Source organism: Liolophura sinensis, chromosome 9, assembly GCF_032854445.1.
Source record: "Liolophura sinensis isolate JHLJ2023 chromosome 9, CUHK_Ljap_v2, whole genome shotgun sequence".
Classification (NCBI taxonomy): domain Eukaryota; kingdom Metazoa; phylum Mollusca; class Polyplacophora; order Chitonida; family Chitonidae; genus Liolophura; species Liolophura sinensis.
In genome coordinates, this window is record NC_088303.1 from 4071355 (window position 1) to 4173065 (window position 101711).

The 101711-nt window shown below is 38.7% G+C and overlaps 2 protein-coding genes across 4 annotated transcripts in view; one reads left to right on the forward strand and one right to left on the reverse strand.

Moving 5' to 3' along the window:
• The first annotated feature begins 30648 nt into the window (after positions 1–30648).
• Positions 30649–87084, forward strand: LOC135475440 (neprilysin-like). Of its 3 annotated transcripts, none has more exons than XM_064755342.1 (21): positions 30649–30766; positions 47806–48249; positions 48781–48942; positions 50993–51076; positions 51471–51679; positions 53369–53548; positions 54316–54402; positions 54637–54770; positions 58038–58131; positions 58547–58675; positions 59862–59960; positions 60795–60872; positions 61573–61676; positions 64399–64457; positions 65957–66008; positions 75420–75487; positions 77236–77366; positions 79170–79235; positions 81615–81722; positions 82550–82626; positions 83879–87084. In XM_064755342.1, exons 2-21 carry the CDS (start codon positions 47895–47897, stop codon positions 83976–83978), a joined length of 2376 nt encoding a protein of 791 aa, XP_064611412.1. In that variant the 5' UTR covers positions 30649–30766; positions 47806–47894; the 3' UTR covers positions 83979–87084. The 3 variants fall into 3 exon arrangements, with proteins under 3 accessions (XP_064611412.1, XP_064611410.1, XP_064611411.1); XM_064755340.1 differs by lacking the exon at positions 30649–30766 and adding an exon at positions 35502–35686; XM_064755341.1 differs by lacking the exons at positions 30649–30766; positions 51471–51679 and adding exons at positions 35502–35686; positions 51740–51945.
• Positions 87085–97732: 10648 nt separating this feature from the next.
• The window catches only part of LOC135475447 (tetratricopeptide repeat protein 17-like), a 10997-nt gene continuing 7018 nt past the window's right edge, over positions 97733–101711 (reverse strand). The window contains exon 3 of the mRNA XM_064755350.1: positions 97733–98679. Within this exon, the coding sequence (XP_064611420.1) occupies positions 98101–98679 (579 nt within the window). The 3' untranslated portion in view covers positions 97733–98100. The remainder of the gene's footprint in view (positions 98680–101711) is intronic.

Here is a 101711-nt window from a genome sequence, read left to right on the forward strand (position 1 = left end):
CTGTGACTGCGCAGGGACGTCAGTGAAAATAGGTGCACTCTCTGGTTATAGAAATAATTTATGCGTGATCATTTAGAATTGATGAGAAGCATCAAACCGTCACAAATTATTACATTTTTAGGCTGTGTACATAGCATATCAGTATCAGTGATAATTTATCAGGAAGAAATTATTGGCTTCAAATATGTTATGGAAAGGAAGTGTACAAATCATACATGAAGGCTAGTTGACTTCTTTATGTGAAAAATGTTCCCATCATGACCCAGCATGCTCAGTACACTTTACAGTAATGCTTCATCCTGGATGGGGCACTACTTAACCTACTTGTGCATGTGTTGGGTAAGAAAGTTTACACAGATTTTGATCGATGTATGTGTCAAACTTTTTGAAATTTGATGGGTTAGCATCCATGTATCATACTTATTGTTCTTAGCCATATTGTTTTGTTGTTGTTGTTGTTGTTGTTGGATATACGTATTGATGATTATTTATGTTGCCTATGTGATTACAGATGATTCACTTTGATTAATAGTCAGGGAATTAAGACGATGTAAGACTTCTCAGCTACTTTACTAGCTCACTTCTTCACAGCCTAATCAAAGACAATCTTCCTCAGTCCACTGAAAATTTTGGGGTACATTTTTTTTGTATCGTAGTGATTTTATATGTTTCGTACAATACATCTGAAGACTTATTTGTAAGTTTCTTACACTACTTCTGAAGACTTATTTGTAAGTTTCTTACACTACTTCTGAAGACTTATTTGTAAGTTTCTTACGATACATCTGAAGACTTATTTGTAAGTTTCTTACGATACATCTGAAGACTTATTTGTAAGTTTCTTACGATACATCTGAAGACTTATTTGTAAGTTTCTTACACTACTTCTGAAGACTTATTTGTAAGTTTCTTACACTACTTCTGAAGACTTATTTGTAAGTTTCTTACGATACATCTGAAGACTTATTTGTAAGTTTCTTACACTACTTCTGAAGACTTATTTGTAAGTTTCTTACGATACATCTGAAGACTTATTTGTAAGTTTCTTACGATACATCTGAAGACTTATTTGTAAGTAGCATAATAATAAAAAGTAATTTGTAGTTAAACAACACAAAGAGGAAAAGATGACTTTGCAGGTAATTACATGTGTACATGTACACATGTTTTAGAAGAACTAACTTTCAGTGTTGGTCAACCAACTTTTAACAGATTTTACAGGGCTTTTGTCAGGGGTTTTTTTGTAACTTTTTTTTATTTACCATGATTTTAACTTGGGTGCTGTAAGACTAGAAACAACTAGTTGTGTCTAGCTCACTTTAATGCATACATTTTACTGTTTTACTTGATAATTATGCAGCATGAGTTTAATTTTAAATGTTTGCAATTTCTGGCAGCTGTGGGCAAAACAAAAGGCATCTTGAAAAACATGTATGTTGCTTTTCCAGTAGCCTACTTAGCTCTGTATTCTTGATCAAATTTGTTTAATTTTATGTTCTAGTGAAACTCTGCATGTAGTACTTGCACATGTAGGACTGCTGAACTCTGATATGGCAAAGCCTTACGCGTGAAAATTTTGATGAAATGGTTTCAGAGTTTCTTTATCTACACCGGTAAACTAGTGCCCTGGCAGGTACATGCACATCTCTTGCTCACCTTCTTTGTAAAATTGTTACATTTGTACGAACATTCATGTTTATATATATGGCTGTTTAAATGAGCATACAGGTATATAGAGAAAGCATGTTTTATTTGAAAACTACAAATATGGTCACTTGGTTATTATGAACATGTACATGTATCACAGTGCAAATAAATGAGTCCATATGAAAAACTATTTTTATTTCCAGTTCATAGTTTTTACCTTTCCATCTTTTACAGTATCTGTAATGCACTACAGCTAGAGTAACAAACTCCATGGCTACATGTAGTGTTGTACACATAATGTGTTACAAGTATTGTGTTACCAAATACTATGACTGAAAAACATATTTGCTGTGGCTTTTGATAACTGGGCATGAAAGGTTTTCATTTTAATATTTGTAAATCTGTAACACTGTATAAACCGGTGACCTCTTTCTCAGCTTAAATTAAGTAGAACATTTAAGACTTTAGGTGAAGACATAGATGCTGGTTTTGTTAGTTTGTTTGATAGTTGTTTAACGCCATACTAATTTTTTTGTGGACAGCTAGCTTTTTGGGTGGGTGAAGCTGGAGAGCCAACCAGTAAATAGCCAGATACTGACAAAGTTTCCCACATGTCATGTAAAGATATACACATCTTGTTGGTGGAAGACAAGTACATATAGTTGGTTAGCTGCGCAAACGACCATACACGCTTTAGTGACTGCTTTCTGCCACAAAGCCCTACATTGTTTTGAGGGTGGATTAATCTGCAAATTTTCTGTCCAAAGGCCACGGCTACAAGTCAGCAGATTTGTCAAGTACATGTAGCTGACAAATGGTAGTGTTTTCCAGTCAGCTATAGCTCTGGTTTTCTCCGCTATCATATAACTTGAAGTGCAGTATTATTATTAAACACAAGTGGAATAACTGTAATCGGCCAGTAGTTCAAATCCTTACTCTCTGTGAATTTTCTGTAGTTGTCCTCACGCAGAAAATGTAAAGGGACAGATATTTTTGCTGTCATTCCGTAAATTTTGCATAATTCCATCATGCCGTCATGCAAAGGATGTCTGGACAGTCATTTCAGAATAATGTGACTGATTGCCTTCATACCTCGTACTTGGGCAATGGTATGACATCAGTGAGAGGATGGCTGGGAGTGGTTTCAGTAACGTGAATAAAACGGTATGACCGCTGTGACCATCTTTGTTTTCCAGTTGGTTGACTTTGGCCAGACAATAACTCAAGACAACTGAGACTTCAAATATGGACAATGGTTTCGTATTTGTGTGACATCAAGTAGAGGATAGATGGTTAATATTGGTTTTCAGCATGTGTATAAACAGTACAACTGCTATGATAACTGGGAGTTGAATTTGTGCATGTATTTGTGGTGCGGGGAGGGGGGGGAGGGGGTGGAGTTGGGATGATTGTTAATCAAGATAATAACTGCAACCCAGATTGACAAGGTGGCATTGACCCAAATTTATTACATTTTGGCCAGGCGTGTTGAGCCAATACTGATATCCAGCCTAATTCGAATTACACAACAAACTAAGACCTTAACTGACCACATATATTCAACAGAGCCACAAAACATCAACTTTCACAACAGGCTACACCTTAATTCAAGTGACCATCTTGCCATATTTATGGCAAGTAAATGTAACTTCAAACATAAATTAAATTCTCACAAAACCATCACATACAGAGCAACAAAAAACTTTGATCCAAACTCATTCTGTAGTCAGCTCCTTGCAGATGACTGGTCATTCACTGACACCTGCACAGACCCCAATTCTACCAGTAGTCAATGGAGTCAGTCATTCATAAATGTCATCAATAACCACGCCCTAATTATGACTAAACGAATAAAAGGAGAGAAGCAACCTGAGTGGTTAAATGAAGAAGTACTTAATGCAATAAATGTGAAAAAATCTACAACACGAAACCTTGATCCATCAGAATCGAAACGGCTAAGAAACACTGTTAACAGTTTAACTCACAAAGCAAAGCACGATTTTGGTTCTGCAGCAATACATAATGACAAGCAAAGAAACCACTGGAAAATCATTAAAAAGCTCTTCCCAGTTCAAATCCATCTGTCTCCATTCACTTACAGTCTGATGTCAAAAGTAATAAACCTCAGGATCCTGAAGCCATGCCATATAATCGTGGAAGGCAAGTGATGAACAAACTACACCTGTATCATCCAAGGTGAAAGTGTACTGTGCCATATAATCGTGGAAGGCAAGTGATGAACAAACTTCACCTGTGTAGTCCAAGGTGAAAGTGTACTATGCCATATAATTGTGGAAGGCAAGTGATGGAAGAACTTCATCTGTGTATCCAATGTCAGAGTGTACTATGCCATATAATTGTGGAAGGCAAGTGATGGAAGGCAAGTGATGAACAGAGTTCACCTATATCATCCAAGGTCAAAGTGTACTATGCCATATAATCGTGGAAGGCAAGTGATGAACAGAGTTCACCTGTGTAGTCCAAGGTCAAAGTGTACTATGCCATATAATTGTGGAAGGCAAGTGATGGAAGGCAAGTGATGGACAAACTTCATCTTTGTAGTCCAAGGTCAAAGTGTACTATGCGATATAATTGTGGAAGGCAAGTGATGGAAGAACTTCATCTGTGTATCCACGGTCAGAGTGTACTATGCCATATAATTGTGGAAGGCAAGTGATGGAAGGCAAGTGATGAACAGACTTCACCTGTATCATCCAAGGTCAAAGTGTTCTATGACATATAATCGACAAAGGCAAGTGATGAACAAACTTCACCTTTATAATCCAAGGTGAAAGTGTACTGTGCCATATAATCGTGGAAGGCAAGTGATGGAAGGCAAGTGATGAACAAATTTCACCGGTGTATTCCAAGGTGAAAGGGTACTATGCCATATAATTAAGGAAGGCAAGTGATGAACAAACTTCATGTATGACAACCTAAATGTTCTGAACGAGTGTTACCAATTCTTTGTGGAAGAATGCATGATGATGGCCCAGGAAGGTGTAGTACCACATTTTGGTTGAGGGCGACTGAAGTGGGCAGCTTGGCGTACTAGATAGCAAACAACCGCCACATGATGTGCATGGGCTACAACAAAAGATAAACATGATTAATAGGACTGAACTGCATATAATTGTCAACATGTTCACAAGGTCGAATTGCCAATCAACAAACCCCAATTTGTAAATACTGGTAAATGCAGATAGAAAAAGGTGATGATGATGTGGAATCATAGATTCCTTTCTGTGGTTATATGGTCCTACTCTAACTCACACCTAGTATAAATGTGGTTTTGTGTGGTGTAAATATCAAAATAAGAAGACCACCATAATACTGTAAGCCATCATATAATTGAAATCTTGAGTACGCTGTAAAACACCATGCTATCAAGTAAATAAATAAAATTTAGTAAGTAAATAAAGAAAACTCTGCCAACATAAGCTAATGCCCCTAATGAAAATTTTTCGTACAAGAAATAAGAGTATCACTGTCAAAGGTATGGGAGCAGAAAGGAGGCAAAATTCTGTACATGTATTTTTATTGTTAAACTGTGTAATATTATGAAAAAGGAACGTGTTATCGTTATGAAAGAGGAACATGTTATTGTTATGAAAGAGAAACATGTTATCGTTATGAAAGAGGAACGTGTTATCAATGTAGGGCAGACAGTGACACGCCTCTCCTACATGTAGCCAATGTTGCATTCATTTTAATTTAGCATGACATCAGACAGATTGTCAGTATTAAAGTTTATTAAAGAAATTATGCATCTTGGGATCTGAGGTTCTCTCCACAGTATTTCTGCCATATTGCTGAAGTTGTGCTAACTACATGTGTATAAGCCATAATCATTCGTTCATTTCAAATTACGATTACAGGGTGCACTGATGGCAGTTCTGTGAGCTGGTGAATTCCTTTGGCTTTGATGCATGTACAATGAACATGTCTAGGTTAACCTAATCTCCAGATTTGGTGACCTGTAGTAACACTCCAATATTGTTAATGGAATCTGTGCATGAAAAATTTAGGCTGTATTTGAGGTGTTTGGAGTTGATTTTTTGTCATTCTTTTTGGAATGGCTCAAAGCTATAGCTCTCAGGAGATGGACTGAAGTAGAATCACTGACAGCAGTGCCTGATGGGAAATTCGTTAAGCTGAAGTTAAGTGGATTATTTTTTCTGTGACCCAGATTCGATTTTGTTGTCTGCAGTTCTGAGACTTTTTCACCCCTCTGGTACACAACTGGCAATGGTGGATAAAAAATTGTTAGAGCAAATGGATGACACTTGGCTTTGTTCACAAAAATCATAGCGTACAAACGGGTATATAAAAGGTCATTTGGAAACCTCAGTGGAAAATGCAAAGGCCTGCCCTGTTGGTTCAAGCTTGAGGCTCCGTCACACCCCAGAACCGTTAATGACAGGTCAGATTCATACATGTGGTTACAATTAATCCCAGCAGCTGTGATTCTGAGCTTGAAGAGGAGACCTGTATGGATCCAGTATCAGACAGGCCAGGCTATTGTTATCTTGAAGAGGAGCTACCCTATTCCGTGTCATCTTTTGCCGTCTGCTATCTGTTCACAATCTATAAAGTCTCAACCTGCCGATGTGTTTGGCTGAGAGACTGTTTGAGCAAAGAAAAATCTGTCTTCCCCTGTCGTTGTCGCCGTCGTCGATCCAAAGTGTCTGGGCCTTGGCTGTAGATTCTTTCAGGGATTGGTCTATTAGGCAGGAATAATGACAGTGTAAAATTGAGCCCAGTGGGAATTGGTAGGCTATTAGCCCAGCTATTGAGCTTGCCTAGGTTAGGATGATGATCTGTGGTTTAGGCCTTGTGGACCTAGCCCTGCCTCACCTCTGAATGGAAGACTGAGCTTTGTGACAGTCTACATGATCTGCTTTATCAGGGCAACTTGTCTGGCTTCTGCGCCTGTGTCGCCGATCAACCCCAATACCAGGAGAGGGATCAGGAGAAAAGATTCCAGCGAGTTGTAACCGATTCTGACCTCTGGTGTGGAACAGAGTAGCAGAGCGGAAGTATCAGCTTGGCTCCCACTTTTGGCCACAGAGGACAGATTCTGGTATTATCAGCGCAGTCCATCGCATGTGCAATCTCATTTTCAGGAGCACTGAGGCAGATGTGTTTGCGATGTTATTAGAAAGATGCTAGTCGTTGACCTGAAGGCACTTTAGATTTTAAGACAGATAATCTGATTCTTCTTTACAGAAATCACAGATCTGTTTTGAGGATTGTTGATCAGGAGGGAAATTTGTGAAGGATAATGGAATTATTGAATGGATTGTACTATTTGGTGTGAAAGTAAACACGGATCAGTCCAGAACCCCTGATAATTAAAGGTAAAACATATACACTTTATATTCCTTAATTTGCATGTAAATTTGTTCTTAATTTAATTAGCACCAGTAAGAGTAAGATGTTAGAAGATGAGGAAATGAGTGAATGTTTGTAGAAAGCTATGTTGGAAAGGAATTTGTTTTCAAATGTTGGTATGATAGGTGTTGGAGAATTTATAAGAAACTTGCTTGGTTCCAACATTTTGATGATTTTGTCATGCAACTTTCAGTTTTACAGTGAACATGTATGTAGATGTATAATGCAGTAATGTCTGGGTAAGTTATCCCATAAAGTGCTTAATTATGACTTTTCATGAACATTTTTACAGCCTGTCCTGATGTTATTTCCTGATTCAGTCATGTTTTCTCTTTCATTCCATGAACACTTGTAATAAGGAACAGCTTGTGTAGTGGTGAGCTTTCAGTATATGCCTACCTTTTGTAATATGGTCACTTTCTGATCTTGCATGCCCTTTTATGTTGTATTTGGAATTTTTTGAATGCTTATGACCTTTAATTTTTCCTGAACATCTAATTTCTCATCTTTCCTGAACTTCTAATTTCTCATTGTAATTTCCTGCACAGAAGTCAAGGTGTACGTACATGTATCTGCTATTTATATCTGGGATATCTGTCCAAGTTGTCTTGAATTACGTACCTGTACTGCGTGATCGTCCATGCCGTGGTTAGACTTCAAGAGTTTCCATCGTACCAGTCTCATCTTGACCTAGGTACGGCTTTGAGGTCTTTTTTCATATGACGAACACGTCAGCGCATACAGTGACAACTGTATCAGCAGCATCTACATGTACTAGTAGATCTGTATGCTCTGTTTGACATAATATTTCATCCATGGCTCAGGTAATCATTTTCACTGATTCTAAGAGTAAGTCTGTTAACTTTAAACCGTGTTTTGAGGTTTGTTTGGCAGGCAGGATGATATTTCTCTGGCAACGTTTCAGCCCCAGAAGTAAGGTTTTAAAAACTCCATTTACCTCTAAACAAGCATTTTTAGTGCAAATTTGTGAAGTGTGATGAATGTGTGTAATTTATATTATCCATAAATGTCAGAATGTGAGATAAAGGGAGTGATATGAATGTTGTATATCTTCTTTAGTCAACAATGTTGAGAGCAACAGGATTGGTTCACAGCAATTCATTGATAAAAATCAACTAATCAAAAGCTACACACATGCCAAACCTCTTTTTTTTACTGCATGACATTGTCGTCTGCAATGAGTGCAAACCGATGAAGATACCTTTATTGTATATAGCCATAGATACTTTGATAGACGCACGTTGACGTGCATGCTATACTGATTTTCCCCATGGCTTCTCTAGTCCTTTGCCTGACAGACATATTCATAAACTGTTTTGAAACAGTTATCTGCTACTCAGTTTTAATCATACAGATGATAACTCCAGCCAGATTTTTCAGTGAAGGCAGTTCTGTTGTTGAAGGCAGCGTATATTTTATCTTCTGTATAAACGGTGCACTTTGGTCTGAGGACGAATTACTGAAGTCACAGCCTTAAATTTCAGTCTTACACACTTGTGTAGACCGAGAAACACAAGGCTATAATCTTGCTAATTTGAGGCATAATTTTGCACTTACTTGGACTTTCTATTTATGGGGTAAACAGAATCTCTAGAACCAACTAATTACCTTAGTGGTGTTAGAAATCTTGGTTTTAAATCTGGTTTAATAAATTTGAAAATGCAGGGTTACTCATTGGAGATTGTCCATCATAATCCACGTTGCCCCAATCCATGAAACAAAGCCACCTTCAGGATCTTACATGAATAGCTATAGACCTATAATGTACTGTTAGGTGATGGTAAGCCAGCTGTAAGTTAATTGTGCGAGCATGAGCTTCTGATGGATATGTCTGGCATGGGCAGGTGGGAAGGAGGGGGTGGGGAAGGAAGGGGGGGGCGGGCGCAGATTAGGCCGTCTGTCTGCACCTGGGTCAGTGTGGGGACAGCCGAGTAGTAAACCTTGAATCTTTACTCAATCTTATGGGAATTTTGGGTTTAAGAAGAACAGTTAAATCTGCCTGCAGATTTTACTTGTACAGGTCAAACATTTGACAGAATTGTGTACATCCATATCTGCAACACGACATATTTTGCACAGAACTAGAAATGTGTGTTTTGTATGTTAGGCCACACCCATTTTAATGTGTGTTTTACGAGAGCTGGAGCATAAACAAAAATAAATTCAATATGATATATAAATAAAATAGAAAATACACTTTTGCAATTTGCCTGAGCTTAATGTTTGATGTGATTTTTCACTTGTGCAAGGTTTTCCAATCATTTAAACATATCTTTAACAGGCACAAGTGCTGGGACAGTCTAAGCTTCCAACAGCTTAGCTGATTTTTCAGCTTTATTTTGAAAAAAAAAAAATCATTCGACCCAGAAAACAGAAATTTAATTTATGTGGCTTTTAACATTTCATAATTTTCTCATATTTAGAAAACAAATGACTCAAACCATGAAACTTACATGTTTACATTGACTATGTGAAAGGCTTAATTCTGATCTTTAAATACCCTACATGATGGGTATACAAGTGAATGTCACATCTGGGGAAGTTTGTCGGTGACTTAATTACCAAAGGTTGGTGGTTCGCCTCTGGCACTCTTGGCTTGTTTTCTCCACCCATAAAACTGACCATCAGATACTCTGCTAGAGTTATGAGGTACATGTGTAGATGTGTTTATATTTACATTCAGTCTTCTGCACATTTGTGCAGGTAGAATGGTAAGATGATGGCTCAGGAGAACCTACTGTCTAGTTGTGAGCTAGAAATCCCAGAGAAACCAGTATATTATACGCTAATTATGTCATTGTGTGTAGACTTGTACATGTAAGATCATGATCTTCAAAGTTCATTGCTGAAGCTTTGTGAATAAAGTGCAGCTACGTGTACATGTAAAAATAGCTCACGTCAGTGGCTTAATCTCTTAAATACCTGAGTCATAATGTCACAGCTGGGACTGACAAAACAGTTGTGTGAAGTTAGTCCCAGCTATTGACATATTATGTGTTCACGGTATTAAACTATTTGCTTTTTTTTTTGTATTTTGTTCTTGTTTTTTACTCTCACCGGATCAAGATTTCTGTGGGTGAAATCCATTAGTATTGTGTGCTTCCCTTTTATTTTTCATGTTTGTATCTCACTTTAACAATTAGTCCTGCAGCTTAGGAAATCCACCAGGCTAAGACCGCAAATTGAGGGCAAAACAACTCTGCACTCACCCTTGATGAAGGTACTGGCCAATCCATGTGATGGTAATCGCAATAACAAGTGCTGACCTTTTCAGTGGACTATGGTTTTTATGACAGATCAACAGAAATCGCCTCCAACCATTCTCCAAAGTGGCAGACCACTTTCATTTGCTTTTATTTCATGGGATGTTTGTGCTCAAAAAAGTGCAGCAGGTTCTTGCCTGTTGGCACATACAAAGGAACAGTGCTGGCAAATATATTGGACATATGATGGGATTCCCAAAGTCTTTTGCCTTTTGTACTTCCTGTTTTGTGGGCACTGGGTTGATGCCAGCAGAAATCAATCTGGCTGTCAAATCTCGCCTGATTTCCATCAAATTGTTGCCCACAGCAGATTAAGTTCAACCCACTTGTCCAAATGAGCATATGATGATGGGCTGTCACAGTGGTCAGTGGAGTGAATTCCTGGGGCTGATCTGCAATGAGGCTAATTGCATATAGGCAGTACTCGGGGCATATCCTTCACTTATTACATCCATCATTGTACATACACAAATTTGGTAGGGGTTCAAATCCAGTGAGAGCTATCATTGCCTATACAAGTTCACGGCTGTCTAAGGACAGCTAACACGCATGGATTTTGGTGGATAAATTAAAAATGGTTACCAGTATTTGGGGTTAGATTTTTAAATATTAAAATGAACAATGGGGTGATTAAACAATGGGGTGATTAAACAATGGGTGAAAATCGATCTTCCTATTTGTACAATCACATCTGATGTCGGGGTGTGTTGATATTGAACACGTAATCTGCACAGATCTTCCTATTTGTACAATCACATCTGCAGTCGGGGTGTGTTGATATTGAACACGTAATCTGCACAGGTATGGCTGGTAGTCAACAGTGTTGTTTAAATACGGCCCAATCTGTTATGGCAGAAAATGGTGACATTGCACATGCTTTTAGTGTGCTTAATACTACTGGTACCTAATGAGTGTTGATTTTAACTTTGGTTAAGGGTGGCAGCGACTCATGGATAATCATGGAGGCCACTTTTAGTCTTCAAGGTTTTTGGTACGGTACATGTACTTTTTTAGATTAAATTGGTGCTCATAATTCGTTTCATGGGGAAAAGAAAACTGAATTGTCATTTGTAGAAGGAGAAAACAGAACATGAACATAGACTCTCAGGAAGGACGAAGGAAAACTGTATCTAAAAATACACCTGCCAATTTAAACTTTCAAATTATGCTAAGGTGGGCTAGTTTATGACAAGGCATTATCAGTTACTATTTTTGTGGAATCTGTCCTTGAATGATTATGCTATCATGTGTAACTAAACTTATAAAACTCACCATCTGATATTATACACAGATTACAAAAATCCTGAAAACTCAAAAAATCCTCATCCAGCATCAGGACTCCATCTTACATGTCTTAGAATCCTAAGGTTTACATCCATGTAGTTAAATTAGAAAAATTAACATAATAGCTTTACAGGTATAAATTTTTATCAGTATTTCTACTCATGCTTACTACTACATGTACTTTGTTTTCGCCATCTTAGACTAGCATGACTCACTTATACTGTAAGGATGAAATAGCACTCTGTTTAGTGTCAGTGACAGAATCTCTGTCTGGTAAAGCTATTTTGTGTGAAACACAAATGAGCTATGCAATTTGCAAGATTCTGTGAGCTCTATTGATGGTAAAAAGGTGTTTTTGGATTTGTTTGAAAGTGTAGATTTGATCAGCATGTATATATATTTATTTGAAAAAATAATAAAACGCCTTTTCAACTTTCTACATTCTGTCATATTCCAACTGCAATTTCAAACTTCATGTTTGTTTGAAACTACAGTTGGAATATATCAGAATGTAGAAAGTTGAGAAGACATTTCATTATTTTTTTCCTATGTAAATTTTTCTCACTGGAGGATCTTTCTCTATTTCTTTAAATATATATATATATATAGCCATTACCTAGAAGTATGCAACTTTCCTATAGCAAGGCTCCATTGCACTTTACACTTTTCTTCCATTTCTAACACATTATGTGACGTCTCTGCGCAGCCATGCATTTTTTTTCTCTCTATTGTGTAGCAAACGTTTGAGAAGTGGCTGATGCATGGTGGGATCCAAACGTGGTTGTATTGAAATAGACTTACAATGTTACGTCAACCGAGGGTTTTGTGAAAGGATAACAATGTCTTTAATAGTAATTGTTTTAGAGTTGCTTGAAAATATGTAAATGTGTTAAAAAATGTAGAGCAACAATGATTATCGAAGTTGTTTTTAAATACAGTTTCGGTTTCAAGGTGTGGCCAGGTCTTGTAACTGCTGTTTACATTTAGATTTTCCATGATTCATTTCACAATTTCCATCCAAGAGATTGGCATGTTTCTCCACCAGGTGGCACAAGCTTCTACCGATGACATAATGTGCACTGTGCCGTGGAGACTAGCTGTAGGGAAGTTGCATATGACATAATCCAGCTTTGTTACATATACACTAGCTTAATTATAACTTTTCTTCTCTGTCTAACCTTGTCATGAAAAGCTTGAGCATGGAAGTTTGTCTTCATTCTGAATGTGAGATGTTTGACTTCATAAACATGGCCGGCCGTATGTCAAAGATCTGCCAGCAACCTGTGGATTGTCATGGGTTTCCCCCAGGCTGACTGGCTCTGCCCAGTTTTTTATCACCATATCGCTGGCCACGGTCGTATAAGTAAAATAATGTTGAGTATAGAGTAAAACACCAATGAAATAAATAAATAAATGAACATGGCCTCAAGCTCATTGTTTTTATATTAGAGTCATATCATAATATTATACACATAATACCTATATTTAACTTGATATATATCTCATGCTCCTCACTCAGTGGATATCATATATAAAGAAAAAAATGTATACATAGGTGTGGAGTGGAATTTCGGCCCAAATCGGAATGCATGCACGTATGTTAAGGATGTGTTTAAACCTTGGATGTCTCCAGTAACTCTCACTGGCTGTTTGTTTTCATTGTGTCTGTGGAATGGAGAAAGCTGTGTGAAGCGATTGATCTGTCAAGCGTATCAGACTGACAGATATCAGCGTGGTCCATAAAGGCTATCAGAGTGATACAGGTAATGCATCCTAAAGCCAAGGTTGTCTTGTGGCCAAGTTTCAAGGCACTGAAAAACAAGGCAACCTGTCTCCTAGCTTTATGAAGCCGTAATTTAACTCAGTAAGTCCTTAATGACGTCTCCATTGTTCAGGGACACTTCCCTAATGAACTTATTTGTCCTGTTGTTTGCTCTGAGCATGCTAAGTTTGGGGTTTCCTTCACCAATAGAGGAGTAACCTTACATCTACTCTCCTCTCACAGGTTCATCAACTGAGGGCGCATGGTCTTGAACTTGTGCACGATTAAATGCTGTAGCTAGACAAGTTTTGTACATTCACACTGATTCATACGCCCATCTGGGTGCCCTGTCAAATGAGGAGAGATGCTAACACATCTGCCAAATGTGTTAAGACGTCGACTGCATATATCGAACCGTATCAATCTCATAGCTTATTTTCCTCAGTGAGATCAGAATGTGCATGTTTGGAAAATTTCAAGCATCAGTGTGTCAGTTAGCCTCTCAAGCATCAGTTTGTCAGCCTTTATCAGTCAGCCAGTCAAATAATCAGTTTGTTGGCCTGCACGTACCAGTCAGCCAGTCAAGCACCAGTTTATTAGCCTGTATCAGTCAGCCAACCAAGAACCAGTTTGTAAGCCTGTACCAGTTAATCAGTATCAAGATTCAGTTTATTAGCCAGTACCAGTCAGCCAGTCAAGCATCAGTTTGTCCACCTATACCTGTCAGCCAGTCAAGCATCAGTTTGTCCACCTATACCTGTCAGCCAGTCAAGCATCAGTTTGTTGGCCTGCATGTACCTGTCAGCCAGTCAAGCATCAGTTTGTTGGCCTGCATGTACCTGTCAGCCAGTCAAGCGTCAGTTTGTTGGCCTGCATGTACTAGTCAGCCAGGAAAGCATCAGTTTGTTAGCCTGTACCAGTCAGCTAGACAAGCATGAGTTTGTTAGCCTGTACCAGTGAGCCAGTTAAGCATCAGTTTTTAGCCTGTACCAGCCAGCCAAGCATCAGTTAGCGAGTCAAGCATCAGTTTGTCCACCTATACCTGTCAGCCAGTCGAGCATCGGTTTGTCAGCCTGTACAAGTCAGCCAGCCAAACATCAGTTTGTTGACCTGCATGTACCAGTCAGCCAGTCAAGCATCAGTTTTTTTAGCTTGCACCAGTCAGCCAGTAAAGCATCAGTTTGTTAACCTGAACCAGTCATCCAGTCAAGCATCAGTTTGTTGGCCTTCATGTACCAATCATCCAGTCATGCACAAGTTTGTTAGCCTGTACCAGTGCAAGCATCAGTTTGTTAGCCTATACCAGTCAGCCAGCCAAGCATTAGTTTGTCAGCCTGTACAAGTCAGCCAGTCAAGCATCAGTTTGTCAGCCTGTACAAGTCAGCCTGTACAAGTCAGCTCATCAAAGCATCACTTTATCATCCTGTACCTGCTCTAGTATGCTGTAGAAATAAAAATTAGTTGAGTTAAACAGCTAAACCATGGCTATAACCTTATTTACATGTCATCATTCACTCATGCAAATGTATTCATGTACATGTAAGTAATGTAATTCACAAATCACACAACTCTAAACCACCTGTAATACACTGACTTGTAAACTTGCAGAATGCCAGATGGTTATACTTGTACATGTATCAGAGTGCCAGATGGATATACTTGTACATGTATCAGAGTGCCAGGTGGTTATACTTGTACATGGATCAGAGTGCCAGATGGTTATACTTGTACATGGATCAGAGTGCCAGATGGTTATACTTGTACATGGATCAGAGTGCCAGGTGGTTATACTTGTACATGGATCAGAGTACCAGATGGTTATACTTGTACATGTATCAGAATGCCAGATGGTTATACTTGTACATGTATCAGAGTGCCAGATGGTTATACTTGTACATGTATGAGAGTGCCAGGTGGTTATACTTGTACATGGATCAGAGTGCCAGATGGTTATACTTGTACATGTATCAGAGTGCCAGGTGGTTATACTTGTATATGGATCAGAGTGTCAGATGGTTATACTTGTACATGGATCAGAGTGCCAGATGGTTATACTTGTACATAGATCAGAGTGCCAGATGGTTATACTTGTACATGGATCAGAGTGCCAGATGGTTATACTTGTACATGTATCAGAGTGCCAGGTGGTTATACTTGTACATGGATCAGAGTGCCAGATGGTTATACTTGTACATAGATCAGAGTGCCAGATGGTTATACTTGTACATGGATCAGAGTGCCAGGTGGTTATACTTGTACATGGATCAGAGTGCCAGGTGGTTATACTTGTACATGGATCAGAGTGCCAGATGGTTGTACTTGTACATGGATCAGAGTGCCAGGTGGTTATACTTGTACATGTATCCGAGTGCCAGACATTTTAATGTCTGTTCAAAGCTAACAGTTTGGGCTTAACAGTTCAGGGCACTTATTAGATCTAAATTTTCCCAATACAATCTTTGTCTACCTCATCTTAACTTTGGTTAGTTCTTGAAAAAGTTGAAAAAAGCAGTAATTTTAGGATGCTATATGTACGTTTTGACTGCTGCCTGCAGAGACCAAGTTTGTTTTGGCCAAAATCAATAGTGAGGCAATGTGTTTCATCTCCCCTTAACTGACTTGATCCCGTCTGGGAAGTCTTTATGTCACTTGTAATTACTTTTCCACCCAAATGTGAGCTGTTAGGGTTAAACTGCTGGCAAAAACTTGAGTGGGAAATATTTACGGAGTTACTTGGAAAGCTAAATTTAGTTTGCGACTATATTGATTGAATTGCCAAACGCTGCGGGGGAGGATGACCTTAGCCCGATAGAAGTTGTACAGAGTTGCCAAAATCAGTTGACTGCATGGACTCCTTTTGTAGTATAGGCTTGCTTTTCTTGAAAGACTTGATCGTCTTTCCAAGCAGAGAGCCTTGGCAGAACATACTGGAAACCCACTTTATTGGATTTGCTGCTCAGGCTACCTATATATAGTTTTGATCGACTTTGTACTTACGTTTATATTGAATGTTCAACTATATGCTAAAGAAATGACGGCTGGTGTCATCATAGTAGATGCTTTTGTACCAATTGTTTTTCATTGAACGGATCATTTGAAAGTTTTAAAAACGTTCTTAAAAAATTGTATATGGCTGATTATTAAACAGGTAATAGCTTTTTAATTCATGTACAGTTGGAAATGTAAGCTTTTTCTGGGCAGTGATCATTTATTCTGTATGTATACATGTACATATGTGTAAATTCATACCACAGGTCTGAGTGATTTGGCTTACGTTTGATGACACACCAAAAGATAATGACATTGGCTTTTGGAAGACATGCGTTGTTGCATGGAATACATATACCTCACAAACAGATAAACTCAGATACTTCTGATTTCTAATTCTTTTGTTATATTAGCTAGATTGTGTTAGTTGTGAAAATGCCAGCCAAAATAGTAGGATAAATGCATATAATGTTCTGATTTTTTAATCATCACAGTTCTGTGCATCTGTGTAAAAACTTGCCATGCTAGTGGTCAAATAATCTGTAATATATCAGCCAAGATCTTGAGATGAAAACTTGCTAAGCACATGTCGCATGATCAGTTATCACTATCAATCAGAAAAGTTAAGGATTATATTTATACCGTGAGCAAAGTACTTGAGGTTTGGGCTGAGAGCTGATTGTAAATGATGGTTAAGTGTGCTGCTATGTGGCATAATTCCAGGTGTCGTGATAGCAGGCCATTAACACGGCACAAGATCGATGTTTGCAGGCCAGCGCTGTGCAGCATGGGTAGAAGCAGTGTCGACATCCTAGAGTGTAGGAAATAACAACTACTTTCTTCCTTCCACTTCAGTGACTACTCAACTGCTCTGCCTTACCCACCACATTTTCAACACTCCTGCCCAGGGTATCATCCAGACATGACCCCTCATTCTGCCTAATTCAACAGGTTTTAGGTGTTGAGGAGACTTATGTACAGGCTGTAGAATCCCAGGGGAGTTTTGGCACCAGTGATGCTCAGCAAAGTCACTGGATAAACTCAAGTCAAGGCCACCAGCCCAGCTAATCCCAGCATGCCTCACTTCAGAGATTCACTCTCCAGCAAATGGCCCTGTTTGAACTGACGGAAGGCTGGTCGCCCAGCCAGCCAGCTATAAATTATCAACAAGGCTTCATCCCAAAGTGAAGCAAATTATAGAGCTTTAGACTAAGTCGCAATGGGAATTCTTAAATATTTATAAAGAAGATTTGCAGTGGGGAAATGGCTTGTTTTAAATAAGCATGTCTGTATGTGATAGATGAATATGTGGACATACTAGCAATAAGTGCAATCGCACTTCACCCAGATGTGCCTGAATTGTCTTATTTCATTTAGTTAGGCCCTTTTCTTGTTACAATATCAAGAATATACCCAGTGCGTTACTTAGTCATATTTTATGGCAAAAGTCTCCAGGTTTTAGTGAAAATATTGGATGATGACTAGTAAATGTTCCTTTAATTAACTTCTGGAGAATTTGGAAACTGCAGAAATGAATATCTACATGTACGCCTTTAAATTTCAATATAATGTTCATCATATGGGAAATAAAAGTGACCAGGCCTGCATTTATTAACCCAGAAGAACAAAATTTGACATGATTATAGTGACTGAACACATTCTGGAGAGATATTTCCACAGTGTTTTTCTGCTTGTCATTTGTGGTCAGTTGATACTGTAATTCTATATATTTTTGTATGCTATTATTATTTTGCTTGGATATTAACTGCCAAGGTAAAATTATAGCTTTCATGAAACCTTGATGTTGTCAAGCATAGCCATAATCAAGTAACTGTGACACGTAAAATACATTTTAAAAGTTTAATGAAATAGTGTAACCACGGTTGTTTTCAGTAATTTAAGTTTTTGTACAGGTATAATCTGTGCATGTCCATTGTGGTGAAATGTTTGCACCAGCTTATAGCTTATGTGGTGAAATGTTTGCACCAGCTTATGTGTACATGTGTATATATCTGATTGGACATCAGTAATTCACTAATAATTTGCTTACTGATTCAGATGTGTTCCGTTATTGAAAAAGTTATGTACCCTAATTACTCAACCTTGACGGATGTAAAGGAGGAACTTTCAGTGCAATTTATGCACATTTTGAATTTGAGTTTGGAGAAAAAATGCCATTGGTTAGATTGGCCAGTTCCAGGGCTTCACAAAACGTATAATTTTATCAGTCAACGCAGAATAAAGCATTCAGAAGAATTACAGTAACATTTGTGGTTTTGATTATTCCTATTAAGTCAGTCTGACAGATGGACAAATTTTCTTACAGTTACTTAATTACAGCTACATGTGTTTGTTTTATATCTGATATGTGTGTTTTAAATGCCAAAGTATGAGGCTCATATTATTGTCCTCAAATTGTTGCTTGTTTTTTTTTTTTTTGTTTTTTTTGTGTGTGTTTTTTTTTTTTTTGTAATTTTACTGGCAAAATGACTTTAAAGAACATTTATTGAGTATTCATCCCTTTGTTGTTTCAAGAGTAAAGACGCCCGCTAAGGAAGGGTTCACAAGAGGCAGGGAAAGATGCTATGGCTAAACCCCTGACATTCGCTTATAATTCTTTGAGCACACATGCATGTTTTTCTCAAGCTTAATGTCCCCTTGTGATGACCTGGATTCGTGTGCTTATGGGATTGACCAAAGTCAAAGATCCTGCAGCTGGCATCAGTCCTAGACACTAAGCTGGTAGGCTGGACAAGCCTCAGGTGTGGAATCCTAACACCCATCTCCCCTAAAATGGCCGTCATAGACTCTTCATTGTAAAGATCTGGTCAGTCACATTTGTCAAATCAGGGGGTAAAGGTTGGTGTCTGGGGATAACCATAGTTCCAAAAACCCACTGGTCTTGTGACCAGACTGAAGCCACATACAATGATAATGTCTTGTCATTTTCTGTGCCTACTGAAACAAAACAACATAGTGGTTATGCAAAGTATGTTGTTTCTGATTGTACATGTGTGATATTGTAGATATAAATTGTGTAGATAAGACCTCATACAAACAGAGGCTGCATGACTGACCAAGACTATCATAGCATGCTTGAGGGAAACATCACCATTTCCTTTTATAAGATAACAGAGTGTACATGTAAGTATATGACCTTTTTTGGTTGTATGAATGTATGGATATGGAATCTTCATTACAGGATGTTGAGGAGTAGGGATGCTTCTCAGTGTAATCTAGTAAGGAACCAAGAAATATTTGTCAAGTGAGAGGTGGAAAATTCCACCTTTCACAAGAAAAGTATTTATGGTATTCATTTTTGACTGTGCAACATTCTGTTCATTATTTACATTTTGACAATATCATGATTTTGTGTATTTTAAGCATTGTTTAGCCATAGGCCTTCAAAGACTTGTGTATATGGCGAGACGTTGTACTTGATTTATTTCATTTGTTTATTTGATTGGTGCTTTAGGCCACATTCAAGAATATTTCACTTATACAACAGTGGACAGCATTATGGTGGGAGGAAACCGGGCAGAGCATGGGAAACCCATGATCATCCGCAGGTTGCTGGATTCCCTCCCACGTACGGCCGGAGAGGAATCCAGCTTGACTTGACATCTTGAATGTGATGTCCTCCCTGGCTGTATGTGGGAACATCTGTCAGCAACTTGCGGGTGGTCGTGGGTTTCCCCCGTGCTCTGCCCGGTTTTCACCCACATTAATGCTGGCCACCGTTGTATAAGTGAAATATTCTTGAGTACGGCCTAAAACACTAGTCAAATAAATAAATAAGTTGAATATGATGTAATATCTCGATATACTGTGACATACATGTACATGTAGGAATGTTAAACTTATAGTGCATATTCATAAAGCGAGCTCAAATTTGGAAGGTCTTTCTCTGACATCAACAAAAGTGATAACTAACTGAGTGAAATACCACTTTACAGATGTATCAGAAGGTTGAATATGAATATTGCGTGAGTAAGAGAGTAATGGTTTTGGTATTCAACCTTCGCTGTGCTGTATATTCTGATTATATCATTTATTCCTTGATTGTTTAATGATTTTGTTCATTTGGACCCATTGATAGTGATTGTTTTTACCAGTGGGTCTTCACTGACTCATACATAGCATGATGTTGTACATGTACTTGTAATAGTAGCAACTTACTGCTTACATTCACTGGTTACATACATATTATAGTCTTTGGGTGGCAACTTACTGCTTACATTCACTAGTTACATACATATTATAGTCTTTGGGTGGCAACTTAGTGCTTACATTCACTAGTTACATACAGATTATAGTCTTTGGGTGGCAACTTAGTGCTTACATTCACTTGTTACAAACAGATTATAATCTTTGGGTGGCAATGTACTGCTTACATTCACTAGTTACAAACAAATTATAGTCTTTGGGTGGCAACTTACTGCTTACATTCACTAGTTACATACAGATTATAGTCTTTGAGTGGCAACTTACTGCTTACATTCACTAGTTACATACATATTATAGTCTTTGGGTGGCAACTTACTGCTTACATTTACTAGTTACATACATATTATAGTCTTTGGGTGGCAACTTACTGCTTACATTCACTAGTTACATACATATTATAGTCTTTGGGTGGCAACTTACTGCTTACATTCACTAGTTACATACAGATTATAGTCTTTGGGTGGCAACTTAGTGCTTACATTCACTAGTTACAAACAGATTATAATCTTTGGGTGGCAATGTACTGCTTACATTCACTAGTTACATACAGATTATAGTCTTTGAGTGGCAACTTACTGCTTACATTCACTAGTTACATACATATTATAGTCTTTGGGTGGCAACTTACTGCTTACATTCACTAGTTACATACAGATTATAGTCTTTGGGTGGCAATGTACTGCTTACATTCACTAGTTACAAACAGATTATAATCTTTGGGTGGCAATGTACTGCTTACATTCACTAGTTACAAACAAATTATAGTCTTTGGGTGGCAACTTACTGCTTACATTCACTAGTTACATAAATATTATAGTCTTTGAGTGGCAACTTACTGCTTACATTCACTAGTTAAATACAGATTATAGTCTTTGGGTGGCAACTTAGTGCTTACATTCACTTGTTACAAACAGATTATAGTCTTTGGGTGGCAATCTACTGCTTACATTCACTAGTTACAAACAAATTATAGTCTTTGGGTGGCAACTTACTGCTTACATTCACTAGTTACATACAGATTATAGTCTTTGGGTGGCAACTTACTGCTTACATTCACTAGTTACATACAGATTATAGTCTTTGGGTGGCAACTTAGTGCTTACATTCACTTGTTACAAACAGATTATAATCTTTGGGTGGCAATGTACTGCTTACATTCACTAGTTACAAACAAATTATAGTCTTTGGGTGGCAACTTACTGCTTACATTCACTAGTTACATACAGATTATAGTCTTTGAGTGGCAACTTACTGCTTACATTCACTAGTTACATACATATTATAGTCTTTGGGTGGCAACTTACTGCTTACATTCACTAGTTACATAAATATTATAGTCTTTGAGTGGTAACAAAATGCTTACATTCACTAGTAACATACAGGTTATAGTCTTTGGGTGGCATCTTCCTGCTTACATTCACTAATTCCATACAGATTATAGCCTTTGAGTGGCAACTTAGAGCTTACATTCACTTGGTATTTGAGAAAACTTAAGTTTCCTTCTGAGCAGACGAATGCCCACGTCCATAGACCTTTGCGAACAGTCATCATTTTGTCATTCGAGAATGGAATAAAGGGTCCTAGGTATGGGATCCATCAGACAAAGACTGACAGTACACATTTCAGGATGATATTAAACCCAATCAAAGGTTTTGAAAGTAAATTGGGCACAAGCCAATTTCATAGTTGTCATATGGGTGGCCATCTTGACATCCCTGATTGGTGGAATGCAGCTGAATAGAAGATATTTGAACGTTTTACATCCATTTCATGGTCAGAGTGCGTCAGTCATGTGATAAAACGTCTTGTATAGCGTTGTGTTTTTACGGAGTACCTATGCTTTTGCATTATGCATAACATTGTGTTTTGGTTACTTGACGTATACATACTTCTCAGTCAAGCTTTCAATCACACTACTTAAAATCACAGTTACAGTCAGGTAATGAATGAAATGTACATGTATGTATGCCTTCACTGTATCAGTTGTACTTAGATGTATTATTATTATTGTGACAAGGTGCCTAATCTTGTTTTGTATATATTGGTGTATTTTTTTATTGCCTAATCTTGTTTTGTATATATTGGTGTATTTTTTTATTGAACTCTGTCATTTGTTTGATTTATTTATTTATTTGATTGGTGTTTTACGCTGTACTCAAGAATTATTGAACTCTGAAGTACATGTGTCATATATATTTGTTTTCTGTGTGAAGGCCTTGGCCAAGAACAGTTTCATTGCAAAATGACCGAGCCACCTTCAATAAATAAAGATATTATTATTATATGTAGGATTTATAAAATGACTAAAGTTGCGATGATGTCATATCACTAAGCTCATATTGGAACATCTGAAAACAAAATATTTCTTTTTTGATACCATAGCATTTGAGTGTGAAATGTGAAAATGTAATAACTAAAGAGCATGATATGAAAGGTGCGAAATACATGTTACGCTTTTATCACTGATGAAAATCCTGCCATTTCATTTATAGATAAATAATGAAATAATTGATTGTCTTTTCAGAAATCTGGACGTATTGTTTTGTGAGCTAGCTAGGATTCACCGAACTCCCCACCGATTGCATGTATCTATGAGGATGAGGAGGAGTAAGAGTTGTTGGCTGTGACAACACAACTCTTGATCACCCAGTGGCAGAATATGAGACAGCACCTTCTCACAGGACAGTGCATTGGGTATTCTTGTGTCAGCGGTAAACTTTGCCTGTATATTTGATAGGATTCACACCAGGTTAACAGGTAAGATAATTAATTCTCTTGGCTGTTAAGACTACAATTAATGGTTTATCACATATGTATGTGAATGTTTGTGTAAAATATGAAATATGGTGATTGGTCTCTATCAAACAGGTGTGTGAATTAGTGCCAATGAAACTAAACATGTAAAGGTCATGTGACCTCCCATCACATCACTGGCTAGTCACCCTCCCTTCATCCCCCTACCCCCAATACTCCTTCCCCAGCCCCCGGGCAAATTGACATGGCGGAATTGGCTGCCAATAAGAAATTGGATGATGATCCCTGAGAGCAGATCTTAACTGGGAGATCAAAGCCTGTCTAATTAGTGAATTTATACATACCAAATTGTCAAAGTTTTGCTTTTGGATAGAATGTATGGACAGAAAAATAGAAATGCTTTATAGTTTGAGACAATGCACTGTTCAGTTTAGCTAAATAGATTTATGTTGTGGAGACAAGGATAATTCTTGCATACGTTTACCAAACTTGCCACTGTGTGCTTCTTTACCAAAATCAATTTTTAAACTGATGATAGCTTCTGGACATGCTTGTTTGCATTCCTGGATTTAAAATCAATGAACTATAATAAAAGTACAGGCAACTTCCTTATGTCTTGATTGAACGTTCTATACCATACATGTACATGATTGCATGACAGCTGCTCATGATGAATTGAATAGAATGAGCTCAGCCGTCAGGCCAATGTCATAAATCATCACTGAGACCTAACAGCAGTTACTATAATAAAATTTTAGCCGCTGAGAGTGTCATTAGCAATATAATGTAATGAAGACAAATTATACAATCTGAGCATAGTTCAATTATTTAATAACAGAGATCCTTAAGTTGTCATCTTTTATTCAGCTAGCTGCAGACTTCATGTCCAGTATTTGTCATCTTCAGTTGTTTTGTTTGTTTTTTTTTGTTTTTTTTTTTCAAGCTTCTGTTCTCACATTTTCTCTATATATTGCAGTTGTGGATTGTATTTTTCAGCTGTATCTTCTGTGTTCACTCATACCATCTAACACCTGTACAATCTACAGGACCACTTGTAAGCTTTCAATCCCTGCCAGGAAACTTAATGTAATGGGTGGTACAGTGACAGATCACTGATGTCTACAGGGTAAAGGCTGCACTCTAAATCAGCCAGATGCCCAGAATTATACTGTGCTCTTAGCTACCATGGCTCCTTCAGTGCTATAACTATGATAGATGGCGTTATTACCTTGGCTAGCAGTTAAGGCTATACTTTCGCAGATTAAGTCGTTGGTAGCGCCTTTCTGAACGGGTATATTGAGCAGCAGAGTAAGGACTATTCTATTTCTCAGTCTCGGTTCCAGAGATGACTTTCAACTGTGAAGAACAGATATCTGTTGTCCTGGACTCACATGAGTCAATGTTCTCTTGTAAACAAGGCTTGATTACAGGTCAGATATTCCAGAACATGTGTTAATTAAAGGATCTTGAAGGACAACTTAAAAGTGAAGTGAGCGTCAGGAGAAAGGCTATTAATAACTGTCTCTGAATTATGTTTAATTATTATTTTTATGTTGTTTTTTTTTTCACAGAATTAAATGCAGTCAGATGTGCTAATTATAAGGTGGGCTTTGTGGACCACCCTACCAGTGCCAAGTTACTCTGACATCACATTATCTTCTTTCTTGGTGTTCACCCACACTTTGTGAGCCTTATTTAGGTATTCTGAAATACTGGCTGTGGGTAATGTGAGCTGTTTCAACTTTAAAATCCGTGTATATAGATGGTTTGCAACGGCAGCCATCTTTGAAGTAAGTTTGTGTATTGCCCACTGGGTGTCATAAGTTGGGCAGAGGCCCTTGGCTGGTAAGGGAATACAATGGGCAGTATTCACAAACTTACCCCAAAGATGGCTGCCATTGCAAGCGATATATAGTGTGGAAAATGTCTTGTGACGTCAGAGCACCTAAACACCAGCTATATGGTCTGTAAAACTATCATGGAATTCAGTTATCTGAATGCATTTAACTCTCTTGTAAAAAAAAATGTAGAACTGAGAAATAAATGAATGTCTGTTTACATATAGTTTTCAAATGGCTAGCTGGTGGGACTTCAGTTTATTTTTCTGGCATTTGTCATGGTCACTGACTTTGTTACTTTATTTATGTTCACTGTAAGGAAACAAATGCAAAAAAAATGTTTGGTTCTTGGCTGTAGCCTACATTCTGCCTCCTGGTTATAGCCCTACATGTCTGAGAGCAGGTTTGTGTTTCATGTTTCAACCAGCTCTGTGCATGGATTGAGTGAAATTCAATATAAAAAATATAAAGTTTGCAGGTTCATATCCAATGTCTGGTTAGAATGCATGTCAGGTACTGGTGGAAGGATTGAGGTTTCTCCCGAGTTTTTCATCATTTCTGTCAGATTCTTAATCAAGATGAATCCAGAACAAAAACCTCCGTGGACAAAAGCCCTGTCGTTCTATTAATTAACTGAACAAAACATATTGGACAGTCAAAAAAATATGGTGTTAAATATTTGTTGACATCCGTATTGTTACATATCTGTTACCATCAAAAACTTGTCTTCAAAAGATATCCTTGTCAGGCAATAGGGTTCAACAGCATTCCTCTCATTCTGTGTATACACGCATATATACATATATACAAGTTTTGTCAGCAAAAATTCAGAATTAATTAAAATCCTTAAACACTGATAGCAGTGAAATATCCATTTGATAAAAATGCATTTGTTGCCGCCTACCGAAACGTTTGGTTTGGAATCGTTTTTTTTTTGTTATGTTTTTTTGTTTTTGTTTTTGATTTCCTGATTTTATGCATACCCATGGACATTTCTCACTAAGATTCTCTCGTTAGGCTGATATTTAACAGTAAAAGCAGCAGTAAAAAAGCAAAATTAGTGATATCATATCATGATTAGTGATATCAACGTTAAATAAGAACCATTATATATTAATTCCATAAATTATACTTATTATTATATATTATACCTCGAAATCCAAAAAATTAATATTGGCTACATGTTTTTGAATATTCAACACTGTGAAAAGCGAGAAAGGCACGTTTTATCTCCTTTGTTTTCTGAGGTTAAAACATAAATATTTGGGATTATCCATTTTTCCCATTTAGGCGTTTCCCATCTCAGGGATTGAAAAAATTGGCCTATATATACATGAGATCTATTTTCTTAGAATAGGAATGAAAGTCTGCAAAGCAGCAATAGTTTACCATGTTTGTAGACTTTTTGAGTTTTCAGATAAGCTTGGAATAGAGGTTGAGCAATTCTTTATACCCTTGAGAGAAAATAGCTATTTCTGATATCATGCCCTGCAAAATTAGATTTCATTTGTTAAATTAGGTGGAGTTTGAACAGGTAAAGAGGGGGTTCTGTTGCAAACGTATTAAAATCTGAAAAGTCATTTCAGGTAGATTGTTACCTGAAAACAAGCTGTCAAAGTTTGCCATTCACCATATACTCTTAATACTGATTGAGGGGCTTTTGTTTGCCAGGGCTTTTGTCCACCAGGGTTTTGGTATGCAGCGTTTTTGGGCCGCAGGGTTTTTGGGCCACAGGGCTTGTTTCCGTCCACCCATCATGGTTTCCTCTCAGTTTTTGTTCTTCATGCTTTCACTAAAGTTCTTCATGGTTTCTTCAGGGTCTTCATGGTTTCCTCAACCCATGAGCCTCAACCTAAACACTTTAGTTTTGATTGCATGTGTCAAAAACGCAAACTTGTTTTACAGAAAAATGCATAAATCTCCCATTATACAAAAAAAGTTATTATTTTATTTGACTGATGTTCTATGCTGTACTGAAGAATAGTTCACTTATATGACAGCAGTTTATAGAAAAAATGGACAGTACTATGCATTTCTGTCTCATAATAGTGAGGATTTGTTTAAGTTCCCTGGTCTTGATTGGTCCAGATCCCCACAAAACTGACTTGTTCAGAGCTTGGGCATGTATAGATCAAGACACATATATGTAACTTCCTACAAATGTCTCCCCTGAAGTGCAGTACATAACATTTCCTCTGAAGTTGCTGGCAGACAGACAGTGATATATAATCTCCTTTGGTGGAGGTAATAATTGATAAATAATTACAGATAAGATGTCATTATCACTTGGTTAAGGTAATACTGAATCCATATGGCTCTTTTACATTATGAATATGTAGCCAGGATTCTGCTTGATGTTAATACACCATACTTTATGTATCAGCATCTGATTTTTCCCTTTGTTCCAGGTGTTACCAAAGCTTTGATCCAATGGTTAGCTTTTCCAAGACTCCGGAGAAAATATCTGCTATTTAATGGATATCAAAAACTAAGAGGATCAAAGGAACATTTCAGTGGCTCCGAAGCAGTGCTTTCCACAAATGATTGTGACCAAAAAGAAAGTTAGTGAATCTCTAACTTTAGACTTACAGTATCTTCTGAAGCTCTGACTGACCTTTGTCTGTGTACTAGCCGTGAATCTTTCTAGCATTCCATGAATTTTGTTTCCAGGCTGTTTACGATTTGTGTTGGATATTTTTATGGCATGATTATTAATGCCGAATAGTACACATTCCAGTGACTTTTGTGATGTGTTCTTCAGTAAAACTTGATCTTTAGGCATTCCTATTGTTGAACTGTTTGTGTGGTTGGAGGAATTCATTGGAGAGAAGAGCAGACTGCAGACATTTGTTCTTCATCCATAATTCTTAAACTTTCAAAACTGTCTTCAGTGGATCTAACAACCTCTTCAGTCATCAGAAGTACTATAAATAAATAATAACCTTGAATGGCTTGCTGCAAAATCTCTGACAAGAAGAACGAACAAAGTCTTTAACTACATTCCATGAAGTTTTAAAATTAAGTGTTGTCCTAGTTTGAAGCTGAAGTTTGTGTGGAACATTGGACATTGTCGAAGTTGGATGTGCAAGCTGCTGCTGCTGTCAAGTGATGGACTGAAGCGGTTTATGTGCTATGAAACTCATGAAATTCTAGCATCGACTGGTGACTTCAGAAGGTATTAACAGTCTTTGGTGATCAGCAGTGACCCTGTCGTTGTAATTATCTGCAGACATGTCCATCAATGGGAAGACTGCCAAATACTACATCGGCACAGACGGTGGAAGCCAAGTGGTGTTTGCTGGGTAGGTATTTGTCAAAAAGTGCATGTTAAATTTATTTAATATGTGACACTCTGTCATAAAACTCTCCGGAAGTGTGCAATCACTTTAGTAGTATATCACAGCTGAGAGGATTTTATTTCAATCAGTCAGATTGGACAACAGTTCTGTGTAGCCCGCTAGAGTCTGGCATTGCATGTTGATGCACTTTTGATGATCAGGCTATTTATAAAGTGACACTTAAGACTATATTCTAATTTGTCAAGCTCTGTTTAGAAAGAAACAAAAAACAAATTCATTCAGTTTTATGTCTGGCATTAGAGGTGCTGAAAAATAGCCTATGTAACAGTCTAGAAAAATTCTCTCTTGGAGCATTATAGATATGCCATTGTTGGACCAGTCACTTTTTAATCAGAAGTCCAATAATCTATAGAATCAATGGTGTTATGCTGTGTATTTTTGTAATTTGCTGGAATTAACCATGGGCTCATCTGATATACATATATATCAAGTTGGACTAACATGCCTAAGGACTTAAGATTTGATGATGATTTTCAATTATTTCTTTTTATGTATCTTTTTCCTTTAGCTTAGAAAGTCTATTAGGCAAAAGGTAAAATGAGAACTACTTTTGTGCTTTAATTGCGTACTTGGTGTTTCGTTGTATTTGACCATCGTGTTTAGTTAGCTATTATAAATTCCTTCCTGATATAATAAATAAAAAAAACTACAGCAAAGAGAGTGAGACCAGAGCAGCACTGACAGTGTGATAAATGGTCACATGCAAGGTGAAACCCAACCACAGGTTGATTTACCTCAGGTTTTTATTCTACATGTCCATGTAATTGCTTAAAGCACATCAAGGCTTAAGTAGAATCAGGTTAAAAAACAAGCATGGTGATGTTATTTGCAGTTATTTGTAGTTTATTGGACGTCTGACTAGTCTGGTATTACTCAAAATGTTGTGTTGACAATCACATGAAATCAGTGCACCCGGGGACCTGCCTTAGGGATACGTAGGTCACCCGGACAATCCGGGTTAATTATGCAGGAATGCAACATGAGACTTTTCACCTGCTCTTTACGGTTGAATCACTTATTCAATGGTTTATTCTAAAGTCAGAATCGATTTTATGTTTAAAAACTCCACAAATGATTGATTCAAACGGCCATGAACACAGGTAGATTTACATCTAGGCCTACACTGTACATCCATCTGTAACATTTCCTGAAACACTGACAGGCATAGCATAAACATAACATCCCTACCTCAATGTGGAATACACATATTTCGTCATTTTGTGGTGCGTTTGATTTTGTTTCACTAGTTTGCATGTAGGAGGACTTTAGTAACAGCATTTGTTTTTCTTCTTCTTCTTCTTCATTTGTGGCAATATTTCCAACTGGCACTGCATGCTAAACTATGTGTTCACTCAATCAATCGCTCATCTGGGGTTGATTACACAAAACTCGTTATGTCATCAGTCAAAATATTACACCTCACCTTTAGTTTTTGGTACTGGAAGATAATATTGATGACAGTCAACATTTTAATTTCTAGGGCCAAAATATCAAGCTGCGTGTTTTAAGTTTTGACTGCTGGGGAAATAGTCTTGTGGAGTGGGCCCCAGAATTTGAAAGTTGATAAGTCAGTAGTTCTGCTGTTTTGCACCAAAGTTCCAGTTGTATATTCAGTGTGGTTTCTTTCATAGTTTGCTGATTAGTTTGTTTCCTCGTGCTTTTTTCTGGCCATTTTCGCAAATTTAACGGCATAGTCATACAGCATGAATACATCCATTAAAACAGTTCCAAATATAATATGGGGGAATGGACAGAATAATTGTCTTTGTCTGAAAATGTGTTAAAGGGCACTATTTTGCACTGGGCTGTAAATAAGTTTAGAAATAAGTCTGCAGTATTTTAAGTGTCAGTATTTTGAGGTAAATACTACAAAGTATAACACTTACTGTCAAAATTTAGAGATAAATGTAGCGTGTTGCGTAATGAGTCAAAACTGTAAGAGTGGTGTCAAAGCTCAGCTGGTTGTTTGGGCATCATGTTACTGTTTTAGGTGCAATCAGGTTATCAATGACAAGAATTCAGCCAAATATTTATGTAAATGCAATACTCGTATAAGCAGATGTCAGTAAGAGTTAACTCCCATTTTTATCTTCACTAGTGCCGAGGCAGGAGAAGTGAAGCGTTCAAGTTGCTATGGAAAACGAACTCCATTAGAAGTGGCGCTGATTATAATCTCCTTGGTGTCAACAGCAGTGGCGGTGTCACTAATCGTCGTTTTATTGGTGAAAGGTATGAAGATTGATTTACAAACCATTTATTGGTGGTTTGTTGATTTGGGCTTACAAATCTTTGTGTATTTTTTCTATGTTTGTGTTTGTCTTAACAAAAGTCGACCGTAGAACGTCAGCCTTTATTTGAATTTCAACATGAAACTCAATATCAAAAAAAAAAGTAAAAACGTCATGAAGTCATGTTTGAATTCAGTGATGCATACTAATTTACTTCAAGGTGGTCCGTTCTTTTAAAATATATCTCAAAAATATGGCATGTAGACGTATATATTGAGCTCAGGTTTTGCATAAATGCCTTGGTGATCATTAATCACTGTAAAATACAAAATCACTGATGGTGACTTTATAGTGTCTAGTATGTTAGGATCGATTTTATAGGTGTATAGGTAAATGTTGAGGTGGTATTTTAATGAATATGTATTGAACTGAAGTTTGACATTGATGTGTCAAGCTCTTCATAGCATTCCCACCGGTTTTATTTTTTTCATTGTTAAAAAAAACTTAATCTTACAAGAACACCTACTGAAGGATTTTGAGAAAGTATATACGATATGGTTTGATCTCTTCTTATTACATGTAATATTAAGCCTGTCATATTATCTGTTTATTTATAAGCATACTATGGCCCAGAAAGGCCTTGCTTGGGTCATTGCTGATGAAAAACTTGCAGATAAATAAATATAACCATGAAAAGTTTTCTGTATGCTGGTTCCTGTATACATGTACATAGCTAGTATAAAACAATAGGATGAGATGTGATACAGACCTGTAGACACTGCTATTCATGTATAGTGTTGAGGGGTACTTCTATAACATGATAACAATATGCCTTGCTTTCTGCTGGCTTGCTTCATTGCATCATAAACACTTCAGAATTTGGCTTATCCTCCCTGAATGTATAGTCCTCTGATAGTGTGCTGAACAGTACACGATAAGTAAGCATCTAGAAAGGTTGAGGAATTTGGGCACTCACAGATACAGTAGGCTGCTAAATGTTGCTGAAATGCTGCCATTATAAAGCTGAATTGTATGCGTAACCTATAGGCCATATACAACAACAACAGAACAGCAGGCAGGCTGACAAAGGCAGAGATATTACAATGGGCCAGTCAGTAAGAATACACTTGTGTAGCTCTGTGGTGTTTGATGAAAGAGGAGAACATCCTGGTAGAGTATGATGACATTTGAGGGGGTCAGGGAAAGTGGGAAAGTGTGATGGGCCACAGATGTGTGTGGGTGGGTGTGCGCAATATAGACCCACTGCTGGAAACAAACAGACGTATCTGCATTTGAAATGATTGAAGAAATGTCCAGTCAAATATTGCTTCACATTGCATTATTAAGCAAAAATCCAAAGGACTTTTTTTTTTTTTTGTGAAAAAAAAATTGATCATTTCTTCTGAATATATTTGCAGTTGACACTTAACTTAACATGTAGCCTATGTTTGACACCATGATTTTGAGCATATTGTCAGTCAGTAGCTTACTCTTCTGAAATTCTACAAAAAATCTTTTTGGATGATGGCTATTTTTCTTCCATTGTCGTGAGGTTAAAATTTTGGGGTTTTTTTTGGTTCTGCCAACTTTCAACCAAAACTAAGGCGCTGTTGTAGTCGTAATTGTCTGTTATCAAAATACCATGAGTATCGTTTCACAGAAATCTTCTGCATGTGAACATATATATTTTGTAATTGCCCAAAACTTCAAACGTATCAAGCCCAGCACTAATCAAAACCAGTTTCCTCTCAACATAATCTTGGCTGCCATCGGGAAATATTCTTGAGTGCAGCGTAAAATACCTTTCAAATAATTAAGTAAATGAAATATTCAAAGCCCCTTTAATGGTACTGCAGGTCACCGTAAAAAGGTCTGTCAATTATAAAGATTCAACAACATATATTACAGGCTTAAACCTGATGGGAATGGTGGTGTGTTTCCCCTGGGCCGCCAGCTCTACCCAGTTTCCACCCACCAGTATCCCGTCTGCTGTCATATAAGTGAAATATTATTGAGTACTGCATAAAACACCCATCAAATAAATATATTATTAACATATAAACAGTAAGGCAAAGTTTGTTACATCATACCTTCTGAATGAGTAATAATTGAATCCAGCTGTGACATTTTGACTCAGTAGTTTTGAAGATCTAATGTAAATAAGACAACTATAAATTCTAATGATAAAAACATCAATATTATATTGACAAAACATGATTATTTTCAATCAGCAATTTAAAAAGAAAAGGAAACATAAGCTCACCATGTTCCATAAAGATATACGAATGGTCAGTAAAGAAAAACTTTCATGAATAAATGTTAAAGATGGAAAATTTTGTATATAAATAGTACATGTTAATGGTCTAAAGGGATTTTATCGATTTAGGGAGGATATTGGTTGGAGGCAAATGTCAAGCTCAAAGGAAAAGTTTTCTTAAATGGAAAAGATTAAAGAGGAAAGGAAGAGTGAATGCAGGGAAATTGCCAAAACTAAAGGAACATACAGATGTGAATTAAAAGAGACAGAAATAATGTAGGAAATAAGAGAGAAAAGTGTTGAAGAGAATGCTGAGAATCATTGGTGAAGCGTCACTTGTTATGTTGTTAGAGTGCTGGAACACTGTTTACCTCACAAGTGCAAAAGTTTTAACTTGGTCATGCAGTAATGGTTCAACAGAATAATACAAAATAACCAAACTAAGTAGTTATAAAACTAGGATGTTTGTTTCCCTGTAGTCTATCAATTATCAGGATGCAGGCCTGAGTAATCAACAGTGAAGTGTAAAGCCTATCCTCAGTTACCATTGGCTCTTGTTGTTGCTGCTGGTGGGTGAGTATCATCATCAATGTGTTTACAACCCTGTGTGTCATCACCCTTGTCCATCAGTCACCAGTTTGAGTGCCAGTCAGTGGTTCTGTGAGCTACTGGGTCAGGTCTACAGCTCAGGGAAGGGGCTTCAGTAGGGGAGTTAATACTGCATTTCACCTCAAGTTTAGCTTTTTTGCATGGACACATTTTGCTTGGGCACATTTTGCTTCATTCTGATTGATTTGTCCACTTAATATTCCATTGTGATGTTTTATTAATTGATAAAAAACACTGAAGTATTGGCATCACAAGTATCAATTTAAGGCCTTAATGTAATCTGGAAAATTGAAAAATTGAAAAAGCCATACTTTAGATGAAATACACTATATGGATATTGGATGACTTGGTTTGATGTTGCCGTTAACCAGGGATTTAGATATTAACTATATTGGCATGTACCAAAGCATTAACAGTACATTATATACAGTATAATCCTATGGCGAAATTCCTCCATTGTTAAAAGATCTTTTTGTTTTGTTTTTGAAGTATTGGAAGTATTGATTTTTTTCATGTACCCACATTGTTCCACAGTTACTTTAGAATCCTGAGTTGAAGTAGTGCCTTTTATGATAACAACTGGAATGATATTAATTGAACTCTTTTATACTTATATCTCAATTACAATTTCTAGACATTCGACATGCATTTATCTTGGTAACATCAGAAATTAAATTGTCATTGCATTTTCCTAGTGACAAGGCAATCATAGATTAGTACTCCTGTTTAATTGTGGGGCTAAACGGCAATCAGTTAAATGAATGAATCAATAAATAAATCTTATATATGTATATAGAATTAAGTCTCTTTTATCCCCATTTAGTGTTTATATATATATATTTTTTTTTTCAAACTTTATTATTTTTGTATGTTGTAAAAGGAGGGGACTCTGGGTCAACATATATATTCTGTCAGAAAGGTGATATATATTGTATATTCTACATTATGAAACCTTTAATGCTTTACAATGCTTACATGTGATTGTTTTTATTTGAATGCAGTGAATATTGCAGTCACAGTGAAATGTCAGAGTTCAAAGCTGAAATTCAGTATAATCAGAAAATAAAAATAGGATTGATAAGTTTTCTGCATATTCCAAAGAGTTCTTCAGATTATGAAGTTACCTTGAGCATTATCCATCATAAGTATGCTCTATCTTGAAACATAGCACAACTTGTTTGTTCAAAGATGTGGATGAAGACAAAACCCAAAGGGATATAAAGCTTATAAAGTTCTTCCAAAATGATAATAGTATTGAAAAAGTTTTGAGAGATTGTATATGTTCAAGTGTGGGTTGTCTTTATATTGTGAGTGCTAAGCCCATGTGATTCCCCCAAGGGGGCCCACCTTGTTTTTGTTGGGGGGTCCAAGTGTTTGGAGTTGTACATGTGTGTGGGATGGGCTGTACTAACCAGTTGACTACAGACAAAGGCAGGGCCTGTCTTAGGGTAGGCAAGCTGGGGCTATTATTAGATACACTAAATTAGGGGCACATCTTCCTTACCATAAACCTCTCAAAACTTTTGCACAATGCAGAAAACACAATCTGACACTGAACAGAAGTCAAAATTCATGTCACATGTCTCAAAACATTTTGTGTGGAGTTTACCCTTCACTTCTGCACACAGGCCATGGAATTCTATGGGGTAGATGTTTCAGTGATGTCTTGTGCCCTAGGGTGGGGATTTTTAAGAAGGCAACCCCAAAAGTTGGACCACCAGAAGATTCTGGCATTGGAAAACCTGTCTCACTGTAGTACATAAAGCCAGGAAGGGGTTGCTGGGGTAAGTGTGGGTGCTACTCTCAACAACGCAATACATGTACATGCCTGCTGTGACTTACAAACACTGACTGGACCAACTCATATCAACTCACTTGGTCTAGGGGCAACAACAGTTTGTTAGCTCTAGTTCTGTTAGGTTGTTTTGTGGTAAGCAATGTGGAGGAGGTTTTGGCAGTCACGGAGGCAGTTTTGGCTACCGTTGCTAACTGTGGAGGTTGTGTTACTACTAAAGCTGGTTCTAGGCTGTCCTGTTACTGTATGTCCCCCATGTGGTGAGTATGGCTTTGTCTAGTCTCACATCTAGAAGCCAGCCACTGACTTCTTAATTAGAAGTTTTCTGCAGGTTTCACATTTCTGTACATTTATCTGGCTTTGAAAGCTATGATTGTCTTTCTGCTTGGACAAGAGAGTCTTTGGACAAAACTAACTGCATGTTCTTTTAGTCTCCTTATTTTCTGGTGAAGAACCTATGTACAGTGCTGGACATATTGTTACATGTACATGTTCTGTGGCTGTTTTAGTTTAAACATTTACCATGAAGTTGTATGATGCCCATTAGCTCTATGTACATGCGTCAACTTCAACTTATATACTTCAAACTTGGTTTTCTCAGAAAAGGGACTGTGATAGTAAGCCAAGGAAGCGATTGAGTAGGGTAATGGTGGTCAGGTAATACTTGATTGTGATGTCAGAAAGTGGATGATTTTGTCTGTCAGAAAGTACCTGCTTACGCTTTGGACGATTGTAATTGTCCGAAGATATATGATTTGTGATGGTCAGACAGTACATGATTGGATACTCAGAAAGTGCATGATTTTGTCTGTCAGAAAGTACCTACTTAGGCTTTGGACGATTGTAATTGTCAGGAGATACATGATTTGTGATGGTCAGACAGTACATGATTGGATGCTCAGAAAGTGCATGATTTTGTTTGTCAGAAAGTACCTGCTTACGCTTTGGACGATTGTAATTGTCAGAAGATATATGATTTGTGATTGTCAGACAGTACATGATTGGATACTCAGAAAGCGCATGATTTTGGTGGTTAGAAAGTACCTACTTAGGCTTTGGACGATTGTAATTGTCAGAAGATACATGATTTGTGATGGTCAGACAGTACATGATTGGATGCTCAGAAAGTGCATGATTTTGTTTGTCAGAAAGTACCTGCTTACGCTTTGGACGATTGTAATTGTCAGAAGATATATGGTTTGTGATTGTCAGACAGTACATGATTGGATACTCAGAAAGCGCATGATTTTGTCTGTCAGAAAGTACCTACTTAGGCTTTGGACGATTGTAATTGTCAGGAGATACATGATTTGTGATGGTCAGACAGTACATGATTGGATGCTCAGAAAGTGCATGATTTTGTTTGTCAGAAAGTACCTGCTTACGCTTTGGACGATTGTAATTGTCAGAAGATATATGATTTGTGATGGTCAGACAGTACATGATTGGATACTCAGAAAGCGCATGATTTTGGTGGTTAGAAAGTAACTACTTAGGCTTTGGACGATTGTAATTGTCAGAAGATATATGATTTGTGATGGTCAGACGGTACATGATTGGATGCTCAGAAAGCGCATGATTTTGGTGATTAGAAAGTTCATGATTGTGATAATTAAAGTAAGTACCTGAATGGATGGGTAGAAAATGATTGTGATGGTCAGAAAGTGATTGTGATGGTTAGAAAATGATTGTGATGGTTAGAAAGTGATTGTGATGGTTAGAAAATGATTGTGATGGTTAGAAAGTGATTGTGATGGTCGGAAAGTGGTTGTGATGGTCAGAAAGTGATTGTGATGGTCAGAAAGTGATTGTGATGGGTAGAAAATGATTGTGATGGTCAGAAAGTGATTGTGATGGTCAGAAAGTGGTTGTGATGGTCAGAAAGTGATTGTGATGGTCAGAAAGTGGTTGTGATGGGTAGAAAATGATTGTGATGGTCAGAAAGTGATTGTGATGGTCAGAAAGTGATTGTGATGGGTAGAAAATGATTGTGATGGTCAGAAAGTGATTGTGATGGTCAGAAAGTGATTGTGATGGGTAGAAAATGATTGTGATGGTCAGAAAGTGATTGTGATGGTCAGAAAGTGGTTGTGATGGTCAGAAAGTGATTGTGATGGTCAGAAAGTGATTGTGATGGTCAGAAAATGATTGTGATGGTTAGAAAGTGATTGTGATGGTCAGAAAGTGATTGTGATGGTCAGAAAGTGATGAGACCATCATTATTGTGTCAGTTGGTTTGCTGGTCATCATATTAAAAAATATTCTTGATTAATATATAGATGTGGATAGAATGTTGGAATTCAGTGGTTACTCCTCAGTGCGGTTTTTAACACATTTTAACAATGCTGTGAGGTAGGGGCTGATAAAGTTTGCCCTTCTTCATTAAACCAATTGCAGTGATATAATAGTTCTGTGTATTTTCCTGTAGAAGACATTGTGTCAGAAATGATGAAATGCACTTTACATGATAATCAGATGTCGGTAGTTATTGTATCTCAATAGTGTCAGTGCACTCTACATGATGATGTACGGTACTGTAACTGGTAGTCATGAATGCACATATCCGAAACCTCAAGCCGTATTGCATCATTGTTATGTTGGATATGTATATATGCAAACTGATGTGTCACAACATGCCATGCCAGACATTCCACACTTGTTTACAAGAAGTAAAAACCCACTTACAGTTTGCAAGTCTGGTATTTATTTTAATATAATTTATTCCTCTTGTCAGTGTATCGATCAGCTTCTGGAGGATCTTACTTATTAAAGGATAAGTGAAACATTTGTCTTTTATTTCTTGAGGCATAGTTGAGGATTTGTCCTGACATGTACATTTTCAAAAACATTTCTTAACTTTCTTCTTGAGGTGTAAAAATGGCTGAAAACTATGGTTTTCTTAATAGGGTGTTTCATTTCCTGAAAACCTTTTTATGTATCATTTAAGGAGGCTGCACAGTTGTGAAGTGAAACAGGATATGCATTTAAATGCCACTGCAATTAATGTACCTTATTTTCTCGCAGTTTTGTTCATCAAAACTACACATGTAATTCCAATTGTGTAGATGTTATCATCTTCAAACAATACTGTCACAGTCTGGAGTTAGAGGTACATGTAGGAAGATAGTGTATATACAGGTACACATTATTCTGTGTTTTTTTAGATGTATAAAGAACTGATCCGTGTCATTTACATGTAGATAATGTAAATTGCTTGTGGGTATTAAGCAGTTGATATAAAGCACAAATACTTGTGTAGTATCAAGGTAAGCTGCTTCTCAGTTCTAGAAAATAGAAGTTCAAAAGAAATGTTCAACCATTGTAGCCCGTTTTAGTGCAATATTCGTATCATGTATATGTACATTTTTAGTAACCAGTAAGGAATTCAGCAATTTTAGTAATTTTAAAAATGTACATGTTATATGGCAGCACATTTATATTTTTCGGTTGATATCAAAAAGCAGCTCTGCCTGTGACACATGCTTGAATCTGGTTGCTGCGATAGTATGTAATATCTGTATCACTGCTATGTTTGCAGCATCTCCCAAACCATACAGGGTTAAGACCCAGGTCTGACCTGAATCCCAGGTTATATGTCTGACCTCAAACTTCTAGCTCGGCCACCAGATACTGCTGGTCACCATACATTTATATGTCCAATTTCCTGCTGCAATTCCTTTGATCTGTTGCCAGTATGATAATTACAATGTCAGTGTGATTTATATATGTATATACACACCTTAGCTTCTGTCTGAGGTGAGAGCACTTCAATTGATTTTCCACTTGTTCCCAGATACACTCACATACAACACTACACCATCAATCACTGACGCCTTTGTATGGTAATAAACATTTACCTGTATATTTACATGTGCCAGTAGTTTGATCCTCTTACCATGTACATGTTTTTACCAGTTTCCCATCTTAACTCTCAGAGAGAGTTTCCCATCTTAACTGTCAGAGAGAGTTTCCCATCTAAACTGTCAGAGAGTTTCCCATCTTCACTCTCAAAGAGAGTTTCCCATCTTAACTCTCAGAGAGAGTTTCCCATCTTAACTCTCAGAGAGAGTTTCCCATCTTAACTCTCAGAGAGAGTTTCCCATCTTAGCTCTCAGAGAGAGTTTCCCATCTTAACTCACAGAGAACTATTCTTCCAATTCTTGACCCAGATTTAGATGTATTAGAGCCTGTCAGCTCTGACATTGTTCCAGGAATGCCTTGTACACCCTGGTACCATTTTTTGACCTCAATCTTTCATGAGAAGAATCGGTTCTTTGCCTGGTACAGAGTTCAAGTTGCTGAGACATTGTTTCACCTATGCCTTGTACATCCTGTTACCATTTTCTTGACTTTGATCTTTTGTGAGAAGAATCCTTTCTTTGCCTGACACAGAGTTCAAGTTGCACAGACATTGTTCTTTATTTGATTGATGTTTTATGCCATACTCAAGAATATTTCACTTATACAACAGCATTATGGTGGGACGAAACCCGGGCAGAGCCCGGGGGAATCCCTCGAACATCCGCAGGTTGCTGATAACACCCTGTTATCATTTCTTTGACCTTGATCTTTCATTGCCTGACACAAAGTTGCTCAGACATATTCCACCTATGCCTTGTACATCCTGTTATCATTTCTTTGCCTTCAAACTCTCAAGATGAGCAAAGTTCTCAGTGAGAAGTATTCTTTAATGGCCAGTTCATTGCCATGTGCATGTACTTACAGATACAATTTCTTTGACCTCAATCTCTAACCGTGATTACCTTAGTTCAGTATAACATTAGCTCTTAGTTGAGAAATTCCAGCTGTGTACGTGTAGTGTACTACATGTTACAAGTTGTGCAACCTCTTCCACCATGAAAAAGCCCTTAATAATAAGCTTGTCATTACAAAGTAAAGTGAGGTATTGTGTCGGCATTGGGGAAAGCTTTTTGTTAAGATCAGCTATTTACTGTACGTCCCAGAGTAATGTATTATTATGTATTATGGTTATGCTTAGGTTTAAGTAAATCTTCTTGATGAACATGGTTTGAAGATGTAGGCCTCTTAAAACTGAGGTTATATAGCGATTATTTTCTAAAATTTCTGTGTTTTTAAGTTCATAGCCAGTTTTGAGTCAATGTAGCCCATCAGACTCAAGTATGTGCCAGTTACACTGAACCACTAATCAGCGAGCTACTGAATTTCTTGTAACCCTTGATATTTTTTGGCCTCAGTTTGCAGTATAAGAAACTCTTAATTGAGATTACATATGTAATTGCTGTTAGCATTTTTGTGACCTTGATCTTCATGCTTCATCATAATAGTGGTGATAAGTATCTTTTCATTACTTTAGTCGGCAGTAGAAGAAGCTGTCAGCTGAGATATTGTTTCCTCATCCTACTCCCTGTTACCATTTCTTTGACCTCAATCACAGAAGCTATCAGTGGAACTGTTGAAGCCGTGAACATGTTCATATACTTCCTGTTACTGTTTCTTTGACCTCAATCACAGAAGCTATCAGTGGAACTGTTGAAGCTGTGAACATGTTTATATACTTCCTGTTACCATTTCTTTGACCTCAATCACAGAAGCTATCAGTGGAACTGTTGAAGCCGTGAACATGTTCATATACTTCCTGTTACCATTTCTTTGACCTCAATCACAGAAGCTATCAGTGGAACTGTTGAAGCCGTGAACATGTTCATATACTTCCTGTTACCATTTCTTTGACCTCAATCACAGAAGCTATCAGTGGAAATGTTGAAGCTGTGAACATGTTTATATACTTCCTGTTACCATTTCTTTGACCTCAATCACAGAAGCTATCAGTGGAACTGTTGAAGCCGTGAACATGTTCATATACTTCCTGTTACCATTTCTTTGACCTCAATCACAGAAGGTATCAGTAGAAATGTTGAAGCTGGACCAGTCTACTCAGCATCAGTTTGCACATTGAGGCATGAAAAGAATGACAAGTTCGTAACCATCACCCACTGGCTCATGTGTCAGGTTTTGTTTGAGCAGATTTGTCAGAGTAAGGCAGACTCAAGTAGACTGTGAACAGTGGTTCCTCTTGCAGAGCCTACATTGTAGTGTCTTGTAGGAGAATAAAATTTACTGCTGTTTATGTGATATATTCTTGAATTAAGCTTTAAGCACAGATTAAAGACTCGCATACACTGCCAAAGTCTTTCCCATTGTTTTCTCTGGTTATTGATGTCATTGATGGTGTATATGGGGCACATCTGTCTATATCTGGAATTGCTGTCATTGTAACACAAAAATAATAATTTTATTTGCCATCACTATCTATGTATGCAATGTACATGCAGTATTTATGCTTTTGTAATTCTCAATAAGTTATAAACTCACAGAAATAGGTGCTACTTCCTCCTATGGCTATTGGAGAGGACTGCTGGACTATAAAAGAACAAAAATAGCATTTTCAAACCTCCAAATCAGCGCTTGGCAAATTTTCTGGCTTGTTTTTTTATTATTATTATTACAGGCAGATGTAATGTTATTGGCAGACCTCTAAAATAATTATAATGTTTTAAAGAGATCCATGTAACCTGTATATGGTATCATGTAATTAACCAATTGTCCCCTTGATTAATGAAGGTCAGAAAGTGCTATGCCTAATTTTGGACCAACACGATATATGTATGTATCTGTGATAAATGAGAAAATTCATCAGTCTGTACTGGCAAGCTTACATATTTGCAAGAAGGAACAGGATATCACATCGCCATTTTCAATTTGAATTCTTTTGTCACTAAAAGAAAGAGGTAAAACAAGTCCCACTGCTTCATGTGACTTGTCAGTCCAACAAACATGTTCAGTTACTTATGTTGGCATTCATTTACCATATCCTGCCCTGTTCCTGAGTCACACATGACACCTCTCTCCTTGAGGAACTTCTTAAGTTCACAACAGCTTTTGATTCTGTTCTATGTAACATTTTGTGAAACCTTTTTCATACATTTATGTTTTAGTAAATGAAATTAGAAGTAGTTGCCAATCATTTTCCATGAACTTCCGTAATGTGAATGTATTGTTAGTGAAGCTGTTGTACCAGATGCATGACTTGTGAATATAAAACTTCTATATGTAATGTGTTTTGTACTATTATGATTCCTGAGACACGATGTAAGCGTTCAGATGAGAATGTATGTGTGCATTTTATACTTGAAAAGGGCCTTCGTGCGTGGTCGTGGGTTTTCCCCGATCTCTGCCCATTTTCCTCTTACTGTAATGCTGGCCGCCGTCTTAAAAGTGAAATATTCTTGAATACGGCATAAAAACACCAATCAAATAAAGAAATAATTTAGCATTTTGGGATCATCCTCTGGCTGGACAAACAACTGGTGGAACTGAAAGGTTTTTGTAATGAAATGAAAATAGGTGTATCAGTGATGTTAAAACATTTGTTTTTACTCTGCACTGTTATCAGTTTACAAAAAATTTTCCCGTTGTATGTAAGCCTACGATAATGTGTGCATGCAGTGTTACCAGTGCACACTATCACACTTTTTCTTCTTTGACATACAGCAGTGTGTGCTTATAGCAACGTGTGTGTCTGCTCCAGGCTGTTGTCAATGGACACAATCACACGTTTCTTTTTTGACAAAACAACAATGTGCTTACAGCAACATTTCTGTCAGCTCAGGGCTGTTATCAGTGCACACTATCACACGTTTCTTCTTTGACATACAGCAATGTGTGCTTACAGCAACATGTATGCCTGATCCAGGTTCGTCTGCTCCAAGCTGTTGTCAGTGAACACTATCACGTGTTTCTTCTTTCACATACAGCAATGTGTGCTTACAGCAACATGTATGCCTGCTCCAGGCTGTTGTCAGTGAACACTATCACGCTTTTCTTCTTTGACTACAGCAGTGTACTCTTACAGCACCATGTGTGTTTACTCCAGGCTGCTATCAGTGCACACTATCACATTTTTCTTCTTTTATGTACAGCAGAGTGTGCTTACAGCAACATGTGTTAACACCAGGCTGCTGTCAGTGCACACTGTCACGCTTTTATTCTTTGACTATAGCAGTGTACTCTCACAGCGACATGAGTGTTTACTCCAGGCTCCTATCAGTGCACACTATCACATTTTTCTTCTTTTATGTACAGCAGTGTGTGCTTACAGCAACATGTGTTAACACCCGGCTGATGTCAGTACACACTGTCACGCTTTTATTCTTTGACTACAGCAGTGTACTCTTACAGTGACATGAGTGTTTACTCCAGGCTGCTGTCAGTGCACACTGTCACGCTTTTATTCTTTGACTACAGCAGTGTACTCTTACAGTGACATGTGTGTTTACTCCAGGCTGCTATCAGTGCACACTGTCACCCTTTTCTTCTTTTATGTTCAGCAGTGTGTGCTTACAGCAACATATGTGTTTACTCCAGGCTGCTATCTGTGTGCATACAGCAGCATGTGTGATGACACCAGGCTGCTATCAGTCCACACTATCACACTTTTCTTCTTTTATGTACAGCAGTGTGTGCATACAGCAACATGTGTGTTTACTCCAGGCTGCTATCGTGCTCAACACATTGTATAAACACTCTTTAGTCCTGTACCTGTACTTTTAAAGCAGCTTGCAAGTGTAGCGTGGGCTGCTATTTAGTGCACACTGTTACACTTTATACAAAGACAGGTGGATGATATTTAAGTTGGTTAGAAGTGCAGAAGTCTTCTGGCTCATCTGTTGGCAAGCTGCAGGCAGTGGTGTGTGTGCTACCAGAAAGATATTCTACCTGTGGTACCATGTAAAAGACATCTGATCTCTTGTAAAAGCCAAGGTGCAGTGGTAGCCTGATGGCATTCTAAGTTGTTGTGTATAGCCTGAAGACTTCCACAGAGTTCTTAAGTGGATCAGTTCTCCACTGTGATTAGCAGTGATGGATGTAGGGGCATGATGGATGATAACAGATGGGGTGCTGTTGTAAACCTCCTAAAACCTGTGACCCCTGGGGCCACTTGTTTGCAAGGGATGGTTTCCCTGTTAGCTTAAAATGAGTGTTAAAAAGTCTTCTGAATACCATGATCCCTTCATAATACCTGTGAAGAGATAGTTACAAGTTGTTTACCGTTTTTTTATCTTTTGACTGGTGTCATTTACGTGTACAAATGTATTTTGAAAGCTTTAAGTTGACTTTGTTTAACTTGAACCTTTGACTATGTATACAATTTTAAGGATTTAGCCTAAAATTAATATCTAAATTATGCTCCTAAATAAATGCATCAGATTGATAAAAATTCTAATTTGACCACTGATTCTATACTGTTATGTTACAGTCTAAGCATGGCTTAAGCATCCATCTTTAAATACATGTATTTTGTTTTGTAAAGATGATTAAACTTTTGGACCGTTAGTGACCAAAACAGACCGCTGGAATGATCAAAGCAAATTGATGAATGAGTGCATGCTAAAGTATTCTGGAATTTCAATATGAACTGAATAAAGTATGCTGTTAATTTGTGCAACGTGTTCCATACAAACTTTCTGATCAAAAATTCAAATCCAATTTATGTATGGTTGAAATAGTGAAATGTTTGGGTTTTTTTCTTTAAATTAAGAAGTTCATTAACTGACTTCAAACCCAAGAAGTAATTAGAGGAGATATTAAAGAAATATATAAATTATATCTCTGCAAATGAATGATTTTCTTCAAGTGCATTTTCTCCCTGAAGAATGTGCGGGGATATACATGTAATTGTTGAGAAATTTAAATGATCAGTGATTGATACTGATGAATATACCTAAGGAAAATTAAAACCATACATGCTCTATCTTTCTGTCAACAATCAAGCCCAAAGGGTAAAATTTTTAGCCATAAAACCTGTTAACGAAAACTTTTTAAACACGCGTGTGGGTGTTAACATCAGAGCTTTACAATTGAAGAGCTACATTGTTGGGGAAAACACTTTACTGCTTGATTTATGTGCATATTTACGGTACTTGTGAGGATTGGGAGGGTTGTCTTGAAGATGGACTGACAGTCTGGGTTAGGTAGCAGGAACCGGGTTTATAACCTAGTCAAGATAATTAGGCCAGACATGTGTTTTGTCAGCGACACTAGCATGTGCAGGTGGAGTAATTACTCCGTCTAGCACATGTACAACTGATTCAGAAGCGATTGTGAGGAAAGGGGGGTGTTCCAGATGTGGAAATCTTGTTCCTCTTCATATCGGATCATGATAATTTTAATTTCATCTAGACCTTTCTCTAGACCAACTGCCAAGTAAATAAAGCATCTATAAATGAAGAATTTTGGTTATCTCTGTTGTAAATAATTTTGTTAGAAAAACAAGCTAAACAGTTGCATATGCCGAGAAACTTTTTTGTTCTTCTTGATAATAGCCAAATCCTACATTTGTGTCTTTTAAGTGACAGCTGTGGTCGTATATGTAAAGTTTTTTTTTTTTTTTTTTTTTTTTTTTTGATTGGTGTTTTACGCCGTACTCAAGAATATTTCACTTATACAACGGCGGCCAGCATTATGGTGGGTGGAAACCGGGCAGAGCCCGGGGGAAACCCATGACCATCCGCAGGTTGCTGGCAGACCTTCCCACATGCGGCCGTATATGTAAAGTGGGAAGATCTGACAGAAACCTGCAGGTGGTCGCAGAAGAGAAATATTCTTGTATATGGTGTAAAGCAACAATCAAATAAATAAATAAATCTTGAGTGACAGTTGCAGGATTAATAAATATTGGACGTTCTGGGTGTATTGGCACTAAATGAGTTCTACTTTTGTGATATTTAACTGAATTTTCAGTGTATAATTAGTTTGGTAGGGGCGTTGGTGTTAGGGAGAATTCTTCATAGAAAGCCAAGGCTTTTTTTCCTAGAAGCAGCTGTACTAATACTAGTAGTACTAATGATTGAGGGAGTGGTGTTTAGTAGGAAGAAAGTCAAAATAAGCAAATTAGTTCAACATCATCATGTCAAATACACCTTGTGAAAAAGCTCTCAGATCTACTTATACAGTATATACATCATCAAATAACAAAGCTTTTTCAGCAGTCACAGAAAGCTCTGGTAGAAATGTTGTTAAATTGCGCTTCTAATTACAACAAAATGACCATTTGAAATTGTGCAGAAAATCACATTAAACATACTGGTTAAAACTGGCCAGAACATTTGTTGCCAAAGTGAGATAAAATTTCTCATTATGATGTTGGTAGACCTGTATATGCTTGTATACATCAGTAGGATATTGGTAGACCTATATATACATGTATACATCAGTAAGATTTCTCATTATGATGTTGGTAGACCTGTATATACATGTATACATCAGTAGGATGTTGGTAGACCTATATATACATGTATAAAGCAGTAGGATGTTGGTAGACCTGTATATACATGTATACATCAGTAAGATGTTGGTAGACCTGTATATACATGTATACATCAGTAGGATGTTGGTAGACCTATATATACATGTATAAAGCAGTAGGATGTTGGTAGACTTGTATATACATGTATATAGCAGTAGGATGTTGGTAGACCTATATGTACATGTATACATCAGTAGGATGTTGGTAGACCTATATATACATGTATACATCAGTAAGATTTCTCATTATGATGTTGGTAGACCTGTATATACATGTATACATCAGTAGGATGTTGGTAGACCTGTATATACATGTATACATCAGTAAGATGTTGGTAGACCTATATATACATGTATAAAGCAGTAGGATGTTGGTAGACTTGTATATACATGTATATAGCAGTAGGATGTTGGTAGACCTATATGTACATGTATACATCAGTAGGATGTTGGTAGACCTATATATACATGTATACATCAGTAAGATGTTGGTAGACCTGTATATACGTGTATACAGCAGTAGGATGTTGGTAGACCTATATATACATGTATACATCAGTAGGATGTTGGTAGATCTGAATATACATGTATACATCAGTAGGATGTTGGCAGACCTTTATATACATGTATACATCAGTAGGATGTTGATAGACCTGTATATACATGTATACATCAGTAGGATGTTGGTAGACCTCTATATACATGTATACATCAGTAGGATGTTGGTAGACCTGTATATACATGTATACATCAGTATGATGTTGGTAGACCTGTATATACATGTATACATCAGTATCATGTTGGTAGACCTGTATATACATGTATACATCAGTAGGGTGTTGGTAGACCTATATATACATGTATACATCAGTAGGATGTTGATAGACCTATATATACATGTATACATCAGTAGGATGTTGGTAGACCTCTATATACATGTATACATCAGTAGGATGTTGGTAGACCTGTTTATACCTGTAATTTCTACTTTGGAATTCAGGCTCTTTTAATGCCATTCTGTTTACGATTGCAGGTAACAATGATACAAATAGCAGCGAGTTATCAGATGGTAAATCCCAGGGCCGTGAATCCCAGTCCCTCCAAGACCCAGGCGCCTCAACGATGGTACCCACCCCCTCCCCGGATCTCTTTACCCCCATGGGCCAGACACCCGACCCCTCACAAGCCTCGTCATCCGCCTCAAGTGCACCATTCCCATACCCATCATCAGCACCAACAGGTGCCCACGATGACCCAGCGTCTAATTCAACCTCAGTCACAACGACAACAGACAACATCAGCTCACAAAGTACGCCACCAGCAGCGGACAACATCGACATCCCCAGCTCATCATCGCCAACAGCGACAACCGCCACGAAGCTCAGTGACTCCAACACGTCGTATACCACAGTTACGGGAAACACAGTTATGAAAAGTGGAATTGAAATCTGCCTGGACCCTGACTGTGTGAAAGCTTGTAAGTCTTAATATGTGCCGTGACTGAGCCATCAACCATTATCCAAGTGTTTACTTCCAAACACTTATGCCATTTACCATTGCCTGAGGCTTCATTTATTTACAGATTTGGTTGGTGTTTTATACCATACGCAATAATATTTGACTTATATGATGGTGGCCAACGTTATGCTGGGAGGAAGTGGGGGAAAGTGTTTATCACCATAAAACATGAATAAGATGATAGCAAAATCTTACACTGTTTGAAATATAGGTGTCTGGTGTAAGAATGGTTTCATACCTAAGATTCCACAAGTCAGAAGAGTTTGAAAACCATTCTTTCAGCCCCTTATACATGTTATAAATATACAACAACAGAACATAAGGCTTTTGACTTTAGTTTAAAATGTGTGTATGTGGTTTTTGGACCATCACCATCTAAACTCCCAAAGTACATGTATATTTTTGGTGGAATATGGAGGATGGAACTCATGGAAGTCTCTTTTTTTCTCATTTTAATACCTTATTGTTTGTTTGTTTTCTCTTCTAACAGCAGCTAGACTAATGTCCTCAATGAACCCACATGCTAACCCTTGCGACGACTTCTTTGAGTACGCCTGTGGCACATGGAACAAGCTTAATGTCATCCCTGAAGACAAGCCTAGTTACAACACATTTTCTAAACTCAGAGATGACCTCCAGGTGGTTTTAAAAGGTAAGGCTACTTTTAGCTAGCATCAACTGGATTGAAGTTGACTTGTTTGTTTTGTTTTCATGATATATTAAATAATGGAATGATGGAGGGGCATGATGTCATTTTGAAGTACATGCAATAAAATGCTTTAAAGTTTTTCATGGATTAGTTTTTGTAATTAACTAAGTACAGTTTAAATGTCTTCTGCACATTCTGTAACCAGGTGGTACTCCAAAACATCAGGATTTTATTTTCTCTTGGAATGGGTTGCATTTCAGGCTATTAGATGATAATTTAGGCTATGAGGTGACAGTTCAGCCTGTGAGGTGACAATTCAGACTATGAGGTGACATTTCAGGCTATGAGGTGACATTTCAGGCTCTGAGCTGGCAATTCAGGCTGTCAGGTGACATCTCAGGCTATGCAGTGACAGTTCCGGCTATGAGGTGACAGTTCAGGCTATGAGGTCACAGTTCAGGGTATGAGCTGACAATTCAAACTATGAGGTCACAGTTCAGGCTCTGAAGTGACAATTCAGGCTACGAGGAGACAAGTCAGGCTATGAAGTTACAATTTAGGCAATGAGGTGATAATTTAGGCTGTGAGGTGACAGTTTAGGTTATGAGCAGACAATTAAGGCTGTGAGGTGACAATTTAAGCAATGAGGTGATAATTTAGGCTGTGAGGTGACAGTTTAGGCTGTGAGGTGATAGGTTATGAGCAGACAATTAAGGCTGTGAGGTGACAATTTAGGCTGTGTTTCGTCAGATTGTTAAGAGCAAATACTACAAATAGATGTAAATATAAACTTACTTGTAATAAGTTATGTAAGGCAAAGGGTGAAAATGGAGATAAATGGCCATAGGCATGTTTTTTCTGATATGTTTGGTAACTTTTAAATCTTACGAATCTGTGAGATGCACCATGTTAGAGAAACAAGAAACACGATATTGCATGTACTCTATTCTCTTCAGTCTATTAAAATGGTATGGCAGAAAGACATAACAGTGTTTGTGTGACATCACACTGGAAAGAAGCACTTAGTAGAAATACTCAGGTCTTATTACAACGTTAAACCCCTCAGGGGTTGTCTCTCAGGTCTTATTACAACGTTAAACCCCAAGCACTCTCTCTCTCAAGTCTTATTACGACGTTAAACCCCAAGCACTCTCTCTCTCTCTCAAGTCTTATTACGCCGTTAAACCCTAAGCACCCTCTCTCTCTCTCAAGTCTTATTACGACGTTAAACCCCAAGCACTCTCTCTCTCTCAAGTCTTATTACGATGTTAAACCACAAGCACCCTCTCTCTCTAAAGTCTTATTACGGCGTTAAACCCCAAGCACCCTCTCTCTCTCTTTAGTCTTATTACGATGTTAAACCCCAAGCACTCTCTCTCTCTCAAGTCTGATTATGACGTTAAACCTCAAGCACCCTCTCTCTCAAGTCTTATTATGACATTAAACCCCAAGCACCCTCTCTCTAAAGTCTTATTATGACGTTGAACCCCAAGCACTCTCTCTCTCTTAAGTCTTAATACGACGTTAAACCTCAAGCACTCTCTCTCTCTCAAGTCTTATCACGACGTTAAACCCCAAGCACTCTCTCTCTCTCTCAAGTCTTATTAAGACGTTAAACCCCAAGCACTCTCTCTCTTTCTGAAGCCTTAATACGATGTTAAACCCCAAGCACTCTCTCTCTCTTTAGTCTTATTACGACGTTAAACCCCAAGCACTCTCTCTGTCGCTCTCAAGTCTTATTATGACGTTAAAATTGATCACATGGTGGCATTTTCAATTGTGTTCACATGCACATGTTTGACTATCTCAGTCAAACAATATCACAAAAATACTTTAGGTGAGATCATTTATCGCTTCATATATACATTTGGTGTAGTGTTGCCTTTTCTTTTAAGAATGTTCTGCCATTACCAACGAGTCATGCTACATATTGCCTCTCATAGGATAACAATGTCTTGTACAACCACATCTAGTTTACTATCCAGTGTCCAGCATGTGGGTTTGCATTTTATGTTTCCATTCCCTTAATTGATTCACTCTCTCCATGTTGCAGAGCTACTGGAGGTACGCATATCACCAGATGAAGGCGAAGCAACTAAGAAGGCTAAATACCTGTACCAGTCATGTGTGAATGAAAGTAAGTCATGACTGGTTGCACAGGCTGCAGTATGACTAACAGGATTGCCTTGGTTTGATGGAAATCAGACTTTACATGGTTCTGACATAAATGCTGACCAGTGTGGCCAATTTATGGCACACAAAGTGCGAGTCATAGCGATACATCAAGACAGCTTAATGAATAGTCATGAGATATGGTAAATAATACTATATACAGTTCTCCAACATCTGTGCTTTATTGAACCATATAGGTGAGATCTTATCTGCAGTTGTAAACTGCCAAAGGAATGAGTAGTGTAAACTATGCACCCTAGCCAAGGCGACAGACCACAAAGTACATCACCTTGCACCATAGAGCACCTTTGCCATTAATAAAAGCCTGATTGTTCGATTTGAAAATGTTGTTTTTGCAGCCCTGATAGAGTCTAGAGGTTTGGCCCCTTTGCTCGCTCTGCTTCGTCAGCTCGGGGATTGGCCGGTTCTAACTGGTTCCAACTGGAACTCAGCGGCCTTTGACCTCCACAGACAACTAGCCTTGATCTCTGTGTTAAATGACGAATCCATTCTTCTCCGGCTTGTTGTTTTTGCTGACCCCAAACACTCGGAAGTTAATATAATTCAGGTAGGCCTTGCTTTTTCCCCTCATTGTCACTATATTGTGAGTGTCTGTCCTATTTTTCAGCCTTAATTGATTCTCGTGGCTTGAATCCCGCTTTTACATTGTTGGAAGAGTTTGGAGGCTGGCCTGTGGTAAATGGTAGCGACTGGGACGAGACTTCGTTTGACCTGGTCAAACTGTTGGCAAAACTGCGTCTCTACAACAACAAGATTCTTATTGAACAGTGGGTAGGGTCAGATGACAAACAGTCTGACACCAATATAATCCAGGTACGAATTTTCTGAGCCGCTTTCGATCAAATCCATTAATTTGCTTGAAATTGCGCCAGCACTAAATTAACCGTAGACTGCACGTGTCTTCCGTCTCTTCTAACATCGCATCGCTTCTTATGAATGGCTTGCACGAACAGCTTTTTATCTCCAACCTAAAGCTTTATTCCAGTTTTCGTCTTTTGTCAAGAGCCTTGCACTGTTTTTATTGCTGAATGCTGTACCTTGACTTTGTGTTAACTCCTGTATGTAGAGAATATGTTCCTTGAATATGGTGTTATAACATATTAAGTATGTTGTAATGATCCTGGGACATCAGGGACAAACAGGGGAAGTGGACAAGTGCATTCACAAAGCCACTGCAGCCTTAATACTGCGCCTTGGCAGCTCACTGATTGGGTGCCTCAGTTATAGTAAACACATGTACAAGTCAAGGGGATATGTCTTGTGGGTGTTGGAAATTGATTATGACAAGTTGGGAGGGTTTTTTTTCTGTCATATAGTTTGAAGAGTTGACTGTACATCATCAGTGTGTAGCATGGACTGAACATAGCGCATTCAGTACACTGTGTTGCAACTATCATGTGCAGGAATGTATTGTCAATCTATTATCTCGATTTGCTTATACCTTGTCTGTGTAGTCATCTGTGGTAACTGAGAGAAGTCTATACGGTGTATGTACATCATACATACATGGCTCAATATGCACGCAGTATACTTACAAGATTTATACACAATGTAGTCTGAAATAGCCTTTTTACTATGTCAGTTTGATAATGTTTCATTTTTCACTGTTGGTTTTTTCGTTATCTAAACCATTCCAGTATCTATCATGTTTACATCGTTACAAATTCTGACAGTTTTTATAATGTAACTAAATTGTGTTAATTCAGCAGGTTGATAATATTAAACTAGATAATATATAATTAAAATGCCAGTTTATCGTAATTGTCAGTAAACAGATAAATGTGCATCATGTCTCTTCATTATTTCCATTACAATTTTTGTAAGGGAAAACATTAGCAGAAGAAACACTGATTTCTCTCTTCATTATTTCCAAATACAGTGTTTGTAAATGAAAACATTGGTCGAAGAAACAAAATTTCTGTCTTCATTATTTCCAGTACAGTTTTTGTACATCAAAACATTAGTAGAATAAACTCCAATTTCTGTCTTCATTATTTCCAATACAAGTTTTGTGCTTGAAAACATACGAAGCTGAAGAAACTCCATTTTCTCTCTTCTTTTTACCCATTACAATTTTTGTATGTGAAGTATTAATCATAGGCTTCAGAAACACAGATTTCTCTCTTCATTATTACTACTACAATTTTGGTACATCAAAACATCTGCCGAAGAAACCTCATTTTCACTCTTCATTATATCCATAACAGTTTTTGCTATGGCTCTTTCCTGTTGATAGATAGATCAACCAGAACTGGGCATGCCCAGTCGGGATTACTACCTCAAAGGTCGAGATGATGCAGTAGTTAAGACCTATGAAGATTTTGCTCGTCAAGTGGCCATATTTCTTGGTGCAGAACCTGAGAGAGCAGCCAGAGAGATGAAACAAATGGTAGACTTGGAGGTGGCCTTGGCAAATGTAAGATATGGTTTATTACTGTAGTAAGTAATCGGTACCTATTCTCTAAGTTATTTTATAAAACTTTAATACTAAGATATGTTTTATTACTGTAGTAAGTAATCGGTACCTATTCTCTAAGCTATTTTATAAAACTTTAATACTAAGATATGTTTTATTACTATTACCTATTCTTGAAACTATTTTATGAAACTTTAATACTAAGATATGGTTTATTACTGTAGTAAGTAATCGTTACCTATTCTCTAAGTTATTTTATAAAACTTTAATACTAAGATATGTTTTATTACTATTACCTATTCTTGAAACTATTTTATGAAACTTTAATACTAAGATATGGTTTATTACTGTAGTAAGTAATTGGTACCTATTCTCTAAGTTATTTTATAAAACTTTAATACTAAGATGTGTTTTATTACTGTAGTATGTAATCGGTACCTATTCTCTAAGTTATTTTATAAAACTTTAATATTAAGATGTGTTTTATTACTGTAGTAAGCAATTGGTACCTATTCTCTAAGTTATTTTATAAAACTTTAATACTAAGATGTGTTTTATTACTGTAGTAAGTAATCGGTATCTATTCTCTAAGCTATTTTATAAAACTTTAATACTAAGATATGGTTTATTACTGTAGTAAGTAATCGGTACCTATTGTCTAAGTTACTTTATAAAACTTTAATACTTTATTTAACCTAAAATTCATTCATGACTAAGTTACCTCAACATTTTCAGAACTTGAATGTGTTCATCTTTTTAATCTTTAGATCACCATTCCTCAAGATCAGCGCCGTGACAGCGAGGCCCTCTATAACAAAATGACTGTTGGAGAATTAGCAGATAACATCACGGGGGTAAGTAACATTTTATTTGACAGATGAGTTTTGACAAAATTGTGTATGGTTTTGAGTTACATGTTTATCTACTTGTTTCACTTGAGTAATATTCCTCATATTGTCAGAAATCAGTGCAGAGGAAGGACAGTTGTAAGTTAGCAAATTTTCAAGCGTATCAGTCTGTCCATGAGATCATACATATAAGTCAGCCATTCAGTTAACTCATATGTCACCACTTTTCTCTGTTGACAGTTTGACTGGAGACAATACCTGAACCTCCTCTTCAATGAGGCCAACATGACGATAGAGGATAGTGAAGAAGTGGTTGTATATGCTCCACAATACTTGATAGGCCTTATGAACATCCTGGAGGAGACAGACAACAGGTAAGGGCCATGTGACCATTCTCAAGTGGACAAAGAATTGGTAAGGACCTTATGAACATCCTGGAGGAGACAGACAACAGGTAAGGGCCATGTGACCATTCTCAAGGGGACAAAGAATTGGTAAGGACCTTATGAACATCCTAGAGGAGACAGACAACAGGTTAGGGCTATGTGACCATTCTCAAGGGGACAAAGAATTGGTAAGGACCGTGTGAACATCCTGAAGGAGACAGACAACAGGTAAGGGCCATGTGACCATTCTCCAGGGGACAAAGAATTGGTAAGGACCGTGTGAACATCCTGAAGGAGACAGACAACAGGTAAGGGCCATGTGACCATTCTCCAGGTAACAAACAGTAGGTAAGGGCCATGTGACAATTCTCCAAGTGACAAACAATGGGTAAGGACCTTATGAACATCCTGGAGGAGACAGACAACAGGTAAGGGCCATGTGACCATTCTCAAGGGGACATAGAATTGGTAAGGACCTTGTGAACATCCTGGAGGAGACAGACAACAGGTAAGGGCCATGTGACCATTCTCCAGTGACAAACAATAGGTAAGGACCTTATGAACATCCTGGAGGAGACAGACAACAGGTAAGGGCCATGTGACCATTCTCAAGGGGACATAGAATTGGTAAGGACCTTGTGAACATCCTGGAGGAGACAGACAACAGGTAAGGGCCATGTGACCATTCTCCAGTGACAAACAATAGGTAAGGACCTTATGAACATCCTGGAGGAGACAGACAACAGGTAAGGGCCATGTGACCATTCTCCAGGTAACAAACAGTAGGTAAGGGCCATGTGACCATTCTCCAGTGACAAACAATAGGTAAGGACCTTATGAACATCCTGGAGGAGACAGACAACAGGTTAGGGCTATGTGACCATTCTCAAGGGGACAAAGAATTGGTAAGGGCCGTGTGAACATCCTGAAGGAGACAGACAACAGGTAAGGGCCATGTGACCATTCTCCAGGGGACAAAGAATTGGTAAGGACCGTGTGAACATCCTGAAGGAGACAGACAACAGGTAAGGGCCTTATGGCTTTTCTCCAGGTGACAACAGGTAAGGGCCTTACGAACATCCTGTAGGAGACAGACAACAGGTAACGGCCTTATGGCTTTTCTCCAGGTGACAACAGGTAAGGGTCTTATGAACATCCTGGAGGAGACAGACAACAGGTAACGGCCTTATGGCTTTTCTCCAGGTGACAACAGGTAAGGGTCTTATGAACATCCTGTAGGAGACAGACAACAGGTAACGGCCTTATGGCTTTTCTCCAGGTGACAACAGGTAAGGGTCTTATGAACATCCTGGAGGAGTCAGACAACAGGTAACGGCCTTATGGCTTTTCTCCAGGTGACAACAGGTAAGGGTCTTATGAACATCCTGGAGGAGACAGACAACAGGTAACGGCCTTATGGCTTTTCTCCAGGTGACAACAGGTAAGGGTCTTATGAACATCCTGGAGGAGACAGACAACAGGTAACGGCCTTATGGCTTTTCTCCAGGTGACAACAGGTAAGGGTCTTATGAACATCCTGTAGGAGACAGACAACAGGTAACGGCCTTATGGCTTTTCTCCAGGTGACAACAGGTAAGGGTCTTATGAACATCCTGGAGGAGTCAGACAACAGGTAACGGCCTTATGGCTTTTCTCCAGGTGACAACAGGTAAGGGTCTTATGAACATCCTGTAGGAGACAGACAACAGGTAACGGCCTTATGGCTTTTCTCCAGGTGACAACAGGTAAGGGTCTTACGAACATCCTGGAGGAGACAGACAACAGGTAACGGCCTTATGGCTTTTCTCCAGGTGACAACAGGTAAGGGTCTTATGAACATCCTGGAGGAGTCAGACAACAGGTAACGGCCTTATGGCTTTTCTCCAGGTGACAACAGGTAAGGGTCTTATGAACATCCTGGAGGAGACAGACAACAGGTAACGGCCTTATGGCTTTTCTCCAGGTGACAACAGGTAAGGGTCTTATGAACATCCTGGAGGAGACAGACAACAGGTAACGGCCTTATGGCTTTTCTCCAGGTGACAACAGGTAAGGGTCTTACGAACATCCTGGAGGAGACAGACAACAGGTAACGGCCTTATGGCTTTTCTCCAGGTGACAACAGGTAAGGGTCTTATGAACATCCTGGAGGAGTCAGACAACAGGTAACGGCCTTATGGCTTTTCTCCAGGTGACAACAGGTAAGGGTCTTATGAACATCCTGGAGGAGACAGACAACAGGTAACGGCCTTATGGCTTTTCTCCAGGTGACAACAGGTAAGGGTCTTATGAACATCCTGGAGGAGACAGACAACAGGTAACGGCCTTATGGCTTTTCTCCAGGTGACAACAGGTAAGGGTCTTATGAACATCCTGGAGGAGACAGACAACAGGTAATGGCCTTATGGCTTTTCTCCAGGTGACAACAGGTAAGGGTCTTATGAACATCCTGGAGGAGTCAGACAACAGGTAACGGCCTTATGGCTTTTCTCCAGGTGACAACAGGTAAGGGTCTTATGAACATCCTGGAGGAGACAGACAACAGGTAACGGCCTTATGGCTTTTCTCCAGGTGACAACAGGTAAGGGTCTTACGAACATCCTGGAGGAGACAGACAACAGGTAACGGCCTTATGGCTTTTCTCCAGGTGACAACAGGTAAGGGTCTTATGAACATCCTGGAGGAGTCAGACAAGAGGTAAGGGCTTTATTACCATTCTCTAGGTAGCAAACAACAGGTCAGGGCCTTATGACTATTCACCCGGAAACAGACATGTTAAGACTTAAAAACTTTCATTTACAGCACAAGTAATATGTAGAAATCATAAATCCCTTCCAGTGCTACAAACAGTAGGTACATGTATTAGCAAGGATCAATTCAATTGGTCATTGCCAACAGGAGGTACATATATTAGCAAGAATCAATCCACTTGGTCTGTACAAACAGCAGGTAAGTGTACTGTAACAGCCCTGTGTCCACCTTGTAAGTTACGTTCAAAAAGTAAGGCATTGCATCCTTATTCAATTTCAAGAAGCATTTTTTATTACAGACTCTGTCTTCCGTTGTGAAGGTCACGAACATGACACTCAGTCTACGTATGTTTTCACAAGACAGTGTAGGAGTTTTATAATTTAGTCCTCTGATCATATCTTCAATTTCCAAGGAAACTTGTGCACCTAATATCAGTACTTTATCTAAAATGGATGCAGAAAAAATATAAAAGTGGAACTGACATTTTGAGACGTTATACTTCAGAACCTTGGCTAATTACCTGATCTGGAGGATCATGATGAACCGAGTCAACAACTTACCTGAGAAGTACCGAAGTGTGAAGAAGGAATACAACAAGGTGAAGTACTAAGCATACATATATCTCTGTTGCGTAAAAAACTCCTTCATAAACATGTTCCAGCACTAACTCAACAAAAATATTGAGGGAAAAATTGAAGGAGCAGTTTGCTCTCGATGTTGAATGATTTTACATAAATTCCCAAACAGGCTGGATGTTTGAATATAACTCTCTGCTTTGTGAACTACCTTGTGAGCTGCAATGGTTTCCTCCCAGTTCTGTTGCAAGTAATTTCACCACTGCCATAGAAATAAAACAAATTTGTCATAAAACTCTTACATACATGTATTAGTAATCATCAGGACATACAAGGTGTGGATTCAAGTGAAAAATTCTTCAGCATGGTGTTAAACAGCAAGAAAAAAAATAAATAAAAACACTGATCAAAGAAATAAATATTCATTTTGTATTGTAGGTGATATTTGGTTCAAAAGCTGAGCGTGCGAGATGGAGAGACTGTGTCACATTTGTGAATGACAACATGGGCAATGCTGTGGGCAGACTATTTATTGAGGAACACTTTGATGAAGGCGCCAAGCACAGTGTAAGATACATGATATAATGGCCAGACCACTTTGCTATCCAAAAGCCTAGAATATAATGTAATATTCTGTTTGGGGTAGGTGTCTGTAAAGTAGACAGGTTGTTTCTCCAACATTTTCCAGTTTAAATATTATGCATTGTTAATTTTTGTCATTGATGACAAACTTGATGTATGTGTAAGTACCGTGATGAAATATAATCAAATGTGGAGTAAACCAGTGATGAAATAAATCAGATTTATTATTTATACATCAGTGAAATCTCAGTATTTCCTTCCCTGTTAAAAATGATATCTCCACTAGTTAGATGTCACTGTTGTAATTATATCTTGCTACTACACTGCTGGAGACCTTGACCCTTCGTGGACCGCATCACAAGGCCGTGCACTTCCGCGCAATATAGAGTTTGCCAAAAAAAAGGGGTAGAAATTCTTCATGTGCTTAATTTAGGTAAATACCTATATTGCATTAGCATGAAGCACCTTTGTAGGATGTATAAGTACTCACAGACAGCGTTTAAAACTGTAAAAAGGTTTTGTGAGTGCACACCTGAACGAAATTGCTGCGCGTATGAACAGAATCAGAAATACGACGAAGATGGCACATTGCTTATATTTTTCACGGATGTAACTGATAAACTGATACGCATTTATACACACGTAGAGAAAATGTCAGGATATAAATAATAAATAGAATATTGCACAGTGAAGGTTGAATACCATAAATATTGTTCTTGTGAAAGTTTGAAATGATAACCCACGAGACGCGAAGCATCCACCTTTCACTCAAACAACATTTATTGTATTCAACCTTCGCTGTGCAATATCTTCTATGTATTAAATTTTGAACTTGAGTAGTAGTTCCGAAAGTTTAACACCACAGAGATATACCTGTATACCTGTTCATGTGTATGTATAAACATGACTTTATTTCAACACCACCCAGGAGTCTCTCACCAATGCGGTCGCTGTGAGTTCAAATCCAGCTCATGCTGGCTTCCTCTCCGGCCGTACGTGGGAAGGTCTGTCAGCAACCTGCGGATGGTCATGGGTTCCCCCGGGCTCTGCCCGGTTTCCACACACAAAACCATGAAATATTCTTGAGTACAGCGTAAAACACCATTCAAAAAAATAAATAAATAAATTCTTTCAACACCTGACGCATTTAATATTTTTACTACATGTTCAGGCTTTGGATATGATAGCCCACATTCGACACTCATTCTACGAGCTGCTGGAAGAAGTGACATGGATGAATGATGAAACTAGGCGTGTTGCTAAAGATAAGGTAGGTAACAAAATGGAAAATTTCTCTGAGAGGAAAATGATGCATGCATGTAGATGAATGATGAAACTATAATATTGAGGTGTTGCTAAAGATAAAGTAGGCAGCAAACTTGTATCTTGCTTTTTTTTCCGGATGGTTTTGTAATATCTTAAAAAAAAAAAGTAAAATAATGTTGTGTTTACTTGTATGTGGAGACTGTGTACATGCTGAATGAAATGATTGTTGATTAGCATGTTAATTAGTGTTAATTAGTGTTAATTAATAAGAATTTTTCACTTTTTTCTGAGTACTCAGATTAAACCACCAACTTTCATCAGTTACCTGCAAACCCAAGACCTGATAGCTGAATTCTGATTTAAAGACAGCGGCTGTGTTTACATTTACCCACCACCTGCCACACTAATGGTTGGCAGACATTGAGTTGAACAGGGTGCCTCCGCCAGTAAACTCCTACAACTTCACTGTTGTAGAACAAAAAATATTCTGGCCAATCCAGGAAATTAGCTACAAGACAAGGACAAATGTCCTGCATGCAGAAGTACTCAGCAGGGAGAAGGTGTTTGGTACATGACAAAACTACCATGTAAATAACATTGTAACATTTTGTAATATGATCAGTAGCTAGAGGATTTGCCATCATGTTTTTAACCAGATGAAAAATTATTTTCAGGCTTGCCAGAGTATTTATTTATTTGATTGATGTTATACGCCGTACTCAAGATCTTGCTGCAGTACAATGTATTTGTAGAGTAAAACACCATTCAAATAAACAGAACTATGGGTAAATGTGTTCTTTATTCTCATATTCTTATGACTTCAGTGCTTTTGTTGTAGGCTGAAGCCATATCTGAGAAAATTGGCTTTCCAGAGTATATCAAGAACAACACAGCGTTGGATTATGACTTTGGAGATGTAAGAAATTTAGAATACTTGTACATGTTGTCTGTGTGAGATCGCAAGGAGTAATGGTGTAAATGAAAATCACATACTTTTCTTGAAGAAGGATCAGGAGATTGTTACATTTTTATAGCAATCCACAATAATGAAAGCTTAACATCCATGCAACCTAACAGTGGGGTTGCTATACTCTTTATCCAGGTTTTATCTGCAACTTTATATTGTGAACAGTTTGAACTTGGCTGATATTGTCATACTACAGCACAGAAACAGTGCTTTAAACTTTATTGATTTGATGCATATATTTAAAAGTTTGGATTGCAGCTTTTTCGCTAGAGTCTGAATCTGCCATGTAGGTACATGTAATTGGGCAACATGCCCAGAAACTGAAATGTTTTATTCTGAGAATATCAAGGGTGATACCTTTGTTTGCTTAGAATTATTCAACATGTATTTTTTCAAAAAGTTAGTAATTTGATTGTGTTTGAATAGAAATAAACTTTGATTCTAAAGGCTACCTGATTTCCAGACTGACCACTTGGGCTGATACCTATATAACTATACCAGTACTTTGAAGCCATTTTTTCCCCACCAAAAACAAGGTTGAGAATTGTTTTTTTGGCACAGTTGTTTGTCATTACACATATGTTAAACTCAATCTTAAGACTGTTTCAAGTCTGTACTCCTCTATTTTCTACTTCTACTTTGCTTCCAGTTGGAATTTGATCCGAATAAATACTTTGAAAATATTCTGGCAAATATCAAAAGCATGGCTCTTAATAATCTGAAGAAACTACGAGAACCAGTGGACAGAACCCGGTAAGTTGTTATGGCAACCATCTCTGAGGTTAATTTCACCAAAAGTTGTGTTAATCACTGTTAAAGATGACAGCTATCCTATATCTGATGTATTCATGAGTTTGTCAGTAAACCCTAATCAACTTAATACCTGTAATACATGTGCATGGAAACTCAGACCATTCTGGCTTTCTTCCAGTAAGATTTTGGGTTCAATCCTCACTTCTGTTCTCTAGCTTCAATTCCCTCTCCTGTTCTCTAAGTTCAATCCCCACTCCTGTTCTCTAGCTTCAATCCCCACTCCTGTTCTGTAGGTTCTATCCCCACTCCTGTTTTGTAGGTTCAATTCCCTCTCCTGTTCTCTAAGTTCAATCCCCACTCCTGTTCTCTAGCTTCAATCCCCACTCCTGTTCTGTAGGTTCTATCCCCACTCCTGTTTTGTAGGTTCAATCCCCACTCCCGTTCTCTAGGTTCAATCCCCACTCCTGTTCTGTAGGTTAAAACCCAGTCCTGTTCTCTAGGTTCAGTCCCCACTCCTGTTCTCTATGTTCAATCCCCACTTCTGTTCTGTAGGTTCAATCCCCACTCCTGTTCTCTACGTTCAACCCCAGTCCTGTTCTCTAGGTTCAATCCCCACTCCTGTTCTCTAGGTTCAGTCCCCACTCCTGTTCTCTACGTTCAATCCCGACTTCTGTTCTGTAGGTTCAATCCCCACTCCCGTTCTCTACGTTCAACCCCAGTCCTGTTCTCTAGGTTCAATTCCCACTCCTGTTCTCTAGGTTCAACCCCAATCCTGTTCTCTAGGTTCAATTCCCACTCCCGTTCTTTAGGTTCAATCCCTACTCCTGTTCTTTAGGTTCAACCCCAATCCTATTCTCTAGCTTCAGTCCCCACTCCTGTTCTCTAGATTCAATCCCCACTTCTGTTCTCTAGCTTCAATCCCCACTCCTGTTCTCTAAGTTCAATCCCCACTCCTGTTCTCTAGCTTCAATCCCCACTCATGCTCTCTAGGTTCTATCCCCACTCCTGTTCTCTAGGTTCTATCACCACTCCTGTTCTCTAGGTTCAATCCCCACTCCTGTTCTGTAGTTTCAACCCCAATCCTGTTCTCTAGGTTCAGTCCCCACTCCTGTTCAATCCTGTTCTCTAGGTTCAGTCCCCACTCCTGTTCTCTAGGTTCAATCCCCACTCCTGTTCTCTAGGTTGAACCCCACTCCTGTTCTGTAGGTTCAATCCCCACTCCTGTTCTCTAGGCTCAATCCCCACTCCTGTTCTGTAGGTTCAACCCCAATCCTGTTCTCTAGGTTCAGTCCCCACTCCTGTTCAATCCTGTTCTCTAGGTTCAGTCCCCACTCCTGTACAATCCTGTTCTCTAGGTTCAGTCCCCACTCCTGTTCTCTACGTTCAACCCCAGTCCTGTTCTCTAGGTTGAACCCCACTCCTGTTCTGTAGGTTCAATCCCCTCTCCTGTTCTGTAGGCTCAATCCCCACTCCTGTTCTGTAGGTTCAACCCCAATCCTGTTCTCTAGGTTCAACCCCAATCCTGTTCTCTATGTTCAATCCCCACTCCTGTTCTATAGGTTCAATCCCCACTCCTATTCTCTAGCTTCAACCCCAATCCTGTTCTCTGGGTTCAATCCCCTCTCCTGTTCTCTAGGTTCAACCCCAATCCTGTTCCCTAGGTTCAATCCCCACTCCCGTTCTTTAGGTTCAATCCCCACTCCTGTTCTCTAGGCTCAATCCCCACTCCTGTTCTCTAGGTTCAACCCCAATCTTGTTCTCTAGGTTCAACCCCAAACCTGTTCTCTATGTTCAATCCCCACTCCTGTTCTATAGGTTCAATCCCCACTCCTGTTTTCTTTGTTCAGTCCTCACTTCTGTTCTCTAGGTTCAATCCCCACTCCTGTTTTCTGGGTTCAATCCTCATTTCTGTTCTCTAGGTTCAATCCCCTCTCCTGTTATCTAGGTTCAATCCCCACTCCTGTTCTCTAGGTTCAATCCCCACTCCTGTTCTCCAGGTTCATGCCCACTCCTGTTCTCTAGATTCAGCTGCAGCTTTGTGTCAGGAAGTTTGGACAGGCTGAGTGCATGATACCCCAGTATCTATCTGCCTTCTTCAAACAATAAACCTCACTATGATCATAGAGCAGAAATATTTCTCGAAATGGTTTAAAATACCAACAAAGTAGACATCAGTGAATTTTAATTAGCGACCATTTGGACCTGTATGATATGCATGGTCAATGATTTATTTATTCATTTGATTGGTGTTTTACGCCGTACTGAAGAATATTTCACTTATGTGACGGCGGCCAGCATTATTGTGGGAGGAAACTGGGGGAACCCACGACCATCCACAGGTTGCTGGCTGACCTTCCCACATACGGACGGAGAGGAAGCCTATGGTCAATGAAGTTTAGTAAGTCGGCAAATGGGCCTGTATGGTATGCATGGTCAGTGAAGGTCAATGAGGCACATTTTGCCTGATTCTGAGGGTCCCGTTGATCATAGAAATTGTTTGCAATGGAGGATGATATCTGGCTGAAAAAATGTACAGCACAAGAAGTAATATTGCGACATTTATTTTCCTCAAAAAAAGCACTTTTGGTGTCAACAGTTTCGGTCTTTTTGTGTGAATCCATTACGGTATATTTGAGTGACATCCATAATCCTGGTAATCCTAGTATTGTATTAAGGCCGTTCCCATCAGCTGTGTGTACATACATAATTATTTGTTTTTCAGATGGTCAACAACCCCAGCCGTGGTAAATGCCTTCTATAGCTCACCAAAAAATCAGATCAGTAAGTGTACCTATTTTGTATCACTTCCCCTTCAAAGGAAAGAAAGCTTAAAAATGAAGTAAGGCACGTCAGATGCACAGCTGAAAACTAGGTAACAAAGTACTTTTATGGTCGTATACCTTCCAACAGGCAGTATGGTCATGTACCTTCTCACTGGCAGTAGGGTCATATGCCTTCCCATTGGCAGGAGGGTCATGTACCTTCCCACTGACAGAATGGTCATGCACCCGTACCTTCCCACTGGCAGAATAGTCATGTACCATACCACTGGCAGTATGGTCATGTACCTTCTCACTGACAGAATGGTCATGCACCCGTACCTTCCCACTGGCAGTATGGTCATGTACCATACCACTGGCAGTATGGTCATGTACCATACCACTGGCAGAATGGTCATGTACCTGTACCTTCCCACTGGCAGAATAATCGTGTACCCATTCCTTCCCACTGGCAGTAGGGTCATGTACCATACCACTGGCGATATGGTCATATACCTTCCGACTGACAGTATGGTAAGGTACCTTACCACTGGCAGTATGGTCATGTGCCTTCCCACCGGCTGTAAGGTCATGTACCTTCCCACTGGCAATATGGTCATATACCTTCCCACTGGCAGTAAGATCATGTACCTTCTCACTGGCAGTAGGGTCATGTACCTTCCCACTGGCAATATGGTCATATACCTTCTCACTGGCAGTATGGTCATGTACCATACCACTGGCAGTATGGTCATATACCTTCCCACTGGCAGTAAGATCATGTACCTTCTCACTGGCAGTAGGGTCATGTACCTTCCCACTATCAGTATGGTCATGGATTTTCCCACTGGCAGTACGATCATTTACCTTCTCACTGGCAGTAGGGTCATGTACCTTCCCACTATCAGTATGGTCATGGACCTTCCCACTGGCAGTAAGATCATGTACCTTCTCACTGGCAATAGGGTCATGTACCTTCCCACTGGTAGTATGGTCATGTACCTTCCCACTGGTAGTATGGTCTGTAAAGCCCACCTTACATTTTAAATATCTTTCTGCATTTAATTCAGAGGGAAAAAATTTTTAAAAATATAAGTAGATATATGTAGAGCTATTTTGAGTTTTTGGTGGAATTTCTCCTGATGCTCAAATCAGTTTTAAGCAATCTTTTCCATTCAAGTTACACACAGCCACTTTGACATTTATGTAATATTATATGTACATGTAATAAATGTACATGTAATAAATGTAGACAGGATGTAGAACTACACAAGCCATGGATGTATACAGTAATCTACATGTGTACAATAAAGCAATGTGCATTTACTACCTAAACGTAAACGTTCAGACAGTTTGTAGTATGGTTTAACAGAGTTGTCTCCACACATTATTAGCACTTACATGCTTATATATCAGAACAGCTACGTACAGGGCTTAACATTTCAGAAGAGTTGCTCCGCAGGTAGTTGTCTTGTCATTCTAATTAGTAAATTATCTGTTCATTTTTTTTTTTTTTGACAGTGTTTCCAGCTGGCATTCTTCAGCCTCCGTTTTACAGTAAAGGTTATCCCAAGTGAGTACTGTCAACTTCTGTTGAAGTCCATAAGTTTTTTTTTCTTTTGTTATTCTGTCACATCCTGTGAACATGTTTATTGACACACTTTTTATGACACACCTTTATTGACACACCTTTTATGATACAGCTTTTTAATTTCGGATCCCTTCAATTAGTCTAATTTGGGCTAAATATTTTGAGATACTAGTATGAAGAAACCTGAACTTCCTGCCATATACAATGACTTTTAGAGTCAAAGTTGCATATGTTGCCATGATATCCCTGAAATATTGCCATGATACCCCTAAAATATTGCCATGATATCCCTGAAATATTGCCATGATACCCCTGAAATGTTGCCACGATACCCTGAAATATTGCCATGATATCCCTAAAATATTGCCATGATACCCCTGAAATATTGCCATGATACCCCTGAAATGTTGCCGATGTGGCATTAAGCCATAATCATTTCTTCAATATTGCATAGTCTTTGTATGGTCAGGGCACATGAGTTTTCTCAATAATTTAAGCTGAATTTATCAGGCAATATTCCTCATAAAGGTTTTTTTTTTATTTTGAAGGGTCTGCTGTTTGGGCACCCATGAAAATATTCATGTATTTCACCCTGCAGGTATCCATATTGTGTCATTTTAGTCATCAAGAACAGCACTGTTTCATGATTTTCCCCTTTTGGTAACACCTCGTCTTTCAATCTGTCACACATTAGGTCTCTAACTCTTTTCCATAACAGTTTATTCTATTGAATTCAAACTTGGTACGTCTTTGTCATGACAGGATACAGAACAGCGTCGAGCTTTTGTCAATTTTTGGCATAATTATTGTGATTTAAGTTCTGTTTTTGACTTTACAGTTTTCGGTGAAAATTGAGAATTTGGTGTTTGGCTTCATAATGATATGTTACAGGTCAAATTGAAGTTTTCTGCTCTGTCATCCATTTTCAACAATATTGGGGTCATTTTCATCATGTTTAAAAATGAACAATTTCTGTGACTTTCATTTATATTCCCCTAGTGGTACTTCTCATCTGTCCATCAGTCCATCAGAAAACAGTTTTCTGGACTTCATCTCATACTTTTTTTCATTCTGGTTTGTTACCTTCTAGCAATATTTTGCTGGATCTTTCTATGTGTTTTGTTGTTGTTGTGGTTTGGGGTTTGTCATGGCTAGCTCTTTACTTAATATAAGTCCCAGTGTAATGATTTTTTTTTTGTTCAGTTTTCAATACATTGATATTAAATAGACCTCTTGATTTAGGGTGTATGTGAATATTTTTTTTCACAGAGTGTTTTAAGCATATACTTTATCATTTCAGCATTGAGTTTAGCAAAAGTTGTGGAGGTGAAATTACATGTCAGTACTTCAGTGTTTTTGGGGAGAGCGGGAGGGAAGTTGTGGAGGTGAAATTACATGTCAGTACTTCAGTGTTTTTGGGGAGAGCGGGAGGGAAGTTGTGGAGGTGAAGTTACATGTCAGTACTTCAGTGTTTTGGGGGAGAGCAGGAGGGAAGTTGTGGAGGTGAAATTACGTGTCAGTACTTCAGTGTTTTTGGGGAGAGCGGGAGGGAAGTTGTGGAGGTGAAATTACATGTCAGTACTTCAGTGTTTTTGGGGAGAGCGGGAGGGAAGTTGTGGAGGTGAAATTACGTGTCAGTACTTCAGTGTTTTTGGGGAGAGCGGGAGGGAAGTTGTGGAGGTGAAATTACGTGTCAGTACTTCAGTGTTTTGGGGGAGAGCGGGAGGGAAGTTGTGGAGGTGAAATTACATGTCAGCACTTCAGCGTTTTTGGGGAGAGTGGGAGGGAAGTTGTGGAGGTGAAATTATGTGTCAGTACTTCAGTGTTTTTGAGGAGAGCGGGAGGGAAGTTGTGGAGGTGAAATTACATGTCAGTACTTCAGTGTTTTTGGGGAGAGCGCGAGGGAAGTTTTGGAGCTGTAGTTGTCAAGGTCAGCTGTTACATGTCAGTACTTCAGTGTTTTGGGGGAGAGCAGGAGGGAAGTTGTGGAGGTGAAGTTACATGTCAGTACTTCAGTGTTTTTGGGGAGAGCGGGAGGGAAGTTGTGGAGGTGAAATTACGTGTCAGTACTTCAGTGTTTTTGGGGAGAGCGGGAGGGAAGTTGTGGAGGTGAAATTACATGTCAGTACTTCAGTGTTTTGAGGGAGAGCGGGAGGGAAGTTGTGGAGGTGAAATTACATGTCAGTACTTCAGTGTTTTTGGGGAGAGCGGGAGGGAAGTTGTGGAGGTGAAATTACATGTCAGTACTTCAGTGTTTTTGGGGAGAGTGGGAGGGAAGTTGTGGAGGTGAAATTACATGTCAGTACTTCAGTGCTTTTGGGGAGAGCGGGAGGGAAGTTGTGGAGGTGAAATTATGTGTCAGTACTTCAGTGTTTTTGGGGAGAGCGGGAGGGAAGTTGTGGAGGTGAAATTACATGTCAGTACTTCAGTGTTTTGGGGGAGAGCGGGAGGGAAGTTGTGTGGGTGAAATTACATGTCAGTACTTCAGTGTTTTTGGGGAGAGCGGGAGGGAAGTTGTGGAGGTGTAGGTGTCAAGGTCAGCTGTTACATGTCAGTACTTCAGTGTTTTGGGGGAGAGCAGGAGGGAAGTTGTGGAGGTGAAATTACATGTCAGTACTTCAGTGTTTTGGGGAGAGCGGGAGGGAAGTTGTGGAGGTGAAATTACATGTCAGTACTTCAGTGTTTTTGGGGAGAGCGGGAGGGAAGTTGTGGAGGTGTAGGTGTCAAGGTCAGCTGTTACATGTCAGTACTTCAGTGTTTTGAGGGAGAGCGGGAGGGAAGTTGTGGAGGTGAAATTTCATGTCAGTACTTCAGTGTTTTTGGGGAGAGCGGGGGGGAAGTTGTGGAGGTGTAGGTGTCAAGGTCAGCTGTTACATGTCAGTACTTCAGTGTTTTTGGGGAGAGTGGGAGGGGAGTTGTGGAGGTGAAATTACATGTCAGTACTTCACTTTGTTTTGGGGGAGAGCGGGGGGAGGGGGGGAGTTGTGGAGGTGAAATTACATGTCAGTACACTTCAGTGTTTTTGGGGAGACAAGTGGGGAAGTTGTGGAGGTGTAGGTGTCAAGGTCAGCTATTCAATGACATGAGTCCCAGAGTAGGGTGTGTTATGTTTTACTTTTCAGTACATCATCTTGATTTCCATTTTTACTTTTCAGTACATCATCTTGATTTCCATTTTTACTTTTCAGTACATCATCTTGATTCCCATTTTTACTTTTCAGTACATCATTTTGATCCCCATTTTTACTTTTCAGTACATCATCTTGATTCCCATTTTGACTTTTCAGTACATCATCTTGATTCCCATTTTTACTTTTCAGTACATTATTTTGATTCCCATTTTTACTTTTCAGTACATCATTTTGATCCCCATTTTTACTTTTCAGTACATCATCTTGATTCCCATTTTTACTTTTCAGTACATTATTTTGATTCCCATTTTTAGTTTTAAGTACATTATCCTGTTTCCCATTTTTGTTTTCCGTACATCATCTTGATTCCTGTTTTTACTTTTCAGTACATCATCTTGATTCCCATTTTTACTTTTCAATACATCATCTTGATTCCCATTTTTACTTTTCAGTACATCATCTTGATCCCCATTTTTACTTTTCAGTACATCATCTTGATCCCCATTTTTACTTTTCAGTACATCATCTTGATTCCAATTTTTAATTTAAGTACCTTATTTTGATTCCCATTTTTACTTTTCAGTACATCATCTTGATTCCCATTTTTACTTTTCAGTACATCATCTTGATTTCCATTTTTACTTTTCAGTACATCATTTTGATTCCCATATTTACTTTTCAGTACATCATCTTGATTTCCATTTTTACTTTTCAGTACATCATCTTGATTTCCATTTTTACTTTTCAGTACATCATCTTGATTTCCATTTTTACTTTTCAGTACATCATCTTGATTCCCATTTTGACTTTTCAGTACATCATCTTGATTCCCATTTTGACTTTTCAGTACATCATTTTGATTCCCATTTTAACTTTTCAGTACATCATCTTGATTTCCATTTTTACTTTTCAGTACATCATCTTGATTCCCATTTTGACTTTTCAGTACATCATCTTGATTTCCATTTTTACTTTTCAGTACATCATCTTGATTCCCATTTTTAGTTTAAGTACATCATCTTGATTCCCATTTTGACTTTTCAGTACATCATTTTGATTCCCATTTTTACTTTTCAGTACATCATCTTGATTCCCATTTTTGTTTTCAGTACATCATCTTGATTCCCATTTTTACTTTTCAGTACATCGTCTTGATCCCCATTTTTACCTTTAAGTACATCATCTTGATTCCAATTTTTAGTTTAAGTACCTTATTTTGATTCCCATTTTGACTTTTCAGTACATCATCTTGATTCCCATTTTGACTTTTCAGTACATCATCTTGATTCCAATTTTTACTTTTCAGTACATCATTTTGATTCCCATTTTTACTTTTCAGTACATCATTTTGATCCCCATTTTGACTTTTCAGTACATCATCTTGATTCCCATTTTTACTTTTCAGTACATCATTTTGATTCCCATTTTTACTTTTTAGTACATCATTTTGATCCCCATTTTTTACTTTTCAGTACATCATTTTGATTCCCATTTTAACCTTTCAGTACATCATCTTGATCCCCATTTTTAGTTTTAAGTACATCATCTTGATTCCCATTATATTTTTCAGTACATCATTTTGATTCCCATATTTACTTTTCAGTACATCATCTTGATTCCCATTTTTACTTTTCAGTACATCATCTTGATTTCCATTTTTACTTTTCAGTACATCATCTTGATTCCCATTTTGACTTTTCAGTACATCATCTTGATTCCCATTTTGACTTTTCAGTACATCATTTTGATTCCCATTTTAACTTTTCAGTACATCATCTTGATTTCCATTTTAACTTTTCAGTACATCATCTTGATTCCCATTTTGACTTTTCAGTACATCATCTTGATTTCCAATTTTTAGTTTAAGTACCTTATTTTGATTCCCATTTTGACTTTTCAGTACATCATCTTGATTCCCATTTTTACTTTTCAATACATCATCTTGATTCCCATTTTTACTTTTCAATACATCATCTTGATTCCCATTTTTACTTTTCAGTACATCATTTTGATTACCATTTTTACTTTTCAGTACATCATTTTGATTCCCATTTTTACTTTTCAGTACATCATTTTGATCCCCATTTTTTACTTTTCAGTACATCATTTTGATTCCCATTTTGACTTTTCAGTACATCATCTTGATTCCCATTTTGACTTTTCAGTACATCATCTTGATTCCCATTTTTACTTTTCAGTACATCATTTTGATCCCCATTTTTACTTTTCAGTACATCATCTTGATTCCCATTTTTACTTTTCAGTACATCATTTTGATTCCCATTTTTACTTTTCAGTACATCATTTTGATCCCCATTTTTACTTTTCAGTACATCATCTTGATTTCCATTTTTACTTTTCAGTACATCATTTTGATTCCCATATTTACTTTTCAGTACATCATCTTGATTCCCATTTTTACTTTTCAGTACATTATCTTGATTTCCATTTTTACTTTTCAGTACATAGGGTCCCTTAATTCTGAGATTGTAGATGAATTAATTTGTCTTCTTCCTTGAAGAGTAAATGCCATCATTTTAGAATATCAAGCATTTAGTTAATCAAAGCTAATGTTGAGGTGTCAATCAAAGTACATGCTGCTTCTTTAATATATCAAAAGCACCTTGCATCTGTGAACCACTCTATTCCATCAATCATTCACTCTATCATCAGGTCATTGAGTTACGGGGGCATAGGAGCTGTCATAGGTCACGAGATAACTCATGGCTTTGATGATCAAGGTTTGTTTTCTCCCCTGGTCTGAATTTCATCTCATCGTGTCATTTTTCATTTACTACTAACCAATCATTTCTAACCTCAGCACTTATTAACCATCATTTGATGTATACATACCTTATCTCTTGAACCTGTTCACATGTGGAAGAAGAACTGCAATTTATTGACTTTAATCTTTGGATTCTGGTGATAATTTATTGTTACATTTGTCAACACAAGGGCATCGTAGAAATTTTTTTTCAGGATAGGAAGAGAAATGCTCTTTAAATATGTTTTAAACAACACTAGAAGAACAAGTGCAAAGTGAAGAAATAAGGTACATCTAGTTCTAACAAGTTTTGACAATGGCAGTCAAACATGCGTGAAGTGAAGAAATAGGGTATGTCTACATGTATTGACAATGCCAGTTGAACATGCGTAATGTGAAGAAATTGGGTATGTCTACATGTATTGTCAATGCCAGTTGAACATACGTAATGGGAAGAAACTGGGTATGTCTACATGTATTGTCAATGCCAGGTGAACATACGTAATGTGAAGAAATTGGATATGTCTACATGTAACCCTAACATGCATTGTCTTAATAATAACTCTACCCTAGCTACATGTACCTGTATGATGGTAGTTTTGTCATGTGTATGCTTTCTTAATCAGCTTGATGATGTTATGTATGAAGTGCTTTTCAGTGCCCTTTAAATACATACCTCAGCAATATTTTGGCTTATATTTTCAGGTATATTGTAATCATTTACTCTCCTCACCTGTAATTGTATAGACAGGTATTTCCTGTGTCTCAGCTATTCCTAGGGTTTTTGAGGGTAAAACATGATCAGCAGTAGCTCTTGGGGCCTTACATGGTTACTTTACTCTCCTCACCTGTGACAGGATGTGATGACACACAGGTCTAATCTTGTCTTTAGATAGATAGGTATTTCCCCTGTCTCTGCTGTTCCTATGGCTTTGGGGGTAAAACTGCATTGGCTCTTAGGGCCTTACATCATCTTACATGTACAAGTACATTTAGTATGTTGGTCATAATTAGCCTTTCACCACTGTTCTGATCTGAAGCCTGGCACAATCAATCAATCAATGAAATCAGTCACTCCACCAACTTGGCACAGTATAAACCATGAGTATGTGCTGAATTGCATGTGGGAAAGTTGATTGATGTCAGATGATGAATTATTGCATCAACTAATAAATCCGTAGTCCGTCAGTCTCCACCTGCGTCTCTTTCCAGTATAAGCTACCATGGAGGCACATGTGTGTCATGATTCTGTTAATCCATTCAAACATTCTCATCTCCTAAATATATTGTATCGCAAGTGACCACTGAATCCCCATGTACATATAGCCCAGCTTGTTTGTCCTAACCGCTACTGGACATGACCCACATACGTATCATCCCCATGTAGAACTACATGAAACAAGCTTGTTTGTCCTAACCACTGTGTGGTCAGCACGTAAGAACTGTCAACATGACATCAGCCACATACGTATCGTCCCCATGTAGAACTACGTGAAACAAGCTTATTTGTCCTGTCCACTGTGTGGTCAGCACGTAAGAGCTGTCAACATGACATCAGCCACATACGTATCGTCCCCATGTAGAACTACGTGAAACAAGCTTATTTGTTCTAACCACTGTGTGGTCAGCACGTAAGAACTGTCAACATGACATCAGCCACATATGTATCATCCCCATGTAAAACTACGTGAAACAAGCTTATTTGTCCTGTCCACTGTGTGGTCAGCACGTAAGAGCTGTCAACATGACATCAGCCACATACGTATCATCCCCATGTAGAACTACGTGAAACAAGCTTATTTGTCCTGTCCACTGTGTGGTCAGCACGTAAGAGCTGTCCACATGACATCAGCCACATACGTATCACCCCCATGTAGAACTACGTGAAACAAGCTTGTTTGTCCTGTCCACTGTGTGGTCAGCACGTAAGAGCTGACAACATGACATGAACCACATATGTATCATCCCCATGTAAAACTACGTGAAACAAGCTTATTTGTCCTGTCCACTGTGTGGTCAGCACGTAAGAGCTGTCAACATGACATCAGCCACATACGTATCGTCCCCATGTAGACCTACGTAAAACAAGCTTATTTGTCCTGTCCACTGTGTGGTCAGCACGTGAGAGCTGACAACATGACATCAGCCACATAACCACTGTGTGGTCAGCACGTAAGAGCTGACAACATGACATGAACCACATACGTATCATCCCCATGTAGAACTACGTGAAACAAGCTTATTTGTCCTGTCCACTGTGTGGTCAGCACGTAAGAGCTGTCCACATGACATCAGCCACATACGTATCACCCCCATGTAGAACTACGTGAAACAAGCTTATTTGTCCTGTCCACTGTGTGGTCAGCACGTAAGAGCTGACAACATGACATGAACCACATACGTATCATCCCCATGTAGAACTACGTGAAACAAGCTTTTTTGTTCTAACCACTGTGTGGTCAGCTTGTAAGAGCTGACAACATGACATCAGCCACATACATATGATCCCCATGCAGAACTACGTGAAACGAGCTTGTTTGTCCTAACCAGTACATGGTCAGCACGTAAGAGCTGACAACATGACATCAGCCACATAAGTATCATCCCCATGCAGAACTATGTGAAATGAGCTTGTTTGTTGTAAGATCTGACAACATGACATCCGCCACATACATATCATCCCCATGCAGAACTACGTGAAACGAGCTTGTTTGTCCTAACCAGTACGTGGTCAGCACGTAAGAGCTGACAACATGACATCATCCACATACGTATTATCTCCATGTACTACAACTACGTGAAACGAGCTTGTTTGTCCTAACCACTGTGTGGTCAGCACGTAAAAGCTGACAACATGACATCAGCCACATACGTATTATCCCCATGTAGACCTACGTGAAACATATTTTTGAGGTTTGCGTTATAGAGTTTGGAAATTTACATTTTTTCATTTACAAGCTCTTTCCTCTTTTTTTTTTCTACACACAGTTCTGACCACTATGATGAGAGGGCAGTATTTATGAGTATGGCATAAAACACCAGAAAAAAAGTAGTCTTTATAAAGTTTTAAATAAAGCTCTCAACTGATTATCTACTATAAGCTGTTTCTGTTGTTATATTTATATGCCATAATACTTATTACATTTTTAAGCGCGAAAAATACTGTGAATCTTCAACCTCTAGTGCAGTTTGATCAGTGGCATTTGTGCATACAATTATTATGAAAGTGACACGAAATTTGTTTGTTTGTGTTACTAAGATGCAAGCCTTTTAAACAGTGCAAATTATTTCACTACCCTCTATTGTATTCTCAGAATGTGTCTAAATATTGGTTGCAGAGGTGGTTGAAAAGGTTGAAGAATTAGGGAATACATGTATATACCAATACAAAAGAGAATAAATGACATGTTGTGTATGAGATAGGTATATTTCACAATATTTCAAGTCAGTTTTTCATAAAAACAGGGGTGAATCTTGTGTTGCTTGTTCTCTTACTAGGTCACTGAACTTTGGTGGCATTGGCATGGTAATCGGCCATGAGATTACCCATGGTTTTGATGACAGAGGTACTCGGCTGAAGCATTCCTACCTCCGGCTTCTGTATGAGGCTCTTTGGTTAAACAGGCTAATAGCGGAGGTTGTTGGCAAAAAATCTGCATTTGCTGATGAAATCAAATTTTCTGTATTTAGCAAGAATAGCTCAGATTACTGCCTTTCAGTAAATAGTTTGAAAAAGTTATTATGCAACCTTTTGTAAAAATTTTTAGGAACTTTATTTTGAAGGTTAACATGTGCAGACTCAAGGTAGATATTTTGTGAAAGGTAATACTTTTGCTGTTCTAAGATAATAGAAAACATTCGATTGGCTTTGCACTGGTCGATTTTTTGTCAAAACTCTCCAATATGGCCTCTTGAAAGCATGATCTAACTGCGGGACTCTGTGTATGCATGGGTGTCATCAAAATACAACTTCACGTTCCATACATTTGTTTGCAATTTGTGTGTTTCATGATATCAAAAGTAAATCCCAGAGTACTTTTATTGTCTTTTCATAAAAATCTTAGAGAAAAAATAAATGTAAAGAAATGTCTTCTAAAGTGCACCCAATCATCAAGCAGTGGATTTAGTTTTGGCGTGGAACTGAAAATGTTGTTTGTGTGAAGATTAGGCATTTGCTTTTGTTAAAATTGTAATGTAACAGATTAAAAAGAAGAAAACCAAAGTTTGAGAAATGAAAAAGGAAAGCAAACAACATTAACATTGACACTTATGTACATTTGCCTGTGTTTGCTGGGTTTGTCAGCATGGAATGCATTGTACGTGTAAGTGGATGCATGGAAGTTAGAGCCAGTTTTGGGGACATGGTGGTTTGTATGCTAGTATAGCGTAATAGCCCAGGAGCCTTGATCTCTCCAATGGAATCACTGTGAGTTCACATGCTGGCTTCCTCTTTCAGGCTGTACATGGTAAGGTCTCTCAGCACCCTGCGAATGGTCGTGGGTTTCCTCCCATCATAATTCTGGCCACTGTCTTATAATTGAAATATTCTTGGGTATGGCATACAACACCAATCAGATGATTAAATAAGGCCAGTTTTACAATTCAGGAGAGGCATTTTAGTGTATGTAGGGTGCTTGCACAACTGCTTAAAACTCTGGTTCACTCTGACTGAAAATCACACTCCTGTTGGCTGTGACTTTTACATCAAATTGTTTGTGAGATACATGTAGGCGTAGCCGGTGAAGGGTTTACGCTGGGCATACTGGTTTCCTTCACCTTTAAACCTGACTGTCTTTATACAAGTGAGAAATTCTTGAGTACAGTGTTAAACTGCAAGCATGTTAATGCATGTACAGTCTGTGTTAAACATTGATATAAATAGCATGATATAATTATCTGAACTGGTGTTCTACTTTTGCACAATTGTATGATTTGCCGGAATTTGCCCACCTACATACTATTGCTCATGTGTCTTGACCTTTGTATTTTTTCTGTTTTGTTTTTATGATAATATTTATTTTGTATATTCTCTGTTTTGTTTTTGTGATAATATTTTCTCTTTGAAGACCATCCTGGTTTATAGATGTAATTTAGTGTATATTAGAAGTTTTGCTTAACATTATATAAACTAAATCTTGATTACTTTTTCTTGAGGACATGTTCTATATTTGGGTTATAAACTTTTTAAGAGTTAAGCAAACGTTTGTGAGTTTAAAACTTGGCTGTCAGTAAAGCAATGATTCTCATAATTATAAATATGAATGTTAGGTTGTCATTTTCTTGGGACTGTGTATGGAGTTATCTCCCTTTACAGGCCGTCAGTTTGACAAGAATGGTAACTTGAAGCAGTGGTGGTCGAATGAGGTCATAGAGAGGTTCAAAGACGCCGCTCAGTGTATCGTTGATCAGTACAGTAACTTCACCCTGGAAGAAGTTGGCATGAATGTGAGCACATCTTATTTTATTGCATTAGCATTTGCTAGCATTTTCTTGCCACATCATGACTGCAATACTGCTGAATGTGCATTAATTCAAAACCATTCATTCTTAACATTATTTCATTGAATAAACCAATGATTACGGTTCACTTTGGCATTATTTCAGTCTAAGATTGTGACATTTCATTTTGACATATTTATATTTAATAAGTTATTGTAGTTATTGCATGTGTTGTATGAGAGATTTGCATTTTATGTGTAAGCATTATCATATTAGGTGAACACATGTTTATATGGGGACCCTCATTTGGCGTGTTATTGAGTGGATTCTGTAACTAACCCCTGCCACCATTTCCAACTCTCTAATGTCAGAGGCATGGTGGGGTACCTAATGAGGTTGTAGTTTCCTCCTGGTTCTGCACAATTTTCTCTCGGTCTACACTGTTTTCTCCAGGCAGTACTTGGTTTCCTCCTGGCAATGCACCCTTTCCTTATCGGTAGGTACAGTTAGTTTGCTGCAGACATCTAAATAGTTACATCATTGTATTGTTTTCACGCTGACATTGTACACGGTACACACGCTGACATTGTACACGGTACACACGCTGACATTGTACACGGTACACACGCTGACATTGTACACGGTACACATGCTGACATCGTACAGGATACATACATAGAGGCCAATACTGGATGTCTTGTTAGTGACAAAATGACACATTGATTTTAAGAGAACTTTTATAGCCTGTAGAACTTTGTATAATTTGTTTGTATGTTAAGGGCATGGCAGTTGCAGCAAAAGGCATAGTTAAATATGTACTTGTTTCAATGACGAAAGATATAAAGGGCAATCATATGCGCATCCTGTTCAGATCGCATGCCCATGACGTACAGTTAATCAAACAGGAACCGGATTTGGTCGGACGCCTATATGCAGACCATCCTGTTGTAAGATGGACGTAAGATGTTCGGCTAGGATCCAGCTGGAGGACTGTAGCTGATAGTGACTTTATCTGACTTTTTGAATCCACCTACCTGACCATATCAGATGAAAAATTACTCTTAAACTCAATATAAAAAGCCACTTAAAGGAGGAGAAAACTTAAATATCAAACAAATACCATGGAAAAGAGTATGCATTTTCTCGCAGGTGCATGCCTTAAAAAAATTCTAATATGTACCTCAAGCTGATAAATTATAAATAAAGTCAGCACCAAAATCTGCTGTGGGCGACTCCATTTTGCCTAAGAACTAGTCCTGAAATCTTCTGTGTTAGGAGGAGAATTGCCATTGGAAACCACTGAAGTGCATTTCAAACATTTCCAGTAGAACTCTTCTTCCCAGAAGGTACCAAACAGTACAGTTCGTTTTCCGCTTGATGATCGGGAAACCGGAATGTTGGACGTAGGTTCCGAGTTTACACAAACAAGTTGGCAGTTTTAATCACTCTCATTGGCTGAGAGGCAACACACACCCAGCATAAATTACAGAGTGTTAAAGATGGAGGACGCGATGGACTCAGTGATTTATGCCATATTTGCTGTTTTCAGGCTTTACGTGTCTGGCAAGGAAAAATCGCAAAATTATGCAGCAGGCACCACCAGATTGAAAAAAATGTGCTCTTTTCGGCCTACAGTTCCATAATTTTAAGATTTCTTCCTCTTTAACATTTTTGTCTTTTAATTAAATAGTGAGAAAACCAAACCATTCTGTTTATCTGTATGTTCATGACCCCTAAGTCTCTTGTTCTGTGTGTGTATATCAGAGAGAAAATATTAGAGACAATTTTCATGAATCTTTCCATTTTCAGTTGAACGGAATTCAAACCCAGGGAGAGAACATTGCTGATAATGGTGGACTAAAAGAAGCGTATCGGGTAGGTTGTACTATAATGTGACATTTTGTGTGATTTACCACAAATTTTCCACCGCATGAAATGCTTGTGATGATTGAACATATTGACCACCTCAGTGTGTGGCTTCAGTGTCCCAGAAAGTCCAAGTAACCAAGTGTCATGCAGATGGATGAAGTGTAGTCTGGACATTACTGTCAAAAATCTTAAATATTTATACAAACATATTTATTTTTTTGATAAATTTAGCATTAAATTCAAACAATATGTATATCATTTGTGGATATTAAAATAAAGAGAATACAGTACACAGTGTACTAGTATCAGCCGCTGCTCTGAAGATCAAGTGAACATAAAGTTGAGACATGAGATGAAGTTTTACAGGAAAAATCAAGAAACCTTGTATTGCTTTGTCTGTGTAATGTGGCGTGGTAGTGGTTTGTCTGTGTAATGTGGAGTGGTAGTGGTTTGTCTTTGTAATGTTGAGTGGTAGTGGTTTGTCTGTGTAATGGGGACTGCAGTGGTTTGTCTGTGTAATGTGGAGTGGTAGTGGTTTGTCTTTGTAATGTGGAGCGGTAGTGGTTTGGCTGTGTAATTTGGAGTGGTAGTGGTTTGTCTGTGTTATGTGGAGTGGTAGTGGTTTGTCTGTGTAATGTGGAGTGGTAGTGGTTTGTCTTTGTAATGGGGAGTGGCAGTGGCTTGTCTGTGTAGTGTGGAGTGGTAGTGGTTTGTCTTTGTAATGGGGAGTGGCAGTGGCTTGTCTGTGTAGTGTGGAGTGGTAGTGGTATGTCTGTGTAATGGGGAGTGTACTGCTTTGGCTGTGTAATGTGGAGTGGTAGTGGTTTGTCTGTGTTATGTGGAGTGGTAGTGGTTTGGCTGTGTAATGTGGAGTGGTAGTGGTTTGTCTGTGTAATGGGGAGTGATATTGGTTTGTCTGTGTAATGGGGAGTGGTAGTGGTTTGTCTGTGTAATGGGGAGTGGTAGTGGTTTGTCTTTGTAATGTGGAGCGGTAGTGGTTTGGCTGTGTAATTTGGAGTGGTAGTGGTTTGTCTGTGTTATGTGGAGTGGTAGTGGTTTGTCTGTGTAATGTGGAGTGGTAGTGGTTTGTCTTTGTAATGGGGAGTGGCAGTGGCTTGTCTGTGTAATGTGGAGTGGTAGTGGTTTGTCTGTGTAATGTGGAGTGGTAGTGGTTTGGCTGTGTAGTGTGGAGTGGTAGTGGTTTGTCTTTGTAATGGGGAGTGGTAGTGGCTTGTCTGTGTAGTGTGGAGTGGTAGTGGTTTGACTGTGTAATGTGGAGTGGTAGTGGTTTGTCTGTGTAATGTGGAGTGGTAGTGGTTTGACTGTGTAATGTGGAGTGGTAGTGGTTTGTCTGTGTAATGTGGAGTGGTAGTGGTTTGACTGTGTAATGGGGAGTGGTAGTGGTTTGTCTTTGTAATTGGGAATCATAGCGGTTTGTCTGTGGAGTGGTTTGTCTATGTAAAAGGGACAGTGGTTTGTCTGTGGAGTGCTTGTGGATTGTCTGTGTAATGGGGAGTGGTAGTGGTTTGTCTGTATAGTAGAGAGTGCTAATGGAATGCTAGATGTTGATCTGTTGACTTGAGAGTGGAATGATAGCCTGTAATGATAGCCTGTCAGGAAAGCCTGTCAGGAAAGCCTGCCACTAAGAAAAGAATAAGAAAATGAAATAATCAACTAGTTGTTGGTCATATTTGTAAATTCTCCACACTTACCCATACAAACAGTTCATTGTTGCTGTGGGAAGACATTGTGCATTTATTCTTCTACATGGTTTGTGATCAGGTGTTAACCTGTGTAATGACTGAGCTCTGTCTCTCACTTGGATAGAACTCACATTTGATCCCTATCCCAGAATTCAGCTTCCTACGTGTACCTTTCATCACACATGTATATCCGTGTATTCAGTAGTTGTGAACCTCCATATGTGGCCTGCGTATATGTTGTCTTAGTAAGAATGAAAAAGAAAATTAATGTAATTTTAATAAGAATGTAGCTCTGTAACTAGTTTTTGATAATGTAAGTACATGTAGGCCAGTGTAGCCAGTGTTGGCCAGTGTAGGCAGTGTAGGCAGTGTAGCCCAGTGTAGGCCAGTGTAAGCCAGTGTGGGCCATTGTAGGCAGTGTGGGCCAGTGTAGCCAGTGTAGGCCAGTGTAAACCAGTGTAAGCCAGTGTAGACCAGTGTAGCCAAAGTAGGCCAGTGTAAGCCAGTGTAGACCAGTGTAAGCCATTGTAGGACAGTGTAGCCAGTATAAGCCAGTGTAGCCAGCATAAGCCAGTGTAGTCCAGTGTAGGCAGCATTGTCTGTACATGTTAAGGTTACACAGTGCAATTAAAAATTACATATAGTTGTGTAAATGGTATCACCTGTATCTATGAACATGTAGGCATATTCCAACTGGGTGAAGAATGAGAGAGATGGTCAGGAAGAACCCAGGCTGCCGGGACTAGAGAACTTCAGTCATGAACAACTCTTTTTCCTGAATTTTGCACAGGTAAGTTTAACATTTGGTATAATTTTTACTAATGGACTTAATGTATGACTGGAATGACTGGAATTTTAAGTCCCATACAGCTAAAATCTTAACTGTTATCACGTTTTAACTAATGGCCTTGTTTGTCTTCTTGTGAAAATGTTTTTGCATTAATACTGAAATAATGATTTAAAATACTGTACAGTGTCTTTTCTATAAAATAACATATTTTGAGGTAATAAGTTTGTTATCTAAAACATTGACAAGTACTAATTCTTAAAGTTTTCACACTTACACTGAACAAATTATCCAAGACATGACATACATGGAAATAGTGAGGTGACTAGTTAGAAGTTCAGAAACCTGGACACCTTTTCCACACCGTGAGGATATGTGGTGGAAAAAACATAACAGATGAGAACGACGCTGGCTAGGAAAACAAGAAATCTTACCACGGCTACATTCTTTTGAGAGTTCACCTTCATTGGTGAGGAACAGATCAGCTTCACTGAAAAGAGTTCTTTACACGCCCATTGTTCAATAACTTTGAAACAAAAGCATTGAGAGAGTCATCAATGTTCATTACTTGTAGCAACATTTGTTTAACACACAACTGTAGAAGTCACCATGCATCGTCATGTCCCACATTGCTTTAATGGATTTCAAGCAGATACATGAGAAATTATAAGCCAAATCTTCCAATTTGCATATTTAATATAAATCAGCTATAATTTAATAAATAAAGATGACACTACACATTGCGAGCTCTCAGTTCAGCACACTGACGTAGTTTAAATGACTTGAGTGTCTGGCTAGAATCTGATGGGAGTTTTTTCCTCTGATGTAAGGTTTGGTGTGGAACAATTCGGCCACAGGAGGCTCTGAACCGAATCAGAACAGGGGTGCACAGTCCAGGCAGATTCAGGTAAGTCATAGAGCTAAAGAAGACTTCCTTGTTTTCTGAACATTTTATGTTATGTCTTAAAACACAAGGACTGTGACAAAGCATACATGTAGAATTCAGAGGAGATGAGGGTGCTATCTTTTCCTGATGATGTCAAGTATTCTGAGAAGTCATTTAGACTGGCATGCCTCTACAATTCCCTGATAATCAGCCTTAGTAGTTAAAAAGAAAAACAGCAACTTCTAGGTGGTAAATCCTTTTGACTTTAAAAAGAAGACATGTTTGTCTCAAAATCTAAACCTCTTTGGGCAGCCATATTGTTGGCCATAGAGAAGGTAAAATGTGAGAAAGGCCCCCATCTCAGTGACCCAAAAGTTGCATGGCACCCTCTTTAGCGGACTTGGGACAGTAGACACAAAGAACCAGATGAATATGGAACACACTGAAGGCTATACAATATTGTCTCCAGACAAGTAGTTGTGTCTATGTTGAGTGTGCCATTACAGGCTTAATGTAAAAAAAAATCATAAAATATCATGAACAGGATCAATACATACATTTGGGATGGAGCTGTAAATGTTAGCTTTCATTTACGCTGAGGCGAATTTCTGTTAGTCACATTGTGCTGACTGAGCCCTGAATAAGTTGACATTGAGCAGAGTGTTACCACATAGGGCTGATTGAGCCCTGAATAAGTTGGCCCTGTGCTCATGGCTACCATGTTGTGCTGACTGAGCCCTGGATAAGTCTGTATTGAGCTGAGTGTTACCACATTGGGCTGATTGAGCCCTGAATAAGTTGGCCCTGAGCTCATGGCTACCACGTTGTGCTGACTGAGCCCTGGATAAGTCTGTATTGAGCTGAGTGTTACCACATTGGGCTGATTGAGCCCTGAATAAGTTGGCCCTGAGCTCATGGCTACCACGTTGTGCTGACTGAGCCCTGGATAAGTCTGTATTGAGCTGAGTGTTACCACATTGGGCTGATTGAGCCCTGAATAAGTTGGCCCTGGGTTCATGGCTACCGCATTCTGATGATTGAGCTCTGAATAAGAGAACTTGTACATAATAAAATACAAATCTCTTCGCTGAAATATGTCACTCCCAATTTCTAATTGCCAGAGAAAGAGTTATTATGTATAAAGACAGTGTTTTCCTTTGTGGATGGTAAACATTGAAACAGGTAGTTACATACATGACATATATGTGTTGTAGTACTAACCACTTAGACAGTGAAACAGTGTAGTCTTTAAAAATCTCATCTTTGTTTCCAGGGTGATTGGAACACTGCAAAATTCAAGGGACTTCTCGTCAGCTTTCAATTGTGAAGTCGGATCACACATGAACCCAGCCAAGAAATGCTCAGTTTGGTGAAGAATCACAAGCATCTTCAGAAACCATCTGCTTGAACACCTCTTGGTACTTTGGGAAGAAAGACTTACCATAATGTGGTGTCTGCTGAGTGACGGACTGACGGACAACATCACACAGGAGAAGAATGTGACATATATGTAGCTGTGGTTTCAGTGAAGATTTTGAGGAGTCTGTTCCAGTTAAGCTGTCAGACTATAACTGGCTGTGAACATTAAGGCTTCAGCCACCATTATAGAAATTTGGACGTATAACAATCAACCATTGACTGAGCAAATGTCATGCATTATGTGAGTTTGAAGACAAATGCAGACATAGATACAGATGATGCCAAAGAATGTGTATTTATGAATGTATATGAATTCCCAAACTTATTGTCTTTATGATGTTGATAGCTGCGTCAGTAACTGCATTAATGCAGTTGTTTGTTGATTTAATATGGCTATCAGAATGCCTTTTGATATTAATTCCCCTTCATGGGTTTTTGGTGTAAGCTTACATGAAATCCTGTGGCTGAATCATACTTGCATACCAGTACCACAAGTTTGTTACCTAGAAGTATGCAACTTCCCTACTGCTAGTTTCCATTGCACTTTACACTTTTCTTCCATCTCTAACACAGCCAGTCATCTAATGTTTGAGAAACAACTGATGCATGGTGGGATCCAAACGCGGTCGTGTTGAAATTTATGACTTCGGAGAGTTTTGTTGAAGGACAATAATGTCTTTGATAGTAATTGTTTTAGATTTGCTTGGAAATATAATAATAGTTAATGGGTTTATAACTGCATACCTACAACGTTTATCGAAATCATAGTTTATAAGCACGGAGTTTTTAAGGTGTGGCCTGTTCTTGTAGCAGCTGTTTACAGTTAGATTTCCCATGATTCAGTTCACAATTTCCACCCAAGAGGTTGGCATATTTCTCCACCAGGTGGCAGGAGCATCTGCAGATGAGGTAACATCTGTACTGTGCCATGGAGACTAGCTGTAGGGAAGTTGCATACTTCTAGGTAATGGACTTCTCTCGTTACTTAATACAAGTATAGCTGTTATGAATGAGAAAACACACCTTCGTGTATTGAATACCGGTCCTATTAACAAAGGCATCAAGAGACAGTTATATCTAAATATGTCTTTGTCACAGTTTTTGATCCCATAAATGTTGTAGTAATATAGATTTTTTTAAGTATACTGCAAAAGTTTCTATGTAGAATGGAATAGTTTTGTTTGAAGTAATGTTAGTCAGCACCAACTTCATTCAATATGCTGTCACCCTTTACTGTCATGTTTGAGGGGTAAATAAGGGTTTATGGTACTAAATTCTCTCTACTCTACAACTGAGGGGTTTAAACACCCCCACTTGCTTTTGACTTTAGAAAATGTCACCTAGAATCACTAAATGTGCTAAAATCACAGAATATTTCAGGTGTTATTCCTAAAGCAGTCACCTTGGTGTAATGAAAGTAGTCAGTTGGTGCAGTAAAACCAGACCAGTAATATGAATGCTTCCAAGGAAGTCTCTACCATATGTGCACAAAATTACCAACAGCATAGGTTCAACTATCTTGCCATTGACGAATGATGCCATTGGTTGAGGAGAGATATGGAGGTCCACCCCTAATTGTCTTCGTCCCATCACCACAGCTTGGCCAGCACAATTCCCAAAGAGCTTGTTAGTTAACATAATTTAGTTTTGTGTAAATAGGTATGTGATTACAGAACAGGTATATGTGTATATTCTGAGGAAGGGCTTTGTTAGATGCGGATTGGGTGTTCCAGATAGCTTTATGTATATAAAGTCTTAGTTTCCTATATATATTTTTCCTCAAAAATATTTTATATTTTGAAATCAATATGCTTTATGCTAGTAGAATCGCACTGCAGTTTGGTAGGTGTCTTTGTATAAAATCTGAGACAGGCTTGTATACATGTGTGCAATTCCTTGTATCTAATACTAAAGTTTTTGCCTGAATTTCATGGCTTTCAAGTGTCAGTAAATGGCGAAAGTTACACTTTTCAGCATTTAGTTAGCAGATATTTAAAGCCTTAGTCACTTGTTCAACTCATTTTTCTGTCAGGTGTTTTATCCACATGCTTATTCTTTTCAGTTGTCACATTTTAAAACTAATTTTGTGATTTTTTATCATTTTTTTTTTTGTTGTTTTTCGTTTCTCACATCCCAGTTGCAGAACTAACAATGTGTTACAGTATGCTTTTGTTTTTGCAAAATAATCTTTCGCAACTCCACATTCTGCTATTTTGTACATTGATTTCTTTTGTAAAAAATTGCCCTGTATTTATTGACATTTCTTAAAAGTAGACGAAATGTCCATTGGAGTATGTTCTGTTAGGAATTATGCAGTGAAGCACAGATAGCTTTGGTTTTTCTCCTTTTTCTTTACGTTCCACATTTTAGTCAGTTCCTTTAAAATAATAACAGATTAGATCCATAACATCTAGGATTATTTTATAATGTTTTCTTTCTTTCACTCACTTGTAGTAAATTTAACAATTTCATGTTTACCTCATTTTTATGTATATTCAGTAAACACATTTTTAAAGAATAAATCATTGTGAAAAATGAATGTCTGGTATATATATAGATAGAGGTATGCGTTCACATGTACATCAGCTACTGGAAACACTGGGGAGCTGCTCTGGTTACAGTTCTTCTCCCCGTCACCTGTAACTTCCACATCGCCACGATGTGCCTGTCATGTTACTCGTATGGCCTAAACCCATAATCTTTCATTCATGTCCCCAAGTAGTTTAGAGCTCCCTCCTAGAGGGGCGTTGGCGACAACAAGTGGTCGATGGCACTGGTGTGTGCGCAGTCGTGAACGACCACTTGTCTTCCACCATGTGCTGATCTCTACCCCACGTGTGGGAGAGTTTGTCAGTATAACGCCCACAGGTCGATGGGCACTTCAGTATGGGCACTGGTTTTCTTCACCTATAAATCGTGCAAGTGAGGAATTCAACAATCAAATATGTAAATAAAGTTTCCACCTTGTTTGATCATGGACCAGGTGTAAAGGATGAGGGCTTGGATGAAGTGTGAGTCATACAGGACAGACACCTTCATTTTCTTCCTCATGGAACTGAAATTACCATCTCTAGTCACTGCTAGTAGCGCTTGAATTAGCTGAACTGTTTTGGGTCACCTCCACCAATGCGACAGTAGGAGTCTACACAGCATCTATAAACTGGGATCCTACCCATGTAAAGCATCGTCATTTACACATGTTATTTGTTCCTTATAGCTGAGAAATCGCATATTTAACGTTTCACTATTTCGACAAAAAAATTTTATTTTGAGTAATACATGCTCGCTAAAAGTTATTCGTCATCTCCATGATACGTGTACACGTATCCTGACGGTGACAAATAAAATTTTATCGAAATGTTTAAACGTCAAGTGTGCGTCTTCTTAGTTTTTCTGAGTGTCTGTGCTTTTGCATTTTATATTCCGAGCTTATTGGTGGATCAATACGTCTTTTTTGGCAATGCTCTCCGTTTTCATCCCGTGTGAACAGACAGCCCCACTCCGGATGGTTACAGGGTGCTATGCATTGAATGAAACATCTGAAATTCTGTACTGCTGTGACCGTTAGACAAAAAGAAAACAAAAAAGCGACTGTGGAAAGAATTCTGTAAACTGAATCCGAAACCGACTAAGTTCAGTCAAATCTTTATTTTAGTAGGCTTTAAGCGGGGTCAGTTAGCTGTAAAACCAAACTTGTATCTACTCTCTTAACGAAGGCACTACAAGAAGTACAGCCAATTTGGTACCAACCTTGTCACACAGATTTAATATATATTATTTTATCACTAATTGTATGTGTGTTCAATAAAACTGGTCAACGCTATGATTATCGTCAAATGCAACTAAACCTTCTTCAGTTGCACCACATACAAGGGTTACCATTCATGGGATGTTTCGATGTTCATTGAATTGCTTCCATTTCTCATTAAAAACATCTATATGAAATTCAGGAGAACCATATATCAACAATCTATAGGTATTCCGAGCCGTACAAATTGTGACCCTTTTGGCTGAGCTATGCCTATTCTCATATGAATACGACTATATGCAGAAACTTAAGGACTAATCCTCGCCAGACCCAATCTTTCTCATCTATTAAACGGTATATTAATGATCTGCTATCTTTAAACAATCCATACACGGCAAACGCTGTGAAATATATTTAACCACCTTCGGTGGATTTAAAGGAAACTATAGACTCTCCAGATCGTACAACTTATCTGGATCTGTGCTTCTCTTTCGAGGATTTTTTCCTATTTTCGTACTTTATATACCTTCTTAGTTCTTTGGTAGTTTGTGTTAAACGTCATTTTGGGAATTGGCTTTACGATTACATTGACCCGGAGCGTCCATCTTGGTTGACGGCTGGTACACGAATGTAAATTTAGACGCGTAGATTTATGCCCAACGTTTGTTGGCACTGACAGACATACTAATTAATTCATACATGTATTGTACATGTATTTTGATTTAGGGCGCATTATAGTAGTAAAGTTTAAAAAATGTTTGTCTGCTAACGCTTACTCTATTTTTTTATATTTTAACTGTTTTATATTAAAATTTAGTGCATTTCGTTAGCTCCACCCTAAATATACAAAGGCTTACCAAAATTCCCACTGTGTAAATGACCAGGTTCTGCGACCAGATAGAATCTCTTCAGTGTACATCTATATTTAGTCAATGTGCGTAACATACATGCAGTCTGTGTGACACCCGATTTTAATCCACAGATACCGTGGCATCTCGTAACAAGTTCTTCAAAGGGCAAAATTAATACCTTCATGAACCTTTACCGTCCACAGGTTATATTAAAAGTAAGTTTTGTTAAAAAGTTTAGATCGACCAATGAACCAATTGGAGTAATTAAAGCCGCAATCCATGAACCTTTTTAAAAATCTGCACGCCAGTCAAAACATCAGTGCTGTGTGGAAAAGCATTACAGAATTTAAATTGAGTGTAATCCAACATGGGTTTCTGAAGAAAACCAAACAGATTTCATTTGTATCATGATCGTAATTTCACAGTTGGCCCCACCCCATGCCCTTTCTTCATCACCACCACCACCAGAAAGTATCTCCATGGAATGGAACATGAGACATACACTGCAAAGGAGTGACGGAACAGTTCTGCTCAGAGTGGTCCAGAAATCGGACAGCACTGTGACAGGTGCCCGGTGCTGTGTGAACAATTCCACGCTACCTTCAGATGAAAGTTTTGCTTAGTACAGACAATGAACATACTAATATCGTTGAAGAATGAATGTACACGTACTCCTCGATTGCTCCCTTGCTTCTTGTATATCAAGATTGTTTGTCTTCTTTATCGTCATTTAGTTATGAGCGACTGGAGTTTTTGGGTTGACTAACGTTGTTATTTTGTGTATGACAGCTTACACGCCGAGTAGACCAGACTGATCGGTTTTTCCTTACCTTAGGTGCAAAGTGGTTTTTGAAAAGACTCCACGGAACTGCAACCACACAAATCAAAGAAAAAATCAGTGTGACGGTAGAATTAATACACTGGATAACCTCAGATCAGTCCTGGGGCCAGTGCGACTGTAAAATTATTACATTGGATAATCTCAGATCAATGCTGGAGCCAAAACTACTGTAGAGTCATTACACTGGATACTCCCAGATCAAGTTAGAGCCAATACGACTAGAATTATTACGTTGGATAACGTCCGATCAATGCTAGAGCAAATACGACTGTAGAATTATTACATTGGATAACCTCAGAACAATGCTGGTGCCAATACGACAGTAGAATTATTACATTGGACAACTTCTGACAAATGTTGTACGCCAATACGACTGCAGAATTATATTAGATTTGACAACCTCAGATCAATGCTGTAGGCAATACAAATGTAGGATCAATACACTGGATAGTTTTAGATCAAAGTTAGGGCTAATACGACTAGACTTATTACAGTGGATAACTCCAGATAAATGTTGGACGCCAAGACGACTGTAGAAATATTACACTGGATAACCTCAGTTGATTGCTAGAGCCAATACGACTGTAGAATTATTACATTGGATAACCTCAGATCAGTCCTGGGGCCAATGCGACTGTAGAATTATTACATTGGATAACCTCAGAACAATGCTGGTGCCAATACGACAGTAGAATTATTACACTGGACAACATCTGACAAATGTTGTACGCCAATACGACTGCAGAATTATATTAGATTTGACAACCTCAGATCAATGCTGGAAGCCAATACGACTTTAGAATCATTACACTGGATAACCTCATATCAACCTTGGGCGCCAATACGACTGCAGAATCAGTACATTGGATAACCTCAGATCAATGCTGGAGCCAATACAACTGTAGAATTATTACACTGGATAAGCCCAGATCAATGCTGTTGCCAATACGACTGTAGAATTATTACACTGGATAACCTCAGATCAACCTTGGAAGCCAATACGACTTTAGAATCATTACACTGGATAACCTCAGATCAACGTTGGACGCCAATACGACTGCAGAATCAGTACATTGGATAACCTCAGATCAATGCTGGAGCCAATACAACTGTAGAATTATTACACTGGATAACCTCAGATCAGTGCTGTTGAGAATCAGTACATTGGATAACCTCAGATCAATGCTGGAGCCAATACAACTGTAGAATTATTACACTGGATAAGCCCAGATCAATGCTGTTGCCAATACGACAGTAGAATTATTACACTGGATAACCTCAGATCAACCTTGGAAGCCAATACGACTTTAGAATCATTACACTGGATAACCTCAGATCAATGTTGGACGCCAATACGACTGCAGAATCAGTACATTGGATAACCTCAGATCAATGCTGGAGCCAATACAACTGTAGAATTATTACACTGGATAACCTCAGATCAGTGCTGTTGCCAATACGTCTGTCCATACTACTGTAGAATTATTACATTAGATAAACTCAGATCAATGCTGGAGCCAATACGACAGCAGATAATACACCGTATAACCTCAGACCAATGCTGATGCCAATACGTCTGTCCATTGGATAACCTCTGGTCAATGCTAGACGCCAATACGACTGTAGAATTATTACACTGGGTAACCCTTGAGATGAAGCCCAATATGACGATTACTTGTGAGTGCAGTGAATACGACAAAACGACGGTTCCTTGTGAGTGCAGTGAATACGACAAAAGGTTTATTGCATGTGATAATATAACCCCGTGTTGAGATTACTTTGGTAACAAATTTTTGAAAACTGTCATCTAACAGGTAATTCACATTACTCTTATGTAACATTGATACTCATCCTTGTTTTGCAAATGGAGAATTAAATAATAAGCAGAAAAGGAACAGCTGTTGGGGGAGGGGAACAATGTAGACGAGAGAAATAATGAAACTACTCAGTCTCTCTGTATTATAATCTTTTAATTATATTATAATTTTTTATAATAATTTTTGATTGGGGAAACGCATGACCTTCCGCAGGTTGCTGCGGACTTTCCTACGTACGGCTGGAGAGGAAGCCTTGACTTGGATTCACAGTGACCGCATTGGTGAGAACTTCCTGGGTCATTGCGCCGTGATAACGCACACGCTCACGGAGGCCCCTCATTCTAAATGAAGCAATTGTTTATAAAGCATTCTCTCGTAATCTGTCATATACGTATATTATTAATGGAACACGGGCAAGACTTGTTACTCCGTTGCTCACTGGCTAACTGCACTGCAACATTTATAAACGTTAATCTGTCTATTATACCAGATCTGGTGTGGAACTTATCGCCCACGAGCGTTTGTCTTCCACATCCTCAAAGCAAGACATGCCATTCGTCGCTACCGGTAAGTGAACTTTACAAAATATAAGCTATATGATGCCCCAGTAATGGTATAGGCTATAGGATGTTCCAGGAATGGTATGGGCTACGGGATGTCCCCGGAATGGTATAGACTACAGGGTATCCCCGGAATGGTATAGACTACAGGGTGTCCCCGGAATGGTATAGACTGTAGGAGGTTCCAGGAATGGTATAGGCTACGAGATGTCCCCGGAATGTTATAGGCTGTAGGAGGTTCCAGGAATGGTATAGGCTACGGGATGTCCCGGGAATGGTATAGGCTATTGGATGTCCCGGGAATGGTATAGGCTACGGGATGTCCCCGGAATGGTATAGACTTCGGGATGTCCCGGAATGGTATAGGCTACGGGATGTCCCGGAATGGTATAGGCTACGGGATGTCCCCGGAATGGTAAAGACTACAGGGTGTCCCCGGAATGGTATGGGCTACGGGATGTCCCCGGAATGGTATAGACTACAGGGTGTCCCGGAATGGTATAGGCTACGGGATGTCCTCGGAATGGTAAAGACTACAGGGTGTCCCCGGAATGGTATGGGCTACGGGGTGTCCCCGGAATGGTAAAGACTACAGGGTGTCCCCGGAATGGTATAGACTACAGGGTGTCCCCGGAATGGTATGGGCTACAGGGTGTCCCCGGAATGGTATGGGCTACGGGGTGTCCCCGGAATGGTAAAGACTACAGGGTGTCCCCGGAATGGTATAGACTGTAGGAGGTTCCAGGAATGGTATAGGCTACAGAATATCCGGGGAATGATATATAGGAGGTTCCAGGAATGGTATGGACTACAGTATGTACCCGGAATGTTAGAAGCTGTAGAAGGTTCCAGGAATGGTATAGGCTACAGGATGTCCCAGGAATGATATAGGCTGTAGGAGGTTCCAGGAATCCTTATAAAATTTGAAGTTCTTATCCCTGATCCAGTAGGAGGGCTATCAAAATCAGGATTGTCGGTCATGTATGTCTGAGTCATATTCAGGGAAACTTGGTATATACATGCACTGGCTTGTATCCCGTATCCAGTTGTGGCCAACACAACCTGTTGATCTACTTTGTAAGCCCAACTCTCACTTCAGAGTATTATACCCTTGTTCTTGATAAGATTTTAAACACTGACTTTCACTTACTGTCTCACATCACAAGTTCATATTTGAAACGCCGACGTATAAGTGAAATATTCCTGAGTACGGAGTAAAACACAAAATGTTTGGCTGTTCAATTCCTGTGAATACAATGTCTGCCAAGTGTGTGTGCTGACTCGTGTGTTTCTTGTTTCAGTGTGATTGGCACATTACAAAACATGCCAGAGTTCTCACAGGCCTTTAACTGTCAACCGGGGCAGCCCATGAATCCACGGAAAAAATGTTCTGTTTGGTGATGGACAACAGAAATGTGACAAGAGACATTTCCTTTGTAATTGACTCATGCTTGTCTGTAGAATGCACATTTACAGGTAAAGAATGCCAATATATTGGTGTCACCGCGCTGCATAAAAAGCAAGAAAATAATAGATTTCTTAGATATTTCCTGCCCTACTGCAATTCCTGTGCAAAGTCTCGCTAACAGCTAGTTGAATGGACCCGTATGATGCTTCATGGCGATGATGTGTTGACCACGTCGGTTTCTGACGGTGAATTGTTGACGATATCAGTGTCTGGCGGTGATGTGTTGACGAACTTTTCACAAAGAACATTACTTACTTACTTGTTCCATATTCGATGTCAGTGTCAGCGGACTGACATACGCATTCGTGTCTAATAATGGTTTGGGGGTGACAGATTAGCTGTACAGGCGGTACATGTAGACCCATTTTACAAACCTGAATTCGGATGTATCGACTACCAATAGATAGACCCGATGTATCGACTACCAATAAATAGGCCGGATGTATCGACTAGCAATAAATAGGCCGGATGTATCGACTACCAATACATAGGCCCGATGTATCAACTACCAATAGATAGGCTCAGCCAAGTGAAACTGATCATGTGTTTATAAATACAGATTGTGGTGCACTTGTATATTCGCGTATATTCATATATGTATCCAGTAATATATATATATATATATATATATATATATATATATATATATATATATATATATATATATATATATATATATATATATATAATCGCTGAATCAATCGCGTCCTCTAACAGCCTGTAATTTATGCAAGGGGTGTGTTGCCTCTCAGCTAATGAGAGTCCTTAAAACTACCGTCTTATTCGTGTAAACGCGGAACCTACGTCCAACATTCCGGTTTCCCGATCGTCAAGCGGAAAACGAACTGTACTGTTCGCTACCTTCTGGGAAGAAGAGTTCTACCGGAAATGTACGAAGAGCACTTCGGCGGTTTCCGACGGCAATTCTCCTCCTAACACAGAAGACTTCAGAACTAGTTCTTGGGCAAGATGGAGTCGCCCACAGCGGTTGTTGGCGCTGACTTTATTTATAATTTATCAACTTGAGGTAGATATTAGAATTTTTAAGGCATGCACCTGCGAGAAAATGCATACTCTTTTCAGTGGTATTTCATGGATATTTAAATTTTCTTCTCCTTTAAGAACTTATGAACCAAATTCATTGAAACTATTTTAAGAAATTCACTGAAAAGGCCAAACGTGGATACACTGCATTGTTAGTCTCTATGGGGTGGAAAGTGTTACCAGCTCAAATAACGTTTGATTCAGGTTGTTATACGAGAGTTCATATATGGCTTGCTACAATTATATCTCACAACTACTTCCAAAAATCCTGGCCAAATTCAATATAACTTAATGTATACTGAGCAGTCCGTTCCTCCCCAAAACCAGATTACGATGTGATCAAATATTTTCTTTTAGAGCATTTTATCTCCTGTTCTGATGAACCAATCAGTGACATTTAACACCTGGATTCTATGCTGTATGGTTTCCTAATACCTCATCAAACTGTGCTCAGCGAGAATGAGCTCTTACGTACGTACTCATGCCATAACTTTATCTTTGGCATTTTAGCTCATGTGGACACAGCCCGTAAGTTCCAAAATACGCGCTGGCTGAGTGTGTATTCAATATTTGGTGAATGCAGTGTCATGTTGTATGTCTATTTAAACTTATTTAATAGAGAAGTTTTGAGAATGTTATACATAACCATTTTAATTAAAGGTTTAAATTATATTTTATATGAAGTTTAAGGGCTGATTGATCTTTATGTCGTTGAACATCCTTGTTGGTAGTTTAATAAAATTAACCCTTCTGGCGATGTGTTCTGTTGTGATACGGAATGGAGATATCTGTCTTTCCTTTGAATGGGATGGACTGCTTGAAAGATGAAGGGGTCACACTATAATTAATATGTAAAGGTAATCTGTTGTATATTTTTTTTTCGATCTGAGCAAGACATGCAGCACTCGAGTGAGATTACAAATCTTAGAATGGGCACGCGGTCAATTTGTTTTTCAGTTTAAGGTCACAACATATTCCCCATAGAGGCTCGCAGACTGCGTCTGGAACGTAAATAAATCCACGTGGAACTGTGTGAGCAGTCAGTACGCGTGGTCTGGCTGCGTGAGCATTCAGTACCCGTGGTTTGCCTGCGTGGGCATTGGCTCGGCTAATTCTAGCTCTTTTCTGCAAGCTGACAGTTTGTTTACGTTCCAAAGAGTGACTTACTTAGCGACCGTTTACTGCGCCTCTGGGAAGTTGTGTATTAGTAATATAATTACAACGACCTACTGAGCAATACCCAGGGGGCTCAAAAGTAAAGAACAACACTGACACGTGTCGATTGGTTTGAACTTTTCACCGAATGTATAGATACAGGCAAAACCAAATAGTCAAAATGATTTATCAATGTTAATTAACAAAATACATTCCATACAATGTCGAGTACTACGTGGGATACAGTATAGAGTGTGATCACGTTAAACCTCAACAACCCCTCACGCAGGCTTTTCAGAATACAGCTATATTACGTTAAGCCCAAACAACCCCTTTTGCGGGCTTTTCAGAATGTAGCTGTATTAGGTTAAGCCCCAACAACCCTTCATGCAGACTTTTCAGAGTATAGCTATATTACATTAAGCCCCAACAATCCCTCATACAAGCTTCTCAGAATATAGCTGTATTAGGTTAAGCCCCAACAACCCCTCCTGCGGGCTTTTCAGAATATAGCTGTATTACAGTTAGTCCCAACAAGCCCAATGCAGGCTTCTCAGAATATGGCTGTATTAGGTTAAACCCCAACAACTCGTGATGAGGACATGGTTAACCCCTCAGGCTTTTCAAAATATAACTGCATTACATTAATTTCCAGCAAACCCTCAGGCTTTTCGGAATACATGTAAATGGAAAAACCTCATGCAATTCAAGAAAGAATCTTGAAATGGGATGTACGTTAACATTTTAGAGAATGAAATTATCACTTGCTTCAAATGAAAACCTATACATTCAGATGTGTTTTCACTTTTTGAACCAATTAAACATCTGTGTTTAAGGCTGTAGTCATGAAGAAACATGGCCCATGGGGAATATATATATATATATATTTGTTTGGGCTTAACGTAATATAGCTGTATTCTGAAAAGCCTGCGTGAGGGGTTGTTGAGGTTTAACGTGATCACACTCTATACTGTATCCCACGTAGTACTCGACATTGTATGGAATGTATTTTGTTAATTAACATTGATAAATCATTTTGACTATTTGGTTTTGCCTGTATCTATACATTCGGTGAAAAGTTCAAACCAATCGACACGTGTCAGTGTTGTTGTTTACTTTTGAGCCCCCTGGGTATTGCTCAGTAGGTCGTTGTAATTATATTCATGAATAGCCTAGCCAAGCATTTGTATGTCGCATGTCGCATGTATGGCGGGGGTTAGCTCTATGGTTAGAGGAAACTGGAGAAAACACTGCCCTTCACCAGATATCCTGCAACCGAAAAATTGAGAGCTGTATATCTGACGGCAGTCATCAGAAATAGCTAGCTACTGGCTTAATGAAATTTGCCTGATGGCCCAATCACTGTGAAGTCAGGTTCAAATCTTCAAATCGTCAGGGACCGGCCCGGATAGCACAGTTGGTAGAGCGTCCGCTTCGGGACCGGTAGATCCAGGATCAATCCTTGATCGAGTCACACCTAAGACTTTAAAAGAGGAAGTTGTAACTTCCTCGCTTGGCGTTCAGCATGAAGGGGATAGTGCAACGACTGGTCCACCCGTATCAGTATAATGGCTCGGGCGGGGCCGCTTACTTGCCTTCGGTAAGTCGTCTCAGTGAAGCAGCACTAAATAAAAGAGCGGTGGAAATCCGTCCTGCAACAAGGAGGCACATTATACGTACATGCACCCTAATGATTCCTTCGTCGTCATATGACTGAAAAATTGTTGAGTACGACGTTAAACCCCAAGCACTCACTCACTCACTCAAATCGTCAGGGGGGGGCCTCCGTGGCTCAGTTGGTTTGTGTGCTAGCGCAGCGTAATGACCCAGGAGTCTCTCACCAATGCGGTCGCTGTGAGTTCAAGTCCAGCCCATGCTGGCTTCCTCTCTGGGAAGGTCCATACGTGGGAAGGTCTGTCAGCACCCTGCAGATGGTTGTGGGTTTCCCCCGGGCTCTGTCCGGTTTCCACCCACCATAATGCTGGCCGCCGTCATATAAGTGAAATTTCTTGAGTACGGCGTAAAACACCAATCAAATAAATAAATAAATCAAATCGTCAGAGCCTATACTTAACAAACTGTCCACATAAATAAATAAATAAATTATTGCTTCTTCCAACATGTCAGACGCAAGATCTTTCACATTCTTAGCATACCACAATTCACAAAAGGCACAAAACGCATACCACAATTCACACAATGGACAAAAATGAGATCTCTGTTATGACAGCAGGAATTGGAAGATTTATTTCTCACCTTAGTGAAATATATGGAGTCATCCTTTTATAACAACACGGAAGGACTCAACCAAAAAGTTGAAGTAAAGCACAATCCACAAGACCCGAATACCTACCTTCCAACACCTTATCTGACAACCATCTGGCCTTAGGTCATGGATTGTAAGTCAGTTTATGTAGACTAACAGTGAGCTGGATTATCAAATATCTATCCAGTGATTAATCTTTGTCATAGTTACGACATATGTTTATACATAGCATAGACTATCAGATACTGATCCTAAGGCTACATTCCCCATACCGTAAATTATATGTATGTGTGTCCACACTTTATGCCTGGAAGATACGATGGAAGCTATGTGTTGTGCTTTCGCATGCGGATCAATTTGTGGTTGATTCCCAACTTTATTGACCTCATGGCCATGGCTCTGTTAAAATGGCGTTGGGTTTTGGAAGATTCACCATAATCATCAAAATTGGCCTCCACTGATGTGACCACTCCAAACAAAACACCGAGCACCAGAAACAAGATGATAAAAAGTGTGTACTGGGTAACAGTAGGGCTGGGCGCCCCCTCCATATCTCTGAGGTGTGCCTGGGCAGGCTGGAAACCTGGGTTCAAATCCAGAGCGTGCCGAAAATGTAAGGAGGCTTCATGGTAGTGGTGATAGGCTTTGAGAATTTCCCCAAGTGTAAAATGTTGAAGCCAGGTATTCTGATCTGGTGGCTGCATTTCTAAAGAACGCCGGGTGAGAAAAATGGCATCATCCAAGTACTGGAGGTTGAAGAGGACGCGAGCCGTGTTCAGGAGGACATCCGGGTTGTTTGGTGACAAAGATAGGGCTTTGCGGAAACATTCAATTGACAGCTGTGTATTGCCTCGTATCCGCCAGAAGTTTCCAATCTGGTTATAAACCTGCACTGACTTGGGTCTCTGAAAAAAAAAATACGAACCAGAAATTTGATAATGTCACATATACATTCTCAAACATTTTGCTTAACAAATGAAAGTGCAGTAGCAAAAGCTGAGATCATTCATTTGATTCAGTTTCACCATCACTTTAAACAATATTTTGGTTGCATCAAGAAGGTTGGTCCAAAAGCTGACATACCTATAGTGCTGCCTAACAGTGCTGCTGAAGGCACCGGTTGTATCGACCTACATGGTTACAATATACATGTATTCACATTAAATGTGATGTGATGGGGTATGTCCTTAACACAATAACCTGATGTCACAAGCTAGATCCTAAACACAATAACCTGATGTCACAAGCTAGATCCTAAACACTATAACCTGATGTGACACTAGATCCTAAACATTACATGTATAACCTGATGTGACGAGCTACATCCTTGACACTATAACCTGATGTGATGAGCTAGATCCTAAACATTATAACCTGATGTGACAAGCTAGATCCTAAACACTATAACCTGATGTGACGCTAGATCCTAAACATTACATGTATAACCTGATGTGACAAGCCAGATCCTAAACACTAAAACCTGATGCAACACTAGATCCTGAACACAATAACCTGATGTGATAGGCTAGATCCCAACACAATAACCTGATGTGACAAGCTAGATCCTAAACTCTATACCCTGATGTGACCACCTTGATCCTACACACTATAAGCTGATGTGACAAGCTAGGTCTAAAACACTATAACCTGATCTGACAGGCTAGGTCTAAAACACTATTACCTGATGTGACAAGCTACATCCTTAACACAATAAACCTGAACCGTCAAGCTATATCCTGAACGCCATAATCTGAGATTATATTTTATTTATTTATCTGCTTGGTGTTTAAGGCCATACTGAAGAATAGTTCACTCACATGACCACTTATGGTGGGAGAAAACCGAACAAAGCCTGTGGAAAACCCAAGATCATCTGCAGGTTGCTGATAGACTTTCTCACAAATAACCACAGAGGAAGCCAGTATAAGCTAGAATTTAACTCACAGCAAGTGTATCATTAAGAGACTCCTGAGTAATTGTGCTCCATTAGCATGTTTCCCACTACGCCTGATGGGAAAAGCTACAGTGTGATGTAACAAGCTACACTTTAGTACAGTATACTGCTAATTATAAACTGGAACAAAACTGTCAGATGTAGAAAAGTGCTGGATGTATCAGAAGCTTGAATCAATTTTTCTGTTTTCACCTTTCTCCACAACAAAATGCCAAAACAGATGGGTAAACGCAGAACATACCCTTCTACAGAACAACATACCAAAACAGACAGGTAAACGCGGAACATACCCTCTCCAAAACAAAATGCCGAAGCAGACAGCTAAACGCAAAACATACCCTTATCCACGCACAACAAAATGCTAAAACAGACAGGAAAACATACCCTTCTCCACAACAATAAGCCAAAACAGACAGGGAAATGCCAGATATATCCTTCTCCACAACAATAGGCCAAAACAGACAGGGAAATGCCGAACATATCCTTCTCCACAACAATAAACCAAAACAAACAGGTAAACGCAGAACATACCCTTCTACAGAACAACATGCCAAAACAGACAGGTAAATGCAGAGCATACCCTTCTCCATACACAACAAAATGCCAAAACAGACAGCTAAACCCTTCTCCACAACAAATACCAGAAACAGACAGGTAAACGCAGAACATACCCTTCTCCACACACAATAAAATGCTGAAACAGACAGCTAAATGCAAAACATACCCTTCTCCACACACAACCAAATGCCAAAACAGACTGGTAAACGCAGACCATACCCTTCTCCACAACAAAATGCCAAAACAGACAGGTAAACGCAGAATATACCCTTCTCCACAACAATAAGCCAAAATAGATGGTGACATGTCGGACATACCCTTCTCCACAACAATATGCCAAAACAGACAGGGAAATGCAGAAATACCCTTCTCCACAAAAAAATGCCAAAACAGACTGGTAAACGCAGAACATACCCTTCTCCACAACAATAAGCCAAAATAGGTGGTGACATGCCGGACATACCCTTCTCCACAACAATTTGGCAAAACAGACAGGGAAATGCCGTGCATATCCTTCTCCACAACAATAAGCCAAAACAGACAGATAAACGCAGAACATACCCTTCTCCACAACAATAAGCCAAAATAGGTGGTGACATGCCGGACATACCCTTCTCCACAACAATAAGCCAAAACAGACAGGTAAACGCAGAAATACCCTTCTCCACAAAGAAATGCCAAAACAGATTGGTAAACGCAGAACATATCCTTCTCCACAACAATAAGCCAAAATAGATGGGGAAATGCCGGACATACCCTTCTCCACAACAATAGGCCAAAACAGACAGGGAAATGCAGGACATATCCTTCTCCACAACAATAAGCCAAAACAGACGGGAAATGCCGAACATATCCTTCTCCACAACAATAAACCAAAACAGACAGGTAAACGCAGAACATACCCTTCTACAGAACAACATGCCAAAACAGACAGGTGAACGCAGAACATACCCTCTCCACAAAAAAAATGCCAAAACAGACTGGTAAAGCAGACCATACCCTTCTCCACAAAAAAATGCCAAAACAGATTGGTAAACGCAGAACATACCCTTCTCCACAACAAAATGCCAAAACAGACAGGTAAATGCAGAACATATCCTTCTCCACAACAAAATGCCAAAACAGATGGGTAAATGCCGGACATACCCTTCTCCACAACAATAGGCCAAAACAGACAAGGAAATGCAGGACATATCCTTCTCCACACCAATAGGCCAAAACAGACAGGATAATGCAGGACATACCCTTCTCCACAACAATAGGCCAAAACAGACAGGGAAATGCAGGACATACCCTTCTCCACAACAATAGGCCAAAACAGACGGGTAAATGCAGAACATATCCTTCACCACAACAATAAACCAAAACAGACAGGGAAATGCCGGACATACCCTTCTCCACAACAATAGGCCAAAACAGACAGGT

Bases quoted from the DNA above. Each gene is read 5' to 3' on its own strand.
- LOC135475440 (XM_064755340.1), top strand. From the start codon at position 35,569: ATGTGGAGGAGGTTTTGGCAGTCACGGAGGCAGTTTTGGCTACCGTTG. The intron at 35,687-47,805 runs GTGAGTATGGCT...TTACGATTGCAG, and splicing joins TACTGTATGTCCCCCATGTG to GTAACAATGATACAAATAGC. The intron at 51,680-53,368 runs GTAGGCCTTGCT...TCCTGTTGATAG, and splicing joins CGGAAGTTAATATAATTCAG to ATAGATCAACCAGAACTGGG.